Genomic DNA, 144,179 nt, shown 5'->3' on the forward strand with positions numbered 1-144,179 from the left:
CTTCATCAGTTTTCATTATGTTTGGCCACTGCATATCAATAATCAAATGTCCCAATAGCGCATGGCCTCCGCGGCAACAATCTTGTCATTATGGGTTTAGCTAGAAACCGTTAAGTGGTGTTATTTGTAAAAATAAATAGGGATGTGATGGTGGTCCCATGCTATCCCCACTGGAAAGGGAGGATCTCCCAACCTGTTTGGGCTGTGCTTTGTTCTGGCGGGCAGCTGCTTTGGTAAACAGGAGAAAAAATTGGCAATTCACCTTTTTATGAGTGGATTATGCCTATTATCAGTTTTAAACTGTAAGACTTATGGATGCAATAAATGATTGAGTATTAAGTATTGAAACTCCCATAAATTCTTGCTTAAAAACCCCAAATAGCTACAAAGTCAAGGGTATGACATGAACAACTTTGAAAAAGTTATAATCATGAAAATATATTACAGATAGCAAGTAAATAGTTAATTATCTTTATGTAATAATAAAATAAGTACAGTTAAGTTCACCAGAGCCCATGGCTTTTCGACTGGTTAAAAGCTATACAAATGGTTGTTAAACATCATAATATTTGCATATATAATTGCAAAAACTTGGTGGCAATGCATTTTAGTTTACCAGAGCCCATGGCTTTTCGACTGGTTAAATGCTATATAAAGCGGTTGTGAACCATCATAAACTTCGCATATATAGGTATCCCAGGAACAATGTGTGCGAATAATTGCAGATACCATATAAGATTTTACCTCTCCGCGAGGAAGGTTCCAGCAATTATGCAATTATAATATAATACATTTTACTTCACCAGTGCCATAAACAGCATTTCGACTGGTCAATGTATTACAATGAACTTATAAGTTCAAACCTTCATAAACTTTGCATAAAATCCCCAATAATTAGGTACTTGAAGATGGGTCCGACACCACCAATGTGTGTGTCGTCAATAATATTGCAGTTAGTAACTGCTACATTTAACTTTCCGAAAGTTTAATGAAATTATGCAAAGTTAAAATACATTATGAGATGATCCATGAGTTCATCATAGCCAGTGCCTATCAGCATTTAGACTGGCAATGTATTTTGTTGCTCTGTCCATTACACCCGCATGTAAAAGGACATAATATGTATACCTAGGTAATAGGTAAATAGGAATAAAAAGGCCACGAGCCAGTTTAAATCCTGTGGGTGAGCAAAAAACAACATATTTATATGTATACATACATGTTGTAAGAAGTTATTATGGTTAATAACTAAGTCAATATGGTAAATAGGGGCCCCGAGCCAGTTTTAAATGCTATGTGAGCATAAAACAACATGTATACATATAAGTTGTAAGAAGGTATTATGGTAAAAAACCTATAAGACAACAAAAGTTGTAAATATAGGGATAAATATTAGCCAAGAGATTTTATAAATTATAATCTCATCAACCCATCCGCTAGGTCAAACTATGCTACTGGCTTAAGCCATTGGTTGCAAGTCAATATTGTCAGCCACAGCACTGCATGTCATATTTAATTTATTTTAAGATGACAGTCTCAATAGTGAAACTGCTAATATAAGTGTAAAGTTCTCTGTATAATATACACACGACTTCAAATCCCCGAAGGGGTAGTCAGAGGTGACCCACATAAGGGCATAAATAGTGACTTATTTTCATTGTGTCACCCTTCATAAACACTTGGTAAATAAATAATGTAATCAACAAATTACAAATATTTTGCGACAACACATCTATGCATGCAGCAATCAAAAGGTTGGTATATTATGTAGATAGGTAGGTACATGTTAACTAATTAATACCAGATGTGAAAATATTTTCAAACTTGTGAAACCAAACATCAATACCATGTTTAGAATTGAAACATTTAAATTCAAAGTAAGCAGTGTAAAGGTTATAAACCCAACAACCAAAGGTCTAACAAGCATCTGTAGCCCATCTGAGAGGCTTCCTAATGCTAGATAACATGGCATTAAATGAATAGGAACAAACTTAAATGTTCTCATATAAGTAAGCATTCTCTTATGAGAATTTTTTAGCTTTACCAAATGGAGTTAAACTATGTAAATACAGTATGTAACAACGTAAATACTATTTGAATAAAGAAACACCATTGAACAGAGCTGGTTTCTGGTTTAAAGGTATGAGCACAAAGATAAAATATCATTTGTAAATTGCAATGTTTTGGAACCGAAAAAGATTCATGCGTGAAATAGTTTTCTGACTTACTCAGTTCAGACTTCGAAGGTAGGTATGAATCCAATTGCTGGAGAGCATATTTCACACTATCACAGAGATTTATCATAATATCTTCATGTAATCTTGTGATCTTCTCGGTTTTCTGAAAAAAATATTAATACCGGCCCGCGGGCGGAGCGTCGTCGGTAGCGGCGCGAAATTATTTTTTTGTACATTGACGAAAAGTACGATGTCTCATACAGAGTTTTTTATACATTAAGTGAATTAACACTTTTATTGATTGTTTTATTCCACAAACACGAATATTATCATGGATTATTAGTAAAAAATCCATTTTCAAAAATATATAAACGCGTTTGATTCAAGAAATCAAAAAGCTATGACAGAAATTTGACAGCGCGTCACAGAGTAGAATCCAGATTCTAGACTGCACTGTCCACTGGCTAAAGTGAAAGAGAGGAAAATACAGCAGATTGGTATGTAAAAACCCATTTTTTCCTATTTATACTAAGAAATCAAATAATTGCTTCTTCACTCAACGCTGTGTGTTTCGAAAGAACACATAATATAGTAAGTAGTTAGGCTGAAGTCAGGAAATATGAAAAACTTTGCGACTAGCACTTTATCGTGGTACTTTTGAATAATAGTTCTGTATACGTGACGGGCCTTTTGTAATAATAAATTTGAAGATATTTTAATTTAAAAAAATAGAAAAAAAATTATGTTTGGTGTAAAGTTATATTAGAAATAAAAGTACTGTCTATATAAAAAAAAACATATATTTGGAATAGTATAGCATACGCTACTGAATTTTCCCCTACTTAATTAAAATTTATCTTTTTGCCAAGTTTTTTTTTTATTTCAGTGAAAAAATATGGCGGCCGTTAGGAAATTACTAAAAAGCATTAAACATATTTTGAGGATGCCTCTAAAGCTTTAAAATATTCTTGAAAGACTTAAATCATGCGTTTAGCTCATAGCCAGTGCTTAATGCTTTTGGTTTTCACCAAGTAGTCCTAATTTGTTTGCCTAGACAACTCTCATCAGCCTAAAGGTTTAAGATAGGTTTTAAAAATTACTTATAAGTGATTTCAACATTCCATAACTTTATGGTTGTATTGAGGTTAAAAATTTAACCTTAAGCTCTCACTTTAGCATAAATGCTAGCTTTTCTAGAACCTTATCAGGAGTCTACGACAACTATAAGATCCTAGAACTATATGCTCTTGAAATACAAGTTAAAATAACGTTAATTTAAACTCTTATTAGCAGCTCCAAGGTTGTATTAATAAACAATTGGTTTTAGGACTTATTAATCATTCTCAAGTACTCAATATGACCAGATAGCAAAGCATTAACCTTTTCACAACCCTTATAAAACCTAAAGGCATTTCTTACAACCTAAGCTCGAATGAAATGTTACTTGGGAATCCATGAAAAACTTCAATCTGGATTTAAACGACGAAAATCAAATTTAACGTAGTCAAATATTTTTCGACGCAATTACTTCAAAATTGCGAAATACTTCGGTGTTTAGAATACAAAGATAAATAAACAAAGGGTAAAAGAGGCTCAGGGAAAGAAACCGGCGGGGCACGTCTGGAGGATGTTTTTGGCAGTCCGATATAATTTTCATTTCAATCGAAACGTAATGCTTTAATTTGTGACCAAAAAGTTTGCCACAGCCTGTAAAAATTGGTAGGTAAATTTCTTCAGCAACACGTAAATGTGTGTATTGTGCTACGAGATATTCGTAGTCTGTGGTCGTAGCGTCGTAGCCGGTCGTAGCCGCTCGTGGCAGGCTGGCCAGGTGGAGCGGCTATGGGCGGGAGGGCCTCTCCTCTCAGTGCCTAGCGACAATTCGTGCGAAGAAGACGCTTGTCATTTTGCCGCGCGCCCGACGCAATATTCCGAATTTGAATTCAGAATCCAACTGTCAGATTAACTTTGTTTTTAAAAGAGACTTGATGGCTTTCCAGCCAGATAGGATTACAGAAAAATTGTAGAATAAAAAGGATAAAGAAAAAAAAAGTTTTATAGTGCAGTGTAGTGATTGATGTTTTGTAAAATGATTTTGCGCGGGATTTGGACATTTGATTTGTTGCTGCTGATATGTTTTAAGGGTGAGTCGAATAAAAATAATGTTTATATCATTATGTTAGATACCAATTTGAGTTCAAATATATTTTAAACTTAGTATGGAAAGGGCTAATACTTTATTTCGTTTTAGAAACTATGCGAGGACTTAAAGATAGTCTATTATGTCACCCGTAATTATTTAAATGAATATGCTATCAGAAAATATACTTAATTAATTTATTATTGTAAAATATATTGTGACAAATAAATGTAAAACAATGTTATCCAATATGTTTAGGAATAAGTTTGATCTGGTCACAGTTAGTTGTGTACAAATGAATAATATCTCTATCTACGTATCTACATAAGTTTAGTATATTAGAATAAAGGTTAAGGTGAAAATTGGTGGCTGACGACATGAGGATGCAGAACGCGATGTATCATCCAGCGTCACTAGCTGTCAAATGGATCCCATAGAGATAGATAGTGGTGTCAATGCATCTAGGAATAGTAGTGACGTTGCGGCACACTCGCCTGCTGTAACGTCACGTCGCCCGCCGTCAACTTGCACCTTTATCTTCTCGCCTGAAAAACCTGCCGTCTCATGTTGCATGGACTTTATTTATCATCTGCAAGTTACCTATACAGGTTGTTCCAAAAGTGGTATAATAGGCCAACCGCGAATTTTCAAAACTTGTAGAACGAAAGATGTTCAGAATGATCCCCTGAGAATAGAATATACCCCTGATCAACCCCCTTTCAGGTTGGTATACCACTTTTGTATCAATCTGTATAATGTCCGAGCTGATTACAAGACTTCCCAGATTTTGATAAGTCCTGGTAAAAGGTAAGACCTGAGCGATATCGCAATCAAGCGAGCTGTGAGAGAAATACTACGCGCAACAAGATACAATTTTTTTTTAATCACATGTTTCACACGAGGCCGCCTGATGTAAAAAAAAGTTAATAAAAATCTGCTGAATCACAAAAATTTCATGTTCATAACATATTCCAATTAAGCCAATGGCTGTATTAGGGACTCCGTCAAATAATTAATTTTACCTTCATAACAAAAACAATTAAGTACTTACCCACGCATTAGCAGTAGAAATTTATTCCAAGAATTATTAGGTAGGTATACAATCAGATAATATTATGGGAATATGAAGCAGAGGCACGTTCAGAAATTCGATTTCAATAGCTCACTCCCGGAGTGCTTCCGGTAAAACCATCTGTTCACTTTTTCAAATGTCGAACGTAAATGCGATGTCGCTATTTATTATTCTGAGCGTGCCGATGTTTTTTTTTCTCGCTGGCCAGCACCGTTGCAACTTTTGCATGTAAATAAATTTTGATTGAGGTGTATCTGGTGGCCGTTTTGTTGTACTCGTATCTAGTTAATAATAATGTCCTCCTAGCCGAGTTTCGACCACGGCGGCCAATCTCAATTGAGATCAGCCATCTACGCAGGAGTAGATTATAGTGCCCAAGTGTGTGCGCAGTACACAGGAGCACTCTCTGTTCCATCACTCTCATAGCCCAATGGGACGGATTGACCGACACGACTGGAGAGAGCTAGGCGCAGGACCGACTGCTTTACATGCCCATCCGACAGCATGGATCGTTTTCACTGTTTCGGACAACAGGTGATCAGCCTTCTATGTCCTATTAACCAAACTTAGAACCACAATTTAGAAACACAAATTGATGGTCCCACCCGGGAATCGAACCCGGGACCTCTGGGTCATGAAGCGAAGCTTCTACCACTAGACCACAGAGGCAGTAGTTGATCTAGTTAACACTCTGTAGCCATAGGTAAGTAATCCATTAAAATGTTTTTTTCTTTTTAACTACATAATCCATTAAAATGTTTTTTTTTTACTACGTAAATATAGGTACTCGTACTAAGGGCAACTTGCTCAAACATATTAAATCTAGATTTAGTGTTAAATCTTGATTTAAGCCACAAATTTATATAGATTGACGTTTCTTAAATCGTGATTTGACACTAAGGGCGTCTTGCACAACAAAGTTAAATAAATTTAAATCTATGACCTCTTGCTCTGACATTTATACTGTCAGGGCAAGAGACAAACTATTTAATTTTGATTAACTTTGTTGTGCAAGACGCCCTTAATCTAGATTTAATATGTTTGTGCAAGAGGCCCTAGGCTACATAATTGAGTTTTTTCCACTTTTACATTCGAACTGTCAAATTCATACATTTCCCCAAAACGCCACCGAACTCGAGGAAACTACAAATTTCTGTAGAAAATATTTAGTTTTAAACTCAATGACTGGAATAGCGAAGTAATTAGCAGTTAGTATAAAAAGTTGTTTTCAGGAAAGGCGCTGCAATAAAGCAGGAAACATTACTAACTTTAGTTTATATAACATTAAAAAAAAAAAAAAAACACGCACTCACGCCTTGTACTAATGTACTCCCTTGCGGGGTAGGCAGAGGTGCATTGCTGCACCCACTTTTCGCCAGAGTGTTATGTTAGTCCCAATGTAATAGGGGGCGGGCCTATTGCCATTTTACGGGCACATCCAAGACCCGAGAACAAATATCTGTGTTTAAACAAATATCTGCCCCAGCCGGGAATCGAACCCGGGACCATCGGCTCAGTAGTCAGGTCACTAACCACTACGCCATTCGGTCGTCGTATAACATTTATGTACCTTTTATCATGTTTGGCCATGAGATGTTTCTGGTTTCAGTATTAGTAATAAAAAGACAAAAGATATATAATTTAGTTTTCTTAACGTTTCCTATAATGTCAAAGAGCGGTTTCAGACTAGCGTATTTTTTTGTGCAAATACAGTCGTTGGAATGTGGTAACAACTGCACTCATGCAATTTTATTGGCCCAATACTTATTATACCCTCGCGCACCGCTCCGCTAGCTCGCTCCGCTAGCCCGCTCCGGTGGACAGGCAGCCTAAATGCCTGCTTTTGCATGCGCGCCAAAAAATATGCCATACTTTGTTTCAGCTAAGATGTTTGCTGTGACGTAAAGTGACGTTATGGAGAGGTTTTGAGTTGGACGGTATTAGAATTATCCCATTAATTAAATTCTTTAGATTTTTTCTATTGAGTCGTATCAAATGACATGTAATTAATTGACACTGATTTCGCAATAATATTTGAGCGTAATTTGGAAAATTGTGAACTATCACAGGAATCATCTTAGCTGAAAAGTAGTATTAATCTGAAACCGAGTCGGTTGTACATACAGAATTGAATGGATCCATTCTATTCTATTCTCTATGGGGGTGAAAGTACCTACCCGGCTCTCTCGAGTGGAACCTTTGTGCATATCCCATAGGTCTAAACTGCCTTCCTAAGCTTAGACCATTTCCCACCTCGCTGGTCTATTGCGGGTTGGTGGATTCATATACCTAGATGAGCTAAATCTAGATAATATGCAGGTTTCCTCACGATGTTTTTCTTCACCGTAAGAGCGATGGTATACATTGTACTTAATTTCAAATAACTCATTGGTACATGTCAGCGCCGGAATTCGAACCCGCATCTCTGGCGTGAGAAGCGGGCGCTTACCCGACTGAGCTACCACCGCTCTCTCAGAATTAAATGGAATTCAGACTACTTATTCTCTATCACTAGATAGACTATCGCTGCATAGAGATCCACTGCACAGCTGTTCGCAAAGGCTTTAGAAATCTTATTAAGTAGTTGCACATAAAATTATCAATACTAATGCTGTATTTGCATAAACCAATAGAGCTTAAACTAATATTGGTGCGGAGAGTATTCGAAACCCGGAATAACAGTACGAGAATTAATTATTATGAGGTATTTTTGTACTTTTTATGTTTAGATAACAATAATAGAAAATATTATGTAAAGGGCGCTCTTTTATAAACTTCCGATAGTTACTTAAGAAAATTGATTTTACTATTATTTTTTGCGGACACCATTTTTTTACTGGTTTTCCCACATGAAGGACCTTAAATTGAATTTTTAATTTAATTAAATAAAACTGATTAAATCTTTTCAATTTAGAATGAAATAAGTATCCTGTAATAAAGTCCTTCTCGAAATGATTCTTCATTCTCCTAGCTATGTAAAAACGGTAGAATGAAAACTTTCAGTCCAACAAACAGTTTTAGCATTAAACCCCTGTCACAGGCAGATGAAAACCACTTTCATTAAAACAAATGCTCAGAAACATCTGAAATTTGATTCAATTCTTTGTTTGTACCTAATCCAGTAGAAGAGAAACTGTTTGCTCGTTACAAAGCGCGTAACGCTGCAAATTTTTTAAGTCTGTTTTTTAATCTCAGATACTAAATTGACAGATCCTAGACTGTCCATCAGCTGTCGATTGGGCCGCGATTATTTACGTATTGTTCTATTGGCGGGATAATCAACTGTTAATGAACCGTTCAGAATCTGTCAATTTAGTATCTGAGATTAAAAAACAGACTTTAGTCGGCGGCAATCAGTTTCCCTACTGCGAACGCAACCTAAGTTTTGTCCAGTTTGGTAAACTCAATCCTTACGATATTAATATTAAAATTCAATGCAATGTTTAAGCAGTCATTGCAAATGACAATGGGCGTTTTGGGACCTATGTCCAATAAAGATGAGACATACATCGTTGGATAGCTCTTTTCAAGTGAGCAAAAATGTATTATGGCGACAAATCCGTATTTGTTGTCCATTTTGAAATATAGTCATCGGAAGGAAGTATTTTTCTATGGCATTGCACTCTCTCTCCTGATGACAGTTAGGGCGTAATACACGTAAACACGTATTATTGAAATAGGAGAAATTACTTTCAACTGGTTTTATTTACTGAGATAATAAAGAAATATAATATTATATGAAATATGATCATTTTGTTATAAAAATTAAAAATGAATGTGAAAAACTAACAAAAACATTAAAATTACAGAAATAAAATATAAAAACTTTCAAGGTACGATTATTCTAATTGGACAGTAATACAAGACTAGCGCTTCCGTTATTCATATTCTGCAAAAAATACCTTTTCAACGACGTATCACTCATTTCTATTGGTGCTGGTCCCAGCTTCCATATATTGGTGCCCATCATCATTTCAATTCACATACACATAACCAAAGAACTTTCTGAGGCTACCTTTGCATATACTTCTGAATAACAGATAGCAATTAAAGTTGAAGATCAACTAATTTCAGAGTTCAGTTTGGCCCCGGAATACGAGGCTTCAAACTGCAGTGTCATAGACCTCATTCATATTCACCGAGGCGAGTGAGCTGCTGACAATAAGGCGAGTAATTTATGTCGTCACTTGCGTCGTTTTTGTTGACTGTACCCACCGAACGTATAGGAACTGAAAAAAATATGGAATTTGCAGGATACATTTTGTTCTTGCCAGAATTTTTTTATATTTTACTATGAATTCTAACACTTAGTGCCACGACTTTCTCCATAGTCGGTTATCTAACCGACAGGGATTGATTTATAAACGTCATCTCCATATAAATTTCATTACAGATGTGCCAAAAGTCAACCACTACTCCCTGGTTATGCTTTAACCGACTATGGAGAAATTGGAACTTAGGTTGAGAATTGGCTACCTGGCGACACTTTGTGTTAGCCTTCGTATTTCTAACATACCTAATCAATCACGTTGATTTTATTTCTATTATTATATTACTGGTTCCTGACACACAGGTTACCCTAGTTTAGGAACCAGGGCTACAATGAATTGTACTCTTTGTGTTGCAATAAAGAAATGTTTATGTTATGTCTATAAGCTTTTTTACCAAAACTGCCACGTTTCACACCCTCCTCATGCTAATTCAAATTTTTAGAAACTACGTCCCAATACCTAGTACCTAGAATGAAGAAGTTTATGTAAAAAACAGCCATTTTTAACGGAAACTACATTAGCTTCGAGATTCTAGGTACTGTACTGTGGGTCAACAGTTGGGTAGATTTACACTTCTCCTTACATTGCATATAAATAAATACTAGTACCTACCAACAGGTCTAGTACAGGTTTGATAGTTTGTCGAAAACTATAAAAGTTTACGTTTTCTCGCATACTAAGTGGCGCCTCTAATGGAAACTCTCATGAAACTTTTGACAGATAATGTATGCAGATGACAGGAGAAAATGTAAACTTTTTTCGTTTTTTATTAACCGACTTCAAAAAAAGGAGGAGGTTCTCAATTCGTCGGGATATTTTTTTTTTTTTTTATGTATGTTCACCGATAACTCCGCCGTTTATGAACCGATTTTGAAAATTCTTTTTTTGTTGTATTGGGTTGAGCTTACAGGTGGTCCCATTTTTTTTTCAGAATTTTATCTCACCCCTAAGGGTGGGTAAAGGGGTAAAAACAGGGTATGAATTTCCATTTTGGACACATATTAACCGATTCTAATGAAATTAAGAACGTAAATATAGTTCTTATAACAATAAAATATGATGGTGACCTTGAGCTGATCTGATGATGGAAACGGAAGGCAGTCAGGGGAACTCCTCAACGGTATATAGCAACTACCTCGTGTTTAGGCTTGAATGATTCGTATTGATTAGTAGGACTTTTTGGTATCATTTGCATCTTACTTTTGATTGAAAATTATTGCAAATAAACTAAAAACTATAAAATAAAATAATAATTTAAAAAAAAAAAACCGACTCCAAAAAACCACTAAAATGTAAGTAATAATTTAAGGTTTACACAAATTATATGTGACAGTACAAATATACCTAAGCAGGAACTGTTCTTTTTTGAAGTTGGTGCCATATTTCTTCAGATTACTTTGTCACTGCACCAACATCAAAAAAGAACAGTTCCTGCTTAGGTATATTTGTACTGTCACATATAATTTGTGTAAACCTTAAATTATTACTTACTTTATTTATTTATTTATTTGGTACACAAAACAGAATAAAATCATTACAAATTAGGAATATAAGCATTGAAGTACATAGATCTAGATTTCATTCCAAAGCATGCATACACATAATCATATTAATATAAGGAACATGCTACATAATTAATTTATCATAATATCTATCAAGTGTTCATAATTTCATTCAATAGGTACAAACAATTATACATAATTTACAAACATATTTCAATAACGATACAATTTTTGTAATTTATATTTAATTAAAAATTTTAATCGATATAAAATTTAAAAATGTAATAATACTGACAATATTCTATACTATTCTATTCTATTCTATTAAATTAAAAGTAATTTTGAAAAATAAATAATCAAATTGAAAAAATTAAATTTATAATGGCGTGCTATTTTTAAAGATTTTGGTTAAGCATCCTTTGAATTTATACCTACGGCAGTCAAAAACATCTATGTCTGGAAATGATTGTATGGTTTCATTATAAACTCTACACATTCTCACTATTGGATTGTAGTAGGAAGTGTTGTTAATGTACACCCTCAGGGTAAAAGGTAGGTATTTGCGACATCTATTGCGTGTATTAAAATTGATTAGGGATAACAAGTCGGGACAGTCTATCATGTTGTGTATGATTTTGTGTAAATGAATTAAGTCAGATTGTTTTCTGCGGACATCCAAACGCATAATGTTAAATTTATTTAACCTTTGGTCATAACTAGATAGGGTGCGTCCAAAATTACACCTGTACGACAATATCCTGAGAAATCTCCTTTGTACTCTCTCTATGCTATCGCTATGAACTACGTAAAACGGAGACCATATGATACAACCGTATTCCAGAATACTGCGGACAAGGCTATAATAGAGAGTGATCGAACTATAAGGTTTTTTAAACTCCTTGGTGTTGTGAATAATACACGATGGTTGGATAGTGACTGATTTATTTATGCTTACCCACACATACACAATATTCGATCATAACATCTTCCCCGTAAAGAAAACAAGTTCTTATTTATAATCTTCGTAGGTACTTACATCTATACTATACTCTAAACAAAGATAATTATGTCTTACAAATACTTCTTACAATATTCAACCATGCCATATCTCTCCCGTAAAGAAAACAAAATCTTAATGTTAATCTTTGATCAAAATCTTAATGTTTACATTTAGGTAGTTATATATCGTCTAAACATAGATAATTATTTCTTACAACCTACCTTTGATCATACATTTAGGTACTTACTTAACTGTTAATAATGGTAATACATACTTGATACAAAGTTTAAAACTACAATGCATAGAATCTCTGATATACTTAGATATAATAACTAAACTGAACACTCAGATCAGATACATAATGTCTAATGCTTATTAGCTTTAGGTACCTATCTACATACATACTCATAAAATATGCATCAGAAAGGTTTTTAACTGCTTACAATAGATTACATAATCATTAAAAATACCAAGCAATGTAACAAGCATCATAAGTATAGGTACTTTGTACCGTTCAGTTTAAAAACCTACGTACTACTTAGTGTAATGTTTCTTTATAAGATTGCGAGCCTGTTCAAAATTCAATTCAAAATTCAAAAATATTTATTTAAACACCTATGAATTTAAATGAGTAAGTACAATATTATGAAATTAAATTGGAAGTGTGTGAGTTAGTAAATTTACGAGTTTTGGTGGCTTCCACACTAGGCTCGGCCTGTGTCGTGGATGCCGGTGTACCGGTTATAAAAGGTATAATATTAACAAAGAAGGTAGGTAGCACTTACAGTAAAAACAAATGTAAACAATGTTTAAATTACTAAGACTAATCATAGGAACATTTTTCGTTGACTTATATTCATTAGTCACAAAATAAAATAAAATAAAATTAAAATAACTTCTAAACAAAAAATTAACCATTTTGGTATTTAAAAACAAAGAAACATGCATTCTTATTTATAAATATAAATCGACTGAGTAATAAAATATGTATTGTTGGGTATGGAGTAATGTAGTTAACCAAACATTTTATGGAATATAGCTAAACTAAAATATAGATAATAATAAATAAAAGTATATGTATTTATATATATATATTTATAGATAGATCAGTATAAATAATAATAATACATATTAATAATACTTATGCTTAAGTAGAAGAATCAATGTAAGTAAGTGTCTGTATATTAATAATGATATACTTAGGTATATTAATTTAGTGCAGGAAGTAAATTTTAAGGGCAGCAGCGGTAAGTTAATGATTAAATTATTTCCTTATTAATAATAGTTCTTCAGTCTCAAAATAATTAAGATGGTGAAGCCATTTCAAAACTACTTTTTGTGCGGCTTTAGTAGTTAGCTCTTTAATGTTACACGATTTAGCGAGTTTGTTGTAGATATGGGGGTGGAGGAAGGGCGGGAATCTTTGGGCAAATGTGGTATTGGCGGGCACTGTGTCTATTCTAAATATTCTTTGTTTTAGTAGCTGTCTGTAATTACTGGAGTTAAGTGTCTTACGGTGCTGAAGAAGGACGACTCTAATTATAAATAATTTCCGTATACTCAGTATGTTGTATTCTTTATATAAGGTAGTGGTTGGATATCTTCTAGGTTTTTTGTACATAACTTTTATGATCGATCTCTGAGCTCTTTCTAGAGTGATCATATTACTTTTACAGGAACCACCCCAGCAAGATATGCAATAACTGAGGACCGATTCACACAAGGCTACATACACCAGTCGGAGTGTATCTTTGTTAGCGCCATTGCGCAGAAGTTTCATAATATTTATGAGTTTTCTGGCCCTGGTGGATAATGCATCAATATGTTTATTAAAGTTTAGCTTTTCGTCTAAGATTACGCCGAGATATTTAATTGCGTCTACTCGAAGGATGCTATCGCAGAAGCAGGAGTCAGACAGACGATTGCATGTGTGTATTTTTAACGGTACAGATATTTTGGGCTGTGAGGCAGTTGTCTTGTGGAAACAAATGTACTTAGTTTTCGTTGTGTTCAAGGTCAGTAAATTTCTTGATAGGTACTTTGCTATGTTGGAAAGGCCTTCCACAGCATTTGATTCTGCAGAACTCCAAGAGTTTCCAGAAAATAGAATCGCCGTATCATCGGCATAGCAAACTACTTCTGCATTAAGGGTGGATGGAAGAGAAGAGTGTATATCATTGATGTAAAGAAGAAATAGAATTGGACCCAGTATGCTACCTTGCGGTACTCCATATTTTATCGGCATGAGATCACTACAATTGTTTCCTACTTTTACTAGCTGTTGCCTGTTTGTAAGGTAACTTCTGAACCAGTCTAGAGTTATGCCTCTGACCCCAATGTTTTCGAGTTTTTGTAGGAGAATAGGGACCGACACTGTATCAAATGCCTTCGCTAGATCTAGGAAGGCACCAATGCAGCATTCGTTTTTGTCAAGCTTGGATGAAATAGAATTAAGAATTGTGTGTACAGCATCTTCAGTACATTTCCCTTGCCTAAACCCGAACTGAGTAGGTGAAAGGATATTGTTAGTCTCGAGAAAATTTACAAGCCTTTTACTGACAATCTTTTCTAGAAGTTTGGAGAGAGTGGCAAGTAAGGAGATAGGTCTGTAGTTACAGTGATTGTTTTTTTCGCCTCCTTTATGAACAGGTGTAACAGATGCAGTTTTCCACACAGATGGAAAGACTCCGTTCAAAAGACTGAGATTAAATATATGAGTAATGGGTTCTATGATCGTATGTATAATATGTTTGAGTAAAAGGTTTTGTATTCCGTCAATTCCAGGAGCGCTATCATTTTTTAACTGTCGAATTAAATCAATTATTTCAGTCTTATCCGTGGGGTTCATAAAAAATGAGGAAGCTGGGGAAGAATTAGACTTTGACAAGTAGGCAAGATTTGTTTCAGTTTGACCAGTTTCTGTCAGTATTTTATTAGCTAGATCATTTCCTATTGTTGTGAAATACGTATTGCACTCATTTAGAGATTCTTTTGGTGTATCTTTGTTATTTAATAGTGTAATTGAAGCATTTGTTTTAGTATTTGATATTTCACAGATATTTTTTATGACGCTCCATAATTTTTTTGTATCATTTTTGCTGTCAGTAAGGAGTTTGTTTTCATAATCGGATTTAATTTTGTGGAGGAGATTGTTGCAAAAGTTTTTATACCTATTGTAAATAAGCCGGGCGCTAGGATCTTTAGGATGTTTTCTGCATTTTAAATGTAATTTGTCCCTATGTCTTGTACATCTAAGTATACCCGGGGTGATCCATGGTTTTTTAATGTGTTTAGATCTTGAGACATTTATTTCACAAGTATGTTTTTCGATTGTAGCATTAAGGTGAGATGTAAACGCCTGAGAAGCTTCCTCGACATCGTTATTACAGGTGATGTGGGACCAATCATATCTTTCCAATTCAGCTGCAACAGCTGAAAAATCTGTTTTACGTTGCTGTGTTGATGATGAATAAGAATGGCCATTTTCACATTGAAGTTTAAAACCGACAATTGGTATGTCGTGATCCGTTACTGAAGTTTTACATACAACAGCTTTCGATTCACACTTGGTTCTAACTAGGATGTGATCAATACAAGAGTTTTCTCTTGTCGGTATAGTTATAGCTGGTACTAGACCATGTTCTGACATAAGGCATAAATAATCTGACTTCCGGTTATCATTTGATCCTGTTAAAATATTTATATTTATATCACCAGCCAATATTAATTCTTTGCTGCTTTTAAGCGTATCGAGAAGATTATCTAAGGATTCCATGTATGTATCTATATTTATTATAGAAGGAGATCGGTATAAGGCAATGATGTGAAAGTTATTTGAAAGTTTAATTAAAAGACAGTTTGCATCATTAAATATAGGTTCGGTAATTGTGGCATTCCACTTTTCTTTTAAGTATACTATTATACCACCATTTTGGTTGCTAAATGTCTTAGTGTTAAAGTGCGAATAACCTTTTATGTTTTTAATAATTGGATTATGCCCGAGGCGACATTCAGTTAAAATTATTATATCGAAAGGTGTATCAAGACGGTGCAGAAGAACAAGGAAGCTATCAAAATTTTTACTGTGACTTCTTATATTAAATGTAAGAATTTTAAAATTATAATCATTATTAATAAATTGTTTACAATTTTCTGCCGAATCTAATGCGTGACAAGGAATAACCAAGGACGTTGTTGGGCGGCCTGTCGGACTTGCCTGTGCGCGTCGCCCGGCGCCGCGGCGGCGTCGTCGCTCGCGAGCTCGTCGTCTGCAGGCAGAGCATCGGAAAATGACTCACCACTACTGGAACTTTCTTTCATTTCACTCTCCTTATGGGAATAAGGATAGGAAGAACGTGCAGTTTCAGAAGGTTGCTCGATTTTTAATAGATGGCGTCGATTACGCCTGTACCTCCTACCTGATTTGTCGAGGACAAAATAGGACCGAGGTTGATCAGCTTTTGACTGGACACTCATAGACCGCCTCCTGTTGTCGTCGAGGACCACGACGCGGTCCCCCGGCGCCAGCGGGGACAGCGGGCGCGCGCGCGCGTCGTACCAGCGCTTGCTGGCCTCTCGGCGGTGCAGCACGGCGGCGTGGTCCCGCGCGGGGTCGCGCTCCGGCCGCAGCCGCTCCTCGCTCGCCGGCAGCCGCGTGTTGAGGCGCCGCCCCATCAGCAGCTGCGCCGGGGACCCGATGCCGTCTCGCGGCGTCGCCCTCAGATTCAAAAGACCCAAGTAAAAATCAGAATTAGTACACGTCGTTTTACTTATTAATTCTTTTATAGTCCTTACCGCTCTTTCACTCAAACCATTGGACTGCGCATAATTTGGGGAACTCGTCGTGTGCTTAAAACCCCACTCAGTGGCGAATTTCTTAAATTCTTTTGAAGCATAGGCCGGGCCATTATCTGTAATGAGCTCATGTGGTATACCGTACCTTGCGAACTGCTCCTTCATCGCCGTCACTACAGCCCTGGTTCCGATATTATTCAATTGTGCAACTTCAATGAAGTTAGAAAAATAATCTATGATTACGATGTATTTATTGTTTCCGTACTCAAAAATATCGGAACCTAGCTTGAACCATGGGAGGTCGGGTACGCTGTGCGGCATCAGCGGCTCCCGGCGCGGGCGCGGCGCCGCCTCGGCGCAGGCGCGGCACGCGCGCACGGCCGCCTCCACGTCGCGCGCCATGCCCGGCCACCACATGACGTCCCGCGCGCGCCGCTTGCAGCGGTCGATGCCCAGGTGCCCCTCGTGCACGCGCGCCAGCATCTCGCTGCGCAGCCGCGCCGGCACCAGCACCAGCTTGTCCTTGAACAGCACGCCCTCCACGTACTCGAGTGTCTCTCTGTGCGCCCAGTGTTGCCGTACCCTCACGTCACTATCACATTTATTAATAGGCCAGCCTGACAATATATAGTTTATTAATATTTTACATTCGTCATCTTCGAGTGTAGCCTGCCTTAAGTCCTGTAATCTCTCCTTGCTGAACCTAACATTTTCAAGCAAAAAACAAGACTGCTCTTCAATCTCATCAGAAAGTTTATTATCCAGCATTACATCCGGTAACGCTGCCCGCGACAATGCGTCTGCTAAATACATATACTTTCCGGGTTTATATACGACCTTGAAGCTATAACCTTGAATTCGGAGCATCATTCTCTGCAGACGCGCCGGCACAGAGTCGAGAGACTTGAGAAACAGCGCCTCTAGCGGCTTATGATCCGATTCAATGATGACGTCAGTCCTCCCAAAGACATATTGGTGGAAACGCTCCAGAGCAAACACAATGGCGAGTAACTCTTTTTCGATTTGTGCGTACCTGCGTTGGGTATCGGTGAGCGTGGTGGAGGCGAACTCGACGGGCCGGCCGGCCTGCAGCAACGCGGCGCCCAGCGCGCCCGCGCTCGCGTCCACCGTCAGCAGCACGGGCGCCGCCACGTCGTACAGCGCCAGCACCGGCGCCGCGCACAGCGCCGCCTTCAGCGCCGCCACCGCGCCCGAGTGCACCTCGTCCCAGCACCACGCCACATTCTTTTTTAATAGACTTCGTAGTGGCTCCACCGTCTCAGAATAGCGAGGTATAAATTTCGACAAATAATTGACCATACCGATAAAACGTTCAAGGCCTGCTCTGTCTGACGGCGTCGGCATTTCCTGCACAGCTTTTAATTTGTTTTTGTCGATATTCATACCTTTCGCACTGAACGTGTGGCCTAAATACGTAACTTCCTCTACGCAAAACACACACTTATCCTTGTTAAAGCGGATACCTACCTCTCGAGCCCGCTCGAGTAGACGATGTAGTCGCAAGTCATGTTCCTCCTTGCTCGAAGCCCAGACTATAATATCGTCGACGAATGAGTCGACGCCCTCCAGGTCCTCCAACAGTTGTCTCACCTTCGCATGAAATACTTCTGAAGCTGAATTTATTCCGTACGGTAACCTTAAAAATTGATACCTACCGAAAGGAGTACCGAATGTACACAAGTCGGCGCTTTCGTCATCTATCTGGACCATCCAGAACCCCGACCGGGCATCTAGCTTACTGAAGTACCTGGCCCCCTGCAGCTTGGTGGCGATGTCCGTGAGCGTGGGCAGCGGGTAGTGCGCGCGCCGGATGACGCGGTTGAGCGGGCGCGGGTCGAGGCACACCCGCAGCTCGCCGCTCTTCTTGGGCGCCAGCACGATGCCGTTGACCCACGCGGTCGGGTGACTCACCTTCCGAATTACTCCCAACTTTACCATGTTATTTAAGGCATCTAATAACTTGTCCCTAACACCGATAGGTATTTTCCTGACAGGGCACACCGTCGGACTCGCATTCTTTTCTATTTGAATTTTATAAGTCCCAGGCAACTTCCCTAACCCGCTAAACAATTCATTATACTGGTCCATATTGATAGATAAGATTCGTTTTATCAATCCTAACTCATCACACGCATTCTTACCTAAAACACTTTGACATTCGTGCGAGGAAATAACAAACACAAGATTGAAAACTTTGTTTTTATATAACCATGATGTTTTACACGTTCCAAGTATAGGTATGTAATTCCCACAAAACGACTGTGCTTTAATTACTTTTGGTTTTATATCGGCTGAATTAAATCCTAATTTTTCAAATGTAAACAATGATAAAACATTAAGGTCGGAACCTGTATCTAATTTGAACCTTATTTCCATACCATTAGAGGCTAAATTTAAACATTGATACCATTTATTGCTACTATTAGCGTTACATACTTGTTCATCTATAGTTGATACATAAAACAAACCGTTCTCATCACCTTGGTCATCCTCGCACAACTCATATACCTTTTTGGCATTTTTCACTGGACACATCACTTTGTAATGACCTCGCTTATTGCACACATAACACCTGACTCTTTTTGCTGGACACCTTGAGCCACTATCACAACGATCCGCACCGCAATCCATACAGCACAGCGCGGCAGGCTCGTCCCGCGGGCGGGCGGGCGCGCCCTGGCCGCCGTGGCCACCCGCGCCGCGCCCTCGCCGCGCCCAGCCGCCGCCGCCGCCGTGGCCGAACCTCGACCCTCCGCCGTATATCGCGTCCACGGCTCCTGCTGCAGCACCTGCCTTCACACCTTCAATCTGCTGATTCTCCTCCGATGACATCTCACTCGCTTGACATATTCTGACGGCTTTTTCTAACGTCAGGTCATCTGTCCTGAGCAGTCGGTCGCGCACAGCACAATCCTGGACCCCACATACAATGCGATCTTTGACTAAACCGTCCTCAAGAGTTTCAAACTCGCAATGTTGACTTAGTAATTTTAGGGCAGTTACGTAATCGTCAATGCTTTCACCTTTCTCCTGGTTTCTGGTAAAGAACTTAAACCTTATCATTGTTGTATTCGGTTTAGTGTTGAAATGTTCGTCGAACATGGAGTAAATTATGCTGACGTCATCCCGATCAGCTTCCTTTTTAAATTTGAACGTCGAGTAGATATCATAACCTTCGGGTCCGATCAAGTTGACAAGCAAGCTCGCCTGGACATCTGCAGGTTCCTTGTGTACACCCGAGGCTTTTAAGAATATCTTAAACTGTTGTTGCCACTTGCGCCACGCGTCCGCGCGGCTCGCCGGCCCGCCTTCTAGAACAAGTCCTGCCGGCGGTCGCGCGTGTTCCATATTGTTTATAATATAGGAGTACTGCACTGAACAACACTTATTTACACTAAATATTCACTCGTAGCCCCGGAATTATAGCAATTAATTAATTTAACAACACCGCTGTCACCATGTTGTGAATAATACACGATGGTTGGATAGTGACTGATTTATTTATGCTTACCCACACATACACAATATTCGATCATAACACTTGGTAGACCTAAGCACGAACCCCAATATTCTGTTTGCTTTGCTAACTATATTTTGATAATGGGATTTAAATGAAAGTCGTTCATCGAAATAAACACCCAAATCCTTTATAGTGGTTTCACGACCTAGAGTTCGACCTGATAATCTATAATCATAAAGGATTTTATGATGCTTATTCGTAAACGAGATCACTGAGCATTTACCAACATTGAGCTGCATCAAATTATTACTGCACCAATTCGCAATCAGATCAAGATCTTTTTGTAGTAAAATACAGTCACTTACGTCTTGAATGACTTTGTAGACCTTCAGCCATCAGCATAGAGCAGGCATGGGTTAGATAAGTTTTCAGCAAGGTCATTTATAAAAAGAATAAAAAATAGAGGTCCCAAGTGTGATCCCTGGGGAATTCCAGAAGTGACCTCTATAGGAGAGGATGTGAAACCCCTAACTGCAACCAGCTGAGTTCTCAACTCAAGGTATGATTGCACCCAGCGGTATAAACTACCCTTTACCCCATGAGCTGCGATCTTTCTGCACAAGAGAGCATGGTTTACCTTATCAAAAGCCTTGCTGAAGTCAGTGTAGATGCTATCGACCTGGCCACCCGTCGCAAAAGCGTTGCAGAGAAAGTTCTTGTACACCAGCAAATTACTTATAGTTGACCGACCTTTAACAAAGCCATGTTGTTTATCTGATATGTAGGGCTTTAATTGTGCATACAAAGAGCTATAGACTATTGATTCAAATAATTTTGCCAAACATGATAGTATGCTTATGGGTCTATAGTGATCACAGTTAGCCTTGCTACCAGATTTGTGTTTTGGTATGATGTGAGCAGTTTTCCATAGCTTTGGGAATTGTCCGGATTTGAGAGACTTATTGAAGATTATTACTTACATTTTAGTGGTTTTTTGAAGTCGGCTTTTTTTTTTAAATTATTATTTTTATTAATATCAAAACCCGTACTAGAGGGTCTGTAAAGACGTTGAAATTGTATGGTTTTTCAACCGTGTCGATTCATTTTCCGTTGCCTTCGAAACTAGTTTGGGCGTCGGCCTGCATGTTGGTAGTAATACTTACAAGTGTTCATATCGTATTCATATTCCTATCACAAGTATATTATACAAAGAAAGTATTGGAAATGAGACCTGAAGGAAGGCGTAAGAGACCAAGAAAGACGTGGCTTGATTGTGTGAAAGAAAATATGAGAGATTGTGGAGTGAATGAGGATATGACAGAGGATAGGGCTAAATGGCGTGACATAACGCACAAAGCCGACCCTAAATAAGGAAAAGGCTAGGAAAAAGAAGATTCCTATCACAAGTATACATAATTAGGTCTAAATTTGTAAGTTTGCTATCTTTCAATGTATTTAGGTTACTCCGCAATGTAAGGTTATGATGATTTTATGAGAAAATTTAGCAAGGCAGGTTACAAAGCCTTACTAGCTCCAATTTTATTGACTACAGGGCAGGTTAGTAGCTAGATACCTGTGTGAGTAAAAGAGATAATAATATTTATGTAATTATAAGATATTTACTGCGCAAAACTTCGAAATTTTGCAATAGCAGTAATTAAAGTTACTCTGATAAAGTTTATATTAAAATGAAATTGAGACCATCATTCATTATTTTGAGTATCAAATTTTAAAGTTATAGTATACTTGTAATACGGATCAAATTGCAGTAACTTTTATAATACAAGTTCGTATTTTAACTCAATAAATATCTTCTAGTCACTTTCATTCACTCGTTACCCTTACAAGACTACTCGTATCTTTAAACTGTTTTGAAAAGATTTTCCAATAGAACGTTTGTGCCCGTTTAACTGTTATTCTAAAAATAATTGAATTGGTAGAAATACAGTATCAAAGTAGCGATGCGATTCCATTCAGATCTGATTCCGAGAGTCGAATAGGGTCGAGTGGCTTCTCGCGAATTGAAAAGGAATTGATGCACTAGTGAAGAGCAGTTTCCAGCTATGCAGACCTTGATGGCAATCATGTCTTTGTAAAGTAACTTATATAGGGCTTTCCAATCAATTTAAATGATAAAAAAACACTTAGAATATGTTAAGATATACCACGAGCAATGAAAACGTACCAGTGAGAAAAGCATAAACTTACTACTAAACGGAAAAGGCCAGCTTAAAGACGCCGTCTGCAATATTGAGTAAATTTAACAGCGCATCAGAATATTACCGTCAAAAAACGTAAATATATTGTGTAATGTAAAAAATAGGCTCCATTTGCAGTAGACATTTTGCGTCGATTATAGTATGAAACTGTTTATATTCTATACAAACGAGTATAATACTATGTTATTGTATTTTTCGTCTCCACCAATTTTAACAAAGTCGTATTGTCAACTTTATTAAACAGGCCCCGAAGTTTCGTTAGCTTTTGTCAAAAGTTCCGAAAACTTTCTGTTACCCAAGAAAGGATTTTACAGTGCATTGGTGTAAAACAATCTGGTATTCAGCGATTGTGCTGAAGTATAACTTTCATTGCATGACACTACAGAGTTGGGAACTTAGTGCCGTGTGCTCAGGCGTTTTGCCAAAATGCAATTGCGCTGACTTCACAGTTTTGTTACAATGGCGTCCCGTGATAGGACTCAGGGGCTAGAAATCAAATTAAAGGTTTATTATCTTTGAGCTAGGTGTTATACGGTCAACAGGTAACTGGAAACATAGATAAAAGGTATAGTATAAGGGCGCCTTCAAATTAGTCGCTTAAGTGTCGCGCGACTGCAGCGCTGCTGCAGCGCTGCAGCCGCGCTGCTGTCAAAATCCATAAAAATTTTGTAATTTAAAAGATGCGCGACTGCAGCGCGGCAGCAGCGCTGCAGTCGCGCGTTAATAATTTATATGGAATTTAGACAGCAGCGCGGCTGCAGCGCTGCAGCAGCGCTGCAGTCGCGCGACACTTAGCGACTAATTTGAAGGCGCCCTAAATCGAATGGCTTTAACAAACATTGATTCATCCGTGTGAATATACAACATACAACCCTTTTTGTGGTTGGAAAATAAAATTAAAACCCAATCTTGATATTAATCATCCCAATAATGTCACAGAATAGCACAATTTTGAAAACATATTTTACTTGGCAGCAGTGAATAGTAATCGGGAATCTGTATTGCACAGATGGAGTTCAGCGCGTGTACCGACAGGTGGCGATTCAAATACGCGCCATATAAAATCGCGTTTAATTTCATTGCTCAAACCTTAGATAAACAATATACGAACAAGATGGTGTATCACTAACGTGACCATTTATTTTTTATGTCAAAGCGGGACACCTGCGAAATTTCATATCCCTCGACGATACATATATTATCTTCTTATCTTTTCGCTCAGTTTGCTCAGTGCATCAATTGAAAGTTCAATCCCTACGATGAAAGAGTGAAATGTGAAAGAGATGCATGAAATTTCATAGTTCTAGTAAATTTTAAGCTCGAATAACGAAAATTACGAAAAGTTGATAAATGAAATTTCAAACAACAGATTTATTAAAATGACAAAAGTAATTTTTTGTATTTTATAATTTCGATGTTTTAAATATACGGTTTATTATTTATCAAATTGTTTAAATAACGAATCCCGAAGTTTTAATATTCCGAAAACACAAATCCCCGAAAGTAACTTAGTTAACAATTTAACTTTTATTTTGCTTCGCTGCGCTCTGTTTTTGACATCTATGTGCACCTAAACGCTCCTCCTCGCTTTGCTCGTCGTCGCACCTATTTTTAGGTTTAGGACCTAAGGTTTTTAAGGTTCACCGTAAAAATTAGAGCCATTGTTTTGCTTTGTTGTGTAACTTAACAACAAATACTAGAAATAGTTTTCTATTTAACAATATTTTTAGTCTATATTTGAAACGCTCCGCTTTGTTTTTCGATATCTATGTACCTAACACGCTCCTCTTCGCTTTGATCGTCGTCGCACCTATCTTTAGGTTTTGGTTCTAAAGTTTTTGAAACGTTCATTTTATTTTTGACAAAATCACGAGTTATCATATTTTCGGTCCGGATTTGATATTTTCGTGATTATAATAAATCTGTATCTGTATTTTATTTTTCGTATTTTTTAACGTTCGTGTATTTAACAATCGTAATAAAAACCTTCGTGATTATTATATCTAAGTATATTTTTTTTATAAATCGATATTTAAAAAAACGTTATTGCAATATTTTGTAAATTAGGTAGGTACATATTCGGTGTTTCAAATTCGGAAATAAGTTTATTGGAATTTTTGGGTGTTCAAATACCAGACGCTACAAAATTCTTAAACTTACATCATACTTTGATTTTCTTAATAATTTGAGTAGTTTAATTTAAAGTTCTTATCAATAGTGCATCTTATCTTATTTTCACATTCATAAAAGTTAATACAGATTATTTTTTCGGAAAACATGTAGGTACTCCCACGCATTTCTTCTTTGTTAGGAATGAGTAGGTGAGCGAGATAAATTTATAATATACACGATAGAGCAAGAGCGAGTCAATGATCGTCACTGAACGAAGTTACTCGCGGAGTCTCGGTGGAACTCGGACTCATATTACTCCCTATAGTCTATGTGAGTAAGTGATAAGAAGATAAATAGTTGTCTCAAGTGATAAAATGAAAGAAAGGAAATATGGGATGAAGTTACAAAATATAGGTAATTTTAATTATCGTTTGGTCTGTTTAAGAAAGCGGGACATTTTTGCCCTCGCGGGGGACAGCGGGACGCACAACTTGAAAGCGGGACTGTCCCGCCGAAAGCGGGACGTATGGTCACGTTATGTATCACATAAAAATAAAAACAGCTGACCACATTTTGTTTACTGTAAAACCGTTATAAGTTCAACTTAATGTCAAACATTGTACCAATGAAGTCACAAATCTTCTAACTAATCTAACTGAACTAATTCAAAATTAGAGCTTAGTGGTAGAAGTGGTGTGTTATTTATTGTTTTGTCGAGACGTTTCTTTAGCACTGAAACTTCATGTAGTTCGTATTATAATATTGTTGGTTCAAACGGTGCAAAATCTTGCACTCCGCATGCAATAGAACATAGCCAATCGGAAGGATTACGTTTTTTTACCCTCGACGAAAAACGAAACGATAGATGACCGTCACGGCTAAAAGCTCTGTAAAAAACCAATCAGGATCCAAACGAATGGTTTACGAATAATTGGAAAACAAACAAAGCCACGCCACAAAGCCAGTGGATTTAGAACCGGCTAACGGCTAACACATTACGTTGTTACAGCTGCAAATTTTAAGGTGTATAATTTTATTATTTTTTTTGTTTATTACCTTACCTATTACTAGCTTTCTATTTAATATTGATGTCGATTCTGAAGGCAGAAATTCTAATTTTAGAGCTGTCACAACTTAAATTTCTTTAATTAAAATGCGATGCGACTCTATGAGTGTTCCTGTAAATGTCATTTTTAGTTAGCAAAAATTTTAGTTTGACAGCGTTAAAATTTAAATTTAGCCTTCAGAATAGCTGCCATTGTAACACCCGCGTTTTTGAGAACTTCATAATTTGTTCCCCAACATAAAAAAAAAATATGTGAAAATACGAGGAAAATACACTGAATACACTCAAGATCAATAAAAAAGTTTCAGTGAGTTAATGGAACGGCAACGGCAAGTGGAACTTTTTCATTGCTCGTGAGTGTAGTTGCAGTGCCACAAACTTATCTGTTCCGGTGAGAGCTCACGTAAATGTTAAATATTTCTTTATTCTTTAAGGGCCACTTGCACAAAGATATTAAGAAACGTCAGTCCATATAAATGTTTGGCTTAAGTCGAGATTTAAAACTAAATCTAGATTTAATATGTTTGTGCAAGTCTTAGGGCGATTTTAAGTTTGTCCGTAGTGGTAATACATCCTTGCGGTTTTAATAAACCCATCTAATCAATATATCAATATATAATTAATTAGTAAGTAATGAGATATGCATTACCTTAGTTCGTTGTCACCGGAACAGATAGGTTTGTCGCACTGTACTTAGTTTTTCTGCGATGTTCTCTAAAACAAACATAACAACGCAACGTGATCGCGCGAACAGATGACGGTACGCGGACAGATCTAGTTTCTTAAGGCTTATCGTGTTTCTTTCTTCAAATAAATGCTTTTAAAAAAGGTATACTAAACAGGTTATAAGCTGAAGAGGCAACCTACCATTGAGGTTTATTAAGTTACCGAGTCACCTCTATGTTTTGTTTCTGTGAAACATTGGCTTCTACAACAATAGTGTACAGTTTCACTTACAAAGACCTTTCTATTCGTTTAGTAGCATTCTCTAGTTTAGCGTTTTGTAACGCGTTAGATAGTCTTTCTTTTTACGCTCTAGTACTCAGCAAAAAAGTTAATTCGGATCTATGTAAGTAGTTGAAGCTAAAATATGTTTTTTGAAGCACCTAGTTAACAAGTTACCTACCTACTAACTAGTGTGTTATCTGGTTTTCATTTAAAAACAACACAAAATAATATAAGAACAGGTCAGGTGGGGTAAGAGGGACGCTGGGGGAAGAGTAACAGTGGCTAATAAAACGAAAACTATAATGCGCAGCTCTATGGTCACTAGATCGTTAAAACAGTATCAGGTGTAGTTCAAATATTATTGGATTGATGGCGCTGTAACACGGGAACTAAGCGAGTAAAAGAGAAAAAAAAAATCAGTCGACAAGCTAAAAAAACTGCCACCTTGCGCGTTCCTCGTTTAAGTTAATTTTAATATCAAAAACGATTATTGTTGCGGTCGATTGCTATGGTAAGTGTAACTATTACGTTTAATCTATATTTTCTACCTATTACATTGTTTGTATCGTGTGTTTTTAGTGCTTTTTCGATGTCAATAAAAATATATCCTTCAAAATGGCAAGGTGGGAAAGAGGAACGGCTTTAGCAGGTTAAGAGAAACATATAATAATAATAATAATAATATAATAATAATAATATGTGGGGACATCTCACACACGGCCATCCGACCCCAAGCTAGGCAGAACCTGTGTTATGGGTGTCGGACAGCTGATATATCTACACAAATACATAGATAGATAGATACTAAATATAAATATCAACACCCAAGACCTGAGTACAAATATCTGTCTTTAAACAAATATCTGCCCCAGCCGGGAATCGAACCCGGGACCTTCGGCATAGCAGTCAGGGTCACTAACCACTACGCCATTCGACCGTCTATGATCCTCTTTTCCGGTTCCAGGGGTAACAAACATTTTTAAAATCCGCTAAAATATAACACATTCCTATTTTGATTTATTTATCTATTTATTTGTTACAGAAAAACCAAAATGCCTTGAGCATACGTAAGAAAGACCGATAGAAGTTCTTTACTATTAGCCAAGACTGAATGTAAAGTAAAAGAGACTTATTTTTATGCTTATTTTTATATACCTTAGCTAGACCGATTTTGAAATTCGTTAAGTATAGTTTACATTTCACTACGAATGTTATTGTTTGTAACAGTATTTTAGTTGTCATACATTGTTGCTTGTTATTACGCGTATATACCAAAGTGATAAAAGTACAAAAATGTTAGAAGTTTTGTTTCTTTTTAGTTGATTTTTTTATCATAATTAAAGAAATTTATTAATAGGTACCTTATCTGTTTTTAGATTTACATTCATTTAGTAAATAGCATAAAAAGTTTAGCACTCCTGACCTTACCTATATGTTCCTCTTACCCCAAATTACGATTTTGTTTGCTGTCATATCAATAAAGACGTTATTTTAAACTGTGTTAGGTTCAATTCCTTTTACTCTTTTTTTAATATGCTATAATAAACACTTAAAAACATGAGTTAGTACGTAAAAGTATCGGCGTTCCTCTTACCCCAAATCTCGGGAAAGAGGAACGTTTTTAAGACCTAGGTTTGTTGCTAAATTGTTCCGTAATTACACAAAGAATCTAGTTCTGTATAAAAAAAAATGAAAGTATATTTTAAAAAACGAAGATTTGTTTCTATTAATATCGAAATTAAAGCATAATTTTGGTAGCTGTAGGCCAAAATATGCTATTTCCAGTAAAGTATGTTTCTCTTACCCCACCTGACCTCATTTTTTATTTGTCGGGTAATACCTACCTATATTCATTTTTAATTCGATAATTTTGCATGATTTAAGTGAAATTTTGGGCTCAAATAATGTGCCTAATAATATTGGAAAAGGATTTCTTAAAGGAGTTTTTATTTACATTCAGACCTTTATACAGTTGTATGTTTTTCTGTTGCCTGTCCACCCAGTTATCCGGTCGTCAATAGGGTTGGAAAACCTATAGGAATACCCTTTATTGGTCCTCAGTTCTTTGATGTGAATGGCCTCTCCGTTATTCAATCAAAGGGTAATAAAACAGATCAATGTGAGTGGGTATAGCACAAGCCAAGTCATATTCTGAGACAGTTGGCCTGTCCCGGCTGCACGGCACCTTTATCGGCGTAGATAACGCGTATACACTATACATATGTATAGCTATTTGTGTTAAACACGTAGATTTAACTAGCTAAATGTGTATTACCTGAGTTTATCTTCGTCGATAGAGATGCCATGCAACCCAGCCTGGTCACTTATTCAACCAAGGTTTAAATATAGGTTACAATGATCTACTTTCCGCAACGTTCGCAACACATTTCAAGTTATTGGTAAGAATACTTAATTACCTACTTTTACATACTGAGAAAACTAAGAAACGTACTGGGCTAGAAGCACGGCGCACATTTAAGACGTGACATAAGTTTTGCATCGTGCTCACTCACAGCGCGCAGCTTCGAGAGCGAGCGTGACGGAGAACTTTTGTCACGTCTTAAATACGCGCTGTGCTAGCCCTTCTGAAAGTATATTTATCGTAATTATAATTAGGAAGATGAGAGAGTATCAGTCAACTGAACCTTGGGTTCATTTCAGCTCATGTCAAGTTTCAGTCAAGTGACCCATTCAGTAGTTAGGCAGCGTTCCCACTACGCCGGACCGGCAGATCTGCCGCGCCGGTAAATCTGCCGGAAGAGCTAGTGGCTGTACAATTTATATGAAGCTATTCACATTATCCCGGGTCCGGCATTTTTGCCGAGCCCGGCATTTCTACCGAACGTTTTGTCACTACGAATCGCCGGTAGAACGACCGGGCCCGGAGTAATGTGAACGAGTTTGTGCCGGTATCTGTCCCCCGCTCGCCCCGCTCGTGCTCCCCTCGCCCCGCCCGTGTTCCACTCACGTCATTCTTCTCGCATGTTCTGGTGATCTGGATCCGATGTAATGTGAACACTCTGTCCGGTGTCCGGTTTTCGGCAGATCTGCCGGTCCGGCGTAGTGGGAACGCTGCCTTATTCAAAAGCGTTCCAGCAGCCTTACTTTAGATTTTCGAAACCGTTATTTCGAAGCGCTGCAGTGCTAACCACGACTCTATCCTGTTGTATTCAGGATAGTATATCGCATGACAGCTCTCCGAGATTTCGTATTTCTTCAAGCAAGGGTATATCGTACATTCAATTTATTTATGTATTCAAATAATTATGTTTTTCATATACTAAATATAGTGTTCTATTTTATATAAAATTAAGTTTAATCTACAGGGTGGACAAGGTTTTCTATAAATTTTGAAAATAATCGAAAGTAACTTACGTGACCATCAAAGTGTCTATTTATTTATTTCACAAAATCCACAGCACAAGACAAAATAATAGCTTAGTTATTCTATGTAATAATGTCCTCCTAGCCGAATTTCGACCACGGCGGCCAATCTCATTTGAGATCAGCCATATACGTAGGAGTAGATTATAGTGCCCAAGTGTGTGCGCAGTACACAGGAGCACTCTCTGTTCCATCACTCTCATAGCCCAATGGGACGGATTGACCGACACGACTGGAGAGAGCTAGGCGCAGGACCGACTGCTTTACATGCCCATCAATTCAATTCAATCCGACAGCATGGATCGTTTCACTGTTTCGGACATCAGGTGATCAGCCTTCTGTGTCCTAACCAAACTTAGAACAACAATTTAGAAACTCAAATTGATGGTCCTACCCGGGAATCGAACCCGGGACCTCTGGGTCATGAAGCGAAGCTTCTACCACTAGACCACAGAGGCAGTTATTCTATAAGTCATACATAGGCCAATTACGGACTTACATTATTTATTTATTTTTATTTAAACACTTTATTGTATACAATATACATAGGTATAACAGTAAAAAAAAAAATGGAGAGAATTAAACTAGACTAGTATACAAGGGCGGACTTATCGCCTCAACGCGATCTCTTCCAGTCAACCCTGGAGGTAAGGACACAAGTGGCTAAACTCTTAATAACTAAATTTATTGTTGTATACAAAAGTATCTAACAAAACCTATTTTCTAATATTTACACATAAAGTAGGTACATATTTTAGAATCATATATAGGGTAAAACTGCCAGTTATTGGCCAACTAAGCGGATTGGCCACTTCAAAGCTGAATTATTTCATACAGATTAAACCAAAATTGACAGATGGTGTATGAATGTAATCTAGAAAAGCTACTTTTGCCTAGCAGTAAATCAATAATTTATTTAGAAAACTATAACCGATAAAAAAATATATGTTATTGAAAACCTGTGTAAAATTGCAGTTATTGGCCAAAAAAATCACTTACCGGCCATCCATAGGTTGGTTATTGGCCACAGGAAATAATTTTATAAAAAAGCTTTAAACCTCTAAAAAATTGAAATTAATGTTGTCTCCTTTAATAAAAACTTTATTAAAATCAGTTGCAGAATAATATTAACCACGGCTAAACTTCAAAAACAAAAAAAACCATCAACTTTCTAAGAATAAAATACTAGGAATATAACATTTACAATTACATGTTTTTTGTATACATTATTATATAATTACTTAATAAACACCGTTCCTGCGTACTTTACATACAACCAATCAAGCAAAGCAAGATCTACCGACGCTGTACGTGCGTGCGTATTTTATTCATCGTCATAGAATCATCATCAGCCAATACTCATCCACTGCTGGACATAGGCCTCTCCCAAACATAACACACGGTCCTCGTCCTCGCCCTCCTCATCCAGCCACTACCAGCTACCCGCCTAAGATCGTCGGTCCAGCGGGCAGGAGGGCGTCCCACGTTGCTTTTGCCTGTTCGTGGTCTCTATACGAGAGCTCGTCTAACCCAACGGTTATCGGTTATTCGGCAGAATCAGGAGATATGACTGCTATTTTATCTAAGTACATTTTGACAGCTATATGACCTTAGTTCTTTGACAGATAACCCTATTTCTGATACGATCTATCAGAGCAACCCCAAGCATATAGCTCTCTCCATAGCATGTGCACTTTAAATCGGTGCACCAGTCTGCACCATACGTCATCACTGTGCAGGATGCAGTGGTTGACTAGACTTTTGTCTTCAGGCTTTGAGGGATGCCTACAGGTTGGGAAGCAGCATTTAGGCCACTTAGCATCCAGCTGAGTTCCGGCAGACATTCTGCCATATTGACGATGTCGTCTGCGCAGTGGAGGTGTGACATGTGTCCGTTCGAGTCCAACGTCTTAAAGACATCTTCTAATGCATCCTAATGAATCGGTCTTCAGTTTCTGAGATATCACATCTCCCAGTCTCACTCCTCGTTGCCTTTGGATAGGTCTTTTCTTGTGGTCCTGTACTTGGATAGTCATAGCAGCAGCATTGTATAGACACCTCAACACCCCAATATAGCGACAGTCGATTTAGCATCTCTCCAAGGAGTCCAAAACTGCCCGTCTCGATGGAGACGAAGGCTTTCTCATAGTCCTCAAAGGCTAGACACAGAGGCTGATTATACTCTTCGGTCTTCTGTATAATCTGCCTTACTGTGTAGATCTATTGCACTAAAGTCTTTTCGAAACACAGCTTGCTCTGGGGGCTGAAACTCGTCGAGCTTTTGGGCAAGACGGTTCGTCGATCGATATCCTTCAATAAAATATTGTTGAATTTCTGAAAACTATTTTCTATTGTCTTATGTCTTGTCTTGTCTTTTATGAATTTGAAGGCTTTATTTAAGTCATCTGAAGAATACTGTCTTCGTTTAGGTGGCATCCCGTTGCTGATGGTTTGCGCACTGTAACAAAATACATCGGTCGGATATTGGCCACTTCACCACTAAATACTGGCCACCTATGCCAGTAACTGAATTTAATTGATGAAAGTGCGTGATATTTTGCCACACGATACTACAACTTATAAATATTGTGAAAACAGTCGATTTTCATCTAAAAAGAGTACTTGCATTTTTATTTAGTTATTGGCATAGGCGGCCAGTAACAGAAAATTTGCAATATATTGATTCAATCATTGGCCACCTCCAAAAACTCACCTTCCCAAAGGTAATTGCATGAAACTATAATATATTAATAAAACTTACCATTAACACCATATAAATATGCTAAAGAAATCACTTAAATTGCGTTCAATCACCAATAATGTCAACTTTGAAAAAATGTGTTTCGTTAAGAAATACGTTACTCTGAAGCGTACACGCGGAAGTCCGACCGCCAACTGTCAGAAAAAGGCGGCATAGTATGGCGCTTTTTTTCATAGTGGCCAAAAATTGTACTAAAATCAAAGTCAGTTAGATAACAAAGTTCTATTAAAAAACACAGATGGCAGGTGATGCCTGATTCCTTATTTTATGATTTTTAAGTTTATAGTGGCCAGTAACTAACGATGGCCAATAACTGGCAGTTTTACCCTACAAATTATCTATAATAAATATATATTTACACAATTAATAATATATATTATAAATAGATATACATATACTAAAATAAATAAATACTAACTACCTACCTATAAATTTCTACCAACCTAAGGTCGTGAAATAATATCTTTTCAGATTATTTTTAAATGCGTTAGGTGATGATGATAATCTTACATCCATAGGCAATGCATTCCATAGATTCACCGCTTTAATCGCGAATGAATCTCTGTAGGTGGCACTATTATGTGACGGTACACTCAGCATCTTATTCTCCTGTGATCGCAAAGCACGGCCGTGGGAGCACAAGTAGGTGAACTTGCACCGTAAGTAGTGGGGAGCAGAAGGATTATTGAGGACATTGTACAATACAGTTAAAATATGAGTATTCCTTCGAAGGCGGATTGGGAGCCACTTAAGTTGAGCACGATACTCTGAAATATGATCATATTTACGTAATCCAAAGATAAAACGGATACATAAATTTTGGAGACGTTCGAGTTTATTAAGTAGCTCTTCAGTTAAGTCGAGATAGCTTACATCTGCGTAGTCGAGGATGGGAAGCAGCAAAGACTGCGCCAGCGTAATTTTAGTGTGGTGAGGAAGGAAAAACTGCATGCGCTTGAGCGAATGAAAAGATGCAAACATTTTTTTGCTAACTGCTTCCACTTGGGGAAGCCAGGATAGGGTGCTGTCCATTATGACGCCTAGATTCTTTACAGCATTCACAAAGTGTATTTCAGTGCCGTCATAAGTAAGCTTCCCATGTATGAACAGATTTGTCTTATTTAGCAATCTAGAGCTGCCTAATATAATAGCCTGTGACTTATCCGGGTTAAGCAAAAGTCCGAACTTCTTTACCCACTTGGATATGATTTCCAGGTTGCTATTAATATCATTAATTGCCATATTTATGTTTTCCGGAAGAACACTTGTGTAGATCTGGAGATCATCTGCATAGAGGTGATAGAGAGAAGTAAGTTGTTTAGCAAGGACATTAATAAATAATGAGAAAAGTAAAGGAGAAAGTACGCCGCCTTGCGGGACGCCAGCTAGTACCGGACACCAGGCAGAGCTCTCTGCGTCGGTGCGCACACACTGCTGACGACCTTTAAGGTAAGATTCGAACCAACTGGTGACTGTCGGAGATACGTTAAGAGATTGTAAGATGCCTAAAAGTATATCAAAGTTCACCGTGTTAAATGCGTTACTAAAATCTAACAGGGTTAGAATAGTAACTTGATGGTTATCCATATTAAAACGAATGTCATCGGTGACCTTGATCAGAGCCGTGACGGTACTATGTCCTGTTCGAAACCCGGACTGAAATTCATTAAGTAGATGGTGAGTGGAGAGGAAGTTGGAAAATTGTTCAAATACAAGGCGTTCAAGGACTTTTGAAAGGAATGGTAGGATAGATATTGGGCGAAATTGGGATAAGGAAGAGGGATTAGGGACTTTTGGAAGAGGAACAATGAAAGCATTCTTCCACGTACTAGGAAATGAACTGGAAAGTAAAGAAAGGTTCATTATATTCGTGATATGCGGCAGAATGATATCCAAAATTGGATTAATCATAAGAATACTAACATTGTCAGTACCGGTTGCCTTGCTGGTAATGTTAGAAATACATCTCTTAACGTCACGACCAGAAACCAATTTAAAAGTGAATGAAGGGCAATCAGGGAGCGGTATAGAATCAAGATTACTCAGAGCCTCGGCCTTGTTTTGATCACTAAGGGTCAAAGGAGGAGTGGAAAAGTGCTTATTAAGGGCATTGAGGTCTGTGTCAATGTTAGAATGCGTCCTTGATTTGCCTATGCCCAACGTTTTAAGAAATGTCCATAACTGTGAGGTGTCACAGTTATCAATGGAAGTATGAATGTATCGGCGCTTTGCATCTCTACACACTCTATTGCAGCGATTCCTGAGCTCTTTATATTTCTGCAAGTGTTCATCTGTCGGTTGCTTTTTATAGCAGTACTTGGCGTGATCTCGCTTCGACATTAGGGTCTTGATGTTATCAGTAAGCCAAGGGGCCGGCAGCTGTTTCACACGAACTGGACGAAGGGGTGCGTGTTTGTCAAAAAGGTCGGTCAGGAGAGAATTAAACAACTCAACCCTTGCGTCAATGTCGTCAATGCTATTTAGCTGCGCCCAATCAATGGCGTTTGCATCTTCGCAGAGCCGCTGCAAGTCCATCCTCTTAAAATTACGCTGGAGAATTGTACGCTTCTTTGGTTTAGGAGTACGAACCTTAAAAGAAAGATAAAGAAGATCGTGATAGGAGAAACAGTCAGCCGTTAATTGGCCGTGCTGAAGTACAAGGTCAGGAGAAGAAACGATTATAAGATCTAGAAGTGTCGGATCAGAGTTCGGAGGATGATGAGTAGCGTCAAGGGGTAAAATGTGCAGATTTTGTGCAGTTGTGATAGAGTACAATGATTTGGAACGATGGTCGTTTTTTAAAAGACATGTATTAAAATCGCCCATGACTATGGTGTTATCAAAATTGGGAGTATAATCCTCAAGAAGTTTCTCAAAAGATTCGAAATAATTAACAGTCATGGATGGGCTATAGTAGACTCCGAGAAGAATCCTACTGAAGTTGAGACGCACTTCTAGGAAGAGATGCTCAGCCTTCCCAGAATACTCGCTCGGAGACCTACTCACAATGGTGTAAGGGATATGACTGCGAAGGTATATCGCTACTCCCCCGCCACCTTTGTTGGTACGATCGTTGCGTACCAATTTAAACCCAGGTAATGGATACACAGAGGAGTCAAGCGACGGTTTTAACCAAGATTCCGAAACGAGGATAGCGTGTATATTATTATTGTCTAATGATGCAAGCATATCAGAATGGTGTGAAGGAATACTCTGTGCGTTAATATGGACCACATTCAATGCTTTGCGATACTTGGAGAGTTCCATATTAAGGCTAGAATTAACGTAAGAATTAACATAAGAAGGCTACATTATACAAACGAATCACAATTACATCAGACAGAAATTAAAGTAAGTATAAAAAATACATGCAAAATTTAGGTTGCAAAAGTTACAATACAGTCACACAAAAAATTACAAAAGATTAGGTACAAGCAATTAAAAATTACAAGCAACAAAATATAAACAAAAATTCATTTATAGGTGACTCATGTATATTAAACACAAAAGTCACCAGCATGTCATTTAAAAAAAGGCGTAAAGTTACCAAAAATCTAAATTTGGAGGCTAATTCTAAATTTGTAAATCAATCTTTGGCGAAAAACCATTCCCTTATTCTATTTACAAAGCTCACTTGCGTTAAATGAAAAATGTCAAAGTCTGAGAACTGTTTATTATAAGTTTTAGGTAGTCGGCAACTTATGGAGTTACTCGCGTAGTTTGTATGCACTAAAGTTTTATGTTTCTATGGAAATGCATTTTTTTAGTCTGAGAACTGTTTATTATAAGTTTTAGGTAGTCGGCAACTTATGGAGTTACTCGCGTAGTTTGTATGCACTAAAGTTTTATGTTTCTATGGAAATGCATTTTTTTTACGCGAATTGTAACTATTTTAGAACAAAAGTGGTTTAGATTGACTTAGTCACCCTCTTTCGGCTTAGTACCTATATACCACTTTTGCAACAGCCTGTATATAATTTTATATCGTCCGACCCAATTAAATGAGTTCCTCTGTTTATACCAATCCATTATAAAATACAATAGCAGTATATTGTGCATTACGTATATTGTTCCCACGAAATAATTTTACTAAGAGACAATAATATAGGTAATTGTAGGTTTACACAACAAAAGCATTCATACCAGTCGTAACATTAAAATAGCCATAGAGTCTTTGAAAATAAAATAATTGTAGGTATTTTGTTGGTTGGTTTTCCAAATATCCTAACTAATATTATAAATGCGAAAGTAACTGTGTATGTCTGTCTATTAGCTACTCTTTCACGCCAAAACTAAACGGATTTGAATGAAATTTGGTATACATATTATGGTCTAGACCGCGAAAGGTTGAACCTCGGACCGCCAAATATTTTAATGTAGGCATGTCAAGTATACATAAATACTTTGAATATTATTGTAATATTTCGAACCAATCTAACTTAGTACCTACCTAATCTAATTAATCTGTTTTACAACATCGATATCGATCAGAAACATCGCGCCGCCGGGCCGCCCGCGTCGTCGAGTCGCCGCGCGCGCTCTGTTCATAGGTACATATACTTATATGTACCTATGAACAGAGCTTCTCCGATGACCATAATAATTATAATGAGGAGAACTCTGAAGAAGACATTGCAATGTTTACATATTTTTTATATTAGCAACGAATTCGCCACAAGGTTCCAAGACTTTGCAGAAATGGGAAAGCTATCTCTGTTTTTTAAGTCACCCTTTGAAGTTGATGCAGCCGCCGAATGGACAGATGTGTCTGCCAAGCACAAGTCCTTGCTGCCAAGTTATTTAATCTGCCAAAGGCGTCACTTCAAAAGGAAATAATCGATCTGCAAGAAGATGTGTCTTTGCAAATATATAAAAAGGTGATAACAGAAGAATTTTGGGTCAAACATGTCCCAGAAAATATCAAAATTGCAAAAAACTTGCCATCAACTTGGCGACAATTTTTGGTTCGATATAATACTCTTCACTCTTCGAATTAGCTGTTCTTTACGAGAATCAAACTATAAAAACCTGGCTCAAGACCGCCGATACAATTTTTCTCACTAATTTTCGTAATAAATAGCTGTACGGTGAAGGAAAACATCGTGAGGAAACCTGCATATCTAGATCTAGCACATCTAGATACGTGAACCCACCAACCCGCAGTGGACCAGCGTGGTGGGAAATGGTCCAAGCTTAGGAAGGCAGTTTAGACCTTGGGGATATGTTCCACTTGAGAGAGCCAGGTGCAGGTACCTACACCCCCACAGAGAATAGAATAGAATAGAATAGCTGTACTTACTCAATTATTATCAGTTTTTTTTCAGGACCTTTAAAAAAATTTCGACCAATATCCGGACTCTACCTAAAACTACTTGCCGACCCCTGGTCTAGACCCTGAGAAAGAACATAGGCTACTTTTTGTCCCGTAACTCCCATGGGAAAACTTTATAAGGCGAAGCGAAGCTAGTAAATAAATAATTGTGAATTTGGATACCCATTAATGTTGGCTATATTTTATATTGCTGAATCTGCCGAAGTGGAAGTGGGTAGACCATATATTATGCCGAAGAACCGATGACCGGTGAACCGATACCTATCTTTATACTTTTGCGAATAATATATATTAATTTGAGGTTTTCCTGAGAGGTTTTCATTCGCCCTTGAGCGGCAATATTGCACCTATAGTGCCACAAACTTATCTGTTCCGGTGACAGCTCACGTAAATGTGTAATATTTCTTCATTCTATATGATTTTAAGATTGCCTATAGTAGTAATTCGCCCTTGCGGTATTAATAAACCCATCTAATCCTTAACAATATATAATTCATTAGTAAGTAATGAGATATGGATCAATTTAGTTCGCTCTCACCGGAACAGATAAGTTTGTGGAACTGTACTTGGTTTGCCAATGCCAGTATTTGACCGTACGACCTCTCATCTCCTCCTTTGAAGTATTTTAACAAAGAGTAAGTAGCTAATTTAAATTAGTACACAAAGGAGATTAAAATGGCTTTTTTAAATTATTTATCTTTGAAGGCACAAGATATTTTTTTATCAAAAGCAAACTTTTAATAGGTACCTAAATACTTACTGGTGTATTTAGACATTTTTTGTTCAAATTAGACATCGAGCTATTTACTCCTAAGTAAAATTATTTACTTAAGTCTTAGACAGAGTTAAGTATATTTCCATATATGTACGTTGTACCTAAGGTCAATTTCATAAGTATTTCTAACGTATGGAATTTTAACGAATAAACTATTGTTTATTTAAACATTGATGGTGGGTGCGCAGGATTTGACACAGAGCATAACCTAACCAAAGTTAAAAATCCCCAACATTTAACCCTAGAGTGCTCGCGCTATGAGCATTTTGCCGCCCTCAGCAAAGAATGTTTATTATTTTGTGAACTATGCACTCCTCAAGGTCCAGCGCCTATGTAGCTGACTTCTCGGTCTTCTGCTACATGTTACGTAAATTTGGAGAAATTCAGTGCACAGGTTACGGCAGGAAGAGATAATTGAAGAGAGTGTGTCGCACGGGGCGGCAAAATGCTTGTTATTTTTTTTACAATTGTTATGAAATATTGTTAGTTTTGCAGTGTTTTTTGATAATAACAATGTAAATATAATGTAGGTATGTATCTATTTCAGTTTACATTCGATTAACGATATAACTTTTTTAATTAAATAATAAATATGTGGGGAAATCTCACACACGGCCATCCATAAATTACTAACGAGTTAATTTTATGAAGAATTTACCAACCTGGAAAAAATAGCTCTGCCCATAACTACACCACGTATAACAATAAAATCTCACATATGGACAGTACATAAGTGTTTTTTATTGGTCCGGTGGTACAAGTCTCCCGTTTTGTACCACCAGACCAACATAAAACACCCTAAAGAAGAGAGGGTACATGCATATAACTATGTCCATATAAGAAAAATAGTAGGTCAAAAAGGGTGCAATACATGAAGAAAGTTACTGTGCAACGATCACTTTGTGTTCATGTTTCAGGACTGTGTTGCTGAAATAAATGCTGTAGATGACGATAACGTCTAATTTTATTAATAATTTTGAGTTTTGTTGATTTTGTGTGGTTTAAGACAATCTTATACCTAAAAGATCAGATTTTTTAACAAAGCATGAACGATAGCTCATATAATGGACAATTAGAGTATAAAAACTATAAATATTACTTTTTCTAATACCATATGATACATTTTATTCAAATTATATACATTTATAAGTTTTCGTAATTATTAAGTGTCCAAAAAATACATTTTAATATGGGCGGCAAAATGCCGCCACGCGACACACAAAAAGGCGCGACTACTCTAGGGTTAACACTATAAGTCGCATAACTTTTGAACTGCAGATACGATTTTTATGAAACATGCTAAGAACAGTTGGAGTAACATTACCTACGACTCTAAAAAAACAAAACGAAAAACTGTTCAGCCGTTTGGGAGTTACACAACCAAAGTCCGACACACACACACACACACACACACAGACACGTTAAATTTATAACACCCCTCTTTTTTGGCGGGGGTTAAAAAGTTTATAGCTTCTGAATCTTACCGTACCTTCCAAGGTAGATGTTATAGCTACTTACTTTTGTTCCCGGCCTAAAGCTACCACTTATAACCAACAGAAAGGGTTCTTGAGCGATCTGCTTGTTGAAAGCTTTGATTAGGAATCGGCCAATATTTCATTAGAAGCGTTCTACTGAGAATTCCATCAAGGTACCTACTTAAGTTCGACAATTCGGTATTATGGATGAAGTTCGTCGAACTGTACCTATTTAGATGTTTCGTGTGAAACTATTTAGTAAGGGCCCGGCCTCCATAGTTATAATAAATGTACTTACCTGCAATAGACCTTATCCCTCGGACTTACTTCCATAAACATACATTATTATGCTCGTACATAAGCACTCACGTAAAAGTCATAGAACAAAAGTTGTTCAAATTGACCCCCTGAGTCACCACGTTGGTCCACTATTTACGGGACACCCTGTATAATTAATCCCATAGTAAAAGCATTCCGTCAATCCAAGAGCCAAATACGGCATTGATTTACCAGCGAGGGTTCGCACGCTAAATACATAATGTTGTACATAGAGATAGCGTCGTGTTTAGCGCAGCAGCGTCCCGAAACATGGTTTCTTGTAAGCATATTACACTCACGGGCAATGAAAAGGTTCCACTGAGAAAAGCACCGAATTACTTCTAAACGGAAAAGGCTAGCTTAACGTCGTCCTCTGCAACATTAAAGTACATTTATCAGAGCATCAGGATATTACCAACTAATATCGTTAATATTTTATTCCAATTTTAAATGAAATCTTTAAAAAAATTGGGGTCGTTTGTTATCGGAATTTTGTGAGTGGAACTTTTTAATTGCCCGGGGTGTATAACAACGCGGACTCTTACTAAATGCTTGTAAGCTTCAAGTCATCATTTTGCGGTTTTATATAATGGTTCTTACTAGTAAATTATGAAATACCTAGATAGGTAGGTACGTAGAACTAATAAAGGTAGATTCTGGTCTTTCAAAGTAGCAATACTTAATAAATATGAATTTTATCTGCTATTTCAACAAAAGTACGCTGCTTCAGAAACGATAAAAACGAATGACTGTTTAAAATAGCCGTTTTATGCTCTGGTTATGTAAATTCCCCTCTCCCAGTTGTTTTTATACCTACTTTAGAACGATAAAAGGGAAAAAATGCAATGACCTTAAATTATATTTTTAAGTTTCTCTTGCTAGGTAGTTGCCGAATCATTGTGTTGAACAGTTTGCAAACATGAACATCGACGACCCGAGGCCAAATATGTGTGTTTAAACAAATATCTGCCCCGACCGAGGATCGAAACAGGGACCCTCGATACAGTAGACAAGGGCTTGATGTTATTTACTAAACTAAAATTACCTACCTATGATTATATTCAATGCTATTAAGTGAGAATAAGTATATAAATTTTTATTAATTTGAAACACTTAAGTAAGTAGATTAATTCTTTTTTGCTGAATATTTTATGAGGATTAGACAACGGATTATTAGCTATCGAGTATCCATAAAATTACAAATAAATCAGCAATGGAAAGCTTTCAAATAGTTAATTAAAACAAGAAATTTACTGAAAATTCAATGAAGGGAACAATTTTATGACTGTGCAGATTTACTGCGATTTAAAACCTTTAATTTAAACAACAGAAAATAACTAGGTATACTGCACCAGCAGCAGCGGTTGGTTGCCGATTATTGTTCCATGTAACCTAGAGGTTCCGTAAGAGGTCCAAGGCCCACAGAGATTCCGCTAAAATTCAACAATAAGGAATTACCTAAGCTTTGTGGCGCAAATAGGTCTAGATCAAGATCAAGCTGAACTAGAACCCATTTCAGCACCGAGAAGCAACGTTCATGCCTATTATTTTACTTATTTTTTATACCTTTTCTTATAAATGTATGTGTTGTTTCTGTGTGTGTTAGAAATGAATATTTTTTCTTTCTTTCTTTCTTTTTTTCTAGATAGATAAACATTTATTCACTTTTAAAACATACACTGATAAGCGCAAGCTAATTAAGCTAAGCACTTTACAACAAAAAAGGAGGCTTACAAAAGTTTAGTGTTTTTATGCTGTGGCAGTGAAAGGCTCAGCGTAATGCTACAGTTAGACTGCAAGACTGCAGCGCTGATATTCTGTCAGTACCTACCACACTAAACTAATTAAAAACTTAACTTTTTTATTTAATTTAAATGTGGTTCTGTATATAAATAAAACATAAATGGTAAAGGTGTGGGTATTTGTATATATTTTGTGTTTTTTTATTCTTTCCCAATATAATAATAATATAATAGACGCATTTTTCCTGAAATAAAAATGACATATTATGTATCTAGCCTATCTGAAACCTAGTTAAACATTGTGAGATATGGCGTTTCGACTTTCTCCGTGTTCGGCATCATAAGGGTCACAGTGACAGTTAAATAAAGTCCATTTTTCTCTCCACCTTTAATTTGCAAGGTGCGGGTGCCTATATAAATAGAGTGAGTCGCCCGCGCGCCTCAGTTGTAATATCACCATGCAGAAATGACTAGGTTTCAGATAGGCTAGATACATAATATGTCATTTTTATTTCAGGAAAAATGCGTCTATTATGTAGTCTGAGCCTATCTGAAACCTAGTTAAACATTGTGAGATGTGTTTATTATCGCATGGTGGAGAGAAAACCAACTGTGACCCATAAGCTACTGATGAGTAGGTATATCAGTAGATAAATATTTGAATCTATAAATTTATAATGCATAGATTTCTAGGTAGTAGATATACTAAAAAGAAAGGTATAAGTATACACAAGACTTAAGTACTTCCTTATTATTCCTGACTTGTCAGAAAGTTATTGAAGGTATGTACCTATACATATAGGTAGGTATTTATACATATGGATACACACAGTGCCTCTTCGAAAGCAATACTTATAAGTAATTATTGATCGAAATCTTGTTATTGTCAAGGCAATATTTTTAACATACACTAGCCGAATGGATGGAACCAGTGAAATACTTTGCAACAATATTTAAAAGCTGTAAAATGTAGAATATCGATCCAGGTCGCTGAAGTAGGTAACCTTCCTTAGCTGGACAACAACAACAACAAGCCTTTTCGTTTTAAAGAATGTCACAGTTATTCGCCGTTCCACTGTCATATCGATGTCCAAGGACTTTTTCTTGGGTATAGCTAACTACCTAAGTTTACCTATAGATAGCCGCAAGCTATCTGCTGTTGGCGAACTGTCAGTTCTGATTGATAAGTCAGGCTCGAGGTGGCTCGTCCAACTGTCCATGTTCCCGCCACCATGATTGTTGCTTCCACAGATTAGAGAGTCTATGTTGGCTGTCGTTGCATCAGGTCTGATCAGTGATCAGGTACAACTAACATCTTTACGCACCATCTTTATTTAATCGAGCTATTTTATTTTGTTTTATCTAGGTTGACTTAATGGTTTCAAAATCGAACCTACAACAATGTAAGTAGGTACCTACCTACGTGCCTTTTCGACCATTCTGAAAGAACTGCGAAGAGTTAATATTATGACTAATAATAATAATTATTATTATTATTAAACATTTATTTTCAGATATAACATCCATAGTGAATTAGTAAAACATGTCGAAAATTGTTATTACTTACCTATTTAGAAAGTTTTCAGCAAACTCTAATAAATCAAGCAGCTACCACGTCACCGCTGCCCGGTTATAACTCTGTACTAGCTTAGTAGATATATATACCAGTTCTAGCCTTCAGCTAGAGGCCAGAGAGCTCCTAAATGAGATGCGAGTACGAGCATGACACAAGTAATTTTTTTTTTACTTGGTAACTAGTTACGTAACTAACTGAAAGATCCATAAAACAGTTGAGGATTACTCAAAATGGAATTGTGCATCTTAACCAGTCAGTCTAAGTAGTTTCAGCAGATACAGTGTTGAAAAATAGTTATGAAACGTTTGCGCCAGAATCGAATTAAAAATACATTTTCATTAGAGAAGCCGTTTAGGCATGAATAGGTACTTTCACACTTTGGATTGTGCTCCAAATGATGACCTTCGAAATTCATAGAAATTTAATGACGACTGCCATTGTTTATTATCTAGCCCCGTACATTGAGTAGGGCTGCGGCTACACATGATGTGATACACAGTACACAGTAGGTATATGCATGTTCCCAGAATAGTGGAAGTTATAATTTTACCAAAAGGTAGTCGTCTCGTGCAAGAGCACCGTTACTCGATTTATTCGATACACAACTAGTAGACAGCTGCTGCGTAGGAGGTTCACGCATTTTTCAACAAAGAGCTCGGATACACACTCACAATTCACTGGGACATAAGGAAGACAGCTAATATGGTGCCACTCAGAAACCGCGAAGACACTCCGATCATGATCACCCGACAGTAGGATCATAATAAATTTGGTAACTTGTGAAGCGGTATGGTATAGCAACAGCGACTTTCACGAAATCAGGAATTAGCTCAGTGCTTTTAGGTTGAAAACTCGCCGGTGGGATTCACTTTGCTCACAGCCGAGAAAAGAAAAGACTCAAAGCTGGAATCTGCCGATGTGTCATGACACTTAAGATAGTGTCTGGGGTGTCACTTTATATGACGAAAAACGAACTTTCAGTGCACTGCGGCGCGAGCCGCTCTATCTGTTTGTATGTATTAAACGTGCCGATTGCACGACAGCTCTCGTTCGTTCGTTTCTCATCAGTATAGAGTAACGCTCCTGTACTTACCGTGCGTCACCATTCCCATGAGCAGTCCAATGATCTTTAGGCAGTTTAGAACAAAAGCTGCATTAGACAGTTTCTTCAGCAGAGACATCGAAATAAAAAATGGATTGCACAACTATCCCCAGGAGCAGTCTACAGGTCACTTTGGGCAGTTCAGAAGAAAGCTGCTTTAATAGAATACCCTACCTCAGCGGAGGCATCAAATTGAAGTGCTATAACACTTTTAGAAGCGGTGCACGTTACCCGATTTGTCGTCATCCATGCCGATGCGGCTACGGCGACTGCAGGTGGTTACTCAGGCTTCGTTGGTGTGCCCTTGTATGGCTAACATGACCAACCTTGGCAGTAAACGTTCGTCTGCATATGCCAAAATCACTGATGAATAGCGCACGTTACTCGATACCTTCTAAATAAGTCACTCATAATGATGGCTGATGATGATGATGACCGTGCTAGCAATAGTGCAGGCGGTTCCGCTGAGCATAAAATCTCTTCCCAGACAGGGGGCGTTTGGATCTGGCAACCAGAACAGGAGTGCCAGGTGTGCGCAGCGATGCAGGTGGGACAACACAGCCGCCAGGGCAGGAGTACATGGCTGGGTCTATGCAGCGATGCAGGTAGCACAAACCGGTGGCCAGGGCCAGGACCGGGTGTACGCTGCGATGCAGGTGGCACGAGACGGCGGCCAGCGCAGGAGCACCGGGCCGGGTGTATGCTGCAATGCAGGTGGCACGAACCGGTGGCCAGGGCAGGAGCACCGGGCCGGGTGTATGCTGCAATGCAGGTGGCACGAACCGGTGGCCAGGGCAGGAGCACCGGGCCGGGTGTATGCTGCAATGCAGGTGGCACGAACCGGTGGCCAGGGCAGGAGCACCGGGCCGGGTGTATGCTGCAATGCAGGTGGCACGAACCGGTGGCCAGGGCAGGAGCACCGGGCCGGGTGTATGCTGCAATGCAGGTGGCACGAACCGGTGGCCAGGGCAGGAGCACCGGGCCGGGTGTATGCTGCAATGCAGGTGGCACGAACCGGTGGCCAGGGCAGGAGCACCGGGCCGGGTGTATGCTGCAATGCAGGTGGCACGAACCGGTGGCCAGGGCAGGAGCACCGGGCCGGGTGTATGCTGCAATGCAGGTGGCACGAACCGGTGGCCAGGGCAGGAGCACCGGGCCGGGTGTATGCTGCAATGCAGGTGGCACGAACCGGTGGCCAGGGCAGGAGCGCCGGGCCGGGTGTATGCTGCAATGCAGGTGGCACGAACCGGTGGCCAGGGCAGGAGCGCCGGGCCGGGTGTATGCTGCAATGCAGGTGCCACGAGACGGCGGCCAGCGCAGGAGCACAGGGCCGGGTGCAGGTTACACGAAACTTCAATTTCACCGAATCGGCCTGCCTACCCTCAGCGGGTAGGTACCGGCGGATCACATTACTCGCCGCACATGCCACAATGTCCCAACATACTGAAACTCGGAGCCACGTGCTTCCTGTAAAAAATCCTATGACGGTCCTGGAAAGCTCCTGTTTGTAAAGCCTTACATAAGCTATAATCAAGTGCATTATTGTAATAGCAAAGTTTTTATCAACTGTTTTCTAAAAATATTAGAAATTGAGGGTAGAAAAATATATTTTTATATTTTTTTCCTGTATAAAATTAACATATGCTTTACTTAAAGCGGTCATTAATGTAAGTATCTAGCTCAAGCGCCACTAGTAGGACCGGAATATGTGATCAATCATCACCACGACTATTGAATCGGACCCTACTGCGTGGGATAAAAACCCCAAGCGCCGGAGCATTATGACCAGTGGCTGAGCTTTTAAAAGCAGTAAATAATAGCATTTTACTCACGGCTTATCAACTCAAACCTTCGTTGCGAAATCCTCAGCAATGGCTGCGTGCGCAGCAGCCGGCAGGCCCCGCGCCGCCTGGTCCGCATCACGCTACAGCTCCCGGCAGCGAGGCCTCCGCAAATTCAATATTATATTTTTCCCCGTCGGAGCGAAGCCGACGAGAACCGTGGCTACATTGAGCCATTTTGCCGAAGTGTTCACTTCAAAAATCAAAAACCAACTGAGGCGCGCGGGCGACTCACTCTATTTATATAGGCACCCGCACCTTGCAAATTAAAGGTGGAGAGAAAAATGGACTTTATTTAACTGTCACTGTGACCCTTATGATGCCGAACACGGAGAAAGTCGAAACGCCATATCTCACAATGTTTAACTAGGTTTCAGATAGGCTCAGACTACATAATAATAATATGTGGGGACATCTCACACACGGCCAATATTTATGTATTTTTAATTTTTTTATATTGATCAAGCATATTTATTTTAAATTGAAAGACAATTTACAATTTGGCCAAATATTAAATTTTTTATCCACAACATGCTACGTCATAAATCTAGGTTTATAAAATTAAATAAAAACAATAAATACAAAATTTTGTACTTAAAGCTAACCAGCACTATGCATCGTCGTATTTTGTGTTGTCCAGTATATTATGTTATTATAAGGTGTAGCAAGGGCGTACCCAGGATTTCAGCTAGGGAGGGGCAGCTCATACCTGTTTCGAAATGATGGTCGGTCGGGTATATTTAAACAAAAAAACATGAAAAATTAGTTTTATCATTAGTTTGAGTCAATGTATCATTAGAAGGTAACACGCTATCACCTTAAATCATAAACATCCTAACTCCGCGCGAGCAAATTTTACAGAAGACAAAAAAAAATGTACTTCTACTTAGGATACCCCCTAATGTTTTTTTGTTACTAGACTAAAAAAGTGGTTGCGGATTCAACGGCGTTATGAAAAATAAGCTATTTTACTTACTTTTACTGACTTACGATCTTTGGCCAATCTCTATGTGAATACTAAACTCAAACTCAAACTCAAAATTTTTTATTCATCGTAAAAATATAAAATTTTCTGATGAACGTAAATTTTTACAAACTACTCTCCGTTCGGATAAGGGGGGCTGTTTCTGTCTAAGGAGAAGGTATTATTATTGGAGATACGTGTTATTCCTGGAAATACGAGTTTTTCGGACTTCAATTATGCAAAATACTTTTCTCTATGATGGACTTACGCTGTTCAAATATAGATAAACCATACCTTTTCCTATTACTTAAAATTTTGAGTATTATTGATGTATCTACTTATTAAAATGATTATATAATCAGCAATCATCTTTATAAGCAGTAGAGGGGTACACTACAGAATTTCGAATTACTTTTTTACGAATATGAAAATAACGATTTTCATAATTACGAATTTCGTAGTTCCGAATAATTCACAATCCCGAATTTTAAGTTTCCGAATAGCGAAAATCACGAATAGTATAATAAACGAAATTTTAAACCACAGATTAATTAAAATGACGAAAGTCATATTTCCGAATATTATAATTTCGATGTTTCAAAAGTACGATTATTTATTATATCGAATTGTTAAAATTACGAATTCCGAATTTTTAATATTCCGAAAATACAAATTCCCGAATGTTTTTAGTGAACAAGAAATAGTCATATATTACGAATAGTACGAGTATGTTTATTAACAGCATAATCCGTATACAAACAATATTTTTTAAGCTGTATTATATGAAACGCTCCGCTCCGCTTCGCTGCGCTCCGCTTTGTTTTTCGATATCTATGTGCACCTAACACGCTCCTCCTCGCTTTGCTCGTCGTCGCACCTATCTTTAGGTTTGGGTCCTAAGCTTTTTAAGGTTAACCACCGTAAAAATCCGAGCAATTGTATTGCAATTATTTTAAATGGTACAATCTTATTTACTTTTCCCCAAATCAAAGCATAAACCAAACCATACCGCGATGTAGAATGGTGACGACAGCGCCATCTAGCAAAATCCATGGGAAACTAAATCTTTTACACAATATATTTTTAAGCTATATTATGTGAAACGCTCCGCTCCGCTTCGCTGCGCTCCGCTTTGTTTTTCGATATCTATGTGCACCTAACACGCTCCTCCTCGCTTTGCTCGTCGTCGCACCTATCTTTTGGTTTTGGTTCTGAAGTTTTAAATACGTTTATGTATTTTTGTCAAATGTAATCAATTTAGTAAAATTAATAATGAAATTATCTTAATTTAAATTAATAATGTAATAAAAATAGAGTAAGTACTGATATTAATTGGTTAAATTAATAAATAATGTATATTTAGTTTTCGAAATGTAATCAATTTAGTAAAGTTAATAATTAATAATGCATCATAATGAATTTAAGCTAATTGATAAAATTTTTATATAGAATGTTAAATTGTAAAATGTAAAACTATATAAAATTAATACTTAAGTCACTTTAGTTTGGAAATAAATGGCATATTATATGATTAATTTTTGTCAAAATCACGAATTATCATATTTCCGATCGGGATTTTAATTTTTCGTGATTTTAATAAATCGGTATTTTATTTTTCGTATATTAAAGTATTCGTATTTTTTCACGTTCGTATATTTAATAATCGTAATAACAATATTCGTGATTATAATATTCGAAATTATAATTATCGTAATTTTTATAATTCGATATTTTAAAAAATCGGTATTGCAATATTTTGTAAATTACATATTCGGAATTATCAAATTCGGAAAAAAGTTTTTCGGAATATTTGGGTGTTCCCGCAGTAGAGATCATAAATCAGTACTAGGACTACTAGGCAAGCTTATTCCATGGTCCCGCCGTCGCCGTTGAAACCCTAGTGGTAAGCACGCTGTTTCCTAGGGACTAGGAAATGACGAGCAAGGAGTGACAGATCGAGAGTTGGAACGGAGCGCAAAAATAGTTCGTAGCCCCGATGGCATACCAGACCTGGCAGTGGGTGCTGGCGCTCAGACTCAGAGTTGGTTTGTGTGAAACGTAGCCTGAGTGCCAGTGAAATCTTCACTGACTGGAAAGAGGCCACGTTAAAGCTCTTGAAGAGACAGTACCTACTGCAGATTCTTCTTCTGTATACCGACCCATCTGCCTGCTGTAAGAGGCTGACAAGCTCTTTAAACTAGTGACACCCCTGGCTGAACAGTCTTGACCTTTCGAATTGTCAGTTTGGCTTACGAAATGATACAATACGTATAAGTAGAAATTCTTCTGCGTTAGTTCACTGTCGGATGCAGATGGGCACCGCTGGGATAGTTGCGCTTGCCTTGGGGTACCTACCTTTAGGGGCACTCTTGAATACCATCAATTGCCTTCCTACCTCCAGCAAATAGTCAGAGATCCAACAGGTACCTACATTCAGTTTGAGAGAGAGTTTATTTTCGCAGAAGAAGGTCAGTTGCGTAGTTCCACAGGGGTCGGTCTTAACACCTCTGCGATTAAACTTGGCATACAACACTGTCCTACAAATCAAGCTCGCAAACGGTATTAGCACAATGCATTCTGGTGATGACTCAGAGAAGGTGGCTGAGCGTCCTCCGAGGATGACATCCCAAAGACGAAAGTTTCCGTATTCGGCATGGTCCACCGCCTAGGCCTAAACAGCGCCCCTCCTGACACCATACCATCTCCTAATGAGCAGGGAGCCACCAGATCGGTCATTCGCGGAGCATTTCAAGACGTTCCCCTGAATAAAAAAGTAGCTGGTGCTCTGCACGCCATGCATTGCACGGGCTACTTACAAATCTGTGGGCTGGCAGGCAAAAATTTGACTTTAAATTGACCAATACTCGTAACAATGTTAAGTACTATAACCTAGTTTTATTAGAAAAATGTACGTTTAGTCTCGCCTACATTGCTCGTTGTATGGGAGTAGGAGTTACGAGGTTTTTTTATTTAAAAATCATGACTTGGAGTTAGGAGAAAAAAAGAACCTTATTTGCTCTGAGTTCAGTTTTTTATCGATTTACGAGTACTTAATACGAAAAGATGCGCCTTGAAAAACCGCTTCTATTGATACCAAAAAGTCTTTTTCGCCAAAAAGTGAAGTTACGAGGTTTATAATTTAAGGTGCTTTTATTAATGTGTTAGTTTATTAACGTTTTAAATTTTAATTCCAAGTTGGCAGGAAAATTTAAGTTATTTTATCTTCTAGGGGGGGGCAGCTGCCCCCCCCTGCCCCTACCTGGGTACGCCCTTGGGGTGTAGTGCTATTAGGTCCAAAGCCTAAGCTATGATTCCGCAAAAAAACGGTGGGCAAAAAGGGTTCCGTAGCGAAAAATATTTAGGAAACATAATACCTACTATATTTTATTATCTCCATATTTTTATGGCTACAAAAATGGGTTGAGCCATAAGTCTCTCCTAGAACCGCCTACTGAGGGTAGCTGGGCCAATTATTAATATCTTTTATACTGCCAGATGCACATTCATGTGTAATGGCATGAAATGGCCATTTTCTTTGTATTCCGGATATTCGCGAGACATTTACTCGTCCACTCCACTGGCAACTGGCTAGGCGGTGAGGGTAAGAAAATTGGACATAAATAGTGTATTGGGCAATAATATAAACGACGCCGTGTCTGATCGTGACAGCATATGGTTTAGCGCACAAATTACTCTTTGTGAGTTTCACTCGTTTTTGTTATAGGAATAATTTTATTTGGGTGGCTCCGAGCTCCGGGAGCTGAAAGCAGATTCCTTTGTTTGACTATCATACAGTGAAAACTAATTAATAAATTTTAAATGAAAATTTCGTTAAAAATATTAGGTCGTTTTATATCCAAATTATTGCACATAATACGTGTAACGCACTGTTAACCTAGACAGGTGATGAGTATAGTCATGTGCCTTTTCACCTGCACTCGGGAAGACTTATTCCAGGCCAACCAGAATGCTATCAAAGTTGCTTCTTTTTTGTCTGGTCAAATTTAATTCGCATGTTCACTGACACGAAAGGAGAGGAAGAAGTGTAGTCATAGACTAATTAGTGTATTAGTCTATGATGTAGTCAAACCTAGATCCATGGTATCCAAATGAATGGAAATATTGAAGTCATAAAGCGGTACACTGTACGCTTCCAATTTGGTTGTGGAAACGAAAGATTCCATTTGGAGCTGGTGCGATTTAGATTGGGGCGGAAATATCTAACTTCATTGTCGGTTAGCCCAGTTATCAATGCAGCGTAGGTATTCGACCTACTAGATTGGAAAGATTATCCCGAGTCAATAATTGAACACTGCTTAGATATTATATAGGCTTTACCACTAAAACTTACGACAGTATTTAACAGATGTTGAGTGCTGTCAAACGCCTAAAAAATCTGCCAAACTTTTAAACACTAGTTAAACAGTGTTTAAGGTTTTTGTGGTAGCACATTATGTGACTCTACTGAAGAGCGCCACATATCAGTCCTAACTTTCCAGTAACTAAAGGCTACCTGTCTGTTTACTTAGATCCTAGAGGACGTCCCACGCTAGATCCTTATTACGGAACATGAAAGCGTGGGACGACATGGGATTCAAGCTTCATAATAATATCCCTGGATTCATGTTGAAATTTAAATATGGAAATGTAAAATAATTGCTGAAATGAATTCCGAATTCCGATATATTTTAAAATTATTATTGTTTTGTTTAAAATGGCTCAACAATTTGCTATTTCCAGGTAGGTAACTAAGTAAAAACCGTTAAAGTTCAATATTATATTCGAAAAATATTTATTTATTTACATTGCTGAGCACTGAAAAGATTTCTGATTACGAAAAGTTATGTATACGTAATGTTGAACGTAGTATAATATTCAAACGTAGCACCTTGCTATTTTTTTTCTTCGGAATAGTAAATCTGCAGCGCTAACTATCCCTACTCTACCTCGTTGTATATTAAGCGTGTCGACCGAGTGACAATTCTCGTGCGTTAGTTCGTCGATTTGGAGTGGCCCCCCTGCTAGCTACATCAGAAGGGCTAGTATGGGGCGCATTCAAGACGTGACATAAGTTTTGTTTCGCGCTCACTCACTTCGCGCAACCTCAAGAGCGAGCGCGACGGATAACTTTTGTCACGTCTTAATAGCGCCCTGTGCTACAGGGCCAGGTCTCGATGACCTGAGAAGGATGACCTGAAAGATGTGCCTGATAAGGAAACCCGACGACAGAGTGTTGTGGCGCTCCTCGGGAGAAGCCTATTTCCAGCATTGGATAACTACGGGCTTGTGTTTAGACTGGTACTTTTAATACTGCCATCTGTGTCCAACGTAGCAAGACTGGCATAACCCTCCAGATAAGGAGGGAGGGAAACTAAAATAAATACACCATAATAAGGTAAATACTTACTTAATACAAAGAACAAAACATTGAATTAACAAACCCACTGAAGAGTTGCTACAAAGTTTCTTGTGCCGAGTGATTCATGTAAATTTGCAGCGAACCATATTTCAGTAGCGGGGCCATTGTTTCACAGTTTTTTTAATTAAGAGACCGCCTGATGAAGCATCCTTGCTCTTTGCGGAATTCGAAAATTAAAAAGAAAAATGCAGTTTATTTTTATTTTGCCTTGCAACGGCAGCGGCGGTGGCGCTACGTAAATATTATAGGGTGAAAGTGTGAGAATAAAAAGAGAATTTTAAAATAGTTTCTTTCTAGATGAACTGTTATGCAATGGCAAATGACTTAGGAGATTTTATAAACTAAGTGAATGTTTCATAAGAAATGATCTTCGCACATTTTATGTGTAGTTTCAGACTTTCCCAGAGATGGACCTAAGTTGCTGATCACTGTGATCATGCTGTTTTTAACTTATCTAATTTATTGGGGTTCCCCTCATCTGGCCTAATCTTTATTGCCCTAAACTCGTTTCGCATAACTCGTAAGGTCTAAACTTTTTTGGTAGAATCATCACTTCGCCAAGACTCGTTTCGTCTAAAACTTTTTGGCCCAAACTTGAAACACCTAAGTCTAGTTTGCTAAAATTGATCGTATTGGTATAATCTTGTTTCTCGTAATATTATCTTAATAAATACTATATTAAGTATGTTGTAATTGTAAATGTACAAATTGTGGTATTTTTCCTACATCCCGAAAATCACGATATTGAATTATCATAACATCGAAAGCGAATGATCATTATAATTATTACAAACGCCATTAAACCCCATGAGATCGAAACCTAAAGATAGGTGCGACGACGAGCAAAGCGAGGAGGAGCGTGTTAGGTGCACATTATCGTCAAAAGCGAAGCGGAGCGCAGCGAAGCGGAGCGGAGCGTTTCCCACATAGCGGCCACAATACAAGGCACCAGTTTGCGCCATGTAGGGAGACGCTCCATCAAAGTTAAAGCCAAACGAATATTATTACTTTGTATAACCTATGCCATAGCATTATTCGGCTATTCAAGATTTAGCCATACCATTATTAGGCTAAACAAGATTATGCGAAATAACTTTTTACTAAAAGGGATTTATGCCATACGATTTTCGGCGTAACGAGACTTTAACCAAACGTTACTATGCAATATGAGATTAGGCAAATAAATCTTAGGCCAAAAAAGGTAGAACCAATTTATTGACAATGTATTGATTATTGATGCATTAATTAAAGAAAATAGTTAAAATATACCTACTTACTGAATATAATTTATTAATCGAACAGAATAAAACTAAAGATCACAATTCAACATAACATTACCACTTTCATTTGCCATTAAACTCACCAATCACACTCAATGCAGGTTAAATTTCGTAGTGACCATCACGCGAACGCATTGGTCGTAGGCCGTTGCAACAGCCAATCCCGTGTGATCCCGGTTCCAATCCCAGGAGTTGATTGGCTGACAGCTGACGACCATTCGCTGCAAACGTCGGAGTTTCCCCGCCACCCCGCAAGCCACCCCTTTGTCGTCTGTGCGGAAACGCTGCTCAGGGTACTCGCTAGGGAAAGAAAAATATTTTTGCTCAGTATTTATGAAAGGAAACAGAGTAAATACCTAATACATTAAAAAAAAACTATCAGCCATTGACCCTGCTGGATCTCTGGCTTCTTTCAAGAAACCTCTCAACACACTGCCTTTTGACCAGCGGCCTGAAAGGCGTCCCACTTTTCAATACATATTTGTATTCTGACACACAAACCGTGAAAGGCTACCCTCGTGTGTCAATTTGTAATGAGAGCTTCCTTTGATCCTGCACCGCCGTCGTCTGTGCAAATAGTATGTTGGAGAGAATTCATATCAAGACACTGCCGCCGAGCTATACAAACATCTTGGTAAAATACTACACCTACGAGCTTCATTTTGAAACTAGCTTTTCGCTGTACACTTCTGTAGAAGACGTGGGTAGATCGTGGTCGTTTCACTGTGTTGAAATACTCAAATACATTAACTAATCACATAAATACACATAATACCTATGTCATGTGCAAGTTTCCACTGGATGCCATGCAACGATATTGTGTCTTACCACCGCTGTAGATTTACCTAGCTACAGATTCCGATCATAAACAATGGAACCTCAATTAGAGTGACCTGTGACATTCCAGCTTCGCTTTATGGGCGCCATCCATCAATTCTGAGACTTGTGACAGGTCTATTAGTGAGCATCGAGGCATAGGTCCGGACACGGGTTGGGCGCGTATGCAGAGGGATTTTGATTCCGTTTTTAGGCTGTGCTCTACGCATCACGGGTGGACGGAGCGAAGCGGATGATAAGGCATGTGTTATGTATACTCCAAGCTACCCGTTTCTGAGATCAAAACACAATTGTTTCTCCCTTTCCTAGAATGGAAACCTGACTCTTCGTATCTATACAAGGGGGCTACTATTGCTTGACGAAATGCGAAGTTCCAGACAGCCACGCAATCGGTAGGTTTAAAGCGAGCTAGAGTAGCGGTCAGCGCAGCGGGGGTCAGTAACTCCGTATTGTGTCAAGCAACAGTAGGAATCCAGGTACTCACTATTTCCACAGCGTGACCTGTCCGTTGCCAGCGCACGTCACAAACACATCTCTGTTCTGTGGCAGGTGCCGCGCCACCCACACTGTGCCGGTTTTTGTGGCGTTATCCAGCACCTGTGCGGAAATTGATTGCACTTGTAAAGTCAGATTCGGGGACTAGACGGGTGCTATTCAATGTGGCTTGTTACGTGTGGCGTTTGAACGAAAGCTGAGGGCGTTTGCTTTTGCGAAATACGCCCGACTGTTGATACATGCGAGTGTTTGTGTGGTCGTTTTTGCACTGATCCTGCTGGTGATCCAAATATACATGTACCTACTCCAATTCGTAGAGAGTAGCCCTGAGGCTACCGCTTACATTTAGGGGTTGACAGCTTTATTCGGCAAACTTTGCTTCGTTCCTAAACGTTTTTGTGGGAACAAAGATAGAGTCGTGACATGTAAGAACCTTAATTAGATTCATTTGAATTAATGTGATGACTGAATACTCTGAGTAGTAAGAAATTAAACGTACAAAATTGATTAACGTTAATAAAACTATCAGTTCATTACGACAGGCCCATAGTAACAAATTAAAAACGATTCCGAAATCTCCTCAATTTTCGCATGTGGATTTATGCATTTAAAATGCATTATTTATCGCAACTTAATTAAAAAAGCGATTGGGCCTATTAAAACGAAAGCTCATTATTTATAAGCTCGCACTTTAAATACCCGTTGTGTGGAACGGGGAAGCCCCAATGCGCCGTTTCAGAGCCATCTTGGGAACATAATTATTTACCCGTAAGCGTTGTACTGCATTGTCAGCATAGTACGTAAGCGGGCATAGATACGAGGCTAATTGTCAAAGTTTACAACCAATAGGAAGCGAGTTCGCGCCACAACCAGCCAAGTTGTTACCTGAGCAAATCCTTTGGCGGGATTTTGAGTTCTCACGTCGAAAACATGGAACTTTCCTTCTAACGTAGTTGCCACTAACTTGTTCATCGGGATATCTTTACGGTCGAACTCCGTTGAGCACACCTGTTAAGAAAAATATCGTCAAACTGGGTGTAGGATGTGTGCCTAGGTACCCGGTGCTTTCGCGTTACTGGTAACATTGTGAGCTTAGATCAACTATACGAACCAGATGGATGTTGCTATCACCCCACTTGGCCATTCGTATCGTATTTGCGTGTTTGCCAAAACTGCCATGTGTGGTCAGTGTATTCGCCAAAATTATTTCTGTATTTGCCTATATTTTTGGTATTTGCCAAATACACCAAACATTAACAAATACGAATAGCCAAGTGTAGTGCCAGCATGTCACATACAAAAACAAAGATAATAACTGTCCGCATTTTGTTAACTGTCAAAACCGTTTTAAGTTCATTGTACAAATGAATAAGGTCACAATTTTTATAACCAAACTAACTCAAAATAAGAGCTCAGTGGTAGAAGTGGGGTGTTATTAGTCGAGACATTTCTTTTGCACTAACACTCCATTTTGTTCGTATATTGTTAATCTAAGCGGCGCTTTCACGTTACTGGTAACATTGCGAGCGACTGGGGAATAGAGTTTAGGAAACTGCGATTCATTGCATAGAGTATAGAAGTTTTATGTTAGTAACACCCGACCGAATAGGAGAATTGTAATAAGTTTGACATGTTTATGGAAGTACTTATGCATTGATGTGTAAGTAGGTCATATAAAAACAGGTAGGTGTCTCAGGTTAAAGTGAACATCCAAAAGATAGTGACACAATTCGCCATTCTGAACAACTTTTTTTGGAAATTCGTATATGAAATAACCTAACCACCCAATAACCTAAAAAACCCCCGATATTTAATAGTGTGAGTCGCATAACTTTTGAACGGCTCAGCCAATTTTGATAAAAAGGTTTGGCCAAGAATACTAAGGGTAACATTTGATATTTAATAGTATAAGTCACATAACTTTTGAATGGCTCAGCCAATTTTGATAAAATAGGTATGGCTAAGAATACTAAGGGTAACATTACCTATGAACTAACAAAACGAAAATCGGTCCAGTGGTTAGGTAGCTACGCCATCACATACTGATAAACATACTCGTCAAACTTAAGTATAACAATCCCCTTTTACCGTTGGCGGTCAGAAATGGTAATGTTCGTAAGCAAGCTGCAGCAAGATATTATTATGCTATCTTCACTAAGTACATTACAAGACCATGAAACTCACCCCATTTTTCAAATTACATTCCCACCGTAGCGACATAGTCCTCAAGTCAAACATCTTAAGGTCCCCATTATCGTAGCCGGCCACAACAATCCTCTCTGCATCATTGAATGAGTTCCCGAAGGCGACGGACCAGCAGTCCCTTCTGGCTTCTCCTTGGGCCGGCTGCATGTTGGCTACCGGCTTGCCCCGCTGACGGGGATCCCACACTTTCACTGTACCTGATGAAGAAATATTTGTGCAATAAAGTATTAAATATATAATAGATACTTTTGAAGAAAACATTTATTAAAATAAAGTCACTAAACAAGACTTATGATAGAAAAACAATCAAGTTAGCAAGTTGCATTCTATAGTTAATTCTGTTTTCAGTAAATAACACAGTATAACGACACTGTATGACCCGATCTATTCTATACTAAAATATGTATCATAACTTACTAACCTAAGGCACCAAGGCATTAAATACTGATCTACGAGAATTAATTAAAAGGTAAAACATACCGTCCCGGCTGCCAGTAACAATCTCCGGTGCACCGCAGTTGGACACATTCCCGCCCATCCCGTCTATTGAGTTTATTATATCTGTGTGCTCTTTTGTTATAAACACTCTACTACTGGATTCTAGATCCCTGAAACAACCTCTTCTAAGTTGAGACAAGTATAATAATATAGGAAAATGGACAACTTATGCAGTGGCGATGGCACTTCTTATGGGAATCCAATACCCAGTGATGATTCTTGGCTAATGATTGATATGGACATTAAACTAACCATATTTCCATCGTCCCTTTGAAGTCACCGGTCGCGAGTTTTCGTTCCACATCACTGCTCGCCCCAAATGTTCCACATTTAAATGACTGAGGTCTTTCAATGGTCTTGATCTTCCGAGCCTCTCCAGATGTAATCTCGAATATTTCTATAGTGCCAGTACCGTTCGGCATACAGCCAATAACCGCAAACTTGGCCGAGCACGGAATCCATTTACAGTCGAAAATCGAATGATTCAAGTTACTTTCTATGTGAGTTATTATCTGAGGAATATCTTCGTTTTCCATTTTATGGTTTCTCTACTACAGCCACGTCTGAATTCTATAAAAGTTTGATCGATCACTAGCCGGAAAGTCGAAACTCTGAGAACAAAACATGAAAATAACCTCAAACTAGTTTGACAAGTGACGGCACATAAACAATTTTGACAGTTCACGTAGCCATGGAAACGTTTTGTTTTACGTTCCTGTTTACGCATTTATGTTAGAAGGAATCATAAAATCTTAGTTTTACTGTTGTTTTGAGGTTATCATAGGTAGAAAATAAAAGAAAATAGTACCTAAGTATTGTATTACGGCTGGGACTGGAAGGGTCAAGGACTCACGGGGTTGGGTTGTTGGTCTATGCCTAGCGTCCGCCATCCGAGCCATAACGAATCAAGGGTTCACTCTAGCTTAAGGAGACCTATGTTTCGGCAAGTTACTGCGCTAACTTCTATGACCCTCATTCATTCGATTTTTGTCAAGATAGAGTACTACCGACCTAAGTAGGACTAACTATTTTGTATGCCTGGTCTGATGCAGTGAGAAGCTTCTTGTTATGGGGTTCAGTAAATCGAAAGGGAGTTCACACAGAGACCATTCGACTTCTGGAAATTCGGAAAATTAACCTGCTAATTAAGTACAGTCATAATAATATTAGACAAATAACCCTAGTAGGTAGGTAGGTAAGTATTCAATTGTAATATTCATAAAGTCATACCCATTTAAACAATATCCTATATCTACCTACTTACAAAATTAGAAACAACATTAATTATTGTCAAAAAAAAAACAAACAGCGTCTGCAGTAGAAGGTTCTCATTAAAAATGCAACACTGAAAAGTTAAGAACAAACAAAATAAGAAGGTAAATGGGTAGGTTTGTAGGAAACATTGACTTGGTGAATTGTCTTTGATCAAAAGTTGTAGTGCAACAACAGCAACAAAACTACGGGTAAAATTAAACAAGAACAAAATTCAGAGAAGAAAATAAGTACAAGCGGGAAAGGTTAAATAAGTACTTAGGTAGGTACCTGCATTGTAGGTTTGTAGGTATAATAGGTACTTAAGTTAAGGATTTTTGCCTACGAGAGATTTTATGGAGTTATCACAAAATATAATATATAAACTTCTTATGTTGACAATAATTTAGAGATTAGAAGCTTTAAAAACATGCAATGAGTTCGGTAATGGCGACTAACCTAGGTTCAATCATGATCATGACTCATTCCCCCTCAAACTATTCCAGACAATTCTAAGCCAATAATTAGTCAAACTTGTTGGCAATTAATTGATTCTACTCAACTTAACAAAACTTCAGAGATTGTTATAATTAGAAATAATTTTCCATTCTGACGGAAAATACCTACCTAGGTATTTCTAGGTAATAACGTTAAATAAGACGGGTAATTCGAAAATTGCTGTAAGTATGATTTCGGATTAGTGCTTTCGCCACCGATTCGATGGCAACATATATTGTGCTATCTTCCAGCTGGCGCTGCAAGGGTATGTTATCGACGTACATAAATGTCACTATATCGCGATTCGACATAAATACGATATCAAACCCGGGAAGTGGCCACAGTTTCCATAACTTAAGTTTTGACTTAGATATTTGAAAGTGGCAGTAAGCAAATCTATTATACTTACCTACCTACTAGTATTAACTACTTAGGTACCTACAGATTGTACTTATCCCAAAACGGCGATATGGTTAGCAACCTATCACGCGAGTACAAAATTGTGCTGCGAAAAGTGGGTGGCTCGCTTGTGAAACACATCTGACTACCCCTTTGGGGATTACAGTCGTGAGTGCATATATGTGTAATAATATTATATTGTATGTATGTACCTACAGATCCATTCAAACAGCCCATGCGCTGCTAACTTATCGACGTGTTAACTAAGCGGTGCATGGGAAGGACTAAAAGCAAGCCGAGAAACCTCTAGGGTGCTGCCGCTACTGCATCCAACTTATAACTGCCAACTACTTTCAACATGGAACATTGAAAAAAGGAGACGTGATTTTGTAAAATGCTTAGCTATGCAGATACGAAAGTATATAATTAAATCAATCAAAATTAATCAACCTTCCCCAAGCCCTAATATAATCCTATAGGATACCGACTAACTATAAAATAACTAGCTGTTCCTTCGCTTCGCCGTAAAAAGTTTTCCCGTGGGAATTCCGGGATAAAAAGTAGCCTATGTTCTTTCTCAGGGTCTAGACCTATGCATATGGTACCAAATTTAATTCTAATCCGTTCAGTAGTTTTGGCGTGAAAGAGTAACAGACAGACCCAGTTACTTTCTCATTTATAATATTATACTAGCTGTTCCCGCGAGCTTCGCTTCGCCTGAAAAGTTTTCCCGTGGGAATTCCGGATTAAAAAGTAGCCTATGTTCTTTCTCATGGTCTAGACCATATGTATACCAAATTTCATTCAAATCCGTCCTGTAGTTTTGGCGTGAAAGAGTAACAGACAGAAAGACACAGTTACTTTCGCATTTATAATATTAGTTAGGATTAGGATTATAGTTAAGTATCAATTTCAGTGTGCTGCTTTAACTAGGTACTTCTATATAATAATAACTGCAATAATAATAACTTTAAGATTCTTGTTTTCATAAAAATATACCTAGGTACTTAATGTAAGTATGTATTTGTGTAACGTCCTAATAACTTAAATTAGATAGAATCCGAGCTTATGTTTCTTGGAGATGTTTTTTTTTTAGTGTATAAAATCTTCGTCATCATCATACATCGGAAATAGTACTACTAACGGAACTAATACTTTAATACTTCCCCCTTTTTATATGTCCATAGACTTTTACTTTTGCATCCGTTCCAAACTTAAATTGCATAGTTACGGCAGCGTTCAGCCATTTTCTCTCGGCTAAATACTTAAATACTCATAACCTCTTTCCTCGGAGAAAATTAAGTTTCGAAGTCTATAACCATTTTGGGTAGGAGTACTCTGGCTGCGGTAACTTTGCTTGGAAGGTGAATTGCTCAGCGCTGCTTCGGATTACCTTTACCTATACCTACTTTCTTTTTTATGGTTGCGCAAAATGAAGCCTATATTTTGTGTAATACCTACTTATTTGTACATTTTGGGGGCGGTCTGTGTCTCTGCCTACCTGTCTGAAATCGTGTAGTTTGGAAACATGCAGATTCGCCGATGAAAATAAGGTTTTGTTGTAACAGAAGGGACTTCATTAAGAGTCTCATTCCAAGGTTTCAGTAAAAATTGTTTTGGGTGGAATATTATTCATTCAATCATCTCATTTTTTAAGGTTTTAACTAGTCAACAGCCAGATATATGATTCTGCATAGGGAAAAGGCCTCGCAGCTATCGGTTGGTTACCATCATAGAATGACAAGTAGGTACAGTGTATAGTGCCACAAACTTATCTGTTCCGGTGAGAGCGAACTAAATTGGTCCATACCTCATTACTTACTGTACTAATGAATTTCATATTGACATAGATTATATGGACCAATTTAGTTCGCTCTCACCGGAACAGATAAATTTGTGGCACTATAGTACTAGTACTCGCCATTCTATGGTTACCATAGACAAAAAAACTATGGTTGTTACTTCAGTTCTTGCAGGAAGTACCTAATTAAAAGCTGTATTGGTTCCTAGAATAAAATTTTACGTTGAAGTCGGTGCAGCTAATGACCTCTAGAGCTTAATATAATTTTACATCTTGGGTTCATTATAATAAATTAGACACGTGTTACGCCTACACTCTGGAGCAGTGTAGGTGCTAACTTCAAACAAGTGACTTTCCACGTGAAAAGGATTCATGGCGGGTGCTTGTTTGCGAGATACTAATTTAATGTTTTGTATTTTGTAATATATATTTCATCGCTTTTCTTAATAAGTATAAGACAAGTACTTACCTATTAATAGTTTAAAAGTGTTTTTAAAGTTTAATAATAGTACTCATAATAACTATTATTATAAAAGATATTTCAGGTTTACAAACACTCTTATATGTATTTACCTAGTACATTTATTAATGACGTAAAACCTAATATTACTTGCTGCCAGTTCTGTGCTAGCTCGTCGTAAATGTTTACTTACGTCTACATGTCATAAATTATACTATGGCTATAATATTTGTACCTCAACATATTCCCGATCGCGGCCTTCGATAAAACGTCTTTGGCAGGCTTCGAATCAGCGCGAACATTACAGTGTGTAAGGGTGAGGCCCCATTGGTGCGTTGCGCTGCGTTGTGTCATAGTACTCGCATTGCCCCAAATAAACGGACATATTTTTTACACTGTTTAAATCATATTATAATTATTTCCTTCAAACAACATTTTATGCTCTTGATTTTTTATGTTGGTATAATACACTCGCAAGCAATCAAATAGTTCTAAACTCATTATTCTATGGTTCTAGTGACAATAGCACCAAATTACTTCTAAATGGAAAAGGCTAGCTCAATGACGCCATCTGTAATATTGAAGTAGTTTTTACATTTAACAGCGCTTCAGAATATTACCAACTTGCAATACTGTGCTCAAATTTTAAATAGAGTGGTTCAAAAAATTAGGGCTAGTTACTTGGTGTCAGCATTTAGTAAGTAGAACTATTTCATTGCGCATGAGTGTATCATAGCTTAAAAAACAGAAAAAGAAATATTCCATTAGCTTTCAGCATACATTAATTTTTCGAGACCTCGACTCGCTCATTAGACTTCAGCAGTACCGTGCAAGTGAGATGCAGCCTCAACCGTGTTGGCCCCGGATTGACCGGTGAAATGTAGCAGAAAATGGAATCCCCGCCCGCCTGTGTTCCCGGGAAAAGTCGAACGCAAATTATTTAAAAGTAAATAGGTAGTAGGTGCGGAGCGAAGCGGGGAAATGCCGGGGAATTAAAAATAAAAGTTGGGAACGTCGATTTCTGTTTTCTACTGGTAGGTTGTCGGTAGCATAGGACAACGCGGACTCGGTTGTACCTTTTTCATTCTTTCATACTCAATCGTAGATAGGATGGTGTTTTGGTTTATTGTAAATCCTAACTAATATTATAGTGTCTGTCTGTTACTCTTTCACGCCAAAACTACGGAACGGATTTGAATGAAATTTGGTATAAGTACAGATAGTATAGACCCTGAGAAAGAACATAGGCTACTTTTTATCCCAGAATTCCCACGGGAAAACTTTTTAAGGCGAAGCGAAGCTCGCGGGAACAGCTAGTTTGTTATAAATAATAATAAATTATCTACCTATATATGCTTTTTAACAGTTATAATTCTTTTTGATTGGATCTCACATAAAAAGTGGCGCTTCTAGCGGTTACTATCATGAAAATTTTGACGTAGATGACAAACGAAAACGTAAACTATTTTCGATTTCATAAATTGCAAAACCCGTACTAGGAGCTCTGTCTTAAAATCAAGCCAGCATGAATGGCCACGATAGTACGTATAATTACAATTAAGTACCCTCTTAAGAATCTCGTTAAATTATGTATCTTTCGGGAAAATTATGTTCACAAGATTTAATTATTAATGTTATACTTAGGTAGCTACAATGAGAAGTAACATAAATATGTGATAGGACCAACCTAGGTACTTACTTAAAATAAAATTTTGCATATCATGAAAAGAGAACCGTATATTACGTAAAAGATAATAAAATAGAAACCATCGATATCAACTTAACAAGATCAGCTGGTAAGTACTTACAAAAACTCATGTACTACAATCGTGAACTAGGTAATTAAAAATAGTTAAGAAACAAAGAATATAAAATTAATAGTTAATAGAAAGAACACATGTGAAAATGTACCCAAGTCAGCAGCAACTAAATCTTCTCATGTCCGCCACTGTACGTTATACAATTTTGTACCTTGTCAAAATATGAATGAATCGGTGGTGTGTGAGTTTGACGAGGTACAAAAGTGTATAGCTACTTATGAAGTCGACTTTACCAACAAAAGTGAATTAAAAACGCCGGACCAAGTTCTTTGTTCTTGTTCCTGAGCCAATAAATTAATTAGCATAAACGCAATAAGGTTTCTGTGAACGAGATTAAAAAAATTATACGCTTTTTATCAAAGTCTTTTCATGTAGAGACGGCGAAAATCTTGACTAAATGCTTATTTACCTAAATGCAGGAGATTTTTAAATTACTATCTTTGCGCTAAAGTTCGTATTACCTGGACTTTCTATGGGAAATCCGGGATAAAAACTGTCTTATGGTCCCAAGCTGCACCGCGATGAGATTCCTTTCATACACCCATTTGTAGGTTAAAATAATGTACTTTAAATTATTACCTAATTAAACCCAAAGTACATAAGCCCCAGAAGTAGCGATGTAAGAGTCAGCTCTTCAAAAAAATATCATATCAGGTCAAAAAGAATTACTTAGGCAAATCCGAGCGTCATTTTCTTCGAAAAGTTGATTCGGGGCTCCACTAAGCTTTGTAAGAATTTAAAAGGAAAATCTCGAGTGTGGATTCAGTCTTAATTAATTCCCACAGAAATTCAAGAGAATTATGATTTGTTAAACCAATGACGGTCTGTTTGTAAGGGGAACTCGGTATTCCTCTTATAAGGCATGCAATTTTTATATTATTATCACGAGTACCTACCTACTATGTTGCTATCGCTAACAAATTGGTACTCGTTACCAATAGTCAAACTGAAACTGGTTTCATAAATGAAAACTTCATGTTAATCAATAGTTTAAGAATTTCACATACATAGTTAGCTCAGTGATTAAAGGCAACATATTTTATTTTATCGTTAAATCGATTGAACGATAAAACATCATCATGATTAAATGTGATTGAAGGTGTATTAATTTTAACTGAAGCGATACCCAGGGAATACAGCTGAGAGAATACACGTTATATTTATTTACTTATAATTTACTATATCGAGTAGAGGACGCGTTCACATTGCCGACTACCAAGAAATTGGTTCAACAGGGAATATACTGCGAAGAATACAATGGAAGATCATCTGATATACCTACGTAGTACCCAGTAGTTATTACTTTATTGTCGTAAAAACAGATAAAAACACGCTTTCGATCATATATATAGGTAACTAGAACATAATACAATAGGCAGCCTTATCGGTAAAAGCTATTTCTTCTTCGCTACCTTAGCTTAAAGTAGAGGCTATGAAATTAATTCGTGAAAATATTATACATACTAAACATGATACAAAATGAAAATGAAATTAATACGTTCTTATGTTTTCCTAATAAATGAGTGTAAGAACGTAAGTTATATATTATATCGCAACAGTTTGATTTATTATGTAACGGGTACCCAATCGCGACGCGACGGGTACAAAGGCGAAATGTTGAGCAAGATTATTCCATATTCTATCCCTGTAAATTGGAAATGAAAAATATAAGATATTTATGAATTACCCCTCTTGGGATATTCTGACTTTTACCAATTTTAGATTCTCGCGTCAGGGTCTTGTGTAATATTAGAAACCTAGTTGTTTCTGAAAATTTTGTTTTTTCTAAGTTTCGGAGCGCTACTTTAACCACTCTATTTCGTTTTATGAAGCGTGCCGATTGAGTGACAATAGGGAATATATATTATATGCAAGTGATTCAAATAAAAGTCAAATATTATTTTTAATAAAGTTCGTTATTTCAGAATTCTGTAGCCATCAATATTTTTGATTATAATTTATTTTTGAGCGAGTAAATAATTGTTGAAAAGTACAAAATACTTCGGTAACCTCAAATCTCTGAAACGCGACGGATTTTCTTAGAGCGGATGTGACGATATGTCAATCTCATAATAATCTATGCCCATAGAACTGAGCGTCGGCGCGACTGGCGAGACTCATTATTCTGAGCCGTGAAACGTCGACGATGACGTCACACCTTTTCACACATAGTTTTGGGCGTTTACAGTGGACGTATCGGTTATAAATTTTTACATACATATTCCCTATTCACGTTCGTTCGTTAGTCGATTTACGAGTAGAGACCCCCCTGGCAACAGTTGAATCTTCTAAATATGATAATCACGTAGTAAGCAATGATGAGATGCCATTGACTCTTGGAATTGCGATAGGACGACGGTGTAAGGGGCTAAAAGAAATCGCGGAAAGCTTTCCGAATTACATTTCTTATGTAATGGTAAGGCATTGGTCTCGCCACATCCATACGAAATGTGAAATGATGTTTGTGTTTAATTCTGTCTCCCATTAAACAGTTCCTACGGTGATAAATTTCATCTTCACTATGTTTTTATGTGAGAAAAACCATTCTTTAGCCAGAGGGTTGTTTGTAGATGAGACTACTAATTACCAATAATTGTTATTAAAACAAAAATAAGATACGATACCTACTAAGAAAAGATTTCCAAGGAATACTGTTATTTACTGAGTAATATACCAACAATAATACGTTTGGGATCGCTGAAGGTACACTTTCATTTTGCGACTTGGTAGATGGGTAGATTTTCTGCGTAATCTCGCTCAAGGAGGGTTACTCTTTACTGACGAAAAACAAACGAACGAGAGCTGTCGTACAATCATCACGTTAATACAACGAGATAGAGTCGTGGCTCGCACAGCTGCGCTCTGAAACTTAGTTTTTTGTCATATAGAGTGACCCCCTGGTCTTAGATGTAATCAAATAACCTGTTATTGCGTATAAAGTCGCGTGACATCGGGTCGAACCTTATTTAGCTGCCCCAATGGGTATCTTATCCACGGATCATTGCCTTAAAATTAAACTGTACCTTTTGTTATCCAGTGAACACGCTCTTATCGTTTTTATTTACGTGGATTTTTGTACAAAATATTTTATTAATTAATCTTTGTTAATTAAAAAAGCTCTGTTTTCATGCACGATCGATTCTTTTATTCCTCTCCCATGACTCATATTCCCATATTCTAGCCAACTCAGCGTCTGCAAAGCTTTAATAAAGCAGGCACACAAGTTTATGACATTTCAGCTTTAAATTCCTCAATCATAATAGGTACAAACTTATAAATTGTGCTTATATCTCACACATGGCCATCCGAAATCAAGCTATGCAGAGCATGTAATAGGGTATCGGACAGCTGATATATTCACAGATACAAAGATAGATACTCGTACATAATATTAACACCCAAGACCCAAGCACAAATATCTGAATCTTCCAACAAAAATCTGCCCGGGGATCGAACCCGGGACCTTCAGGTAGTCACTAACCACTACACCATTCGTCACTAACATCCACCATCCCATACCATTCCAGGTGTGACCAGTCTGCGTGACGTGCGGCTCCTAGTGGACCCTCCAGTGGTGATCCGCGGGGGCACGGCGGCGCTGATCTGTGAGCGAGACATGCAGGGCTCCCCGCTCTACTCTGTGAAGTGGTACCGAGGGAACCATGAGTTCTACCGGTACACGCCGAATGAGCTGCCGAACACCAGGGTGTTTGGATTGCCGGGGATTTACGTTGATGTGAGTAGCAGTATTTTTTGTGGCTTTTCCGAATGGTGCTAAAGTCGAATTTCTAACTCTACGTAGTCTTATGGTGAAGGAAAACAACGTGAGGAAACCTGCACGTCTAACATCTTGATTCTAGATTTCTATCCAAGTGTATTGTGCTCATTAAAAACGGCAATACGGTTCGACATATGACGTTAGTGTAATAATGTATTGCAAAAAGCGGGTGGACCCCTCAGTGGTAATCTGTGAGCGAGACATGCAGGGCTCCCCGCTCTACTCTGTGAAGTGGTACCGAGGGAACCATGAGTTCTACCGGTACACGCCGAATGAGCTGCCGAATACCAGGGTGTTTGGATTGCCGGGGATTTACGTTGATGTGAGTAGCAGTATGTTTAGTGGTTTTTCCGATTTGTGCACCTAAAGTCGTTTTTCTTGAGGTCAGCGTTCACCTATTAGTATAGTATGTATCGCACCTAACTGATTGACATAAATCTATGAAGTGGATGCACTTGTGTGAATTTCTATTCAAATATACTGAAATACTGAATGCCATGCGTCCGATGCATCCGTTGCGTACGATGCGAGGACGTTCATTCGTTTCGAGAAACATTTTGGGCAGCGCCTATATTTGGTTAGGCAATAATGTTATCCTTTTTGCAAACATGAATACACGTGGCAGCGGACCCGGCTTAATGCTTAGACTAAGACGCGTTATTTCATAAGTAGATAGACCTACTGCAATATAGGTCAGAAGCGAGAAAGGCAACAAAATTTTATAAATTTACTGATGATTAGGTCAAAACTAAAAAAACTATTACTTCTTCATAAATAGTCATAATTATCTTCAGACCATTCTGTAGTGGTTGATTTTACTGGATGATTACTATGACACTGGTGTGATTGGAATTCCTTGAAATCAAACACAATAGAAAAGCTCTTGTATTTCGCGCGATATCGTTACTACGGGACGCAAAAGGTTAATGACTGCTAAATTATTTAACATTGGCAAAACGGAGGTAGGTATCATAATAAGTAAGTAAGTACATAAAGTAACTCATACACGAATCGACATTCTTGAAAACATCTTTAATCGACATAAAGTTAGTAACTAACAAAGAAGGTTCAATGTACTTGCTCTCTGATATTACTTATTTACCTTGATGAGCTCGACGTAGCGTGGTGGGTACTTAGGAAATTATCCCCCTTATTCATAGAAAAGTTACAAGACGTTTTAACTAATATACTGTTTTGTCCCTCTCTGTCAAAGAACAAATTGTTCTTCGTCGGAGAGGGACAAAACAGTTTATTAGTTAAAACGTTTTGTAACTTCTCTATGAATAAGGGGGTATGTGTTCAAAGTTTTATACGAAGGGATTAATTCGTATCATGGTTGGTGAGAAATCTTTCATCTTTAATACCTACTTATAAGCTTACCGCACGAGCTACAAGCATCACTTTTTAAAAACGGTGCTTACGGGTCTAGTTATTGTTAACTTTTTAAGCAGTGGAAATTGACGCGAATTTGTTCTTTGGTAGTGCCGCTAAGTGGCAACTATCTCAGGCCATATAAAATACGGTGCTCTCACCACTAGTCGAAACACGCACTCCGAATAGTTACGGCCATCTTCAGAAAAATAATCAAACATTCCTATTATAATATTAAAACAACTTTACTACGTAACATTCAAAACCCACAAGTAAATTGAAAAAAATAAGTCTGAACCGTAGAGAAGTTTGTAAAAATGCGACTGTCCTTTGTCTTGTCCGGATATTAATGTTTTCTTGTCACCCTTTCTCCCTTTGTCTCGCTCGCACAACCTATTTTCTATATATCCCTCTCAGCCGTTCATGTACAACCTCTTATCTATCTTTCCGAAGCGAAAATTACTAGGTTTTGTTGGAGTTTTGCAAGAAATAAAAAAGTTATCTTATCTGTTTGAAATAAAAAGAAAACGAGAAGATTTATCGCTGTGTTCGCTATTATTACGAATGAAAATGAATGATTTTTTTATTACGCGTCTTAACGGCGAAAATATTTAAGGACCCATTCACCATTGGAATATAAATCAAAGTTGCCAATATATTTCCGCTACCACACAAAGGGTTAACATCGAGTAACACATAATTACTTCATATTTATAAATAATATTTAACAAATTCTGAAAAACCAATAAAGAGTTTTGTATCATTAGGTACTTTTGAAAAAAGCATATTTTATTAGAATTTTATGTGAATAAATTCACAGAAAAAAATACGGGAATGTTAATAAAAGAGTTATTATTCTGTTATAAAAGTAAAAATGATATGAAACCATAACAATATGAACACACCTTCTGTATTTCAACTTTGAATTTGCAATTCGAGCACTTTCTAATATCGTCGAGAGTTGAGATGAGACACACGGAGTTACAAAGGTACAACGTACTCGCTACATGGACACATTTAGAACCGTGTCGAACCGACAGGAAACATAATGGCATCAATTACAGCAGCGCGCTGAGTGAAGTTAGCAGTTTTGGAATCGACAGCTCACTTTGAAACAGTTCCAACTGGTAAACTATTCAGCAGAAGGAAGGAATTGCGAAGGTAAGTGTCCTTTCGGCCTTGGCTATATTAGACTTGGTAATAAATGACCAATGTAAAACTTACATAGTTGCAATAAATATATTACTATTACTATAAATAGCCAGTAATTGGCAGAGAACGAAGATAACATAATTCTTAAAATCTGTACCTAAGTTAGAGTAGCAATGGGAAGCAGCCTAAAGTTTGTGATTACCTTTGGATCTATGTATATACCTACTATGCATTATTAAATTTACTCTTAATCTTTAAACCCATATTTGGTTACATACCTTAATAAATAAATATAGTATCTATTACTTCTGAAGTTGAATTACCTTTCTAGCGGAAATCAGCCTCATGAATATCCCCTTACTCCTGCATAATTTATAGACAAGCGATAAATTCTCTTTCGCCTAACATGTACATAAGATGGAATTTTACCGCGCAGTGCACTGATAAATTTCACCCTGTATACGATGTAGAAGGTGAAAGAGGAATCTAATCTCCGATAAATTAACGTCTTGTTAAGATATTGTGGGGAATAGAGGACTCAGAATTCAAATTTATTACATGTAGATATAATATATTGTGATAGAATCCATTAGATTGAATCTTTTATACAGGTCTAAAATAAAGTTGGCAGGGTAACTTGAGTAGGTATATGAGCTTTTTATTAATGATTTTATATATTAAGATAATGTTCAAGAAAATATAAAAGAAATAGTTTCACCCATAAAACATTCAGCAGTCAAATAAATCTTAGGAAAAGTCATTTCTACGAAACCACAATTACGCAAAATAAGATATGTGTTCTTCCATTTCATAATAAAGATAACATTACTGGGTCGTAAGTCGTAAGTTTGTGTTTTTGTAAGTAGGTAGGTATAATATTTTCCCGAAAATAATCCCTAAAACTGTAGTCAGAGGTGACGAGTAGTCGAGTCACCCGCATAAAAATACGAAACTCTTTATAATAAAACCTCTTTAAGTTACGAGCCTTGAATATAATAGCTCAGAATAAGAATCCAGAGAGTTCTTTTTGTAAACAAAAGATATATGAGGTTCTTTTTTGTCAGCTGCCAGCACTAAAATATTTTCTCGTACCTACGAGTAATTTTTGTTACCCTCTTTATGTGAGCTGAATAACAAGCAAGCTCTCGTGTTAGTTTACTAACACACAGTTTCAGAAGGATAGTTTGTAGCTACAATCGCTTACTTATTGAAGACTACGGACTATCAACTAACTATAACATTATTCGTTTTTAAAACTACTGGTTTTGGTTTGTATTCCTAAATTAAGCAAGGTCAAACTATTTTTGTAACCCCGGGAGTTACTGGTTAATATGCTAGGAATAGTAAATAAATTTATGTAGTTAATTAATATAATTTCATGTATAAATCACGGTAATTCTACACCGTTTGAATTTAGTGCTTGGTGTAGAGTTATGGTATGTGGACTTGTAGTGATTAAGAGCTTGAAACCCTAGTTTTCAAGAGTTGTTCAGAATAACGAGCTAAGTGACACCATTTCGGCTTACTATAGTGGTAAAAAATACACACGTTAATGATCACAGCATAAATTTATTACGGAAAAGAAAAACCAAACCAACGTTAAAAACCCCCGCCGTTCAACAATAAAAGTTCATAACCTTTGAAAAGCTAAGTCGATTTTGATAACGTATAATAATATGGCTAAGAGCACTCGCAGTAACATTACCTACTCGTACCTATGACCCAAAACAAACAAATCGAAAAACGGCGGTCCACACACAAACAGAACCAGACACGTTTTTGTGGGGGGTTAAAAAGAAAAAATGCCATCGCTTATGATCAGGCATTCCGTCCATCCATCATGTTATTTTTTTTGTCTCTGAATTCCAGATGAACAACTCCAACGGCAAGCAGGTGATGCTGCGGCGGCTGGAGCTGGGCCTGGCCGGCAACTTCAGCTGCGAGGTCACGGCCGAGGCGCCGCCCTTCTCCACGCAGATCGCCACACGGATCATCGATATTGTCGGTTAGTTAGTTTACCATCAGGCTGTTATTGTTAACTGCTGCAGGCTTATTCTATACTAACGAAAAACGAACGAACGAGAGAAACTTAGTCTTTCGTTATAGTGACCCCCCTGGACTCTAACTGAAATACTCATCACTAAGCCACCACTAAGGTAGTCAGTCATAACAGGGTTATTATAATTTTGTTTGTTTGTGTGTACAGACTGTAAGTTTTTTTTGTATTTAAGGATGCTTACTGACTGTGGTAAAAAATAAAGGTTTTTATCTACCTGTATCTATCGTGACGCTCTTCCTCGAGTGTAACCCTGTTCGTCATAAAAAAGTTACTGAACGTTTTAGTTATTGAATTATGCTAAAACATTCAATAACTTTTTTATGAAAAACATTGTTCTCCATATTTCAAAACGAAACCTAACCTAAAAACCACTTTTCCCCTCTTTCCAGCTCCGCCCACCAAGGACCAGATCCTCAAGGCGAACAAGGACAGGTACCAGCCGGGCGAGGCGCTGCGGGCGAACTGCACGTCGGCGCCGTCGCGACCTGCTGTCAACCTCACCATCTACATCAACGATGAGCCGGTGAGGGTTGGCACTTCATACAGTCAGCTGCAGTAGCTATACACTTTTGTAAATTGACAATCTGAATCCGTCTGTCAATTAATTTCATGGAAACATTGACGGTTCGTCAGTTTAACAAAAGTAAGCAGCTGACCGCACATCGAATACCAACACGATGGGTCAATCGAAACACGATGGGAAATGGTTTAAAAAGTTAAAAATCAAAAGAGGCTTAACCAATATTATCACGAAGCATCGCCAAACTCGAATGCCTGTGACCGATCGATGTGGAAAGCCTGTTCAGTCACAAGAGAAAATATAGCTCTCAAAACCCACAGCCGCAGTAACAATCATGTGTCAAGCTGCAGTGGCCAGTGATGATTTATTGCATATGCTGTACCATAGAATAACAAGTACAGTAGTACTAGTACTTGTTATTCTATAGTTGTACATAGGATGATACAGAAAATTAGTATCAAACATGAACCATGCAAGGGCACAGCAAATGAAATTATGTTTGTAACACTGCTTTGCCCCTTTGTAAAATTTCGAAATCCACGGGTGGGACCCATTTTTAGTTGAGGTACTTACGTCATAATAATTTAGTAAGGTCGCACGCCTCGGCTAGACACGCCGAGAAAGCGATCCAAAGCTCGGTGTGTCTGTCTGTATGCCTTTGCCCTTATTGATGACTTTTTAACTGACAGTAGTAATTAACTAAATAAATAATTATATAATACATGGTACTATGTAGATCAGAAGCAACTTCGACAAGGAGGCTGCAAGGCGTATCCAACTGGGTTGAGCTGCATTCGGGAAACTTCGTCACATATTCTCCTCGGCCATTCCTCAGAGCCTGAAGACAAAAGTCTTCAACCAGTGCGTCCTGCCAGTGATGACGTATGGTGCAGAGACGTGGACACTGACGGTAGGACTGGTCCACCGATTTAAAGTCGCTCAGCGTGCTATGGAGAGAGCTATGCTTGGGGTTTCTCTGATGGATCGTATCAGAAATGAGGTTATCCGTCAGAGGACTAAGGTTACCGACATAGCTGTCAAAATATGCCAGCTGAAGTGGCAATGGGCTGGTCATATCTGCCGAAGAACCGATAACCGTTGGGGTAGACGAGTTCTCGAGTGGAGACAAACGCAGCGTGGGACGCCCTCCTGCCCGCTGGACTGACGACCTTAGGCGGGTGGCGGGTAGTGGTTGGATGAGGAAGGCCGAGGACCGAGTGCTGTGGCGCTCCTTGGGAGAGGCCTATGTCATGCAGTGGATGATTATTGGCTGATGATGACTATGTAGATAGACACTGAGCCTGATGTTGTAAGAAACATATTATGCTGTTTATATTCATATAAAAATTTCGTTTTTGTATTTAGTTGCTAGCCTATGGAATTCCTGAATCTTTCAAGATCATACAACAACGCTTCCGTTTTGTGGTGTGTGTTATTTTTATTGATTTACGTTTTAAAAACCACAATATAATAAATTCAAATAATATCTGCACTTTAATCATTAAGCTGATGCTGAAATTATGAAATAAATTTTCACTTTATAGCTGTTTGTAACTAATTTCATTAGTACTAGTAGTAATTTAGTTACCGCATGTTAGCTACAATCACAGTTCCGTGAAAATATAATAATATCATTGGCTTCGTATTATAATTCGCAGAATTAATATTGTTCGTAAACCTAAATAATATTATTTATTCACTATACTTCCATAATTAAAATTCACTTTTTGTTACGTATACTTATTTGAAAAATATTGTTTTCATGTTCAGCGTTTAATCTAATATAAATATATAACTCCCTACCTTTTTATCCACCTTCTTTTATACAAGCAATAATCCTGACCATCATGCATGCAATCTGTAACTCCTAACATAATGGAACAACCTTTGAACGAGAACTTTGAGAAAACAAATTTTCATGAATTATTACTATGACCCTCAACCATAACAGTGGAGTGTAATAAGTGCCAACCCTAACCGATACCTTCATATCTTCCAGCACCGCTCATCCGAGACCGCCCTCCACCCATCCGAGGTTGGCCTCTACTGGAGCAGCGTGAAGGTAGAGCTGAACGTCACCCCAGAGCTCTTCGTGGGTGGTCGCCTGCGGCTGTCGTGCGTGGCGGCCATCTTTAATGTGTACCGGAGTACGGCTACTCTGGACTTCTTCACGCCTGAGACCGATCCACGGCCGGAGAGAAGTTAGTATTGCTGGTGAAATGAAATCGTTTATTTTTTCGACGTAGAATATTAGAATTACTTGTCAAAAGTCATAATCTACCACCATTTCACAAAGGCCCCGTCATTGAGGAGGAAAGAAATGGAGAAAGAAACTCCTCGAGCATCGAGTTCCAATCGGTAATTGGAGTAGACCTCCCCGAGGTTACGAACATAGAGTACTGAGACAGCCGCTTCAGCGGCTGGCTACCGCACCACCACTGCGAATAAGTATCAACAATCGTTAAGGAGTGGAAGTGGTCGTAATACGGTAGTAGATCTGCTGTCTACAGAATCAATGTCAATCACGAAATACTCTTAGTTCATGTCATACATAACTAGTTCAATAATGTAACTTAGGGTCTTTTAATAGCGTGCGGATTTCATCAAGCATGCGGGATCGTACGCCATTTGACGACCAAATGGCGTAGTGGTTAGTGACCCTGACTACTGAGCCGAAGGTCCCGGGTTCGATTCCCGGCTGGGGCAGATATTTGTTTAAAGACAGATATTTGTACTCGGGTCTTGGGTGTTGATATTTATATTATCTATCTATCTATGTATTTGTGTAGATATATCAGCTGTCCGACACCCATAACACAGGTTCTGCCTAGCTTGGGGTCGGATGGCCGTGTGTGAGATGTCCCCACATATTATTATTATTATTATTTTCCCGCGTCCCACGTTAGATAAGATAAGATAAGTTTATTTATTCATAAGAAAACACAGAAAATTTTAATGACAATACACCGCCAAACTGCAAAGCAGTTTATTGGCAGTTATAAGCTCTCACTCATAATATAACTTAACTAATAAACTACTTAATAAACTAAGTTCTATTCTATCCTATTATAAGTACCTACACTTATAATAGGATAGAACAGAACCGGTTTCTGCAATCCACAAATGCAACAACAAACTACGCTGTAGTTCATTGGCATGTAGGTATATATATCACGCATTACAATAAATACACATGTATGAAAATAATACTTGCGTCTTGCGTGCGTCACTAAATCCGCACGCTATTAAAAACACCTTTAGGCTTTTCCATCGTCATCATCTTCGGCCCGCTGTAAACGTCCGCTGCTGAAAATAGGCTTCATCCACCGAGAATCAAAACACAGTACTCTAACTTCGGGCTTAATTATCTTGCTACTATCGATGACATGTCTAAGGTCGTCAACAGCGGGCTGGGGGATGGGGGACGTCTCGTGGACTCTTCTTCTTCACTCCCGTTACTCTCGAGGAGTCTGGGGCTGACACCAGGCGCTTTGTGGACTCAGACGCACCGTCCTTTGTTCACGATAATCGTCCACAGGCCCACAGCTTACAGACCTTGCAAAAATAATGAATGATTAACGATAACGGTATAATATAGTACTTAGCTGAGTTTTGTACAGCTTCTAGGGAGCGGACCATGACCAGAATTGGAAGAATATTAGTTGATGAATAATGTTCATTATAAATAACAGAACTTCGCATACACAATCCCAATATGTCCAAATTCCAAGTTTTTCTTTAAATTCCTGTTGTTTAACTAATTTATAAACACTTTCCTTTTCTTATTTCCAGTAACGTTCAGCGGAGCACCGCGGAACATCCCTAGTTGGGTATTCCTCATGCTGCTCTTCCTGCTGCCGATGCTAGTGATGGGACAACTCTACGATGAAGCTGAGTTCAAAATGGATGAAATCATCGAGTATGGATACGAGCCGGACAGCACTGAACATGTTTACAAAGCTCTCGTTGGTGGATGAACAGTCGGTTATATATACTAAGTAGATTATATATAGGTGTTAAGGTAGGTAGGCTAGGATAGGTCTGGGCTGTAATTAATACTAAGTGACTGTGCACTGATGCATGATGAAAAGGTTTTTTTAGAGATTGTATATTTTATTGCGGGTTTGTCTTCACTGGAATAATTGGTCTGAAATATTTATATTTTTTACCCGTTTCGATGCCAACGGTAACATTAAATAGTCCGAGCACCCAGATTGTCAATTTTCCTCTTTAAAAGACTCTTCCACTTCGCAAACTGTTATTTTCCATTTAGACCTCAAACATATGCGACGTTTTAAAGGGTCCATTAAAACAATGTTTATATGTATAAAATCACTGCATTCAGTACTTGATGTTCGGAAATCAACGCTTTTAATACAATACACCTTTTTATTAATCTGTGTTCTATTATGTAATGAACAGGACCATATATTATGAATTTATTTGCATTAAAATGCGTGACTTTCGTGAGAATAAATCCAGGTGTACGGATCCATGATGGTCGCACAACTGCGTTTGTGACATGAGAATCTGGCTACTGTTACATTGTGACTAACGTGACACCATACTAAGGCCTGGGTCTCCTATTTTCGCTGTAGGTCGCTCCGTGGGCCGCGTCACGATGCTCACTATAGAAATGTACTGATGCGGTCTCCCTCACACGCCGACGTTGGCGCGTAGACGTAGTGAGCATTGACGCGGCCTACGGCGAGACGCTGGACGCGATCTACGGCGCGTAATAGGAGACCCGGGCCTAAACTGAGTGTAGCAACGTTTAATATCAGGTAGTTTCCATGGTATGAATATAATTTTATTTTACTCTGTATTAAATTTTAGAGAAAGGCGAGGAACAGAAACGATTTTTTCCTTTTTTAATTAAACGAATTTAATTAACACTAAGACAGATCAAAGGACAGGCTCGACTAGCGCCTCCAATTAAAAAAAAACATAACTTCCGTTCGGAAAGGTTTTTGCCAAAACTTGCCTCGCTTCCACGCCCTTTTCATGCTTATTCCAATTTCTAGAATATACTTCTCAATACCCAGTACCTAGAATGTCGAAGTTTATGTAATAAACGCTAAAAACGGCAGTTTCTGGTTTATAAATTATATATTTTAATAAAACTTAGTCATCAGGATCAGAGCAGAGTCATTTTTTTTGAGACGAGACGAGCATGAAATTAAGAAAGCAAAGTAAAATCTAAATTACCTATCGAAATTCACAGTAGGTACTATATTATATTATATTGGGTTTGCCTACTGCAGTTTTTTAGAGTTGTCAGGTGAAGAAGGAGAGAGACAATAAATGGTTTATTGGTTTAGTAACCATTTTTGCATTGGTATTTAGTTGGTTCTTGTGTCTTATTGTAAAACCCACTTTTGATGTTGATAACGTGATGAGGTTTATAGCTATCTAAAGTTCATGCTCGCTTTGATTTGAGCGTTTAACACCTAAGTAGATAAGAAAAGTGTACATAATAAATTTAATATAGATAAAAAAATCTATCGGAGAAGAAATTACTTAAAACTTAAACTTACTTAATTCTTTTGAAAATATAATGGAGTTAATTGAATTCACAGGCTAGCCTTGGCTGTAAGCAGTAATGCATTCTATACATACGTATGATAATGTTTTGTTAGGTTATAGGTTAAAGTTTTGTAAAAATGCGATAATTTAAGTACAACTGTATTACCTATATCTATGAAATTCTGAAATAGGTAGTTTTTTTTTGTTTTGTGTAAGTACATAGTACATACTTGAATTTTGGCATAAGTTTTACTTTGTATTTGGAATTTTGCAAAAACTATATTATGCTTTAAACAGAGATAATGTAAACCACTTGAAAGTACACACAAGCAAAATTGATACATATTTGCTATGAAGAGAAGTATTTTATTCACGTTTCTTACTAATTGACTATTCACTATTTTAAACTTCACACTTATAGAATTCACAATTTTCCAACAAATAGGTACGATGAATTTTTCAAACCCCGACTAAAAAAGACTGAGTATTTGTGTGTCGGTCTGTGGCATGTATAGCTGAGCCTCTAGTACGGGTTTTGCAATATATGAAAACGAAAAAAAAAAAGTTTTCTTCTGAGCGTCTAGTACGGGTTTCGCTATTAATGAAAACGAAAAAAGTTTACGTTTTCTTCTGTCATCTTCATTCATTATCTGTCAAAAGTTTCATGATAGTTTCCATTAGAGGCGCCACTTAGTATGCGAGAAAACGTAAACTTTTATAGTTTTCGACAAACGGTCAAACCTGTACTAGTCCCTCTGTCATTCATTTGCACACATTATCTGTCAAAAGTTTCATGAAAGTTTCCGCAAGAATAGTTTTCGAAAAATTACCAAACCTGCTAAAGACGTACGTCGCGGCGTACGCACTATTTTTAAACTGATAAACTATATTATGATGATGATATGCCGTTTTGAATGAAATTTATGTTTTGTTGAGTTGAATTGATCGATAAAGATGATGTTAGCCCCATTTTATCCAAGCTTTAAAAAGTAAATTTTACATTGTAGCTCTTTATAGGTACTTACCTACCTATAACAATTTTAATAAAGTCTGTCATGATTTTATGATAATATTAGGTTTTTTAATATTACAATAGAATATCATTTTATTTCAGTAAAATTTTACAATGATTTGTTGATTGTCAACCAGATAATGAGTCTTCCACCATTTCAGAAAGACTCGGGCACAGATGAGAAGAAATGGCGAAACTTCTCGAGCATTATGATTTCTTAATAAAGTTTATATCTGACGCCATTAGGTACCCTCTTTCCTCTATGTCTATCGGATAATAATGAATTAAATAATTAAACATTTTTTTGCTATATTTTGTTAATTTACTTGCATATAAAAAGGCTGTGTTGTACCAAAAAAATATGGATTGTAATTTTTTATATTTATTATTATAAAAGCACATAATTTAAGCACTACCAAGTTTATTTGATAAGAACTTTGTACAATTATTATAGAAGTTATTGACACAGGAAAGATTCTAAAGACATTGCCTGAGAAAAAGATTGTACATAAAATTATAAATAAAGTTACACTTACACGGTAATACATTTTTTTTAATTTTAAATCGTCAATAAAAATAATGTTTTTTTACAATAATATATTGGAATTGCAAGATTTCGGCAACACTGCAGCCACAGCCCATCAAAAATTATGTAGTATGTTTTAATACTATACGGTAAATAATTAAATAGTAAGGCAACGAGAGCGATAGCCTCAAAGAAAAACGTTATCTACTACTGTAGAAATTTTTACTAAAGGTGTGAAAGGCCGCAGTGACGAGAAAAAATGATCTGGATGCCTTTTGTAGAAATTAAATGTAGACATGCTCTCACGCTTACACACAGGAATCTGGATCTATAATCTGGGCGAACCTGTTGAAATAGCAAGGAAATGTATAATGGGTTCCACATACAGAAACAACTACATAAGAATGGAATACAATTATTATAAACTGACTGCAGGCTTCATGTGACAAATGCATCTTATCCTCACCAGTCCTTGCACACCAGCACCAATTCTGCTGAATACCAGCACAATCTTATTTCCTCTCTATCTCCAAACAGGGTGAAAGTCGTCAAGCTCAGCTCGTCATTATAATTCTTGACAATTTAAGTGCAATATACCTATATCTACGTGAAGAAAAACATCGCGAGGAAACATTCCAATCTAGATTTAACACATCGTGATTATGTGAACCACCAGCCTGCAGTTAACCAGCATTTATGGGAAATAGTCAAAGCTTAGGTAGGCAGTTTAGACCTAATTTATTTATTTACGGAAAACCAACAGTTACATATAAAAAATAAATTTAGACAGAAAATAATAACTTAAACCAAAAATAGTTTCCACTTATAATATAATTTAGATAGTTAAGACAGTTTAAAACATCTTACATATGAAATTGGCGTTTTCTATAGGAGGAACATAAAGTCGTTTTTTTTTTAAATGAAATAAATTAAATTATTCAAAGTATGTACCATTGCTATGTATGCACTTTTGCCATCTCATAGGTAGTTCATTGATCCCCTTACTAAAAAAACCATTCGGGCGGGAATCAATAAAATCTTTGAAGGCGGTTTGGACTGCCCCATCGGAGTTGATTTTTTTTCCTTGTAAGTAGTTATCCAAATTGCGAAAAAAAAGGTAATCTGTTGGAGCAAGGTCCGGAGAGTACGGTGGATGTCTAAGACATTCTAATTGAAGCTCCTCTAATTTGGTAGCCGTCTGTTGTGCAGTGTGTGGTCTAGCGTTGTCCTGAAGCAGCAGTGGCCTAGAGCGATTGACCAGCCTCGGTTGTTTAGCAGCTAGCTTTTCCATCATGGTTTGCAGTTGCTGACAATAGATATCTGCCGTAATCGTCTGGCCAGATTTAAGAAAGCTGTGGTGAACGACACCGGCACTAGTCCACCAAACACTTACAAGCAACTTTTTTTTAGTCAATTTTCGCTTAGGGGAGGATTTGGCTGGTTCGCCAGGGTTCAGCCATTGCGATGAGCGCTTCCGATTATCGTAGAGGATCCACTTTTCATCACAGGTAATGAATCGATTTAAAATTCCTTCATTATTGTGCCGGTTGAGTAACGTAACGCAGCAGTCGACGCGCGTTTGTCGGTTTGCTTCACTCAATTCATGAGGTACCCACCTTTCAAGCTTTTTCACCTTCCCAATTTGCTTCAAGTGGATTAGAATAGTTTTATCACTAACACCGGAGCCTGCAGCTAACTCGGACGTGGTTTGCGATGGATCCGCTTCCACAATAGCCTTCAATTCTTCATTATCAACTTTGGTCTCCGGCCGTCCACGAGGCTTGTTCTGCAGGTCGAAATTTCCAGAACGAAAACGTTGAAAATGTCCAATAATCATCATCATCCCCAGCCAGGTCGGTAGTTATTAGGTAGATTGATTTCGCAAATTTTCGAAACAATGTCACTTGGGTCGTAGTATGTTAAAATTTCGCCTGTCATCAACTGTTATCGTTCATCATTTAATATATTTTGTACCTAGTTATGTCAGCTCTAATGCAAATTCTTCTTATAACCGAGTACCAATCTGTCTCAACCAAGGCATGTATTTTCTACTAAATAGTTTTAAGATCGCGCAAGATGCATACCCATGCAATTTTTATCAACCTTTTATTTCTATCAATGCATCTTGTGACAACCCCTTGACCTCATGGTGGGCGGTAGTGAAGAACTATATGTTCTTGGTGGGCGGTATGTAGAATCGTCATATATTATCTTAGTGTAGTTCATATGCCCGCTAACAGATGACACTATGCAATTGTCTACATCGCGATTAAGTTTTCTTGGGTTATAATGACTTTCTGGTTCTTGTTAATATACTTTACGTCTGTCAGCAAATAATGGTTTGATTTGGACTTTTACATATGAAGTTTTTAATTAAAAAAGCAATCATGTTCATACCAAAAAACCCATTGTAACATGGTATCTACACCTATAAAATATTAATTGATTTCCCATCCAACCCGGCTTTATTACAATTTCAAGTGAGTAGATTCAGTTGTTAAGATTACTTACATGTTCCATTGATAAAACAATGCGATATTTTTTGCAAGTAATTTTTCTGTTCGGTTATTTAACCGCGCATGCGTCAATGGCTGATGATAATCCTCATCGTATTGGTAAAGGTTTTTTTAATGTGTTTTTATTTTGGTACTTTGGTCACAGGGTGACGATGACAGTCCCATCGTACCCTAAACTTAATCTACATACAAAAATAAATTATTACTTGGCCTAAAGAAGAAAAGGATCCTGGCTGCATCTGAGTGTGGTTCAGCCAGAATGCTTTGAAAGGAACCTACATTAAGTCTATTTAAATTTAACTTACCGTCTAAGGTTTGTCTCTTGTCTGCATTCCGGACACATTCCATCAACATATATTATTATTATGTTGTACATCTTTCACAGTACCACACAACTCACAATTTTAAAATAAATTGGTAAAGTGGTATTAATTTAAACTCATTTACCTAAAAACCTGTTAAAACACTCCCTTTATGACCCGAGACCCGTGTCTCAGCAATGGGGCCGTCATGGGTTGTGTTGTGATGATGAACCCAATAATAACAATGTAATTTAACTATACCATGTTCTATTCCTATAATCAATAAAATATACTACTCATCCATCATTAGTCGCTAATATTTTTAATCTAAATACGTCTATTTATTATTTTGGAATAAATGATTTAATATTTTAGAAAATTTAAATGAAATTGTCTTGGTATTTTAGGTATTACAAGCATAGACCCAGACTGTATTTTGCCACCTGAGCCCGGTAAATGCAAGGCCCGTTTGCCTCGTTACTACTTTGATCCAAAAACTGGAAGTTGCTCGTCGAAATTCATCTATGGCGGATGTGGCGGAAATGACAACCGATTTGTAACTGAAACGCAATGCAAAGATACATGTTCAAGTAAACCTTTTGCAAAATCAAGTAAGTTTTACTGAACGCTACAGATTGAATAGTAGGCATTGACTTATATATTACTAGCGTAAGGACAGGCCCAACCGCTCTAGAAAATGACACCATCGCGTTGGCCCTAAAACCTCATAAATCTGTCATAATTTGTATGAAATTAGGGCCAACGCGCGGGTGCCATTTTCTTTTGACAAAACGTTCTGACGGGCGTATCCTTCCTTTTGAAATCATTGATAGTAGGTATTGTTATGCTTTTAGTAATTTATATAACCGCACATGCGTGCTATGCATGCAATGGCTTATCTTTATCCTGAATATCCTGATCGAGTTGGTAGGTAGTAAGTATGCAGATAATTTATTTTTAATTACTAAAACCCTTCATTTATTGGAAGGAGACTTCTGCCACAGAGTGGGGAAGTGATGGGTTGTGATAATGAACCCATTTGAATATACCATGTCAAATATAATAAAAATCAATGAACAACAAATCAAAATGAAATTTAACTGCTAAATTTAAAAAAAAAACGAAAACCCCGACTGCACGCTAAAAATAGATAAACAAAATGTTAAAAAAAAAATTAACTCTAGAGGGCGCTATATACATTTTAATGTGACGTCACATTGTTTATAACCATCGCATAAACAATACGATTCTAACGATACCTCATAAATTTAAATCTATCAGGCCGTTTAGGCTACAGGAGACCACAAAGAAACAGACAAACATAATATACAACCGAAAATCAATCCTTCGGTAGTCGTGTAAAAATAGACAATCATCCATCGTAAAATAAATAGTACTATTCGTAAAGTGTTTTAGTCTTTCATATTTTTATTGTTAAATATCGTCCATTTATTGTTTTGGAATAAATAATTTTTCTTCGTATTTTAGGTATTACAGATATAGACCCAACCTAGACGACCGAATGGCGTAGTGGTTAGTGACCCTGACTACTGAGCCGAAGGACCCGGGTTCGATTCCCGGCTGGGGCAGATATTTGTTTAAACACAGATATTTGTTCTCGGGTCTTGGATGTGCCCGTAAAATGGCAATAGGCCCGCCCCCTATTACATTGGCACTTACATAACACTCTGGCGAAAAGTGGGTGCAGCAATGCACCTCTGCCTACCCCGCAAGGGAGTAAATTAGTACAAGGCGTGTTGTTTTTTTTTTGTTTTTTTTTAGACCCAACCTGTTTTTTGCCACCTGAGCCCGGCAGATGCAAGGCCCGCAAGCGTCGTTACTACTTTGATCCAACAACTGGAAGTTGCTCGTCATTCAACTATGGCGGATGTGGCGGAAATGGCAACCGATTTAAAACTATAAACCACTGCAAAAATAAATGCTTACCAAGTACACGTAAGTTTTGCAGAACGCTACAGATTGAACAGTATTTTTATTTGGCGTGCCTATTGGAATGTGATGGTCTCTACGCAGTTCGCGTTCCCTTATCTCTCTAAGCCTTATTTTTATGTAACTATATTATTTTTATTAAAATAAATAGGTAAGTATTTCATTATGAATTTTATGAAGTCGTTGATTTCCTTACTAAAGAGACATAAGATAATCATAATCGTATAACCGTTTTCAGGTTCGCCTGAATATTGCCAGCTGCCCTTCGACTACGGAGACTGTGATGTCGGTGAAGGGGTGAAATGGTACTATGACGCGGCCTCTGCGTTGTGCCTGGAAGAAATTTACTCGGGCTGTGGCGGCAACGGAAACATTTTCGACACTGAGGAACACGTAAGAAACCATTGTAGTTTTTTTTTCGGGCACAATGCCATATCATCTCTACGTTTAATGCAATGAGACTATCGTGGGTAGCAGTAGCGATACGTGAGTAACTTGTTTTTTGTAAAACCAACGTGACAATTCAAGGACGTAATATATATTATATTTTTAAATTGAAACCCGTGTCGTGGTTGGTAAAAATTTGATGATAAACCTTTTTTACAATTTTAGATTTTACTTTTTACCGTTGTTTTTATGTTTATTATTTAAAAATAATATTTTCGATGCATACAGTTATCTTTTGTGGAATAGTTATTTTATTCTATTTTCAGTGCTATGATACGTGCGCTGAACTAAAACCAACTAATGAACTGCCCAAGCGCAAGCCGCGCCTTAGTGAAGCAGGAGTTTCAGCTATTTTAGGAAGCAAGAGGTTACAAGGCATACTAGAAAACATATTCAGGAACAAACCCCCAAAAAACTTGAAGGTAGTTTTTAATTTGTATGAAGATTAAAGTACCTAGAATTTAATTTGTATGAAGATTAAAAAAACACCTAGAATTTATTTTTGCATATTATTCTGTATAGCCTATACTTATTTTATGCACCTTTGTAAGATTGTTAATTTTCTTATGTTTTCGGCTTGGAAATAAATAAATTATTATTACATATTATTATGTTGTTGTTTTTCCATCTCGGGACCATGGGCCATGGGGTCCCGGACATTTGGAAGGAGTGGACGCGGCTGAAGCCAACATGTAGGTAGAGGCCTTTTTGACAACATTCTTGTATATGGAATTTGACACAAACTGACGATTTTCCCTGTGAAAACTATAGAAGTAAACCCAAGGAAAACCCCCGGTTAGTGCAGGACTATGGTAGGATATGCAGAAAACTAATACAGGGTTATGGAGTGGGGTGCTAAATGGACTGGGTAACTGGGACTATGGAAGGACTATGATCCCTGCCTGACCTATATGTTTCACACACGGATAAAAAGGCAGAAGGTGACTCGCACTCTCATTAAATGGGCCCCCCAAAACAGTCGCTAGCACATAACAGTGACGTAGCAACAAGAGGGCAACATGGCATGAGGTGCTGAGGATGGAGAGGTATACCAAGGCTCTCAGAGCAATCGCGGATGCCGGTCAGGACCCCTACAAGCACTTACTGGATATATTTCCTTCCTCCGAGCATATCTGCTCTAGCGGTACACCAATCAAGTCAACCGATGAAGGCAAGCAAGAGGTGGGAGATCCTGTTCCTCGTCAGTGTTCACTCTCTGGACAAGGCAAGCCAGAGATGAGGGACAGGGGTTCTCCCCGGCATGGGGTGTTATGTTATGGTGTGTATTCTTTAATATTATACACTCACGGGCAATGAAAAGGTTCCACTGAGAAAAGCACCAAATTACACCTAAACGGAAAATACTAGCATAATGGCGCCTTCTGCAACGTTGAAGTACATTTGACAGAGTATCAGGATTAGTGTATTATTATTATTATAATCTGGCGGAACCAATTGGAATAGCAAGGAAAATGTATAATGGGTTCCACATACAGGAACAACTATATAAGAATAGACAGCACAATCTTATTTCCTCTCTATCTCTAAACAGGGTGAAAGTCGTCAAGCTCAGCTCGGCATTGTTATTCTTATCAACGCGGTCTTTGCTGCTAACTTATGTGTTTGTGCGATTTCATTGTTGCACACTGTTTGTGCAGTGGAAGATTTCAGTTTATTTATTATGAGACATCTTATATGCTACATCTACGAAATATTTTCGCAGAACCTCCTTAGTCGGGTACTGGCGGCTTATGATGAGACCGAAAAACCTTTTATAACATTAGGATATCAATCTTTAATCTCTTTAATCTGGCTTGACCTCAATGCAGCTAAATGTTACTGTGTTACTTTCTCCCGTAAACTACAAAAGAACAACTTTAGTTATAAATTGAAAGAGCATCAAATAACAAGAACTGTAACTATTAAAGATCTGGGTATAATACAGGACGATAAGCTGCATTACGATAAGCATGTCGAAACCATCGTGAGTAAGGCAAACAAAGTTCTTGGGTTTATACTTAGAGCATCAAAAGACTTCAAAAGTGCTAAGGTCCTAAAAATACTATATTGCACTTATGTTCGTAGTAATCTAGAATATGCGTCACAAGTATGGAACTCCATGTACAATGTCCATATTGAAAGACTTGAAAAAGTCCAAAGAAAGTTTATGCGGCATCTCAACTTTCGTAAGTTTTGTAATGTCAGCGATTATGAAGAGTCTTGCAGAAAGCACCATCTACTCCCCCTGACCGAGCGTCGTGCTATATCGGATATAGTTTATCTAATTAAGATCGCGAGAGGTGAGATTGACTGTCCTAATCTGCTGAGTAAGCTTTTATTTTATTCTTGTAATCGTCCAGTAAGACATACGCATACATTCCATACCAATGCCAATCTCCTGCGATCCTGTAGGAAATTCAATAAGCTGGAGCGCCAAGTAGATCTGGATCTATTCTTCACAAGCATTCCAAAGGTGAGGCAGGCGATTAGCAGACAATTTTTTGGTGCAAGCGATAAACCATAACAAAGTTTTATTTATTGTATTTTGTAAACCAGTAGATTACTTTACTATATAGTAGGTGACTATATTATAGTAGTATGTACTATGTTTCTCGTAAATAGTGTGTTTTACTAAGAGCGCTTATCACTTTTTTTTTCTTCTTGTTCTGTATTCCATCCGTCGTCTCTTTTAAATGCCTTATTGATTCTATAATTGTAATACTTTACTGTGTAATGAATAGCTGTTAGAGACCCGACAAATATAAAATAAAATAAAATAAATATCAAAAATTCATAATAAAATATGAAGTTTTTAATTAAAAAAGCAATCATGTTCATACTGAAAACCCCATTGTAACATGGTATCTACACCTATAAAATATTAATTAATTTCCCAACCAACCCGGCTTTATTACAATTTCAAGTGAATAGATTCAGTTGTTACGATTACTTACATGTTCCATTGATAAAACAATGCGATATTTTTTTCAAGTATTTTTTCTGTTCGGTTATTTAACCGCGCATGCGTCAATGGCTGATGATAATCCTCATCGTATTGGTAAAGGTTTTTTTAATGTGTTTTTATTTTGGGACTTTAGTCACAGGGTGACGTTGACAGTCCCATCGTACCCTAAACTTAATCTACATACAAAAATAAATAATTAACTTGGCCTAAAGAAGAAAAGGATCCTGGCTGCATCTGAGTGTGGTTCAGCCAGAATGCTTTGAAAGGAACCTACATTAAGTCTATTTAAATTTAACTTACTGACTAAGGTTTGTCTCTTGTCTGCATTCCGGACACATTCCATCAACATATATTATTATTATGTTGTACATCTTCCACAGTACCACACAACTCAAAATTTTAAAATAACTTGGTAAAGTGGTATTAATTTAAACTCATTTACCTAAAAACCTGTTAAAACACTCCCTTTATGACCCGAGACCCGTGTCTCAGCAATGGGGCCGTCATGGGTTGTGTTGTGATGATGAACCCAATAATAACAATGTAATTTAACTATACCATGTTCTATTCCTATAATCAATAAAATATACTACTCATCCATCATTAGTCGCTAATATTTTTAATGTAAATACGTCTATTATGTAGTCTGAGCCTATCTGAAACCTAGTTAAACATTGTGAGATATGGCGTTTCGACTTTCTCCGTGTTCGGCATCATAAGGGTCACAGTGACAGTTAAATAAAGTAAATTTTTCTCTCCACCTTTAGTTTGCAAGGTGCGGGTGCCTATATAAATAGAGTGAGTCGCCCGCGCGCCTCAGTTGGTTTTTGATTTTTGAAGTGAACACTTCGGCAAAATGGCTCAATGTAGCCACGGTTCTCGTCGGCTTCGCTCCGACGGGGAAAAATATAATATTGAATTTGCGGAGTCCTCGCTACCGGGAGCTGTAGCGTGATGCGGACCAGGCGGCGCGGGGCCTGCCGGCTGCTGACGCAGCCATTGCTGAGGATTTCGCAACGAAGGTTTGAGTTGATAAGCCGTGAGTAAAATGCTATTATTTACTGCTTTTAAAAGCTCAGCCACTGGTCATAATGCTCCGGCGCTTGGGGTTTTTATCCCACGCAGTAGGGTCCGATTCAATAGTCGTGGTGATGATTGATCACATATTCCGGTCCTACTAGTGGCGCTTGAGCTAGATACTTACATTAATGACCGCTTTAAGTAAAGCATATGTTAATTTTATACAGGAAAAAATAATAAAAATATATTTTTCTACCCTCAATTTCTAATATTTTTAGAAAACAGTTGATAAAAACTTTGCTATTACAATAATGCACTTGATTATACCACCAACCCGCACTTGGCCAGCGTGGTGGACTAGGCCTAAACCCTTCCTTCATTGGAAGGAGACCCGTGCCCCAGCAGTGGGGACGTAATGGGTCGTGATGATGATGACTTGATTATAGCTTATGTAAGGCTTTACAAAGAGGAGCTTTCCAGGACCGTCATAGGATTTTTTACAGGAAGCACGTGGCTCCGAGTTTCAGTATGTTGGGACATTGTGGCATGTGCGGCGAGTAATGTGATCCGCCGGTACCTACCCGCTGAGGGTAGGCAGGCCGATTCGGTGAAATTGAAGTTTCGTGTAACCTGCACCCGGCCCTGTGCTCCCGCGCTGGCCGCCGTCTCGTGGCACCTGCGCTCCTGCCCTGGCCACCGGTTCGTGCCACCTGCATCGCAGCATACACCCGGCCCTGTGCTCCTGCGCTGGCCGCCGTCTCGTGCCACCTGCATCGCAGCGTACACCCGGTCCTGGCCCTGGCCACCGGTTTGTGGTACCTGCATCGCTGAATAGACCCAGCCATGCACTCCTGCCCTGGCGGCTGTACACCCGGTCCTGGCCCTGGCCACCGTTTTGTGCCACCTGTTTGTGCTACCTGCATCGCTGCATAGACCCAGCCATGTACTCCTGCCCTGGCGGCTGTGTTGTCCCACCTGCATCGCTGCGCACACCTGGCACTCCTGTTCTGGTTGCCAGATCGAAACGCCCCCTGTCTGGGAAGAGATTTTATGCTCAGTGGAACCGCCTGCACTATTGCTAGCACGGTCATCATCATCATCAGCCATCATTATGAGTGACTTATTTAGAAGGTATCGAGTAACGTGCGCTATTCATCAGTGATTTTGGCATATGCAGACGAACGTTTACTGTCAAGGTTGGTCATGTTAGCCATACAAGGGCACACCAACGAAGCCTGAGTAACCACCTGCAGTCGCCGTAGCCGCATCGGCATGGATGACGACAAATCGGGTTACGTGCACCGCTTCTAAAAGTGTTATAGCACTTCAATTTGATGCCTCCGCTAAGGTAGGGTATTCTATTAAAGCAGCTTTCTTCTGAACTGCCCAAAGTGACCTGTAGACTGCTCCTGGGGATAGTTGTGCAATCAATTTTTTATTTCGATGTCTCTGCTGAAGAAACTGTCTAATGCAGCTTTTGTTCTAAACTGCCTAAAGATCATTGGACTGCTCATGGGTATGGTGACGCACGGTAAGTACAGGAGCGTTACTCTATACTGATGAGAAACGAACGAACGAGAGCTGTCGTGCAATCGGCACGTTTAATACATACAAACAGATAGTGCGGCTCGCGTCGCAGTGCACTGAAAGTTCGTTTTTCGTCATATAAAGTGACTCCCCAGACACTATCTTAAGTGTCATAACACATCGGCAGATTCCAGCTTTGAGTCTTTTCTTTTCTCGGCTGTGAGCAAAGTGAATCCCACGGGCGAGTGTTCAACCTGAAAGCACTGAGCTAATTCCTGATTTCGTGAAAGTCGCTGTTGCTATACCATACCGCTTCACAAGTTACCGAATTTATTATGATCCTACTGTCGGGTGATCATGATCAGAGTGTCATCGCGGTTTCTGAGTGACACCATATAAGCTGTCTTCCTTAAGTCCCAGTGGATTGTGAGTGTGTGTCCGAGCTCTTTGTTGAAAAATGCGTGAACCTCCTACGCAGCAGCTGTCTACTAGTTGTGTATCGAATAAATCGAGTAACGGTGCTCTTGCACGAGACGACTACCTTTTGGTAAAATTATAACTTCCACTATTCTGGGAACATGCATATACCTACTGTGTACTGTGTATCACATCACGTGTAGCCGTAGCCCAACTCAATTTACTGGGCTAGATAATAAACAATGGCAGTCGTCATTAAATTTCTATGAATTTCGAAGGTCATCATTTGGAGCACAATTCAAAGGGTGAAAGTACCTATTCATGCCTAAACGGCTTCTCTAATGAAAATGTATTTTAATTCGATTCTGGCGCAAACGTTTCATAACTATTTTTCAACACTGTATCTGCTGAAACTACTTAGACTGACTGGTTAAGATGCAGACGTGCCGTTTTCACAATTCCATTTTGAGTAATCTGTTTTATGGATCTTTCAGTTAGTTACGTAACTATAGTTACTTACCAAGTAAAAAATTACTTGTGTCATGCTCGTACTCGCATCTCATTTAGGAGCTCTCTGGCCTCTAGCTGAAGGCTAGAACTGGTATATATATCTACTAAGCTAGTACAGAGTTATAACCGGGCAGCGGTGACGTGGTAGCTGCTTGATTTATTAGAGTTTGCGGAAAACTTTCTAAATAAGTAATAATTATTAGTCATAATATTAACTCTTCGCAGTTCTTTCAGAATGCAATACGGTCGCTGAAGTAGGTAACCTTCCTTAGCTGGACAACAACAACAAGCCTTTTTGTTTTAAAGAGTGTCACAGTTACTCGCCGTTCCACTGTCATATCGATGTCCAAGGACTTTTTCTTGGGTATAGCTAACTACCTAAGTTTACCTATAGATAGCCGCAAGCTATCTGCTGTTGGCGAACTGTCAGTTCTGATTGATAAGTCAGGCTCGAGGTGGCTCGTCCAACTGTCCATGTTCCCGCCACCATGATTGTTGCTTCCACAGCTTAGAGAGTCTATGTTGGCTGTCGTTGCATCAGGTCTGATCAGGTACAACTAACATCTTTACGTACCATCTTTATTTAATCGAGCTATTTTATTTTGTTTTATCTAGGTCGACTTAATGGTTTCAAAATCGAACCTACAACAATGTAAGTGGGTACCTACCTACGTACCTTTCAAGTTGCAACAAGGCGAAGCCTTAAGGTTTTGGCCGAGACGTGCCCTTAGTGTTGACGAACCTACCTAAAGGTGACCTTGTTAATGTTTTTCATATGAAGTACTGAACATTTTACTTATCCTGGTGGCATGACTGATCATTTACTTACCCAGTTAAGACATGTTAGTCGGGTTTCATTTATCAACTAATATAATTGTTATTGTTGTGTTAATCAATCTTTATTAATTGATGTCATCTACCAAGGAATGCTGCCAGAGCTCATAATATTCACACATGATGATACAGAATGATAGTAGCCCACGGTGCAAAGGCTTATAAAATAACTTTCCTTCCTAGTAGGACTGCACAGGAACTCGTTAACCGCCGAGTTAGTTAGAATACAAAATTAGACTGTGTGTTACTTGTCAATCTAGAATATGAATATAGTTACCTGCATCATGTTTTGAAAACTGAATACTTAGTTATCCGCCAGTGTCACAGCCTTCATCTAATCTTTTCCAGTAGCTGATGAGGCTGAGATATTTAGTAAAATTATCTTCCCTTCAAGCACCACTCCTCGTTCCAAGGACTAGATGCCGCGCCAGGTGTTGCAGGCCGTGTCGTCGTACGGGGCTGACTGAGCAGGTCCACGAGGCTCCAGGGTCGGCTGCTGCATTTCTGAGGTCAGTCCAGAATTACATACCCTAGTCAGCATGTGCTGACCTGAGCCCCAGCGGCCTGGATCGATATTCTACACTTTACAGCTTTTAAATATTGTTGCAAAGTATTTCACTGGTTCCATCCATTCGGCTAGTGTATGTTAAAAATATTGCCTTGACAATAACAAGATTTTGATCAATAATTACTTATAAGTATTGCTTTCGAAGAGGCACTGTGTGTATCCATATGTATAAATACCTACCTATATGTATAGGTACATACCTTCCATAACTTTCTGAAAAGTCAGGAATAATAAGGAAGTACTTAAGTCTTATGTATACTTATACCTTTCTTTTTAGTATATCTATTACCTAGAAATCTATGCATTATAAATTTATAGATTCAAATATTTCTCTACTGATATACTCATCAGTAGCTTATGGGTCACAGTTGGTTTTCTCTCCACCATGCGATAATAAACACATCTCACAATGTTTAACTAGGTTTCAGATAGGCTCAGACTACATAATAGACGCATTTTTCCTGAAATAAAAATGACATATTATGTATCTAGCCTATCTGAAACCTAGTCATTTCTGCATGGTGATATTACAACTGAGGCGCGCGGGCGACTCACTCTATTTATATAGGCACCCGCACCTTGCAAACTAAAGGTGGAGAGAAAAATTGACTTTATTTAACTGTCACTGTGACCCTTATGATGCCGAACACGGAGAAAGTCGAAACGCCATATCTCACAATGTTTAACTAGGTTTCAGATAGGCTAGATACATAATATGTCATTTTTATTTCAGGAAAAATGCGTCTATTTATTATTTTGGAATAAATGATTTAATATTTTAGAAAACTTAAATGAAATTGTCTTGGTATTTTAGGTATTACAAGCATAGACCCAGACTGTATTTTGCCACCTGAGCCCGGTAAATGCAAGGCCCGTTTGCCTCGTTACTACTTTGATCCAAAAACTGGAAGTTGCTCGTCGAAATTCATCTATGGCGGATGTGGCGGAAATGACAACCGATTTGTAACTGAAACGCAATGCAAAGATACATGTTCAAGTAAACCTTTTGCAGAATCAAGTAAGTTTTACAGAACGCTACAGATTGAATAGTATTGTTATGCTTTTAGTAATTTATATAACCGCACATGCGTGCTACGAGTATGCATGCAATGGCTTATCTTTATCCTGAATATCCTGATCGAGTTGGTAGGTAGTAAGTATGCAGATAATTTATTTTTAATAACTAAAACCCTTCATTTATTGGAAAGAGACTTCTGCCACAGAGTGGGGAAGTGATGGGTTGTGATAATGAACCCATTTGAATATACCATGTCAAATTGTATAATAAAAATCAATGAACAACAAATCTAAATGAAATTTAACTGCTAAATTTAAAAAAAAAAACGAAAAACCCGACTGCACGCTAAAAATAGCTAAACAAAATGTTTAAAAAAAAATTAACTCTAGAGGGCGCTATATACATTTTATGTGACGTCACATTGTTTATAACCATCGCATAAACAATACGATTCTAACGATACCTCATAAATTTAAATCTATCAAGCCGTTTAGGCTACAGGAGACCACAAAGAAACAGACAATCATAATATACAATCGAAAATCAATCCTTCGGTAGTCGTGTAAAAAATAGACAATCATCCATCGTAAAATAAATAGTACTATTCGTAAAGTGTTTTAGTCTTTCATATTGTTATTGTTAAATATCGTCCATTTATTGTTTTGGAATAAATTATTTTTCTTCGTATTTTAGGTATTACAGATATAGACCCAACCTAGACGACCGAATGGCGTAGTGGTTTGTGACCCTGACTACTGAGCCGAAGGTCCCGGGTTCGATTCCTGGCTGGGGCAGAAATTTGTTTAAACACAGATATTTGTTCTCGGGTCTTGGATGTGCCCGTAAAATGGCAATAGGCCCGCCCCCTATTACATTGGCACTAACATAACACTCTGGCGAAAAGTGGGTGCAGCAATGCACCTCTGCCTACCCCGCAAGGGAGTAAATTAGTACAAGGCGTGTTGTTTTTTTTTCTTTTTTTTTTAGACCCAACCTGTTTTTTGCCACCTGAGCCCGGCAGATGCAAGGCCCGCAAGCGTCGTTACTACTTTGATCCAACAACTGGAAGTTGCTCGTCATTCAACTATGGCGGATGTGGCGGAAATGGCAACCGATTTAAAACTATAAACCACTGCAAAAATAAATGCTTACCAAGTACACGTAAGTTTTGCAGAACGCTACAGATTGAACAGTATTTTTATTTGGCGTGCCTATTGGAATGTGATGGTCTCTACGCAGTTCGCGTTCCCTTATCTCTCTAAGCCTTATTTTTATGTAACTATATTATTTTTATTAAAATAAATAGGTAAGTATTTCATTATGATTTTTATGAAGTCGTTGATTTCCTTACCAAAGAGACATAAGATAATCATAATCGTATAACCGTTTTCAGGTTCGCCTGAATATTGCCAGCTGCCCTTCGACTACGGAGACTGTGATGTCGGTGAAGGGGTGAAATGGTACTATGACGCGGCCTCTGCGTTGTGCCTGGAAGAAATTTACTCGGGCTGTGGCGGCAACGGAAACATTTTCGACACTGAGGAACACGTAAGAAACCATTGTAGTTTTTTTTTCGGGCACAATGCCATATCATCTCTACGTTTAATGCAATGAGACTATCGTGGGTAGCAGTAGCGATCCGTGAGTAACTTGTTTTTTGTAAAGCCAACGTGACAATTCAAGGACGTAATATATATTATATTTTTAAATTGAAACCCGTGTCGTGGTTGGTAAAAATTTGATGATAAACCTTTTTTTACAATTTTTGATTTTACTTTTTACCGTTGTTTTTATGTTTATTATTTAAAAATAATATTTTCGATGCATACAGTTATCTTTTGTGGAATAGTTATTTTATTCTATTTTCAGTGCTATGATACGTGCGCTGAACTAAAACCAACTAATGAACTGCCCAAGCGCAAGCCGCGCCTTAGTGAAGCAGGAGTTTCAGCTATTTTAGGAAGCAAGAGGTTACAAGGCATACTAGAAAACATATTCAGGAACAAACCCCCAAAAAACTTGAAGGTAGTTTTTAATTTGTATGAAGATTAAAGTACCTAGAATTTAATTTGTATGAAGATTAAAGAAACACCTAGAATTTATTTTTTGCATATTATTCTGTATAGCCTATACTTATTTTATGCACCTTTGTAAGATTGTTAATTTTCTTATGTTTTCGGCTTGGAAATAAATAAATTATTATTACATATTTAATTATGTTTTTGTTTTTCCATCTCGGGACCATGGGCCATGGGGTCCCGGACATTTGGAAGGAGTGGACGCGGCTGAAGCCAACATGTAGGTAGAGGCCTTTTTGACAACATTCTTGTATATGGAATTTGACACAAACTGACGATTTTCCCTGTGAAAACTATAGAAGTAAACCCAAGGAAAACCCCCGGTTAGTGCAGGACTATGGTAGGATATGCAGAAAACTAATACAGGGTTATGGAGTGGGGTGCTAAATGGACTGGGTAACTGGGACTATGGAAGGACTATGATCCCTGCCTGACCTTTATGTTTCACACACGGATAAAAAGGCAGAAGGTGACTCGCACACTCATTAAATGGGCCCCCCAAAACAGTCGCTAGCACATAACAGTGACGTAGCAACAAGAGGGCAACATGGCATGAGGTGCTGAGGATGGAGAGGTATACCAAGGCTCTCAGAGCAATCGCGGATGCCGGTCAGGACCCCTACAAGCACTTACTGGATATATTTCCTTCCTCCGAGCATATCTGCTCTAGCGGTACACCAATCAAGTCAGCCGATGAAGGCAAGCAAGAGGTGGGAGATCCTGTTCCTCGTCAGTGTTCACTCTCTGGACAAGGCAAGCCAGAGATGAGGGACAGGGGTTCTCCCCGGCATGGGGTGTTATGTTATGGTGTGTATTCTTTAATATTATACACTCACGGGCAATGAAAAGGTTCCACTGAGAAAAGCACCAAATTACACCTAAACGGAAAATACTAGCATAATGGCGCCTTCTGCAACGTTGAAGTACATTTGACAGAGCATCAGGATTAGTGTATTATTATTATTATAATCTGGCGGAACCAGTTGGAATAGCAAGGGAAATGTATAATGGGTTCCACATACAGGAACAACTATAATACACAAGAATAGACAGCACAATCTTATTTCCTCTCTATCTCTAAAACAGGGTGAAAGTCGTCAAGCTCAGCTCGTCATTGTAATTCTTATCAATTTAAGTGTATACGTGAGAAAAACATCGCGAGGACACTTGCAAATCTATATTTAGCACATCGTGATTATGTGAACCACCAGCCCGCAGTTAACCAGCATGATGGGAATTGGTCCAAGCTTAGAAAGGCAGTTTAGACCCAATGCACAAAGGTTCTATTCGAGAGAGGTACCTAGATACTATCACGCCCACAGACAGTAGAATAGAATAGAATAGACGGTAATTTGCGATCAAGTCTTAGTGGAATAGTCCCCATGTGCTTATTTGCCGTCTAGATATGCGCCCGCAGCCGTCTCACTAATGAGCTGCCTAGATATACCCGGCTCTAGCTTAACGACTTGGCTGCATAAAAGCGCGTTTTTCCCCAGCTTAAACTGAATTATCATATGTACTTGTGGTATGAAATTCAGAGTTGCTCAACCCATTTGCATTGTTAATTTCTGCCGGCGACGAACGCGGTCTTTGCTGCTAACTTATGTGTTTGTGCGATTTCATTGTTGTACACTGTTTGTGCAGTGGAAGATTTCAGTTTGTTTATTATGGGACATCTTATATGCTACATCTATGAAAGATTTTCGCAGAACCTCCTTAGTAAAGAACAATTTTGTGTCGATCTGATAATCGGAGGAAGGAATACGTAAAATCGGGTACTGACGGCTTATGGACCGAAAAACCTTTTATAACATTAGGATATCAAACTTTAATCTCTGGCTTGACCTCAATGCAGCTAAATGTTACTGTGTTACTTTCTCCCGTAAACTACAAAAGAACAACTTTAGTTATAAATTGAAAGAGCATCAAATAACAAGAACTGTAACTATTAAAGATCTGGGTATAATACAGGACGATAAGCTGCATTACGATAAGCATGTCGAAACCATCGTGAGTAAGGCAAACAAAGTTCTTGGGTTTATACTTAGAGCATCAAAAGACTTCAAAAGTGCTAAGGTCCTAAAAATACTATATTGCACTTATGTTCGTAGTAATCTAGAATATGCGTCACAAGTATGGAACTCCATGTACAATGTCCATATTGAAAGACTTGAAAAAGTCCAAAGAAAGTTTATGCGGCATCTCAACTTTCGTAACTTTTGTAATGTCAGCGATTATGGAGAGTCTTGCAGAAAGCACCATCTACTCCCCCTGACCGAGCGTCGTGCTATATCGGATATAGTTTATCTAATTAAGATCGCGAGAGGTGAGATTGACTGTCCTAATCTGCTGAGTAAGCTTTTATTTTATTCTTGTAATCGTCCAGTAAGACATACGCATACATTCCATACCAATGCCAATCTCCTGCGATCCTGTAGGAAATTCAATAAGCTGGAGCGCCAAGTAGATCTGGATCTATTCTTCACAAGCATTCCAAAGGTGAGGCAGGCGATTAGCAGACAATTTTTTGGTGCAAGCGATAAACCATAACAAAGTTTTATTTATTGTATTTTGTAAACCAGTAGATTACTTTACTATATAGTAGGTGACTATATTATAGTAGTATGTACTATGTTTCTCGTAAATAGTGTGTTTTACTAAGAGCGTTTATCACTTTTTTTTTCTTCTTGTTCTGTATTCCATCCGTCGTCTCTTTTAAATGCCTTATTGATTCTATAATTGTAATACTTTACTGTGTAATGAATAGCTGTTAGAGACCCGACAATATAAAATAAAATAAAATAAATATCAAAAATTCATAATAAAATATGAAGTTTTTAATTAAAAAAGCAATCATGTTCATACTGAAAACCCCATTGTAACATGGTATCTACACCTATAAAATATTAATTAATTTCCCAACCAACCCGGCTTTATTACAATTTCAAGTGAATAGATTCAGTTGTTAAGATTACTTACATGTTCCATTGATAAAACAATGCGATATTTTTTTCAAGTATTTTTTCTGTTCGGTTATTTAACCGCGCATGCGTCAATGGCCGATGAAAATCCTGATCGTATTGGTAAAGGTTTTTTTTTTAATCTGTTTTTATTTTGGGACTTTAGTCACAGGGTGACGATGACAGTCCCATCGTACCCTGAACTTAATCTACATACAAAAATAAATTATTAACTTGGCCTAAAGAAGAAAAGGATCCTGGCTGCATCCGACTGTGGTTCAGCCCGAATACTTTGAAAGGAACCTACCTATTTAAATTTAACTTACTGACTAAGGTTTGTCTCTTGTCTGCATTCCGGACACATTCCATCAACATATTATTATGTTGTAAATCTTCCTCAGTACCACACAACTCACAATTTGGGGAGTTTACGTATTGGTAAAGGTAATAAAAGTAAATTGGTAAAGTGGTATTAATTTAAACTCATTTACCTAAAAACCTGTTAAAACACTCCCTTTATGACCCGAGACCCGTGTTTCAGCAATGGGGCCGTGATGGGTTGTGTTGTGATGATGAACCCAATAACAATGTAATTTAATTATACCATGTTCTATTCCTATAAATCAATAAAATAGACTACTCATCCATAATAAAATATACTATTTGAAAGTATATTTTAGTCTTTAATATTTATGTAGTAAATACGTCTATTTATTATTTTAGAATACTTAAATGAATTGTCTTGGTATTTTAGGTATTACAGACATAGACCCAGCCTGTCTTTTGCCACCTGAGCGCGGTATGTGCAATGCCAGCCTGCCTCGGTACTACTTTGATCCAACAACTGGAAGTTGCTCGACATTCAACTATGGCGGATGTGGCGGAAATGGCAACCGATTTAAAACTGAATACCAATGCAATAATATATGTTTAAAGAAAAACATTACCCTCCTCCTTCGGCAGTCGGGTAAAAAAAAAGAAGTAACTTTAGAAAAAACAAGTAAGTTTTACAGAACGCTACAGATTGAATAGTATTGTTATGTTTTTAGTCTGTTATTTACCGCACATGCATTACTGACTTATCTTTATCCTGAATATCCCGATCTAGTTGGTAGTAAGTAAACAAATAATTAATTTTAACCCATTTAACTAAAACCCTTCCTTTATTGGAAGGAGACTCATGCCCCAGAGTGGGGGCGTGATGGGTTGTTATAATGAACCCATTTGACTATACCATGTTCTATTCCTATAAATCTATGTATTTGTGTAGATATATCAGCTGTCCGACACCCATAACACAGTTTCTGCCTAGCTTGGGGTTGGATGGCTGTGTGTGAGATGATTAAATAATAGATATTTATCTATTATTTAATTATTTAATAAAATAGACTATTCATCCATCATAAAATATACTATACGTAAAGTATTTAAGTATTTCATATTTTTATAGTAAATACATCCATTTATTATTTTGGGATAAATGAATTTTCTTGGTGTTTTAGGTTTTTCAGACATAGACGTAACCTGTCTTTACGATATTGATTACGGTAGATGCAGTGCGAGACATCCTCGTTACTACTTTAGACCAACAACTTGGAGTTGCGCGATATTCTACTATGGAGCATGTGGCGGAAATGCAAACCGATTTATTACTGAAAACGAATGCAAATATAAATGTTTATATAAACCTTTAGCAAGAAAAAGTAAGTTTAAGTAACTTTTCACTTAATTATGAATTTAATGAAAGTCGTTAATTTCCCCACTAATGAAATATGACCGACAATAATATTTGCAAGTTCCTATAAACGATTTCAGGTCCTAAATATTGCCAGCTGCCCTTTGAACACAGAAATTGCCGATCCGGTGAACGGCGGCGTGAACGGCGGCAATGGTACTATGACTCGTACACATTCACATGCGAGAGGGCCATGTACTCGGGCTGTGGTGGCAACAGAAACCGTTTCGACACTGAGGAAGACGTAAGAAAAAACATTGTAGTTTTATTTTCTGGCACGTACTATGCCATGAGAGATGCCATATCATCTCTACGTTTAATGCAATGAGACTATCGTGGGTAGCAGTAGCGGTCCGTGAGTAACTTGTTTATTGTAAAGCCAACGTGACATTTCAAGGACGTAATTTTTTTGAGAAAAATTAAAACCCGTGTCGTGGTTGGTCAAATGGTAAAAACCTTTTTTTACAATTTTAGTTTTACCTTTTGGGTAAGTAATACGAGGTATAAAAACGAATAGTATAACATTGACAAGGTATACGCCCATATTATATAAATTTATTAATTATAACGTTCACTGTGTATAACAAACGGAAGGTATAATTACTAAATACATAATTTCGTCAAGAATAACGTTCAAAAAGTATAATTTTAATTGACATATCGATTAAAATGTATAACGTTCATAATATATAACGTTTATAATATACAGGGTGTCCCAAAAGTCAACGTTATCCCTTAAAGGGCTGATAGTTCCATTCCAACATGACTTACCCTTAATAAATTCAGTCAGATAAATTTCCTTCAAACAATTTTACATCGAGGTCGTTTTGTAGTAAAATAGCAATAACTTTTTTTTGTTAATTGAAACAATAGCAACGTTTCATACCATTTTGGAAACTGCATTAAATGAGCAATCTTTTCAAATAAGGTGCCAGGTTTGCGTGGTATATTTTATTTACAGTATGTAGAGTCAAAGTTGTTTATAAAAAAATACGATTACCTTTTATGACTTTGAAAACCGTGTTTTTTTTAAACATACAGCATTACTCGATATTTTTTTGACTGCGATCAATAGCAGGGCTATACAGGGTGATGCAACACCAAACAAATTCTAACAATATGGATTTTTGTACCGGCGGCACGCAAAAAACTGATCCAAGGTTTCGATTTATAAAAGTGTCAATATCTCGAAAATTATCGAGTTTTTACTAGGTCATATTGTGATATTCTGGCCTCTCATGAGCTGACCTATCAGCCCTTTAAGGGATGACGTTGACTTTTGGGACACCCTGTATATTATTCAACGGATATAATATCATTATGTATAATGAACAAAAATATATTATTATTGGAGCTATGTTGGGAGACGCTCCGCTTTGATTTCGACGAACATGTGCCTAACACGCTCCTCCTCGCTTTGCTCGTCGTCGCACCTATCTTTAGGTTTTTGTGCTAGGGGGTTTGACGGTGTTGGGTAATTAAACACAGATTATGTGTTATGAGAAGAACTTTATACAAAATGATAGTATATATTTTAATTGATATACGTAATGTATGTTATACGAATTGATATTAGTCCTCGTGAGTATTAGTTATTTTGATATTATATGAAATGTACGTTATACCAATTGAATCTTATACCTAATGAAAATATAGATTTTGTTGTTATACGTAACGTTCATTATATGTTGTGAACGTTATTAATGTGAAATTATACATTTCGTTTTTATACGTCGCAATACGCACCCTTACCTTTTTACCGTTGTTTTTTATTTAGAAAATTATATTTTCGATGCACACAATTTTCTTTTGTGGAATAGTTATTAATTCTATTTTCAGTGCTATGAAACGTGCCTTGAAAAACCAACTAAAGGAGTTTCAGATGTTTTAGGAAGCGACAAGTTACAAGGCATACACATATTTATAGACATACATAGAAAACATATTGAGGACCAACACCAAAAAAATGAGGATAGTTTTTAATTTTTATGATGATAAAAGTAACGCCTAGAATATTTTTTTCATTTTATTCTGTACAGCCTATTTTATAACCTTTGTAAGATTGTTAATTTGCTTATGTTTTCGGCTTTGAAATAAATAAATAATAATTAGGTATTATTATGTTGTTTTTTATCCAACTCGGGACCATGGGCCATGGCCAGGCCAGGGCAGGTCAGGCAGGTGTCATAGTCGTTTAGTGTTTCACACACGGATAAAAAGGCAGAAGGTGACTCGGACACCCATTAAATGGGCCCCACAAAACAGTCGCTAGCACAAAACAGTGACGTAGCAACAAGGGGGCAACATGGCATGAGGTGCTCAGGATGGAGAGGTATACCAAAGCTCTCAGAGCAATCGCAGATGCCGGTCAAGACCCCTACAAGCACTTACTGGATATACTTCCTTCCTCCGAGCATATCTGTTCGCGACAATCGCTAGATCGAATAGATCATTCGTGAACGTTCTGGAACATTCGATCACTTTCCTGAAGTTTCGATAATGTTCTAGAAAGATTAGTATGGATTCAATAGATCTACAATAGTCTGGAAGCTTCTAGAACAATAGTTAGGAAATGTTCCACAACGTCCGCGAATTTTCTAGATGCTAAGTTAGGTAGGTACTTATAGTTAGTATATAAGTACAATACAATACACTTTATTTGCACCAAGAACAAAAATTACAAATAAAAACAAAACTTAAAAAATAAAACAGTACAAAGAGGCGGCCTTATTGCTTATAGCAATCTCTACCAGACAACCTTTTAAGTACATATTGTTCATACCTACTTAGTAATAATAATAATAAATAGAGTGACCTCGGGTATCTCTGGAACTTTCGGGAAGATCGCTCGCCGGCCTATATAAAGCGAGGTGTCCGGCGCACATTAAGTTCAGTTGAATAGTAAGACTCAAACAGTAAACATCAAGCTCGAATAGTGAACATCTCCAAAGATCCTCGAAGTGAATAGTGATAGTAATACTGGTGTTTTCTTCTAAGTTCATACCATCCGGAATTCGTAATAGTTGTGAGTCGTGTCGAAGGGGCTAATATTTATGGTGCTTTTGAGCCGGATAGTTATAGTCGAGCCGGCATTCGTATTAGTTCGTGAAGTGACCTTACATTTATGGTCCATCGTGCATCCGGATTGGAAGGAAAGAAGATGCCTGTAACGAGGTCTCAGAAGTCGTACGCAGTAAAAAGGATTTCGTAAGAGTCATCTGCCGTCTCCATGGTGAAGTCTGCAGATGCAACGGAGTACGCATCGGCATCGGGTGCAACCACAGGAGGCACATCAGGTCCACAACCGCCGTCAGAGCCGACGACGGAGACGCTGTCCCCTCCATTGTTGCCACCCTGCCCTATAGTCGCCGGTGTCACAACTGCCGTTGCACCCACCACCGTTGTCACCACTGCATTAGAAGGAAGTGTCTACGAGTCTATATCGTCGAAGAACGGAACTTCACATCCACCAAGTTCATAGCGCTACATTGATTCTCGTGCGCGGCGCATAGAATCGCAGGCCCGCTTGGAACTTCTTGAGCGACAAAAGAAGATGGCTGAAGCTAACGCTCTGGCGGCCATAGCTACAGCTAAAGGTAACGCTCTGGTGGCCATAGCTTCAGCTAAAGCTAAAGCTGAGGAAGCTGAATTAAAAGTTGAATTGGCTGAAGCGAAGGTCGCCGCACTAGAAGAAGAGATTAAACAAGTACGGAAGTCCGAGTGGGTTTGGAGAAGTACACTCGCACGCGAATCGCAAGACGCCGCCACGTGCCGAGCCCAACCTGAACCTACGGGAAATGTCGTCGTCAGCCAACCTGTGATGGAAGACTTGCCCTGCCTTCTCCCGCCTGAACCTGCGGAAAAAATCGGAGTCAACCACTGCAGATTTATAAAGATGCTCCTGTGGACAGTGCGACAGCAACAGAACAGGAAGAAGTCAACATCACGGAATTTGAAGACGGACCTACTTGCAACTTCATCGCGTCTACAACTGCTGAACCAGTCAGGGTCGAGAGTGAGGGTACAACATCGCCGCCCTCAGCTGAAGTCGTCGTAGCACTCACGCCATCCACAGACACGACTGAAAATCGTAGTCTAGAGAATCGTAAGATGAGTGTGAGTGTAATAAAAACAGTTCATCTCTCCCAAGCATTAGATAGTCCGTCAGATAGAAGATTAGATCGGCATGCGCTGCCGTTTCTGGAGGACAAACCAAAGGGTTTACCGGCGGGAGAGACCGAACTGCTGTGGAAAGTAGTGTCCAACAGCAAGTGTGACTCAGCAGTAAGACGACTTGATCTCATAGATAAAAGACTAACAGACAATTTCTGGACGCGTTGTATAAAGAAATTTCTGCCAGAACTGCAACATCGACGAGACGGAGTCACGAATCCTGCGGCAATCTACAATGGGTATGATCGAGGAGCTGCCCATCGACGAAGATGTCGCGAACGCGGATAGTTCAGCTACAAGAGCTGCGGCGGGAGTAATGTTCGCGACAATCTCTAGATCGAGTAGATCATTCGTGAAGGTTCTGGAACATTCCATCACTTTCCTGAAGTTTCGATAATGTTCTAGAAGGATTAGTATGGATTCAATAGATCTGCAATAGTCTGAAAGCTTCTAGAACAATAGTTAGGGGATGTTCCACAACGTGCGCGAACTTTCTAGATGCTAAGTTAGGTACTTTTAGTTAGAAGATAAGTGTAGATTGTTTATACCTACTTAGTAATAATAATAATAAATAGTGTGACCTCGAGTATCTCTGGAACTTTCGGGAAGATCGCTCGCCGGCCTATATACTAAATAATAATAAATTCATTTATTGCGAGTAACCACGGACTCATAATATAAAACATCAAAATTACATTTACACATTAAAAATACAATTTACACATAGAACACAAACAAGTCGGAGGAACAAATAAACAGAAAATTTTAAAAAATTCATTAGGTACAATACTCGTAATATTATGCAGTAGGTAAAATCTAAAATAAATAAGTAAAATAATATAAATAGAAAACAAAGATACTTTTTTGAATAATATTGTCAACGTAAATAAAATTTATATAGAAACAAACATAACAAAAAATCATAATAATTAAAATTTAATAATATTATATCCCCCACTGTTTGTTGTGACATGTTTTTGACAGCAGTGGCGGATATAAGGACACTCCTATTTGTTAGCAATCATCGCAAGGACAGTGTTGGCGCTGGCCCGCACCTTCCGCACCAGGGACGCGCAGCGCTTCCGCACGGTCGCGTGGAAGCAGTCAGTGCGCGCCCACGCGAACATGCCTGAAGCGTTGCAGTAACGGGGCAGCCCCAACACTGCCCTTAGCGCGTTATTATACTGGACTTGAAGGGCTCTAATAGACTTCTGCGTGTAGTTAGCCCACAAGCTGCACTTGTATAATGAGGTACAAAATGCTCGGAAGAGAGTTATTTTTACATTTTGTGAACAACGTGCAAACCTGCGAGCCAACATGTTTGCTCTTATCGATAGGGCCCTTCTTTCCCGCTCTATATCAGCACAGTCTTTGAGGTCTGGTGTTAGAACATGCCCAAGGTATTTAAAATGTTCTACCCGGTCCAAAGGCACACCATATAGTCTGATGGGCGGCACACCGTCAGGACATTTTGAACCGGCCGCAAAGACCATGTATTTGCTTTTCGGCACATTATATTTCCGACCATGACTCATTGCGTAATCCTCACAGATCCGCAGAAGCTTCCTCAGACCGCAGACCGACGCGCTCAGCAGCACCATGTCATCTGTATAGCTCAAATTGTTTACTCATACGCCGTATACGTGACATCCGACATGCTGCTTGCTAAGCGCGACGATCAGAAGAAAGAAATATAAAGCGAGGTGTCCGGCGTACATTAAGTTCAGTTTAATAGTAACAGTCGATCAGTTCAGTTCTAATAGAAAGCTCGAACAGTGAACATCTCCAGAGATCCTCGAAGTGAATAGTGAAATTAATACTGGTGTTTTCTTTTGAATTCGTACCATCCGGAGTTCGTAATAGTTGTGAGTCGAGTTGAAGGGGTTCACAATATCTGCTCTAGCGGTACACCACTCAAGTCAGCCGATGTAGGCCAGCAAGAGGTGGGAGATCCTGTTCCTCGTCAGTGTTCACTCTGGACAAACAATAAAGGCAAGCCAGAGACGAGGAACAGGGGTTCTCCCCGGCATCGGGTGTTATTACACTCACGGGCAATGAAAAGTTTCCACTGAGAAAAACAACCAAATTACACCTTAGAAACGGAAAATGCTAGCAAAATGACGCCTTCTGCAACGTTGAAGTACATTTAACAGAGCATCAGGATTAGTGTATTATTATTATAATCTGGCGGAACCTGTTGGAATAGCAAGAAATTGTATAATGGGTTCCACATACAGGAACAACTATATAAGAATAGACAGCACAATCTTATTTCCTCTCTATCTCTAAACAGGGTGAAAGTCGTCAAGCTCAGCTCGTCATTGTAATTCTTATCAATTTAAGTGCAATATATACGTGAAGAAAAACATCGCGAGGAAACTTGTAAATCTAGATTTAGCACATCGTGATTATGTGAACCACCAGCCCGCAGTTAACCAGCATGATGGGAAATGGTCCAAGCTTAGGAAGGCAGTTTAGACCTAATGCACAAAGGTTCCATTCGAGAGAGGTACCTAGATATTATCACACCCACAGACAGTAGAATAGAATAGAATTAATAGTCCTCATGTGCTTATTTGCCGTCTAGATATGCGCCCGCAGCCGTCTCACTAATGAGCTGCCTAGATATACCCGGCTCTAGCTTAACGACTTGGCTGCATAAAAGCGCGTTTTTCCACAGCTTAAACTCAATTATCATATGTACTTGTGGTATGAAATTCAGAGTTGCTCAACCCATTTGCATTGTTAATTTCTGCCGGCGACGAACGCGGTCTTTGCTGCTAACTTATGTGTTTGTGCGATTTCATTGTTGTACACTGTTTGTGCAGTGGAAGATTTCAGTTTATTTATTATGGGACATCTTATATGCTACATCTATGAAAGATTTTCGCAGAACCTCCTTAGTAAAGAACAATTTTGTGTCGATCTGATTATCGGAGGAAGGAATACGTAAAATCGGGTACTGACGGCTTATGATGAGACCGAAAAACCTTTTATAACATTAGGATATCAAACTTTAATCTCTGGCTTGACCTCAATGCAGCTAAATGTTACTGTGTTACTTTCTCCCGTAAACTACAAAAGAACAACTTTAGTTATAAATTGAAAGAGCATCAAATAACAAGAACTGTAACTATTAAAGATCTGGGTATAATACAGGACGATAAGCTGCATTACGATAAGCATGTCGAAACCATCGTGAGTAAGGCAAACAAAGTTCTTGGGTTTATACTTAGAGCATCAAAAGACTTCAAAAGTGCTAAGGTCCTAAAAATACTATATTGCACTTATGTTCGTAGTAATCTAGAATATGCGTCACAAGTATGGAACTCCATGTACAATGTCCATATTGAAAGACTTGAAAAAGTCCAAAGAAAGTTTATGCGGCATCTCAACTTTCGTAAGTTTTGTAATGTCAGCGATTATGAAGTCTTGCAGAAAGCACCATCTACTCCCCCTGACCGAGCGTCGTGCTATATCGGATATAGTTTATCTAATTAAGATCGCGAGAGGTGAGATTGACTGTCCTAATCTGCTGAGTAAGCTTTTATTTTATTCTTGTAATCGTCCAGTAAGACATACGCATACATTCCATACCAATGCCAATCTCCTGCGATCCTGTAGGAAATTCAATAAGCTGGAGCGCCAAGTAGATCTGCAGCCTTACTCCCAGCGATTAATAGTCGCTATCCAAAAAAGCCAATTAAAACTCAGTTGAAAAATTTAGGCCGATTCAGTTGGTACCACCACCTCGGTTTTGACTGAGCCGCGGACCAGGGACAACGTAGAAAATATATCAAGAAACGACTAGTGATTATTATTGAAATAGTAGCCGAAGTAAGCCGATATCAGGCCGATGTTGCGTTCCGTATTTCAATAGAGGTGAAAGAAAGAGATGTCGCTCTATAAAATTGTATAAGATCTTGTGTTTTTTCTCGCTCTGACAAGGAAAAAATTGGTGTGCGTTCGAAGTACTAGCGAAGCTTGAAATAAGAAATCCGGTAATCATCAGTCCATATTATGTTTTTATTTTTTCAATGTTAGTAAAATATTAATTAAAATACTTATTAAACACTAGGTTAAAGTCATCACTCATGCCATTTTTTACTTATTATTCACAAAAACTTAACTTTGTAAACGTTAAAATATGAAATTAGGGGCTTTTGAACGCATTCAAACTAAAAATCAAAATACTCTGTGAACCTGTGAAAACACTCCCTCAGTGTTGCCATTAGCGTACATTTTACACATTTGACGTACTATTTTAGCCTCCCATGTGTAATGTGTATATAATTGGTCCATGTAATGTACCATTTAAACTTAACTTCCAATATCATGATTATCATGTGTAAAATCTTTGTTTATGGACTATTTTACGTATTTTTTTTGGAATCGCAGCAAAAAAATTACTAACCACAATTAGTTACGATTTTGATTTTCTTGTATGATTATTTTCTCAACCAATATGATTATTACATGATTACAATGAGTATAAGTATATCATACATAAAACTGCGGGGTACCTACTCTGAAGGTTTTAGGACATTGTAACACTTTTTAAAATGCTATAATAAATATTTTATTTTATTTTATTTTATTTTACATTTACGGAAAACTTACAGCTATTAATAATTGGATAGCAATTTAAACGTATAGCTAAAAGCCAATTATCAGTTTTCACTGATACAAAACTTAATACAATAATAAAGAACACATGATTGTACCTACACTCATACTTAATTATGCTAACAATTACTTAACAGAGTAATTTGCTATACTTAATTATTACACTAAAATATGATTATATAACTAGGTATCTAAATTTTAACTCAATAACTTAATTAATCAAGAATTTATATAATAGGTTGTACCTTCCTACATTAAGAACAAGTCTAAATGTATACTTACCTAAACTCATACATAAAACTTAAACATAAAACAATTATACAAAGAAACATGACACTGCTTAAAGGTAATTCACTTCTACTGCCGCTACGCCAAAGACGATACGAAATTGCGTATATAAGTTTCTTTAACCGTTTCTAAACTACTGCCAAATATATCGACCTCGCTTGAGTTGCAGAGACTGTTAATTGCATTACTTGTTCGTATAGAAAAGAAGTTTTGCCGAAAGTAAGTGCTGCAAGCGGGTATGTGCAGGGTTTTGAATTTCCTGGATGGTCTAGTTGGGACATTGAAGTTTACCATCTGAAGCAGCTCCGGACAATCTATGTGACCTCTAATTATTTTAAAAAAGAAAATAACGTCGGCTACTGTCCTACGCAGTTTGAGGGGAAGGAGATGGAGGCGTTCACAGCGGTGTTCATAGTCGGTGTAGGGAATCTTAAATTTAAATCCGATGTAGCGTGTGAACTTCCTCTGAATCTTCTCAAGCCTATTAATATAAACCTCGTATTGAGGGTTCCAAATCTGACTGGCATATTCAAGATGACTGCGAACATACGCACAGTACAGTAGTTTTACAGTCTTAATTGATTTGAAAGGCTTAGAGGTTCGCATGATAAAGCCAAGAGATTTGGACGCTTTACTAATAATGTTGTCAATATGTTGGTCAAATAGCAATTTGCTATCATAGGTGACACCTAGATCACGCGATGAGAGCGCCCTTGCTAGGTTTTGCCCCTTGATTGTGTAAGAAGATTCAAACAAATGTCTCTTTCTAGAAAAGGTAACACAGTAGCACTTGGCGACATTTAGGTCTAACTTGTTACTCGCACAATAGTGGTCAAGTCTACAGATATCCTCTTGGAGACGTAAGGCATCAGCAGCATTGTTGACGACCGTAAACACTTTCATGTCGTCTGCAAAAAGTAAGTGGGAGGAATTTTTAAAACAGGAGTCAATGTCGCCGATAAAAACAATAAATAGCAATGGACCTAACAGAGAACCCTGTGGTACTCCAGAAGGGATGTTTCTCCAAGCAGAAGTGTAACCATTCAGTACTACCGCCTGAGACCTATTGCTAACATAGGATGTAAACCATCTGAATAAATTACCTCTAATGCCAGCAAGATGAAGCTTGTTCAGGAGTAAACAATGGTCTATTCGGTCAAAGGCTTTGCTGTAATCCGTGTATATTGCGTCGACTTGATCACCGTTATCCAGCTTACTTGTAACAAAGTCACTAAAAATTAAAAGGTTGGAGACCGTGGATCTTTGTTTTAGAAAACCGTGTTGGGCTGGACTAAAGGTATGCTTCAGAGCGCTGTAGAGCTGCGTGTAGATAATGCGCTCCAGGATCTTAGACAGTAGACACAGTTTGGATATAGGCCTGTAGTGCTCGACGCAGTCTTTGGAGCCTTTTTTATGTATTGGTGAAATAAAGGCGACTTTCCAGCGGGACGGCATAATACCTTCATTGATACAGCGTTGAAAAAGTAATGCGACCGGTACACTTAACTCTGATGCACAGTTTACTAAGAAAACGGCTGGTATAGTATCAGGACCTGCTGATTTGGTCACGTCTAATGAGCGCAGTAGTCTCTCAACCTCAGATGCAATTATTTCAACTGAGCCAATGTCACAAATTGAGTTAGAAGGGGCTATATTATTCAAAAAAACCTGTTTAGCATTGCTAGAATTACAGTGGTCCAAAAACGTTGACTGAAAGTAAGATGAAAAAAGTTCACTAATACCCTGGCCAGTATCAGAAGTTACTCCAGCAAGAGACATGCAAGAGGGAAAAATACTATTATTATTTTTACTTTTTAAGTACGACCAAAATGCCTTAGGGTTAGTTTTGATAGAATTTTCAATGTTAGAAATATAGGCTGAGAAACAATGTCGCTCGGTTTTATTAACTCGGTCTCTCAGAAGGCGAAACGATGATACATCTGATAAATTATTATAGTTTTTAAACTTTTTCAAATATTTGTACTTTTCTCTAACCATCTTTATGAGAGAGCTGTTGTACCATGGAGGGTACTTTAACCTAGACTGACTATGGGTAGGAATGTAGATGTCTCTTAAATCAAAAATAAATTTATAGAATACTTCAACCGCGTTATTTAAATCAGGTGCGCTCAACAGCATGTTCCAGTCTGTTTTATTCATAATTTTCTTTATTTCCGAATAATCCCCCCGGTTGTACGAATACCGTTTATGCGGAACACTAGCTAACGGTTTAAAGTTTCCGAATGATGCATTGATATTTAGAGCCTTATGGTGGGGATCCTCGGGGACCAGCGGGTCCAAACAGGCCTGCACCGACACCGCGCGAGTGCACAAGACTAGATCCAAAATACGGCCATGCGCGTTACGGACATCACAGTACTGCTGTAGGTTGCAAGAATTAATAGCATCTATGAAATCTACCATATAATCAGCACATAAATTACTCGGTATAAAACCATCATGCGAAGGGGACCACGTTATAGAACTCATGTTGAAGTCGCCTACAACCAAAAAAATATCCGTTTCGTTATCACTAATAACATCTGATAATTTCGTAATATAGTTATGTAACTGCGCTGAGAAAGATAAGTCTTTTTTGTCAGAGCATAAGTACAGCAGACAGAGTTGGATATTAGGTGACCCACCGCGCGGCCGTGCGTCGGGGGAGCGAATCGTCACCCATATATCTTCGGCTGAGGACTGATATTCCACCCGCCGAGATGCGTGGAGCTCACTCTTAGCTGCGATCATAACCCCCCCGCCCCTGGTCTGCCCAGTAGCTGCATAGTCGCGATCACGGCGCCATACACAATACCTTTCATCGAAAAGTTCACTATCTGATATACCTTCCAACAGCCAGGATTCAGTAATAGTTATAATGTCGTAATTATTAAGTCTAACATTGTGTTTAAAAGTATTAGTTTTAGTACGAAGCCCGCGGGCGTTTTGATAATAAACACATAAATTATTCATGGGGATAGATTATTACAACAATATTATAATAGATGCACAGTAAAGTTCCTAGTGATATTCTTAAATGATAACGCAGAACATCTAAAAACGCATAAAAAGATCGATGTAATTCACAACTAAAGTCGGTAAAATTATTATAATCACAGTTCGGCAAAACAGCATTAGTACACCACAAAATATCAAGTACGGCAAGTAAGCTAATATAACATGTAATACGCAATGCAATAGAAGCTAATATACTAATGGCATGATTTGTTAAAAAACAAGTAATGGGCGAGCGGTAGCAGGTAGCGATCACGAACAAAAGGGTTTCGAGGCGAGCACAAAAGATAAGAAGCGGCACAAAAAAATGGTCAAGCGATAGGCAGACAGAGGTTGCAAACAATTTGGAACAATTACAAATGTTAACTTTGAATAGAAATAGTGAGATTATATATATATGGTAACTGACTATTTGTATTTGTTTAAATCACTCAATGATTTTATGATCAAAACGGGAGACATTTCGTTTTTGCGGACATGGATTTTGGCATGTTTTACCCATACGTATTGCCAATTTTTTTCCTTCGCCAGTAACTTAACTTCGTTTAAAAGTTTTTTGTTACCTGACGATAGGTGATCATTGACAAATATGCGTTGATCTGAGTCAGCAAATCCGATGTCAGAGGCTAGTATGTTTTTCTTCCCTCTGGCCGCCGCAATGAAGTCCTCCTTAATATGGGTACGTTTCTCACGACTAAAATCTATTAAAATATAGTACTTCTGCTGACGAGCAGGTGCGAAAGAGCTGGAAAAGCTAAATTGAGTGATTTTAGTAAAAAAACAGCTCATGTACGGTTTTAACCCTAAATGTACGTTTTCAGCGCTGGATATGTGCGTTTTGAGAACTCCGTTGCGGCAACACTGCACTCCCTCCACTTCATTCATACAACATACAATAACAACGATAAAACAAAATTACAAATGGAATTTCCTTATTTAAATAGATATTTGTGCACTAAATACATAATAATATGACGTAAGTATAGTATTCTGATGGAGTGGTTAAGTTGCAGACTCAGATCGACTCGATTTATAAAATAGACCGATAAAATATTACGATAATTTGTTACAAAGTTATAGATATTAAACTATCAATCATTGTTTACAGAAAGAAGAAGAAGACGTTGCGTGTCACCGTATAGCCAAGGAAATATCTTGTGAAAGTTTTAACTCAAGGCGGAAATTTATTGAAAAAATACTCAACATAACCTACAATTACAGTGAAATACTGAAAATATCTTGTACCGTGATAATATTTCTGAATAATAAGTGCAAACCCATACTCTAAGATCGTGCTTTCAACCACATACTTAATACAATTCCATAATCATATCGAAATCCAAAAGTTCGTAAGTCGTAAGTGATCATAGTTTAGGTGTGTACTTATTAGACTCATGCATTGTAAACTCTATAAACGATTACTCGTAATGTATTAATCATATTAAAAGTTGAATGCGGCTGTTTTATTTTTTATTCTTTATGTTTAAAGCAGTTCTAAGAAAAAGCAGTAATAACTAGTAATAAGAGTTGTAACATTATGCATGGACCAAGTGTCTGCTTATGTTAAAAACACAATGTTATCATGTAAGTAAACCCTGCTTTAAACATAAAAAATGTATCTACCTAATCTTCATAAAGCAGATAATGCTAACACCCTGATTACACCACCAAGTAGAGCGGCCCGAGACAGTGTCCTCCGCTGAGCACTCTGTTATTGTGATCCACGGAATGGTTTAAAATCAGCCAAGAGTACTGTCTTGCCACTCTACTCAGTAGGTGATTACAAGGGTATTACATTGCAACAGGTAAAAGTTAGTATACAGGGCCTCAAGTCTGCTAACGAATGAGGAGGATATGGTAGGTATCCATATATTAAAAGTACAACTTACAATGTTACTTATACAATTTCTTCCATGTTGCAATGTTATCATTGCCGGACTCCTAAGAAGGAATACTTCCTATCAAGCCTTTATAAAGCAATAGTATCATGAATGACCTCTTAGTCAAGTGCAACATCAACAGGTAAATAATAATAATAATATATCTTTATTTCAGGTGTAAAAAGCCCATAATGAAATGAAACATGGTTTTTGCTGTATTTTGTGTTTATTAAGTATCATATATTAAATCACATCACAATTATTATCAGTGTTCTGAAATATCAAGCATAAGCTTCTCTTCTATTAGCTAAAAAACTGCTCTCTGATTATCTGAAATAAGATAGAAATATAGATTAATAGTAATTCTATAGGTTAGGATATAATAATAATATATTGTACAGTCAGCCAAAGAGATATGTATGCCACCCCAACGCAAGCTCTTAGATATTATGACAATTGATAGGTAATATTTATGTAACATGAAAAATAAGGATAACTAATATTAAGGTAAGTAATACTTAAGTTAGTAAGTATTGATAAAATATTATTATTCCACCCATGAGGATTAAATCTTTGTTGCTGTGGTGGCATAAATATCTATTGCTGACTGTACTATCAAGGTATTGATACAACTTTATTTAGTAGATTTTCTATTCTATTCTATTCTGAGAGGTGGCGAAGCTCCTGTACGTGGCTCTCTTGAGTGGAACCTTTGTACATATCTCCTTAATTTTAGCTCAGCCAGCCTAGCTCTCGAGTAAAATGGAGCATCAAGCCTGGGTGTTCCAATAGCTGAGATAGGCGTTCTGTTGGTCCAAGAATAGATAGTCTTGTTTCTGTAGTAGGTGGAGATTGAGCCAGCATAGGTATATTTTTTTAACTACAAAAGATACCCACCGCAGCTCTACAGTTTAATCCTAAGGTACTTAGAAAACAGATGAATCAAATAATATTTTATAGATATAGAATCTAGATAAGCAAGCCAAGTAAATTGTTTTTCATACTGTCAGTGCATCATAAAATTAAAGTGTTTGTGCTAGGGTAGTATTTCATATATTTTTTGCTACAAATAAATTGAAATCAGCTTAAGTGACTTACTCAGTAGCAGAATGATATGCCAATTTAGTTTCTTATGTAGGTATTAACTTCATAAGATCTTAATACAACTTGTTGTTAAGTACTTCACATAGGCACTTGAATATTTAGTCTTGGTTATAAATTCCAGTCTGGAGCCAGTTGCAACGCAGTAAAAACCTACAAATACCAAAAATTCTGGTTAGTAGGTATCATGGGGTTTAGGTTACAGACATTATGATAGTATAGGAAGGTTTATCTTATTATTATTAGTAGGTATATATTGTTAGCCACTGGACTTAGCTGGAGCGAGACCAAACATAGGTGGTTTAAACAAAGATAGGTGGCAGATTTTATGACACCTCTGGGGTGCCATAGGACTACAACAATGGTAAAAGAAGGTTTGTCTTTGTTTTGAAGGATATTTTCTTTAAGGCTTCTTCTTCATGCCTTAAGAACATGAGAGTTAAGGCGGTCATCCATTGGCGAGGCGACGGTATAGATTGTTGGCTTGTCGAATCTCGTTGGTGATCCATTAGCGAACCAAACAGTCTACTTTCATCATTGGCAAAGTCGTGGCGTGCTTTTTGTAACATCGTTGGAGGTTTTTAGACCGCGGACTTAGAGGTTATTGGAGGTTTTGCTCGCGAATGGATCATCGCCTTTAGTTGAAGAAACTTTTACATGTACCTCTATTATGTTCGTGGATACTCACCTTATTTGTTACGCTCAAATCAGCTAGTTTCATGAAGCTAAAGTCTTCAATCAAATTGTCCGTCAACTCCTTTAAATATGCTTTAAAATATCCAGGGAGACTGGTTTGCAATCCTCACGTATCCTCAGTAACTACTTTCACATCACTTTGTAGGTGTAATTACAGGCTCTTTTTCTTACAAAAATAGGAAAAATTAGCCATTGTAATGGCTTTGCGTTGCAAGAATAGGAACTTTTTTCAAAGAGGCGTTGAGTCGCAACTTTGACATATAATCTACTCTGTGTGATGAGCTCATGATGAGCTCGTGGTGCGAATTTCTAGCTTAGTAACGCTATAATTTTCACTGAACGGTTTGCGTGACGTCATAACACAATGAGCCGCAAAAATGTGCGGTGGGAGTACGATATTAGCGATTTTGTTGAAATCGATTCAGCCACTCATCGCTGGGAGTAAGGCTGCTGGATCTATTCTTCACAAGCATTCCAAAGGTGAGGCAGGCGATTAGCAGACAATTTTTTGGTGCAAGCGATAAACCATAACAAAGTTTTATTTATTGTATTTTGTAAACCAGTAGATTACTTTACTATATAGTAGGTGACTATATTATAGTAGTATGTACTATGTTTCTCGTAAATAGTGTGTTTTACTAAGAGCGCTTATCACTTTTTTTTTCTTCTTGTTCTGTATTCCATCCGTCGTCTCTTTTAAATGCCTTATTGATTCTATAATTGTAATACTTTACTGTGTAATGAATAGCTGTTAGAGACCCGACAATATTTTATAAAATAAAATAAAATAAATATCAAAAATTCATAATAAAATATGAAGTTTTTAATTAAAAAAGCAATCATGTTCATACTGAAAACCCCATTGTAACATGGTATCTACACCTATAAAATATTAATTAATTTCCCAACCAACCCGGCTTTATTACAATTTCAAGTGAATAGATTCAGTTGTTACGATTACTTACATGTTCCATTGATAAAACAATGCGATATTTTTTTCAAGTATTTTTTCTGTTCGGTTGTTTAACCGCGCATGCGTCAATGGTTGATGAAAATCCTGATCGTATTGGTAAAGGTTTTTTTTTAAATCTGTTTTTATTTTGGGACTTTAGTCACAGGGTGACGATGACAGTCCCATCGTACCCTGAACTTAATCTACATACAAAAATAAATTATTAACTTGGCCTAAAGAAGAAAAGGATCCTGGCTGCATCCGACTGTGGTTCAGCCCGAATACTTTGAAAGGAACCTACCTATTTAAATTTAACTTACTGACTAAGGTTTGTCTCTTGTCTGCATTCCGGACACATTCCATCAACATATTATTATGTTGTAAATCTTCCTCAGTACCACACAACTCACAATTTGGGGAGTTTACGTATTGGTAAAGGTAATAAAAGTAAATTGGTAAAGTGGTATTAATTTAAACTCATTTACCTAAAAACCTGTTAAAACACTCCCTTTATGACCCGAGACCCGTGTTTCAGCAATGGGGCCGTGATGGGTTGTGTTGTGATGATGAACCCAATAACAATGTAATTTAATTATACCATGTTCTATTCCTATAAATCAATAAAATAGACTACTCATCCATAATAAAATATACTATTTGAAAGTATATTTTAGTCTTTAATATTTATGTAGTAAATACGTCTATTTATTATTTTAGAATACTTAAATGAATTGTCTTGGTATTTTAGGTATTACAGACATAGACCCAGCCTGTCTTTTGCCACCTGAGCGCGGTATGTGCAATGCCAGCCTGCCTCGGTACTACTTTGATCCAACAACTGGAAGTTGCTCGACATTCAACTATGGCGGATGTGGCGGAAATGGCAACCGATTTAAAACTGAATACCAATGCAATAATATATGTTTAAAGAAAAACATTACCCTCCTCCTTCGGCAGTCGGGTAAAAAAAAAGAAGTAACTTTAGAAAAAACAAGTAAGTTTTACAGAACGCTACAGATTGAATAGTATTGTTATGTTTTTAGTCTGTTATTTACCGCACATGCATTACTGACTTATCTTTATCCTGAATATCCCGATCTAGTTGGTAGTAAGTAAACAAATAATTAATTTTAACCCATTTAACTAAAACCCTTCCTTTATTGGAAGGAGACTCATGCCCCAGAGTGGGGGCGTGATGGGTTGTTATAATGAACCCATTTGACTATACCATGTTCTATTCCTATAAATCTATGTATTTGTGTAGATATATCAGCTGTCCGACACCCATAACACAGTTTCTGCCTAGCTTGGGGTTGGATGGCTGTGTGTGAGATGATTAAATAATAGATATTTATCTATTATTTAATTATTTAATAAAATAGACTATTCATCCATCATAAAATATACTATACGTAAAGTATTTAAGTATTTCATATTTTTATAGTAAATACATCCATTTATTATTTTGGGATAAATGAATTTTCTTGGTGTTTTAGGTTTTTCAGACATAGACGTAACCTGTCTTTACGATATTGATTACGGTAGATGCAGTGCGAGACATCCTCGTTACTACTTTAGACCAACAACTTGGAGTTGCGCGATATTCTACTATGGAGCATGTGGCGGAAATGCAAACCGATTTATTACTGAAAACGAATGCAAATATAAATGTTTATATAAACCTTTAGCAAGAAAAAGTAAGTTTAAGTAACTTTTCACTTAATTATGAATTTAATGAAAGTCGTTAATTTCCCCACTAATGAAATATGACCGACAATAATATTTGCAAGTTCCTATAAACGATTTCAGGTCCTAAATATTGCCAGCTGCCCTTTGAACACAGAAATTGCCGATCCGGTGAACGGCGGCGTGAACGGCGGCAATGGTACTATGACTCGTACACATTCACATGCGAGAGGGCCATGTACTCGGGCTGTGGTGGCAACAGAAACCGTTTCGACACTGAGGAAGACGTAAGAAAAAACATTGTAGTTTTATTTTCTGGCACGTGCTATGCCATGAGAGATGCCATATCATCTCTACGTTTAATGCAATGAGACTATCGTGGGTAGCAGTAGCGGTCCGTGAGTAACTTGTTTATTGTAAAGCCAACGTGACATTTCAAGGACGTAATTTTTTTGAGAAAAATTAAAACCCGTGTCGTGGTTGGTCAAATGGTAAAAACCTTTTTTTACAATTTTAGTTTTACCTTTTGGGTAAGTAATACGAGGTATAAAAACGAATAGTATAACATTGACAAGGTATACGCCCATATTATATAAATTTATTAATTATAACGTTCACTGTGTATAACAAACGGAAGGTATAATTACTAAATACATAATTTCGTCAAGAATAACGTTCAAAAAGTATAATTTCAATTGACATATCGATTAAAATGTATAACGTTCATAATATATAACGTTTATAATATACAGGGTGTCCCAAAAGTCAACGTTATCCCTTAAAGGGCTGATAGTTCCATTCCAACATGACTTACCCTTAATAAATTCAGTCAGATAAATTTCCTTCAAACAATTTTACATCGAGGTCGTTTTGTAGTAAAATAGCAATAACTTTTTTTTGTTAATTGAAACAATAGCAACGTTTCATACCATTTTGGAAACTGCATTAAATGAGCAATCTTTTCAAATAAGGTGCCAGGTTTGCGTGGTATATTTTATTTACAGTATGTAGAGTCAAAGTTGTTTATAAAAAAATACGATTACCTTTTATGACTTTGAAAACCGTGTTTTTTTTAAACATACAGCATTACTCGATATTTTTTTGACTGCGATCAATAGCAGGGCTATACAGGGTGATGCAACACCAAACAAATTCTAACAATATGGATTTTTGTACCGGCGGCACGCAAAAAACTGATCCAAGGTTTCGATTTATAAAAGTGTCAATATCTCGAAAATTATCGAGTTTTTACTAGGTCATATTGTGATATTCTGGCCTCTCATGAGCTGACCTATCAGCCCTTTAAGGGATGACGTTGACTTTTGGGACACCCTGTATATTATTCAACGGATATAATATCATTATGTATAATGAACAAAAATATATTATTATTGGAGCTATGTTGGGAGACGCTCCGCTTTGATTTCGACGAACATGTGCCTAACACGCTCCTCCTCGCTTTGCTCGTCGTCGCACCTATCTTTAGGTTTTTGTGCTAGGGGGTTTGACGGTGTTGGGTAATTAAACACAGATTATGTGTTATGAGAAGAACTTTATACAAAATGATAGTATATATTTTAATTGATATACGTAATGTATGTTATACGAATTGATATTAGTCCTCGTGAGTATTAGTTATTTTGATATTATATGAAATGTACGTTATACCAATTGAATCTTATACCTAATGAAAATATAGATTTTGTTGTTATACGTAACGTTCATTATATGTTGTGAACGTTATTAATGTGAAATTATACATTTCGTTTTTATACGTCGCAATACGCACCCTTACCTTTTTACCGTTGTTTTTTATTTAGAAAATTATATTTTCGATGCACACAATTTTCTTTTGTGGAATAGTTATTAATTCTATTTTCAGTGCTATGAAACGTGCCTTGAAAAACCAACTAAAGGAGTTTCAGATGTTTTAGGAAGCGACAAGTTACAAGGCATACACATATTTATAGACATACATAGAAAACATATTCAGGACCAACACCAAAAAAAATGAGGATAGTTTTTAATTTTTATGATGATAAAAGTAACGCCTAGAATATTTTTTTCATTTTATTCTGTACAGCCTATTTTATAACCTTTGTAAGATTGTTAATTTGCTTATGTTTTCGGCTTTGAAATAAATAAATAATAATTAGGTATTATTATGTTGTTTTTTATCCAACTCGGGACCATGGGCCATGGCCAGGCCAGGGCAGGTCAGGCAGGTGTCATAGTCGTTTAGTGTTTCACACACGGATAAAAAGGCAGAAGGTGACTCGGACACCCATTAAATGGGCCCCACAAAACAGTCGCTAGCACAAAACAGTGACGTAGCAACAAGGGGGCAACATGGCATGAGGTGCTCAGGATGGAGAGGTATACCAAAGCTCTCAGAGCAATCGCAGATGCCGGTCAAGACCCCTACAAGCACTTACTGGATATACTTCCTTCCTCCGAGCATATCTGTTCGCGACAATCGCTAGATCGAATAGATCATTCGTGAACGTTCTGGAACATTCGATCACTTTCCTGAAGTTTCGATAATGTTCTAGAAAGATTAGTATGGATTCAATAGATCTACAATAGTCTGGAAGCTTCTAGAACAATAGTTAGGAAATGTTCCACAACGTCCGCGAATTTTCTAGATGCTAAGTTAGGTAGGTACTTATAGTTAGTATATAAGTACAATACAATACACTTTATTTGCACCAAGAACAAAAATTACAAATAAAAACAAAACTTAAAAAATAAAACAGTACAAAGAGGCGGCCTTATTGCTTATAGCAATCTCTACCAGACAACCTTTAAGTACATATTGTTCATACCTACTTAGTAATAATAATAATAAATAGAGTGACCTCGGGTATCTCTGGAACTTTCGGGAAGATCGCTCGCCGGCCTATATAAAGCGAGGTGTCTGGCGCACATTAAGTTCAGTTGAATAGTAAGACTCAAACAGTAAACATCAAGCTCGAATAGTGAACATCTCCAAAGATCCTCGAAGTGAATAGTGATAGTAATACTGGTGTTTTCTTCTAAGTTCATACCATCCGGAATTCGTAATAGTTGTGAGTCGTGTCGAAGGGGCTAATATTTATGGTGCTTTTGAGCCGGATAGTTATAGTCGAGCCGGCATTCGTATTAGTTCGTGAAGTGACCTTACATTTATGGTCCATCGTGCATCCGGATTGGAAGGAAAGAAGATGCCTGTAACGAGGTCTCAGAAGTCGTACGCAGTAAAAAGGATTTCGTAAGAGTCATCTGCCGTCTCCATGGTGAAGTCTGCAGATGCAACGGAGTACGCATCGGCATCGGGTGCAACCACAGGAGGCACATCAGGTCCACAACCGCCGTCAGAGCCGACGACGGAGACGCTGTCCCCTCCATTGTTGCCACCCTGCCCTATAGTCGCCGGTGTCACAACTGCCGTTGCACCCACCACCGTTGTCACCACTGCATTAGAAGGAAGTGTCTACGAGTCTATATCGTCGAAGAACGGAACTTCACATCCACCAAGTTCATAGCGCTACATTGATTCTCGTGCGCGGCGCATAGAATCGCAGGCCCGCTTGGAACTTCTTGAGCGACAAAAGAAGATGGCTGAAGCTAACGCTCTGGCGGCCATAGCTGCAGCTAAAGGTAACGCTCTGGTGGCCATAGCTTCAGCTAAAGCTAAAGCTGAGGAAGCTGAATTAAAAGTTGAATTGGCTGAAGCGAAGGTCGCCGCACTAGAAGAAGAGATTAAACAAGTACGGAAGTCCGAGTGGGTTTGGAGAAATACACTCGCACGCGAATCGCAAGACGCCGCCACGTGCCGAGCCCAACCTGAACCTACGGGAAATGTCGTCGTCAGCCAACCTGTGATGGAAGACTTGCCCTGCCTTCTCCCGCCTGAACCTGCGGAAAAAATCGGAGTCAACCACTGCAGATTTATAAAGATGCTCCTGTGGACAGTGCGACAGCAACAGAACAGGAAGAAGTCAACATCACGGAATTTGAAGACGGACCTACTTGCAACTTCATCGCGTCTACAACTGCTGAACCAGTCAGGGTCGAGAGTGAGGGTACAACATCGCCGCCCTCAGCTGAAGTCGTCGTAGCACTCACGCCATCCACAGACACGACTGAAAATCGTAGTCTAGAGAATCGTAAGATGAGTGTGAGTGTAATAAAAACAGTTCATCTCTCCCAAGCATTAGATAGTCCGTCAGATAGAAGATTAGATCGGCATGCGCTGCCGTTTCTGGAGGACAAACCAAAGGGTTTACCGGCGGGAGAGACCGAACTGCTGTGGAAAGTAGTGTCCAACAGCAAGTGTGACTCAGCAGTAAGACGACTTGATCTCATAGATAAAAGACTAACAGACAATTTCTGGACGCGTTGTATAAAGAAATTTCTGCCAGAACTGCAACATCGACGAGACGGAGTCACGAATCCTGCGGCAATCTACAATGGGTATGATCGAGGAGCTGCCCATCGACGAAGATGTCGCGAACGCGGATAGTTCAGCTACAAGAGCTGTGGCGGGAGTAATGTTTGCGGCAATCTCTAGATCGAGTAGATCATTCGAGAAGGTTCTGGAACATTCCATCACTTTCCTGAAGTTTCGATAATGTTCTAGAAGGATTAGTATGGATTCAATACATCTACAATTGTCTGGAAGCTTCTAGAACAATAGGTAGTTAAGCAATGTTCCACAACGTCCGCGAACTTTCTAGATGCTAAGTTAGGTACTTTTAGTTAGTAGATAAGTATAGATTGCTTATACCTACTTAGTGATAATAATAATAAATAGTGTGACTTTCGGGAAGATCGCTCGCCGGCCTATATAAAGCGAGGTGTCCGGCGTACATTAAGTTCAGTTTAATAGTAACAGTGCTCGAACAGTGAACATCTCCAGAGATCCTCGAAGTGAATAATGAAATTAATACTGAAAGACCGCCCTGAGTCGTTGCAATTTTCTTTATACTTTTTCTAGTCAAAAATAGCCTTTACATAGACTTCCAAAAAAATACACGTGATCCATGGGGGGGTTAGACCCAAACCTCACCAAATATCACCAGGGGGGGTCAAAAAATGAGAAAAACGACCTCACGTGATTAATGGACGGCCCCCAAGGCATTTATCATGATATTGAACTTGGCTCTTATTTTACATTTATGTTTTTGATGGGATTTGAATATATCAGGTCCAATATATACCTAAATCAATATAAAATAATAATAAAAAAAATAAAAAAACCGACTTCAAAAAACACTAACAAGCAAGAAATAATTTAAGGTTTAACACAAATTCTATATGGCAGTACAAATATACCTTTCTAAGCAGGAACTGTTCTTTTTTGATGTTGGTGCAGTGACAAAGTATCTGAGGAAATATGGCACCAACTTCAAAAAAGAACAGTTTCTCCTTAGGTATATTTGTACTGTCATATAGAATTGGTGTAAAACTTAAATTATTTCTTACTTTTTAGTGATTTTTGAAATGGTTTTTTATTTATTTTTTATTATTGTTTTATTTTATTGTTTTTAGTTCATTTGCGATAATTGTCAATCAAAAGTAAGATGCAAATGATACCAACAAGTCAAACTAGTCAATACGAATCATTCAAGCCTAAACACGAGGTAGTTGCTATATACCGTTGAGGAGTTCCCTTGACTGACTTCCGTTTCCATCATCAGATCAGCTCAAGGTCACCATCATATTTTCTTTGTTATAAGAACTATATTTAAGTTTTAAATTTCATTAGAATCGGTTAATAGGTGCCCAAAATGGAAATACCCTGTTTTTACCCCTTTACATCCCCTTGAGGGTGGAATAAAATTCTGAAAAAAAATGGGATCACCCCTGAACTCAACCCAATACCTACATCAAAAAAAGAATTTTGAAAATCGGTCCATAAATGGCGGAGTAAACACTGAACATACATAAAAAAAAACATACAGACGAATTGAGAACCTCCTCCTTTTTTCGAAGTCGGTTAAAAATAGACTATTCATCACTGCCCATCACGTCCCCACTGCTGGGGCACGGGTTTTGGGCCTAGTCCACCACGCTGGGCTAGTGCGAAAAAAAATAGATTATTCATCTGAATTACATAGTGAAGTAAAAACAATACGTAATTTTGTGTATATATATTATCTGATAATCAAACGCAGGACAACGCGAAATCGGGTACTGACGGTTTATGATGAGACCGAAAGTTATGTTTATGGTTATATACCTACCTACCTTTTATACCTATAATAGGAGATCACTCTATAATCTCCACATTCTTAAAAAAATTATGAATTTTTATTGAAAAAAAGCAATCATTTTCATGCTAATAAAACCCATAGTAACAAAGTATCTATACCTATAAATATTAATTGTTTTCCCAACAAATCGGACTTTATTACTATTATTACAAGTGAACAGATTCTGTTATTTTACTGTTTGTTAAGGATACTTACATGTTTTAAATAAAACAATGCTATTTTTGCAAGTAATTTTTCTGTTTGGTTATTTAACCGAGCATACGTCAATGGCTTATCTTTATCCTGAATATCCTGATCGAGTTGGTAGTAAGTATGCAGATAATTAATTTTAACTAAAACCCTTCCTTTATTGGAAGGAGACTCGTACCCCACAGTGGGGACGTGATGGGTTGTGATAATGAATTTATTTGAATATATCAGGTGCAATATCCTATATTAACTCAATAAAATAGACTTTTCATCACGGCCCATCACGTCCCCACTGCTGGGGCACCGGTCTCCTTCCAATGAAGGATCTGTTTTGGGCCTAGTCCACCACGCTGGGCTAGTGCGAAAAAAATAGACTATTCATCCATCATAAAATTTTATTTCGTAAAGTATTTTAGTCCTTAATATTTTTACTGTAATTAATTTTATTAATTTGGAATAAATGAATTTTCTTGGTATTTTAGGTATTACAGACATAGACCCAGCCTGTCTTTTGCCACCTGAGCGCGGTATGTGCAAGGCCCGCATGCCTCGGTACTACTTTGATCCAAAAACTTTAAGTTGCTCGTCAAAATTCATCTATGGCGGTTGTCATGGAAATGGAAACCGATTTTTAACTGAACTACAATGCAAAAATAAATGTTTCCCAGCAAGAGCAAGTACGTATTACAGAACGCTACAGATTGAATAGTATTATGCTTTTAGTAAGTTATTTAACCGCGCATGCGCCAATGGCTTATGTTTATCCTGAATATCCTGATCGAGTTGGTAGTAAGTATGCAGGTAATTAATTTTAACTAAAACCCTTCCTTTATTGGAAGGAGACTTGTGCCACAGAGTGAGGACGTGATGGGTTGTGATAATGAACCCATTTAAATACACCATGTCCAATAGAATATAAATCAATAGACGACAAATAAAAATGAAATTTAACTGCTAAATAAAAAAAAACAACAAAAAACCCGACTGCACGTTGAAAATAGGTAAACAATTTATGTTTCAAAAAACAATTAACTCAATTGTACACGTCATTTGGAAAAATATTATTTTTTTGATCATCACTTTATGTCCTCTAGAGGGCGCTATATACATTTTAATGTGACGTCCCATAGTCTATATCCATCGCGCAATTAATACGCTTCTAACGATACCTCATATATTAAAATCTATCAAGCCGTTTAGGCTACAGGAGGCCACAAAGAAACAGACACACATACATACATACAATCGAAAAACATTACCCTCCTCCTTCGACAGTCGTGTACAAAATAGCCAGTTCATCCATCATAAAATATACTCTTCGCAAAGTATATTTTAGTCCTTAATATTTTTACTGTAAATACGTCTATTTATTAGGTATTTTGGAATAAATTATTTTCTTGGTATTTTAGGTATTACAGACATAGACCCAGCCTGTATTTTGCCACCTGAGACCGGTATGTGCAAGGCCCGCACGCCTCGTTACTACTTTGATTCAACAACTGGAAGTTGCTCGACATTCATCTATGGCGGATGTGGCGGAAATGGCAACCGATTTTTAACTGAAGAGCAATGCAAAAATAAATGTTTAAATAAATCTTTAGCAAGAACAAGTAAGTTTTACAGAATGCTACAGATTGAATAGTACTTATTAGTATGCTTTTAGTATGTTATTTACCGCACATGCGTTAATGACTTATCTTTATCCTGAATATCCTGATCGAGTTGGTAGTAAGTATATAGTTAATTAATTTTATTATTAAAGTATTTAATTATGAATTTAATGAAAGTCGTTTATTTCCCTACTAATGAAATATGACAGACAATAATATTGGTAAGTATAAACGTTTTCAGGTACGCCTGAATATTGCCAGCTGTCCTTTGACTACGGAGATTGCCATTTCAATGGTTTGGTACTATCGCCGCGATGGTACTATGACCCGGACACAGCCTCGTGCAAGGTGGCCATGTACTCGGGCTGTGGCGGCAACGGAAACCGTTTCGACACTGAGGAAGACGTAAGAAAAAACCATTTTAGTTTTATTTTTCTGGCACGTACTATGCCATGAGAGATGCCATGTCATCTCTAGGTTTAATGCAATGCGCTCCGTACGTAACTTGTTTTTCGTAAAGCCAACGAGCGAAATTTCATGGCCGTATTTTTTTTGAGAAAAATTGAAACCCGTGTCGTGGTCGTGGTTGGTCAAATGGTAAACCTTTTTTTTACAATTTTAGTTTTACCTTTTTACTGTTGATTTAAAAATAATATTTTCGATGCATACAGTTTTCTTTTGTAGAATAGTTATTTGATTCTATTTTCAGTGCTATGATACGTGCGCTGAACCAAAACCAACTAATAAATTGCCCAAGCCGAGCCTTCGTGAAACTGGAGTTTCAGCTATTTTAGGAAGCGAGAAGTTACAAGGCATACTAGAAAACATATTCAGGACCAAAACACCAAAAAACTTGATGATAGTTTTTGATCTATAGATATGATGATTAAAGTTACAAATAAAATTTATTTTTTGTTTTATTCCAATATTTTATGTTAGATGAATCTACCTGTATAGTGACAAACTTCAATTTTGATTATGATGAGCTATGCAGCTTCTGAAAATAGGTGTTCCATATAGGGATGCTATAGATTGGCAAGTTGCTTGGCGACCCTCCTTGCGGGGTGAAAGACGCGGAGGGGACGAGGTACCCGTGACGACAGCGGGTAGCGGGAGGGTAGCGGGGAAGGGCAACGCGTGCACTGCATGTCATTGTTACGGCAGTCTCGGCCGCGCAGCCGATGCGGCCACATGTCTTATATAGTCTGTCATAATTTGAGTGCGACCCACATGAGATCATTGATCCTGAGACCATTAGTCTTAGGATGAGTGTTGAGGCCTTTTTAATATTATCGTTATATTATTATTAGGTATCTATAATTCGTCAACAAAATAACGTTAAAAACAACAAATCGTATAATGTCTCAATATAGGGGCTTCTTGTAGAACAGCGTACCGGATCAGTCATGCTACGCGGCTAAAGGTTGGTACTGCGCAGTCAGATACGAAAAAGTAAACAACAAAGACGAAGAGTCCATATGACAGTGCGTCAGTTGTCAGTTCTTGTAACTAGGAAAGCAATCAAAATTTATGTGATTTAATGAAAGTAATTAATGAGCAAAACACAGAGAAAAATTACAAAATTGATGAAATTTTTAAAGAAAATGGTCATATCGTGCTTCGCCTACCCCCATACCACCCGGAATTAAATCCTATTGAACTTGTGTGGCGGTACGTGATAGGCGAGCTCGCAAGAACGTCGATTGACTCTAACTTAGATAAAGAGATAAAAGACTTAGAGTTGCTTTTCTCTAATTATTCACGTCCCTCGAGCTATAATCCTCCAAAATTGAAACTCAATAGAAACTATTTTTGATGATGCCAAAAATTAGTCGTGAAATAGTCATAAATAGTCGTGTTTTCCAAAAAAATAGTCGTATCATACTTTCGGAGTTAGAGCTATACTTTATGGAGGATTATAGCTGGAGGTCTCCAGCTATAATCCTCCAGTCTCTTCTGAACGAACGGTAAGGCCTATCGACTTGGTTAAGGTCTCAAAAAATAGTCGTGAAATAGTCGTAATGACATGCCAAATTTCAGAAATAGTCGTCAAAAGATAGCAGAGATATAAAGGTACTTTGCTGCAGCCCTGGTGGAGGATTATAGCTGGAGGTTTTGAAAATATCGAATATCTTTGGAACTACTTTAACTATCGGTTTGAATTATGTCTCAAAAAATAGTCGTGAAATAGTCGCTTCTATTTATTATAATTTTAAGCTTGATAAAAGCTGTTAAATAATGATCTCAAATTCTTCATACAAATCAATGTGGACGAGAATGCCATAGCGAGCCAGTACATAAAAATAATAGCACCGTAGCATTGAAGTACTCATATCGAATTTATCTATAAATCATTTATATCGTCATATTTTGCAACAATAGTATCTAAACAAATCTTTGGTATGACATTTTATTGCTTTTGCTCTTAGCCTTTACCTTACTGTGTACAGAGGAAACGTATGCCTATACACGCACACATTTATCTGTTATCTTGACAAACGATAGCGATGACGACTACGGCGATGTAGTACCTAGGTCAGTTATTGTCATCCCTTACTATCCCGTGATCAGACAAATATTGCTATCCTTGTCTCCTTTCTAACCGGCATGCATCACACGCATAGAACGCGTGAGCGACCGCGTCACCGGTAACATCTTGACAAGCGATAGCAAACCGGTATTTATTACGTCCCTTTCTATCCCAAGATCACACAAATAGTGCTATCCTTGTTTATGTGTGAGTGTGAAGCAGTACAGGGTAGCACTCAAGCAATAAGAATAAAATACGGTGTTTGAAATATAACTCATTTAATTACAATCACAGGCCGAAAGTACTTTTATTTATACTAAAATTATTCATTAAACAATTTTTAGGTCGGTTTCATACAATTATCTCAGTATTATTTCACTTTTATAAACATATTTAGTTTAATTTAAAATAATCACAGTTGGTTTATTTCTAAGTAATAATATAATATTGACGTAGTTCAATTAAAAAAGAAACATGGTATGAAAATGAAAAATATGAATATTTATTTCACTATTTAAAACATAATTATTTTCTAGCCAATTATTTTCTTTATTCATTATTTTCTTTCTAGTAAAAATCATAAAACATATATATACTAACTTACTCAATCACTCACCTCTATTTAATGGTTTTAATAAATATACCTAAATAACTTCTTAGGTGATAATAGGGTATCTATAATGCCCAGATAACTGAATCCTGTAGGTGTAGATCTTGCAAAAATATGAACAGCCACTGTAGCTTGCGACGTTATAGAAACACACACGTAAGCTGCGCTGAAAAAAAATAAGGCAAATTAACGTCTTATTAATAAAAATATTTGTTTTTTTAATATATATACATCTTTATATGATACGAGTAGGTAGATAGTAACAACGTTATTTCACCTAGACTATTTGTTTGGTAATTATTTGTGCTAAATCCCGCTAAGGACTTTGTCATTTGGAGACCACATGGCAGCAAACAGTGGAGTAAAATTTCTTATCAGTAACTTATTGCAACAATAACTTGAAACTGCAAACTTTTGTACGATAAAGGAGTAGAAATACTGTTCATTAATGTATTCGCTTTTTTCAATATTTATGTCCGATAACTGACCTCTATTGTTTTTGGGCGAAAGAGATAGCTGAGAAAACGATTTGGCTTTTGTCCAAAACCGGTTTGGTCGGACGGTGCGTTTGGAACTTGTATGAAATTTCACAGGGTGTGAATTACTTACATAGGTATTGACATTGAGTTCAGAAACACGTTTTTGTCGATTGTAACTGATAGGTACAAATGAGTTTTGATTAGTAAATTGGCTGTTATAACTTTATCAACAGCCTCCACCACAGCACCACAACACTGTTCAGGCCTAGTATAAGCACCATATCATATGAAAATAGTCATAAATTCTTACCCAGGATTTGTTATCTGGTAATCATGTATTCGGAGCCATTGCAGTTTTTTAGCGCATTACATCGATGGGCTGTGTTTTCACCTGAAATAATAATGGGTAGGTTTATAGGTAGGTTATTACACACAAAATATTTTTTAAACATATATTTATTTGCCTAGTTTCATTCAGAAATACAAATAATAACGCCTTTTTTTTGCTATTGAGGGGTAAATATCCACATTTAACTAGGTCTACCATAAGTAGGTAATCGATGATACCCACATATTTCGTATCTACTAAGATGTAGGGTAACGTAACGTACCTAGGGACATTTTCGACTACCCCAACTTTGAATGAAGCTATCGCAGCGCACAACTAAGATATTAATGTGAAATTTTCTTTATTCGGTAGGATATATAATCTATTATCACTAGTATTTGTGCTAAAGCTTTAGTGTGGCCAGATTTTATTAAATTAAGATAAAAGTAAAAATGCTTGTTTTGACCCAAGGTACGTTACACGTTTGTACCTTGGGACACTGTTTCCTATAGCTTTGTACTATGGAAAATGCAAACTTCTAAATAACGCCTCATATCTCTGTTCTTATTGATTTACTGCATCTCTTTTCTGTCTAGTTTCACTCTGGGACTAATAAGAACAGAGATATAAGGCGTTATTTAGATGTTTGCATTTTCCATAGTACAAAGCCATAGAAAACAGTGTCCCAAGGTACAAATTTAATCGTGTCCCAAGGTACAAAAAAGCAATATTTAACCAAAATTTAAATATCTTTATTTTTAATTAATAGGAATCTTTCAGATAATTGCCATGTCATAAAATTAAATAACTGAAAAGTTATACGTGACATCCATGTCTTTATTTTGAGCATGCCTCAATGAGATAAAGCAACACAAAAAACTATACAAAAGCTACTTTTGACTCCAAAAAACTTCATATTGTCTTCACCACACACTCGATGCTGGTATGATCACGAGACTCACTAGTTTTGCCAAGCGAGTAAAATACTATGCCTAGGGTAGAATTTAAATGTGTTTATTTAGCCGGTTTTTAAAATACAATCAATGTCCCGAGGTACAAGCGTCCCAAGGTACGTTACGTTACCCTACATGAATGCCTTGATTGCATGTATGCACAATATACTCGCTCATAGTGTAAAATTGCTAATTGAATAACAATCCCCATACATATTAAGCATAGATATTAAAAAAGTTTTTGGCAACGTTACTTCAATAAAAAATCATGTAAATAAATCAGATGAGCATAACAAAATTATATTGTAGTAGCCTGGGGATGGCTTGCTTTGATGTTGAGTATTCAAAAGGTTACTTTATTACTTACTTGCAATATTCAAACATAGCACTCACTAAACACTCTTATCTGCATCCACTAATATCTTTTAGAATATAAGATCTTGAATATTCATTTGCTTTTAGAGCACTCACAATATTTTAACAAACAAACAATAACACCGATCGTGGCCATGGTTTGCACTAAACTGTAAACAAATTAACAATCAAAACATGCAAAAAACTAATCCCAACTTCACCGGCGGCGGCGCGCGGCGGCGGTCACATAAACAATGATAGCAATATTTGTGTGATCCTGGGATAGTAAGGGACGTAATAAATACCGGTTTGCTATCGCTTGTCAAGATGTTACCGGTGACGCGGTTGCTCACGCGTTCTATGCGTGTGATGCATGCCGGTTAGAAAGGAGACAAGGATAGCAATATTTGTCTGATCACGGGATAGTAAGGGATGACAATAACTGACCTAGGTACTACATCGCCGTAGTCGTCATCGCTATCGTTTGTCAAGATAACAGATAAGTGTGTGCGTGTGTAGGCATACATTTCCTCTGTACACAGTAAGGTAAAGGCTAAGAGCAAAAGCAATAAAATGTCATACCAAAGATTTGTTTAGATACTATTGTTGCAAAATATGACGATATAAATGATTTATAGATAAATTCGATAGTAGTGAATTATTGGGAAGTCTATCCCACTCTGCGATCGCACCAACAGCCGCGCTTCGCGCGTTGTTGGTGCTCTCTCGAGTGGGATAGCCTTCCCAATAATTCGTATTCGATATTCATATTAGATGGTATTTCTTATGATTATTATTTGTAGATAACATAAAAAGTTGAGTTTTTAATTTTTTGCCGCACTTCATCAATGACTATGTAAGTGGTAACACATTGTCATTTAATAAACATGAAATTCATTAAACAACCAAATTCACTAGAGCTCAGTAAAATTAATGTTGATTCAAACAAAGTAACTCACCGACATGGGATACTTTTACCCAATACTATCCGTTGCATTATTTGCGGACCATCTAACTGTGGAAAAACAAACTTAGTGATAGGCTTACTTTTACATCCAGATGGATTATACTTTAGTAACGTATACCTGTACTCAAAAACAATTTTCCAACCAAAATACATATTTTTAGAAAAGGTAATGAATCTAGTATCCGGTCTCTCCTATTTTAAATATCACGACAATGACGAAGTTTTAAGTCCTATTAACGCCGCTCAAAATTCTGTCATCATTTTTGATGATGTAGCATGCGAAAATCAGAATAATATTCGAGATTATTTTGCTATGGGAAGACATAAAAATATAGACTGTTTTTATTTAAACCAAACCTACACCAAAGTCCCAAAACAATTAATTCGTGACAATGCCAATCTTTTAATTTTATTTAAGCAAGATGACGTAAACCTCCGACATGTATATGATGAACATGTTAACACTGATATGACCTGGTCACAGTTTCGTGAAATGTGTTCCAGAGTTTGGAAAAATGAATTTAGCTACTTAGTCATAAATAAAGACTGTCAGAAAAACAAAGGTTGCTATAGAATGAAATTTGATACATTTATAAACGTCGATGGTTGAAATGAATATATAAACCTTCTCAACAATATACTCAGCACTTTTCCATTTGCTTTTCGACTAGAAAGTTGTACTGTTTGCGAAAATGAACGACGAAAAAAATATAAAACAGCAAATAATCAAATCTGCTGAGGCTGTTAAAAAGAAAGTTCAACAAATGAAAAACAACAAATTAGATTCTGAAATAGCGCTGCAATCTATGTTCAAACCAGTAACTGACCCATTAAAGCAGCTAGCCAGAAAAAACTCTAGTGCAAGAGAATATGATGGAGGTTATCAAGATAGTGAGGAAGAAGACAATACCATGCCAGAAATTACTCTTTCTAGGAAAAGAAAATTATCGGTACCCACTAAAATATCAGACGATACACTGCAAAATTCATTAAGTGATATAAATTTTGATCAATCTGTAAGTGATTCAGAGTTTGAACAAAACTCAAAGAATAACACGAGTGATTTATTTTTTGAAACTTCCGATGGTGTTTCGACTCCTACTCCTCAGGATATATCATCATGGTCTTTATCATCAGAAGTGTTTAAAGATATTCCATACGGAATCAGGATAGAAAATGGAAAACCGATGATCGGAACAGAGCGCGTTACTATAACCGATAATGAATTTATAGTAGCTGGACATTCATTTAATAGAACAAGAGGGCTATCTGAATTACTCTATCAAAGAAAACCTGATTTAAGAGTAGTCACTGAAGATGACAAACAAATTTACAAGTCCATGTTATTGCTCACGAATGCACATAAAAGAAAATATGATTTAAATCAACCAATTAACAGCAATAGGGGTTTTAAGTATTTAGAAATTATAAAACCATTGTTAAGTTCACCTTCAGACAAATCTAACAGCAGCACCGCGAAAGGGAAGGGATTACCATTATTTAAAGAAGTTGGTAAAAGTGTAGATTACATTTTTTGGAATGATCCAAATGACTTAGTGAAAACATTAAAATTGTTAATAGCTTCCAGAGATGCTGGTAACACTGGATTAGATGATGAAATATTATCAGTTATGAAAGAATTAAGAACATGTGTAGATATTGAGTAAATAAATACTTGTGCAAATTAAGTTAAGTTTTATTATAACTATAACCTCCACCTTAGTTACATGATGAATATCGATAAGTTTGGTCACCACGTTCATAAAAGAATGCGTGTTCTAGACTCTTTAGAATTTACACCATTAACTAAAACACTTAGTCAAAACGAAGTAGGTGATTACGATTTAAAAAAAAGAAGATTAAAAGGATTGAAATTGCCAATTGAGGGTGATGAAGCTGTTAGTAAAGAGTACCTCGACCAAAGCTACAACCTTTATTGCAAAAAAGAAGACTTTCTTGCAGAACTCACAAGTATAAAAGCTGAATTAAGTCTTCTTCAGGAACAGTTGCATCGCAAGTGCTCTAAAGTAGACGTGAGTAATATGATCAAAGATCATATAGTAGATTTGAGAGATCATCTCACCATCCAACATGAGTAAAAAAGGTGTGGTTAATGAAATTCATAAAGCTGCAAGACGAAATTTCCCACGTCGGTCAGTTATCCTAAAAGGAATAGATGATTTATGGCAAGCAGATTTGATTGATGTAAAAAAATACTACAAAAACAACAATGGTTTTAAATTCATATTGGTTGTTATTGACGCCTTTTCTAAGTATACATGGGTAGTAGCATTGAAGAGTAAAACAAAGCGTGAGGTGGTTTTAGCTTTTGATAGAGTTTTAAAGGAAGGACGAACTCCTGCAAATTTGCAAACTGATATGGGTTTGGAGTTTTACAATGACATCTTTCGACAGCTTATGCAAAAGAGAGGAATTAATCATTATTCCACATACTCTTCAAAAAAAGCATCAATAGTGGAAAGAGTTATAAGAACTTTAAAAGGCAAGATGTTTAAACATTTCAGTTTTGTTGGAAACTATAAATGGATAGGAAGCGTAATAAATGATATAGTATATAATTATAATCATACTATTCATACCACAACAAAGTATAAACCATCTGAGATAAATAAGTTGAATGAATCAATCGTAGCTAAGAATATAAAAAATCGTCATAAGGCTATATCAGTTAAAAAAAATAAGTATCATATAGGTGACGTTGTCCGTATAAGCAAGTATAAAGGAGAGTTTCAAAAAGGCTATACACCGAACTGGTCCACCGAATTGTTTACGGTTATGAAAGTAATAAAATCTGAACCTACTACATATTACGTACGAGATCAACATGGAATTCCGATAAAAGGTTGTTTTTATGAATACGAACTTCAAAAAACTAAGTATCCTAATATTTATTTAGTTGAAAAGGTAATTAAAACGTCTGGAAATAAGGTTTGTGTTAAATGGCTTGGTCTAAGCTCAAAAGAAAACAGTTGGATTGATAAAAGCAATGTTATTAAAGATTGAAGTACATATATTATACTGTTTTGTTCAATTTATTTTCATTAGTCACCCAGTAATGAAAGGGAAAGGACTCCTTAACTCATTGATAAATAATTTGCCAGTAGAGTTACACTTACCAGGCTATCAATACTGTGGCCCAGGTACACGCTTACAAGAACGTTTAAGAAGAGGTGATAAAGGCATTAATCGTTTGGACAACGCATGCATGCAACACGATATAGCTTACGCAAACTATTCTAATTTACAAGATCGACATAAAGCAGATTTGAAGTTAAAAAATATGGCAAAACAAAGATTGAAATCAAAAGACGTTAGTACAGGTGAAAAAGTCGCATCTTGGTTGGTAAATAAAATTATGAAAGCTAAACTTAGAACTGGCGCTGGGGTTCAATCATTTAAATCATCTGTTAACAAATTAAAATCAGTGCTAAGGAAAATAAAACCAAAAAATAACAAACATGCCATAGAGTTAGCATATTTGGCTGCAAAAAAAATATTTCACAAAAATAACCGTGTGAAATTACCTAGAATTATTCCCATTCCTAAAACAGGAGGGATACTTCCTTTAATTCCAATTTTTGCGGGACTATCGGCATTGGGATCATTAGCCGGTGGTGTGGGCGGAATAGCTAAAGCTGTAAATGATTATAAGTCAGCGCAAAAAAATCTGGCGGAATCTGAACGTCACAATAAGACGATGGAATCAATCGCTTTGGGGAAAGGTTTATACATAAAACCCTACAAAAAGGGCAAAGGACTATGTTTAAAATCGCCAAAAAACTAGTTTCGCGGCTACCCAGACGTGCTCTAAGTAATATTGATATATTAAAACACACTCGCGATATACCTTATTTTCGCGGCGTTTATATGAGAGATACTCTGCCAAGTAAGCCTAAGAAAATTGAGTGTGCTATTGTAAATTTAGATCTTTCAGTGAATGATGGAACTCACTGGGTAGCCTATGTCAAAGTTAATAATTATACGAACTATTTTGATAGTTATGGTTTAAAACCGCCTAAAGAAATATTAACATATTTAACAAAAAAAAATAATGTATTCTACAATTATCAAAATTGTCAAGGAAGTAATCTTTATAATTGTGGTCACTTATGCATTAAATTTCTGAAAAAAATCTGGAAACCGTTTATAACAAGCGATTGATTATATATTTCCTCATTATCACAATGTCGTTCACACTATCAATTACTGGTTGTAAATCCGCTTTGTCTACAAATTATTCGCCAGCTTTGCAACTTGGTGGTGAATATGAATGCGGACTAGTATTTTTTTCAACATTCAATTCGATACCTAACGTAGGTAAAAATAACAATAAATTTTATTATGGTGATAATGAAATGGTAGAAATCCCTGAAGGATCTTACGAACTGCTAGATATTTACGATTTCTTGAAATCACATTTAACTGATTGCACATTTAAGTTAATGTGCAACAATAATACTTTAAGTACAAATATATTTTGTTCGAAAGACATTCATTTTGAAAAAGCTGGTTCAATTGCGAGGACATTGGGTTTTAGAAATGAAATACTTAAAGCCAATATATTACATGACTCCGTCTTTCCAGTAAGCATTCTTTCTACAACCATCGTTCGCATCGAATGTGACATTGTGAGCGGATCGTATATTAACGGAAAACCCAGTCACATTATTTACGAATTTGCTCCTAGTGTACCGCCAGGATACCGAATAATAGAAATTCCAAAAAATTTAATATATTTTCCGGTAAATCAAGACAGCGTTAGTGAAATTAACATAAGAATTTTAGACACAAAAAACAATTTGATTAATTTACGAGAAGAAGAATTACAACTCTATTTGCATTTAAGAAAAAAATGATCGATTTCATCAATAAAAGGTTTGAACCCCTATATAACATACGCAGTACATTACGCGCAGACCATCAGCCACCACCTATAAAAAGGAGAAAGCTTACACAGGAAAACAAACAATTTCTGAAATCCATCAAACTCTTAAAATGAATTTTTTAAATATAACAGATCCCATTACCCATGACAACAGTATTGAAAGCTATGAAGTTCATTCGTATAAACCATACATAAACAGTTTTAACCTTAATGATGAGATTCGCATTCCTATTAATCAACAAGATCTGTACGTTTTGCCGACAGCGAGTACACTATACATAGAAGGGTCTATCACAGTGTCTCGTCCTGTTGGTGATAAAAGAGAGAAAGTTAGCAGTGTTGAACTTGTTAACAATGCTATACTGTTTCTTTTTCAAGATATTCGATATGAACTCAACGGTGTTGAGATAGACAGAATAAAAAATGCAGGAATAACAACTACTATAAAATCTTTGTTGTCAATGAATGAAAATGAATCTAAAATGTCACGGTTGTGGGGGTGGGAAATTGAGGGCTCTAAAATTACTTCAGGATCTTTTTCCGTGTCTATACCATTAAATAAAATTTTTGGCTTCGCTGAGGATTACAAAAAAATTATTATGAATTGTAAGCATGAGTTGGTACTTCTGCGTAGTAACACGAACCTTAACGCAATAAAATTAAGTACTAATGAAGTATTAGACGATATAACCATAAATAAATTAGTGTGGAGAATGCCACATATAAAAGTATCAGATCGCGAGAGGATTCACTTATTGAGATATTTAGAGAAAGACAAAGCTATTAGTATAGCATTTAGAAATTGGGATCTTTATGAATATCCTCTATTACCAAGAAGTACCAAACATACGTGGTCAATAAAAACTACATCTCAAATGGAAAAACCGCGGTTTGTTATTATAGGCTTACAAACAAATCGAAAAAGCAATGCTAAGTCGGATATGTCGCAATTCGATCATTGTCATTTACGCGATGTTAAAGTGTTCTTAAATTCTACCTATTTTCCATATGAAAATCTTGATATAAAATTTGGAGAAGACCGATATCTATTAATATACGAGCAGTACGTGAAATTTCAACAGTCATATTTTGGACATCAGTTAGGGCCGTTGTTAAGTTTAAAACAATTTAAAGATAAGGCACCCTTGTTCGTTGTTGACTGTTGTCGTCAAAACGAAACATTAAAAACCGGACCGGTGGATGTACGTGTTGAAATAGAGAGTGATGTAGAAATACCCGATCAAACAACAGCTTATTGTCTTATTTTAAATGATTGTATAATCGAGTATAAACCACTTTCTAATATTGTAAAAAAACTAATATGAGTACTGATTTATTATTATTGGATTTGCAAGGATTTCGTGACTATAAAAATAGATTTATTATCAAAGAATTAGCATATGCTACAAAAGAATATACTCAGGTCTATTTAGTAAAGCCTCCTTATCCATTTTCAAAATTAAGTGATGATGAAAAGAAACAAGTAAAATGGTTGGAGAGAAATAGGGGAATTTACTGGCGACAAGGGTACATAGATTATAATGAATTTAGCAGGTTAATAAAACCAGTTTTAGACAAAGCAAATGTATTTGTTAAAGGTTCTGAGAAATGTAAGTGGTTAAGAGAGTTGTCACCTGATTGTAAAGTTCTAGATATCGGAGAAAGGGGGTGCCCTAACTTAAAATCATTATTTGATAGTTATCAAGGTAATGACAAAATTTGTTGTTTTAACCATCAAAAATATTGTGCTTTAAAAACAGTTATTTGTTTAAGGAAATGGTATTATAATGATTATTAATATTATGTTAAAAGAAAATAAAATCCAGATTTTTATTAAAGTCTTTTATTTATTTTAATCTACCTACATCTAAACAAAAATACAGTTTATATACTAAACCTAAACTAACTTAAGAGCTACACATAGTCTTTGTAATTTTTTTCACTAGGTTTTCCGTCATGTCTATTATCTCATCTACCGGATGCGTCACAACGTACTGTGCTTTTAGCACTACACACTCACTGTCACTAGTACTGCTGTTCAGATCCACAACCTCAATTCTCACGAGCCGATGTCCTGGTCGCGGTGATTTGCTCATCACGTAAGAGGTTGTGGTGTCATCCTCCGCCCGCCGTTTTCTGGACTGTCTGGCTGCAACACTTTTCTTTTTAGCGATGGTTCTCTCTGGGCTTGGCGGCCGCACCTCTTCAACATCGCTGTCGAACCATACTTGTCCGCACTGCAGGTGGTCGAACGAATGCGGCGTACCTAACCCGTATGGGCTAGATTCATTCAGGATCTGGAAAGAAAGAAAAAATATTAAATAATTGTCCACCATAACTCTCGAGCACTTTACATTCAAATATTCGAAAAGAAATAGATAACTTACCGATTGTGACATTTTGCAGAGTTTTGTTTGAGAATGGTCCGAGTCTTAACAGTGAGGTGCTCGTGCGCAGCGCTGGTAGTAGAGTGAAAGAAACATAATGAAAATGCAACATCGAAAATTTAAAAACATCATGCTATCTTTTTCACACTTACCCAAAAGGTTGCGCTGCACTTTACGCAGTAGCCACGTGTTGTGAAACATAATGAAAATGCAACATCGACAATTTGAAGACATCATGCTATCTTTTTCACACTTACACAAATGTTTGCGCTGCACTTTACGCAGTAGCTACGTGTTGTGAAACATAATGAAAATGCAACATCGACAATTTGAAAACATCATGCTATCTTTTTCACACTTACGCAAATGTTTGCGCTGCACTTTACGCAGTAGCCACGTGTTGTGAAACATAATGAAAATGCAACATCGGCAATTTGAAAACATCATGCTATCTTTTTCACACTTACACAAATGTTTGCGATGCACTTTATGTAGGTCGATGCAGTAACCACGTGTTGTGTAGACTTGGCTTTTCTATGAATATTTCAAGCAATAATACCTACTTACTTTTTAGGTGTGATTTATAAATAAAACAAAAGATCCCGTTATAATGTTATTTTATTTAAGATAACATTAAAATTTAGCTTATAATCTATTTAAACAGGGTACAACTTATTGGTACAATCAAAAGTATTGCAGTGCAATCAATAAAAGTATTGAAATAATAAAAGTCAAATATAAACATAATATACAAAGTAGAATAGATAAGTAAACTTTAACTCTGTCTTCATCCCTCAGCCATTTAAAATTAAAAACATGTGTCTAACCTAACTTAACAATGCTAATTAATTCAACAGATTATGTAAATTACTTGTTATTAGTATGTAATATTATCAACTAAAATATATATTTGCTACCCCAAGCTGTCGTACTAATTTTATCACCACGTATCATTTTTTTATCATCGTTGTGTGATAGAGCCACCTTATTTATGCTTCTCGTAAACAATTGGTGACGGATTGATCTAAACAAAATGTTTCTTCTGCGGATGACGTTATTTTCGAGAAGTACAGATTTATAGTCTAAATGAGTTAAATCCCTCATTACACTTGATTTTACACCTTTCGCTTTTTTTATAACCCTATCCTGAGTTTTAATACAGTACATTTTAGATCTCAGACCCACAAATTCTGTTATTATTCGTCCACCCATTTCATCCTTGAACAGACCTGGCACCTTTTTGTTGATCAAAGGTAGACCGTATTCATTCTGAATGTTGTAATTGCTTGTATCAAAATATTTGATGAAATGAGTTTTCAAATCTTGATAAAAATCATTAGTTTTTATGGCATAAATAAAACTATCAGTGTCTGTGTAGCACATTTTAACCCTATCTTGGTAATATGGCTTTACAATATTATAATGAAAGTTGTACATGTGTGTTTTAGATAGCTCAAGTACTGTAAACCCAATATATATCGGTTTATCATAAACAATTTTCTTTGGTTTCATTTGAATGGCTACTAAATTCTCACTAAAAATGGAAACGCTATGGAAACGAGGGTTCGCAATAAGTCTATTGGCTTGCAATTTTTTTTTTGTTTTGTTATTTGTATCATTCCATTGCTTCACCAAATGCACAGTGACCCTAGATTCGTTATTTTCTAATGTTTTTCCGAATACTGAGTTATTCAAAAGTTTAAAGAAATCTTGTTCAAACACCGATTTAGCTTCTTGTCGAAGTTTTGTGTTGAGCTCAATATATGATTTGAGATATGGACTTTGTTTAAATGTGATAACGCGATGAATTTTTTGAAGAAGTAAACCATGGTCTAAGCATGTTTTCAAATGTCTGTAGTGAATCACATAATTGTATTTATCGTATAAATTAGGAATTAACTTTTTAGTTTTACCTCCGGGTGGGATGCATTTTTCGGGACAAAATGGTAAATCATCATGTTCACCATGCAAGTGATGAGGATAAGCCAAATCTACTTCAAGTATGTAACCATAATCCGCATCGTCGTCCACTAACGAAACGTCAAGTTTATCTATTTCACATTGGTTGAGGAATCTGAAATTGGATTCAGGCAAACTTTGACACATGCTGTGTCCATATAAATTATTGCAATCTATATAAACGATGTGTGAATCTTGTTGTGAAGGGTCATAATCTAGCACGAATTTATGGTTTGCCTTCACATATCTATGGGAACACATAACTATTCCTCCTCTTATACCACTTTGAATCATTCGAATCATAGATAGATCATTCAAGAGTTCGAGTTTAACGCCTGTATGGATCATCATTGCATCAAATGACAATTGAGGTGCGGTGATGAAATGTGCGGGATCTAACTGATAATGCTGTTTACATGTTTTACGA

General features: G+C 37.4%; 5 protein-coding genes, 4 long non-coding RNA genes and 1 other non-coding gene across 11 annotated transcripts; 6 read left to right on the plus strand and 4 right to left on the minus strand.

Moving 5' to 3' along the window:
- The first annotated feature begins 3,978 nt into the window (after positions 1-3,978).
- Positions 3,979-80,038, plus strand: LOC105383102. 2 transcript variants are annotated; one of them, XM_048633636.1, is made up of 6 exons: positions 3,979-4,321; positions 68,543-69,115; positions 73,186-73,321; positions 73,765-73,898; positions 75,895-76,096; positions 77,688-80,038. In XM_048633636.1, the coding sequence occupies exons 2-6, from the start codon at positions 68,945-68,947 to the stop codon at positions 77,870-77,872; spliced, it is 828 nt and encodes a 275-aa protein (XP_048489593.1). In that variant the 5' UTR covers positions 3,979-4,321; positions 68,543-68,944; the 3' UTR covers positions 77,873-80,038. The 2 variants fall into 2 exon arrangements, with proteins under 2 accessions (XP_048489593.1, XP_037975795.1); XM_038119867.2 differs by having other exon boundaries at positions 68,543-68,751.
- On the plus strand, positions 40,917-48,557 carry LOC125491492. Its single transcript, XR_007268340.1, has 3 exons — positions 40,917-40,928; positions 44,722-44,725; positions 48,439-48,557. It is a non-coding gene; the product is annotated as an uncharacterized LOC125491492 (long non-coding RNA).
- On the minus strand, positions 54,742-59,479 carry LOC105383071 (dynein axonemal assembly factor 10). Its single transcript, XM_011553085.3, has 6 exons — positions 59,039-59,479; positions 58,769-58,896; positions 58,268-58,485; positions 56,969-57,091; positions 56,073-56,185; positions 54,742-55,051 (listed from the first exon to the last, which is right to left on the minus strand). Exons 1-6 carry the CDS (start codon positions 59,320-59,322, stop codon positions 54,844-54,846), a joined length of 1,074 nt encoding a protein of 357 aa, XP_011551387.3. The 5' UTR covers positions 59,323-59,479; the 3' UTR covers positions 54,742-54,843.
- A 4,130-nt stretch (positions 80,039-84,168) lies between the features above and the next one.
- Positions 84,169-86,623, plus strand: LOC125488506 (carboxypeptidase inhibitor SmCI-like; the record flags this gene model as incomplete). The annotated part of the gene is made up of 4 exons (XM_048621857.1): positions 84,169-84,388; positions 85,560-85,733; positions 85,966-86,120; positions 86,441-86,623. Coding segments are annotated over 4 exons (732 nt in total), but the record flags the coding sequence as incomplete, so codon positions are not given.
- A 9,354-nt stretch (positions 86,624-95,977) lies between these two features.
- Positions 95,978-97,191, plus strand: LOC105383072. The gene is made up of 3 exons (XR_007266381.1): positions 95,978-96,194; positions 96,427-96,581; positions 96,903-97,191. It is a non-coding gene; the product is annotated as an uncharacterized LOC105383072 (transcript).
- Positions 97,192-106,986: 9,795 nt separating this feature from the next.
- LOC105383104 lies at positions 106,987-107,580 on the minus strand. Its single transcript, XM_048621858.1, has one exon. It carries the CDS (start codon positions 107,578-107,580, stop codon positions 106,987-106,989), a length of 594 nt encoding a protein of 197 aa, XP_048477815.1.
- A 7,012-nt stretch (positions 107,581-114,592) lies between these two features.
- On the plus strand, positions 114,593-115,361 carry LOC125488686. The gene is made up of 2 exons (XR_007266399.1): positions 114,593-114,884; positions 115,017-115,361. It is a non-coding gene; the product is annotated as an uncharacterized LOC125488686 (long non-coding RNA).
- Positions 115,362-115,995: 634 nt separating this feature from the next.
- LOC125488683 lies at positions 115,996-118,039 on the minus strand. Its single transcript, XR_007266397.1, has 3 exons — positions 117,578-118,039; positions 116,887-117,042; positions 115,996-116,118 (listed from the first exon to the last, which is right to left on the minus strand). It is a non-coding gene; the product is annotated as an uncharacterized LOC125488683 (long non-coding RNA).
- Positions 118,040-126,328: 8,289 nt separating this feature from the next.
- On the plus strand, positions 126,329-129,181 carry LOC105383074 (carboxypeptidase inhibitor SmCI). The gene is made up of 5 exons (XM_011553087.3): positions 126,329-126,786; positions 127,152-127,346; positions 128,079-128,279; positions 128,521-128,684; positions 128,989-129,181. The coding sequence occupies exons 1-5, from the start codon at positions 126,693-126,695 to the stop codon at positions 129,154-129,156; spliced, it is 822 nt and encodes a 273-aa protein (XP_011551389.3). The 5' UTR covers positions 126,329-126,692; the 3' UTR covers positions 129,157-129,181.
- Positions 129,182-131,278: 2,097 nt separating this feature from the next.
- Positions 131,279-133,815, minus strand: LOC125488608. Its single transcript, XR_007266341.1, has 3 exons — positions 133,547-133,815; positions 132,209-132,289; positions 131,279-131,585 (listed from the first exon to the last, which is right to left on the minus strand). It is a non-coding gene; the product is annotated as an uncharacterized LOC125488608 (long non-coding RNA).
- Between the last annotated feature and the right edge of the window lie 10,364 nt (positions 133,816-144,179).

Source organism: Plutella xylostella, chromosome 6 (assembly GCF_932276165.1).
Source record: "Plutella xylostella chromosome 6, ilPluXylo3.1, whole genome shotgun sequence".
Classification (NCBI taxonomy): Eukaryota; Metazoa; Arthropoda; class Insecta; order Lepidoptera; family Plutellidae; genus Plutella; species Plutella xylostella.

Coding starts and splice junctions, on each gene's coding strand:
- LOC105383102 (XM_038119867.2), top strand. CDS start 4,255: ATGTTTTGTAAAATGATTTTGCGCGGGATTTGGACATTTGATTTGTTG. Junction 4,322..68,542: donor GCTGCTGATATGTTTTAAGG/GTGAGTCGAATA, acceptor ATACCATTCCAG/GTGTGACCAGTCTGCGTGAC. Junction 68,752..73,185: donor TGCCGGGGATTTACGTTGAT/GTGAGTAGCAGT, acceptor TCTGAATTCCAG/ATGAACAACTCCAACGGCAA.
- LOC105383071 (XM_011553085.3), bottom strand. CDS start 59,322: ATGGAAAACGAAGATATTCCTCAGATAATAACTCACATAGAAAGTAAC. Junction 58,897..59,038: donor AAAGGGACGATGGAAATATG/GTTAGTTTAATG, acceptor AGGTTGTTTCAG/GGATCTAGAATCCAGTAGTA. Junction 55,052..56,072: donor CAGGTCACGCTGTGGAAATA/GTGAGTACCTGG, acceptor TTCTTTCCCTAG/CGAGTACCCTGAGCAGCGTT.
- LOC105383104 (XM_048621858.1), bottom strand. CDS start 107,580: ATGGTGCTGCTGAGCGCGTCGGTCTGCGGTCTGAGGAAGCTTCTGCGG.
- LOC105383074 (XM_011553087.3), top strand. CDS start 126,693: ATGCTATTTTTGCAAGTAATTTTTCTGTTTGGTTATTTAACCGAGCAT. Junction 127,347..128,078: donor ATGTTTCCCAGCAAGAGCAA/GTACGTATTACA, acceptor TTGGTATTTTAG/GTATTACAGACATAGACCCA. Junction 128,685..128,988: donor GTTTCGACACTGAGGAAGAC/GTAAGAAAAAAC, acceptor TTCTATTTTCAG/TGCTATGATACGTGCGCTGA.